Raw genomic sequence first — 120,836 nt, 5'->3', positions numbered from 1 at the left:
TATAGCCTTCTGTTCTTATTTCATGAATTTAATATCTTTCCTGATGTATTAATTGTGAGTTTTTTCTAGTTTAGTTTACCATAATGAAATACGATAGGCTGAAAAATTTAAACAACAAAAATTTATTTCTGTTATTTTAACAAATTTATTATTTGTTATTTATTATAAATAATTATTATTTATTATAAATTTGTTATTTATTTTATTTAAATAACAAAAATTCAGTTCTGGAGTCCAAGATTGAGATGTTGGGCACAGTTGGTTTCATTCTGAGACCTTGACTTATCAGCAGCCATCATCTTGTTGTGTTTTCACAGGACTCCTACCTTGTATGTGTGCATGAGGAGAGAGCCATCTCTCTGGTGTCTCTTGAGAAGGCATTCATCCCATCATGAGGCCCCACCCTTAAGTCTTTTAACCATAATTACCTTCCAAAGACTCCCATCTCCAAAAATATCAATACAGTGGGAGTTAGGACTTCAACATATTAATTTGGGGGCATTCATCGTATTATCTCTGGATTGTGTGTTTTTTCTGGGTTCTTTTTTGCTTTTAATTCTGTCTTTCCCATAGACTTTTTATAGATGTCTGGTGCATACTTGCTGTTTCTATAACAACAGTAATTTTGCACTGTTTGGCGCTGCACTAAACAAAAACTCATTTATACATTGATTTATTTCAATCTTCAGCTGGGTTTTCTTGGTGTTCACCATTCATTTTGGTCCTAGATTTTTTTCTTCTTCTTACTTTCTGCAGAGTATCTCATGACTCTCAACCCCTTTATCCCATCATCTTAACACTTTCTTCTACCCTACAGCTGAAATGTTACATGTTTCTATCTTTACCTTCTTCCTTTTGGTCTCAGTGGAAGATGTTCTCGGTCTCTGCAGCTAACCTCACCAAGGATCTGTTTCCATATTTCACCACCTCCCAGATCCTCAGGTCACTGACTGACTTGGCTGTCCTCTGCCTGCAACCTATAACCCTCAGCAAAACAAGCATGCACATGTATCTTGCTATTATAACAAATTCCTTTTGATTTTTCTCAACTAAAACTTGTAGAGACTGTTCCTCTCTTCATTACCACCTTGATTCTCCCCTCAGCATATCATTGAAACTACTCTTAAACAACATCACCATTGACCACTGAATGTCTAGGCACTTCTTAAAACATCAAAAAGAAGGGGGGCCTGGGTAGCTCAGTAGGTTAAGGCCTCTGACTTCTGCTCAGGTCATGATCCCAGGGTCCTGGGATCGAGCCCCACATTGGGCTCTGCTTGGCAGGGAGCCTGCTTCCCCCTCTCTTTCTTTGCCTGCCTTTCTGCCTACGTGTGATCTCTGTCTGTCAAATAAATAAAATATTTAAAAAAAAAAAGAAACATCAAAAAGAAGACTCCTTCAGCTGGTAGCTAGTGTGCTTACTGGGGGGTTTTCAGGGTTCCTAAGATTCTACTATTTTCAGACTTCCTTGTTGCAGAATAGAGGACTTTTATTCCTAGCTTTTATTTATTTTTTCAATAGATTTTGAGCGAGAAAGAGCATAAGCAGGGGGAGGGGCAGAGGTAGAGGGAGAAGAGCCTGACATGGGTCTCGATACCAGGACCCCGGGGTTATGACCTGAGCTAAAAGCAGACACTTAACTGAACCACCCAGGTGCCCCTATTCCTAGCTTTTTTTTTTTTTAAGATGTTATTTATTTGACAGAGAGATCACAAGTAGGCAGAGAGGCAGGCAGAGAGAGAGGAGGAAGCAGGCCCCTGCTGAGCAGAGAGCCCAGTGTGGGGCTCGATCCCAGGAACCTGAGATCATAACCTGAGCCAAAGGCAGGGTTGAAAATTACACTGAGCCACCCAGGTGTCCCTATTCCTAGCTTTTAAATGCTACGACCAAACATTTATTTTGAACTAAGTTTTGGAACATGATACAGCTATTGCTTTGGCAAGCTCTGTAGGATTGTATTTTTATCATTGAATATACAATATGCAAGAATCTCTTGAAGTTATCTTAAAAATCATTTATAATATATCTAATATCTACAAAATATATCTAATATCTAAAAAAGCATTTATAATAGACCAAAGATACAAAGTACCTAGAAATAAGTAATGCAAAAAACAAAAAACTTTATAAAGAGACTGTGAAGATTTTATTGAAAGATTTTTTTTTTCTTTACAATTTTCTTTATGTATTCGAGCACAAGCAGGGAAGGGGCAGAGGTAGAGGGAGGAGCAGGCTCCCAGATGAACAGGGAGCCCAATGTGGGGCTTGATTCCACAACCCCAAGATCATGACCTGAGTCAAAGGCAGGTAGTTAACCAGCTGAGCCACCCAGGCGCCCCTTACTGAAAGAGTTTAAATTTGGGTTGGAAACTGCCTTATGGATAGGATAGTTTCAAGTGTGAACGTTGAAAAGAAGATTAAAAGTGTGAAACAATTTGATTCAGTTTATCCCAGTTTAATGAAACATTGGTTCAGAGTCAGAACTATATATTCTCCTGAGTTTTAGTATAAGGTGACACCTCCTAGAAGCCATACTGTGGCTTGTATACTAATCTAGACTCTTTGGATAGTAGTTTCGTTTGTATGAGCCACTTTACCCAAAGGAATGTACCCACCCATTTGCTGTCCCCAGTTCTTGGGAGAAGCCATTTTCCACAGAGCCACATCTGGTTGTTGGCTGCTAAACATCCTACCAGTCAAGAAACTTGATTAAATTCTGGAATCCTCTTTCCACTTGTAATTGGAGGCTCTGAGATCACCTTTGGCTGAAAAGAAATGAAGTTGATAAAAAATCGTAATTGTTATTATTATTATTATTATTATTATTTCAGGTATTTTCCTCCAGTGTGTGAGTGTTGAAATTATGTCCCAGTCCATTCTATGAATAAGACATTTATTTGGGGGCCACCTGGGTAGCTCAGTCAGTTAAGTCTCCAACTTCTGGTTTCTCCTCAGGAAACGACCTCCGGAATATGAAATCAAGCCCTGAGTCGAACTCTCCATTCAGTGCAGTGTCCATTTGAGATTCTTTTCCTCTCCCTCCCCTCTGCCTCTTCCCCCCACTTGCATGCTGTTTCTCTAAAATAAATAGATCTTTTTAAAAAGAAGATACTCATTTGGATTATGAGCTTCTCTTTGTTGCAAATATCCCCTGAAGTTTTAGACATCTCCCCTCTCCCCTTCTCACTAATCCATTAATCTAAATTCTGCTTGAGCATTAATCTCTTAGAGAATGGATGAAAAAGATTTTGGCGTTTGAAGGTCTTCAGGACACAGAGGACCTTGACAGTAGTGGGTGTAAATTAGAAGATAAACACAGTATCCTTTTTTTTTTTAAGATTTTTTTTTTAATTTATTTGACAACACAGGCACTGGAGTGGGAGAGGGAGAAGCAGGCTCCCCGCTGAGTAGGGAACCTAATGTGGGTCTCCATCCCAGTACCCTGAGAACATGCTCCTGAGCTGAAGGCAGATGCTCAAGCCACTGACTCACCCAGGTGCCCTGCCCCATAGGCAATATTCTAGAAAGATGATAGAACATTGACAAGTTTTGCCTTCTCAAGTTTTCTTAGGTAAGATCTTGGCTTGATGTCAACAGTGTTTTAAATGGGACTGCTTTCTAAGGTTGTAATTTTCAACCCATCCTAATTCAGGTCTTGCCATGCTGAGAGGAAGAGAAAAAGAGGAACCAAGTAGAGATGACAGGATGTTCTAATTCACCCCCACCCCCTGCCTTTCAGGGTGATTTAGTGCAAACTTTATGGTTCAAAAGCTCTTCAGTCATATAATTAAATGTGTTGAGTGTCTGTTGCAATACCCTAGTTAGCTCTGGATTGGGATGGATTAGTAGGTAGGGAAAGAGCTCAAGGCAAATTTGAAGACTGACCATGTTCAGGATTGCAGAGTACCATGGTCTTCCATAATGGGGATCTTTTGTGATTAAGCAGTCTCTGGACTTTTGGAGGGAGAAGAGGTAGAAAGGGATAAAGAAAAGTATGATTTTTGAATTACTGCAAAAATAAAAAAGTCAGTTTGTGTACTATTCTTAGGTTCTTTGGGTACAGCTAGCCACCCAAAAAATTTGAAATGGTGGGGGGTAACTAACCTACGACAGTTGTGTGGCTAGATTATGAGCTAGTCTCAAACCAAGCTCTGTCACACATCTAAAAGCTAATTAAGCAAACAGTTATTAGCAAGAGCATTCATTTGGCCTGTTCTACAGCCATTATCATCCTTGGTGTCTGTCCTGTTAAGGGCTCTGTCTACACTTTGCACAAAAGATTTCACTTTAAGGGGCAGAGAAACATTGTAGAGGCCAGGATTCTGTCAGCCTTGCCATCACGGACCTAGACATCCTCCCAAACTGTTCATTTAGGGACAGAGCTTTGAGGGCCATCCTTGAAGGAGTCAGGTGGCAGGCCTCACTAGCTTCTTAAACCCTGCCAATGCAAGGCTGCAGTTTTACCCAATCCAAGTAGCTTGAATACCTTTAATTTCACTGTTGAGAGCCCATTGTTAACTACCAAGCAATGAATTTCATAAGGAAACCCCCCATTTCCCATCTTCATTTTGCTTGTTAGTGGAGCTCAGGTGATGATTGAGATATAGATACAGAAGTGCTTGTAGTAGCTGTCCATAGAGTGACCTTTCTGACGAGGAGCTCAAAGCACCTCGTGTGTGAAGTTTCTGTTAGAATGACACACACTGTCCTTGGTAAAACATTTTAAATTACAGATGTGATACAGGTGAAGTTTTTGGCACACACAGGTTTTTTTTTTTTAAAGATTTTATGTATTTATTTGACAGAGAGAAATCACAAGTAGATGGAGGGGCAGGCAGAGAGAGAGGGAAGCAGGCTCCCCGCTGAACAGAGAGCCCGATGCGGGACTCGATCCCAGGACCCTGAAATCATGACCCGAGCCGAAGGCAGCGGCTTAACCCACTGAGCCACCCAGGCGCCCCTGGCACACACAGTTTGATGTGGATTTAAATGCTTATTTGCAATAAGCATTTAATTTAGTGAAACTATCATTTCACTAAAGGAAAATTACCTAGAAGACTGACACAGGAAAGAGGGGCGCTTGCTTGGCCAGGCAATGATTTTAGCTGGTCACTATGCACATTTTTCTAACTGACATGGAAGCACTAACTAATATACAGCTAACAGGGGCCACTTAAATTTTCAGTTCTACTTCAGTGTTTTTGTTTGTTGAGGGACATTGTGTTACTTAGTGCTGTTTGGGAATGTATGATGCTATCAGGATGTCAGAGATTTACTGCACTATGTAATTTTGCCAATGGCAGATTGTACCTCCAGGATTAGTCTCAGAGGTCCAGTGAGATGTTGTTTCCACTGTCTGGAATTCAGTTCAGTATGGCTAAGTCTATATAATCGTATCTCAGGATCCTTAGATGTTTAAAGATTGATTTATTTTAGAGAGAGAGAGTGAGCTGGGAGATGGGGAGTATATGAAGGGTAGGGTCAGAGGAAGAGAGAGAATCTCCAGGAGACTCCCTGCAGAGCTGGGAGCCTGCCTCAGGGCTGGATCTAATGACCCAGAGATCATGACCTGAGCTGAAATCAAGAGTCGGATGCTTAACTGAGCCACCCAGGTGCCCCATGGATCCTTAGAAGTTTATACATAGTTCTTGGAGGCTTGGAATGCAGCCCAATTAAAAGTTCCACAATGCAATGAGAGTTTTTCCAAAGACAGAATCTTCTAACAACTAGATTCTTTTTTTTTTTTAAGATCTTACTGATTTGACAGAGGGAGACAGCAAAGAGGGAACACAAGCAGAGGGAGTGGGAGAGGCAGAAGCAGGCTTCCTGCTGAGCAGGGAACCCCATGTAGGGCCCAGTCACAGGACCCTGGAATCACGATCTGAGCCGAAGGCAGACCCTTAACAACTGAGCCACCCAGGCACACCTAACAACTAGATTCTTTCTTTCTTTTTTTTTTTTTTTTTAAGATTTTTTTGGGACATCTGGGTGGCTCGGTGGGTTAAAGCCTCTGCCTTCAGCTCAGGTCTGATCCCAGGTCCCGGGATCAAGTCCCGCATCGGGCTCTCTGCTCAGTGGGGAGCCTGCTTCCTCCTCTCTCTCTGCCTGCCTCTCTGCCTACTTGTGATCTCTGTCTGTCAAATAAATAAACAAAAAATATTGAAGAAAAAAAAAGATTTTATTTATTTATTTGACAGAGATCTCAAGTAGGTGGAGAGGCAGGCAGAGAGAGAGAGAGAGAGAGAGGAGGAAGCAGGAGAGAGAGAGAGAGAGAGAGAGAGAGAGAGAGGAGGAAGCAGGTTCCCCGCTGAGCAGAGATCTTGGTGCAGGGCTGGATCCCAGGACCCTGGGAACATGACCTGAGCGGAAGGCAGAGGCTTTAACCCACTGAGCCACCCAGGTGCCCTTAACGGCTGGATTCTTTATAGAGATTTTTAGTTCTGCCATAGTTGTATCCTAGTTATGTCATCTTTCAAGTCCATACTTGGGATGTCCAATATAGGACCTACTCATTATTGCCTATCTACCAGTCTTAATTAAATCTCATAGCATTTAGAGGAGAGGGATTCCACATCTTCTCTTTCCTTTTGTTAATAACCAGCTAAATTCTACTTTCTCCAGGGCATGGGAAAGGACTTTGCAAGAAACTGTCTCCCCATCCCCATCCCAGCTCTTTTCCTGCTTAATTAGACTGTCCTGATGCATTGTTAGTAGAATGGCCTAAATCTTCCCGTAACCATAGAATGGAATCAGTAGTGCTCACTTCATGGATTGTTATGAGGATTATTTGAAATAGTTCACTTAAAGTGCTTAGCACAGGGGTACCTGGGTGGCTCAGTGGGTTGGGCCGCTGCCTTCGGCTCAGGTCATGATCTCAGGGTCCTGGGATCGAGTCCCGCATCGGGCTCTCTGCTCAGCAGGGAGCCTGCTTCCCTCTCTCTCTCTCTCTGCCTGCCTCTCTGCCTACTTGTGATTTCTGTCTGTCAAATAAGTAAATAAAATCTTTTTAAAAAGTGCTTAGCACATAGAAATCCCCTAATACATGTTATTATTTTTTTAACTTTTTTAAAGATTTTATTTATTTATTTGACAGAGAGAAATCACAAGTAGACAGAGAGGCAGGCAGAGAGAGAGAGAGGGAAGCAGACTCCCTGCTGAGCAGAGAGCCCGATGCGGGACTCGATCCCAGGACCCTGAGATCATGACCTGAGCCGAAGGCAGCGGCCCAACCCACTGAGCCACCCAGGCGCCCTTTTTTTAACTTTTTAACTTAGGTTTTTAACTTTAAGATAACTTATGGTTTACAGGACTGTTCCAAATATAGTACAGAGATCTTATTTACCTTTCTTTCAGCTTTCCCTAATATTAGCATCTTACTAACCATTGTGCATTTATCAAAAAAAAGTACGATAATGTTAAACTACAGGCTTTATATCCTTTTTCTGTTCAGAATCCAATCCAGAGTACCACATTGCATTTAAGATTATGTTTTTAAGGGGCACCTGGGTGGCTCAGTCATTAAGCGGCTGTCTTCAGCTCAGGTCATGATCCCAGGGTCCTGGGATTGAGGCCCACATCGGGCTCCCTGCTTGGTGGGAAGCCTGCTTCTCCCTCTCCTGTTCCCCCCTGCTTGTGTTCCCTCTCTCTGTGTCTTTCTCTGTCAAATAAATAAATAATATATTTTTAAAAAAAATATTATAAGAAATTTTCTTTTTTTTTCTTTTTTTTAAAGATTTTATTTATTTATTAGAGAGAGAGAGCACAAGTAGGCAGAGCAGCAGGCAGAAGCAGAGGGAGACGCTTAGCCAACTGAGCCACCCAGGTGCCCCAAGAATTTTATTTTCTCAACCCATCTTTATTCTCTGGTGTTCAGCATTGTAACACCATCAAGCATTCAAGATATTCACCTTAATTTCCTGGGACTTCCTTTAGGCCTTCATCCACATAATGTGTCTGTTCCAGCCAAACAAGCTAGGTAAATGTGAGGAATTGTTTTATTCACTTGACCCTCAAGGGTCTTTGAGGAAATGGTCTTAGATGCTGAAAGAGCTCAGGGCTGGACAGGGGCAGAATTCCAGGATCTGAGATGGGGGTTGGGGTGAGTAGCTACTTGCTCATGGACTTGTGGTATCTCCAGCCAAGGGAGTAGCATGGCAGCAGTATCTCCTGGAGGTGTCATATTACAGCCAATTAGCTAATGCAAAACTGGGTTACCAATCCATAGTGGATCAGAGGTCCAAGTACAAGGAAGAAAAACATAGTTCAAAAGAAATTTTAAGCTGAACTATTTGAAGATGATGAGCAACCTAGAACCATTCATGAGCCAAGTGTCAAGTCCCAAGAGATTTCAAACTAAGTCCTGTGGCTGTGGATGCAGGATGAGCTAGGAGGAACACATGAGGACATGACAAGATGGACATTTTCTGACCTTTATAAACTGAGAATTTGACTTTGTGACGAGAAGGACTTTGTGAGTTGCATCTGATTGTATGCTCAAGGTGAGGCTTATCAATCTGCCGCTAGGATGCGTCCGTGGTGAAAATCAGCTTGGCAGCCCACAGCAGAGCTGGAGAAACAATAGACTAAGCAGAAAACTTGCAAGGAAAAAACTAGGATTGAGATATCCACAAGGGTTTTGAAAAATTTAACATATTCTCAGGAACGTAGACATCCACATGCATGCTCAGGTGGTTCATGCTGTGGGCATTCTCAGGAAACACCTGACAAGGCTTTAAGCTCTCTTCTCTGGCTGACTTTAAGGCTCAGAGAGAGCAGGAAGTAAAAGGTAAATCATATTTGTAAATTGCATGGTGCAATAGTGACGGCATACTGCAGCATACACATAGAGTTCCTTGGCAAAGAGACTTAACTGGTTCCAAAAATTGAAGATTGCGGGCACCTGGGTAGCTCAGCCATTAAGTGTCTGCCTTCGGCTCAGGTCATTATCCCAAATTCCTGGGATCAAGGCCCACATTGGGCTCCCTGCTCATCAGGTAGTTTACTTCTCCCTCTCCTACCCCCCCTGCTTGTGTTCCCTCTTTCTATGTGTGTCTCTCTGTCAAATAAATACAAAATCTTAAAAAATTTTTAAAAAAGAATTTAAGATCTCTGGTGCACCTGGGTGACTCAGTCAGTTAAGCATCTGCCCTTGTCTCAAGTCATGATCTCAGGGTCCTGGGATTGAGCCCTGCACTGGGCTCCCTCCTTAGTGGAGAGTCTCCTTCTCTCTCTGCTCCTAACCCCTCTCATGGTCTCTCTCTCTTTCTCTCTCTCAAATAAGTAAATAAATTCTTTCTTTTTATTTATTTTTATTTATTCATTTGCCAGGGAGAGAAAGAGAAAGTACAAGAAGGGGGAGCAGCAGTCAGAGTGAGAGGGAGAAGCAGTCTCCCTGCTGAGCAGGGAGCCCAACACAGGAATCAATCCCAGGACCCTGAAATCATAACCCAATCCAAAGGCAGCCACTGAACAAACTGAGCCCCCCAGGCATCTCAATAAATAAAATTTTAAAAGAAAAAAAAAAAGGAAGATCACTGTCTAATCATTAGCTAACAAGTCCATTAAGCTGAGTAGAGACTTCAGGGACCACACACAACAAAGAATACATACTTCACAGAATTGGCTCATAAAAATCAAGTAACCACTGTAACAAGTAGTAGCAGCAATAAACCCTAGGGAGGAGATCTGATTCCCAGAATTATCACACTATATTATTTAAAATGCTCAGTTTTCAACAACAAAAAATTATAAGACATGCAAAGAAACAGGAAACTGGCCCATAAACAGCCAAAAAAAAATCAATAGAAACTATCCATGAGGGAGCCTAGACATTGAACTTACTAGACAAAGACTATTACCTATTTTAAATATGTTCAAAAAACTAAAGGAGACCATGTTAGAGAATGAAAGGAAGGTGTCTTGCCAAATAAAAAATATCAATATAGAGAGAAAATATTTTAAAATAGGAATTTGGGAATTGGAAAGTATAATAATTTACAGGAAAAAAAGGCTGAAAGGTGGTTGATAACAAATGAAAAATTGAAGCGGCTTAATAACAGATTTGAGCTGGCAAAGGAATCAACAAACTGGAAGATATGTCCATTGAGATTACCTAATCTGAGGAACAGAAAGAAAAAAAAATGAAGAAAAATAAATGAAGCCTTGACTTGTGGGAAAGCATCAAGCTTACCAAAATATGCATAATGGAAGCTGATAAGGAGAGGAGAGAGAAAGCAAGAAAAGAATATTTGAAAGAATAACAGCTAAAAACTTCCCAAATTTGATGAAAAGGTTTACAAATCCAAGAAGCTCAAGAAATTTCAAGTAGAATAAAGTCAAAGAGATTGACTTCTAGACACATCATAATCAAACTGCCAAAAGCCAAAAACAAAGATTCCTAAAGAAACAAGTGAGATGCAACTAACCAAGCAAAAAAGAGCTTCAATAAGATTAACAGATCATTTTCCATTGGAAACCATGGAAGCCAGAAGGAAGTAGGATGACATTTTCAAATTGCTGAAAGAAAGAGACTCAACTAAGAATTCTATACCCAGCAAAACTCTTCTTCAAAAATAAAGGAGAAATTAAGATATTATCAGATAAATAAAAAATAAGAGAATTTTTCACTAGTAAATCTGCCTTAAATACTGAAGGGAGACTTTATGATTGAAAAGCACTAGAGAGTAATTTGAAAGCACATGAAGAAATAAAGATAATTACACCCAAAAATATAAAATATAGCACACGTGTATTTTTTTATAATACTTTTTTCTTCTAACTGATTTAAAGAAAAATGTGTAGAGAAGTCATTTAAAATCTGTGTTGAGGGATGCCTGGATGGCTCAGTGGGTTAAGCAGCTGCCTTTGGCTCAGGTCATGATCCCAGACTCCTGGGAGTGAGTCCTGCATTAGGTTCCTTGCTCAGTGGGGAGCCTGCTTCTCCCTCTGCCTGTAGTTCCCCTTGCTTGTGCTTGCACTCTCTATCTCTGACAAATAAATAAATCTTTTTAAAAAACAGTTAATATGCACATAGTGTGTAACTTATATAACAGTTGTACAAAAGGGGGAAGAGAAATGAGTATGAAAGAGGAAAGTTACTGTATATTATTCAAATGAAGTTGTATTAATATGAATTAGGTTGTTGTAAATAAAGTTGTTGATTGTAATTTCTAGAGAAACAAAATAATCCAAAGTGGAAGTGTGTGTATATCTGTCTAAAAAACTTATGTACTATATAGTAAAAGAAATGACAATGGAATTAAAATAGCACAGTAGAAGATATATAACATAAAGGAAGTCAGTAATGTAGGAAGAAAGAAAAAAGACATGAGACATATTGAAACAAATATCAAAATAGCAAACATAGGGGTGCATGGAATAGCAAACATAGGGGTGCATGGGTGGCTCAGTCAGTTAAGTGTTCACCTTTAGCTCAGGGATGGAGTCCCGCATTGGGCTCCCTGCTCTGCAGGGTGTCTGTTTCTCCCTCTCCCTCTGCCCCTGCTTGTGTGTTCTCTCTCTCTCTCTTTCAAATAAATAAAATCTTTTTATTAAAAATGGCAGACATAAATTCTACTTTACCAGTAATTACATTAAATGCATATTGATTAAACGCTCTAGTTAAAAAACAGAAATTTGAAAATAAAATACATGATCCAATTATATGCTGTCTATAACAGATCCCCTTCAGATTCAAAGAAACAGAGGTTGAAAGTAAAAGCATGGGAAAAGACATAGCATGCAAACAATAATCAAAATAAACCTGTAGTAGCTGTTCCAATATTAGACAAAATAGATTTTCAGACAAAAAAATGTTACTAAAGACACAGAAGGATATTTTACAACAGTAAAGGTCAATTTATCAAGATTTAGCAATTATTAAACATTTAAGCACCTGACTGTAGATCTCCAAAATACATGAAGCACAAACTGATGGAACTAAGAGAGAGATAAACAATTCAACAAAAACAGAGACTTCACTACCTCACTTTCAGTAAGGGATAGAACAATTAGGCAGAAGATCAACCAAAAAGTTGAGAACTTGAACACTATAAACCAACTAGACCTGACAGACATATAGAACACACCATCCAGTAACAGAAGAATACATATTATTCTCAAGTGCACATAAAACATTCTCAAGGATAGATAAAGCAATTCTTAATAATTTTTAAAAGATTAAAATCAGGGGCACCTGGGTGGCTCATTTGGTTAGGCGATGGCCTTCAGCTCAGGTCATGATCCTGTAGTGTGGGGATTGAGTCCCATGTTGGGGAGCACACTTTTAAATAACCAATGGGTCAAAGAAGTCACAGAGAAAATTAGAAAATACTTTGAGATAAATGAAAGCAAAAACAGAATATATCAAAACTTATAGTACATAACTAACACCATGTTTAGAAGGAAATATATTAGGTGTAAATGGATATATATTTTTTATTATTTTTTTTTTAATGATTTTATTTGACAGAGCACGCACAAGCAGGGGGAGTAGCAGGCAGGAGAGGGACAAGCAGACTCTCCACTGAGCAGACAGTCTGACATGACCTGAGCTGAAGACAGATGCTTAACCCACTGAGCCACCCAGGCATATATATATATATATATATAATTTATTTATTTACTTGATAGACAGAGAGAGATCACAAGTAGGCAGAGAGGCAGGCAGAGAGAGGGGGGGAAGCAGGCTCCCTGCTGAGCAGGGAGCCCGATGTGGGGCTCGATCCCAGGACCTGAGATCATGACCTGAGCCGAAGGCAGAGGCTTAAACCACTGAGCCACCCAGGCGCCCCTATAATTTTTTTAATATTTTATTTACTTATTTGAGAAGGAGAGTGAGCAAGAGAACATGAGCAGGGAGAGGAGCAGAGGGAAAGAGAGAAGAAGACTCCCCACCAAGCAGGAAGCCTGATTCGGGGCTTGATCTTGGGTCTGCCATATTACAACCTGAGCTAAAAGCAGACACTTAGTTGACTGAGCCACCCAGGTGCATATGTATATATATATGTATGTGTGTGTGTGTGTATGCATGTGTGTGTGTGTATATATATATATATATATATATTTTTTTTTTTTTTTAAGTAATCACTATCCCCAGTGTGGGGCTTGATTTCACAACCCTGAGATTAAGAGTTACGTGCTCTTCCAACTGAGCCAGTAAAATGTCCCAATGGCTATATTTATTTATTTAAAAATTTTTTTTAGACAGAGAGTGCACATGCACCTGTGAGAGGGTAGAGGGAGGGGCAGAAGGAAAAGAAGAGAGAGAATCTTAAGAATTTTAAGAATCTTAAGAATGCTCCATGCTCAGCAAGCAGGCTTGATCTCATGACCCTGAGTTCATTACCTGAGCCAAATTGTGAATCTGACACTTAACCGACTGAGCCACCCAGGTGCCCATATTTTTTTTTTTAAAGATCTCAAATCAGTAACCTAACCTTCCATCTTAAAAAAGTAGAAAAAGAAAAGCTTACTAAGCCCTAAGCAAGTAGAAGGAAAGAAAGAGTAAATAGGTGAACAGAAATAATTGAACTAAAGAATAGAATGATAGAGAAAATCAATGAAACTAAAAGTTGGTTCCTTGAAAAGAGTGACAAAATTGATGAATCTCTTTGTAGAATGACCAAGAAAAAAAGAGAAATATTCAAATTAGTAGAATCAGAAATTAAGGAAGGGACATTAGTACTGTCCTTATATAGAAATAAAAATTATAAGGGAATTCCATGAACAGTTGTGTGCCAACAAATTAGATAATACCTAGATGAAATGGGCAAATTCCTAGAAACACATTAGGTTGGTCTAACATGAAAATCAATCAAATTCATAAATACTAATAGAACAAAGTAACAAAACCACATTATCATGGCAATAGATGCAGAAAAAAACCTTTGACAAAATTCAACATCCCTTCATGAAGAAAACACTAAAAAAACAAGAACGTCCTCAACCTGATAAAACCATTTACAAAACCCACAACTTACATCATAGTTCATGGTGAAAGACTGAACATTTTCCCCTTAAGATCAGGAACAAGGCAATGATGTCCATTCTTGCTACTTCTATTCAACTTTGTACTAGATGTTCTAGCCATGGTTATTATGCAAGAAAAAGAAATAAAAGGCATCTAGAGTAAGAAGCAAAACTATGTCCATTCCCAGATGACATGATCTAATAAGAAAATCCTAAGGAATTCACATAGATACAAAAATATTAGAATAAATGAGTTTAGCAAAGTTTCAGGATGCAAGAACAATATACAAAAGGAACAGTAATCTATAAAGTAATCTATAAACAATATACAAAAGGAATAGTAATCTATAAAAATAGACATAAAATCAATGGGATAAAATTTAGAGGCCAGAAATCAATCTTCATATTTGTGATCCGTTGATTTTTGACAAGGGTGCCAAGACAATTCAATAAGGGAAAGAACAGTCTTTTCAACATAAGTTCCAACTATGGAACAACTGAATATCCACGTGCAAAAAGAATGAAGATGGAGACCCTTACACTAAATGCAAATATCAATTCCAAGTGGATCATAGATGTACATATGAGAGATAAAACAATAACACTCTACTTTTTTTAAAAAGATTTCATTTATTTATTAGAGAGAGCATGAGCGAGGGAAAGTGGGAGTGGGAGATGGAGGAGCAGACTCCTTACTGAAGAGGGATTACAATTCAGGGCTTGATTCCATGACCCTGAGATCATGACGCGAGCTGAAGGCAGATGCCTAAGCCACGGAACCACCAAGGTGTCCCAGTTATGGTTATTTGTTTTTTTTAAAAATTGGGTGCCTGGGTATCTCAGTTGGTTAAGGGGCTGCCTTTAGCTCGGTCATGGTCCCAGGCTCCTGTATCGGGCTCTCTGCTCAGTGGGAGCCTGCTTCTCCCTCTCACTCTGCCTGCCGCTCTGCCTACGTGTGTTCTTGCTCTATCTCTCTGCCAAATAAATAAATAAAATCTTAAAAAAAATCTGCCAGAGAAAGACAAATACCATATGATTTCACTCAAATGTGGAATTTAAGAAACAAAACAGACGAACATAGGGGAAGGGAAGAAAAAATAAAATGAAAGCAGAGAGGGAGGCAAACCATGAGAGACTCAGATATAGGGAACAAACTGAGTGTAGCTGGAGGGTAAGTGGGTGGGGAGAAGGGATAATTGGGTGATGGGCATTAAGGAGGACACTTAATGTAATGAGCACTGCGTGTCCTATTTGCAACTGATGAATCACTAAATTCTATCCTTGAAACTAATAATACAGCATATGTTAACTAAATTGAATTTAAATAAAAAATAAAATTAAAAGCCTCCTAAAAAAATCTCCTAGAAGACAAATTTAAGTCAACCAAATCATGGATGGAAAAATTATGGAGAAAAGGTTTTGTAGTGAGGAATGCATTTAAATAAATATCTAAGTCTAAAGAAATGTGAGAATTACAGTTATAAGCAGAAGGTATCATTTTTACCCTTGGGCATTGTAGACACAATATAACGGAGTTTTACAAGTGACTTTTGCTTCCGAATAGGATGTAGTAGGAGGACAATGTTCCTGCTTCGACAACCTAAAAAAATGCAGAATAAGTTGAAAACATCATTGTTTAAAATACATCAGAGAGCTGGGAAGTAAGGACTTGTTACCTAATTTTAGGTAAACAAAATTCCAGAATGGGGAAAGGCCTTCTAAGGTGCATTGATAATCACTAGCTTCCCCTGCTCCTGGAAACATTTGTTGATTTTAGGTACAGGTTGAGGATCAGTCTTTTTTTTTTTTCCTTAAGATTTTATTTATTTATTTGACAGAGATCACAAGTAGGCAGAAAGGCAGAGACAGAGTGGGGAAGCAGGTTCCCTGCTGAGCAGAGAGCCCGATGTGGGGCTCAATCCCAGGAGCCTGAGACCATGACCCGAGCTGAAGGCAGTGGCTTAACCCACTGAGCCACCCAGGTGCCCCTGAGATCAGTCTTAACTTAGGCAGAGGGACTCTGTGGGGGCAAAGAAAACCCAGAGGAACTTTTAGCAGGCTATTGGGACTGACTGGAAGGCAGAAGAGCCCCAGTGAATGACTGGTTTTCCATGTGGAGCATTTTCTAAGTTTGAGACCTGCTTGGAAGGCTGTGGAACTGAGCCAAAACTTTAAAGCTATTTTTAATATAATTAATTAATTAATTGATTTTGAGAGAGAGAGAGATAGCATGAGTGTGGAGAAGGATAGAGGAGGGGGGAGAAGGAGAGAATCCCAAGTCAACTCTACACTGAGCTGAGACCCTGACACAGGGCGGGATCCCATGACCCTGAGATCTTGACCTGAGCTGTAATCAAGAGTCAGATCCTCACTGACTGAGCCACCCAAGTGCCCCTGAACCAAAAGTTTTAAAAAGTCATGATGCTTAAGAAACCATACCCCATTAGAGGGACATGGTCTCCTCAGTCACATGGTAAATCTCTCCCTTAAGACAGTTCTCATCTTTCTAAAAATTTTTATTTATTTTTTCAGAGAGAATGCATGCATGCATGAACAGGGTGTTGGGGGGTGATTTAGGGCAGAGGGAGAGAGAGAAATTTTCTTTCAAAGATTTTATTTATTTATTTGACAAAGAGAGAGCACACAAGTAGGCAGAGCAGTGGGCAGAGGTGAGAGGGAGAAGCAGGCTCCCTACTGAGCAGAGAGCTCCATGTGGGCTCAATCTCAGGACCCTGAGATCATGACCTGAGAAAAAATCAGGACTCAGGCACTTGACCCATTGAGCTACCCAGGTGCCCTAACATTTCTCCTATTTTAAAGCAGAGTTGGTTGGAGGCTGAAGAGCTAAGCTCAAAGCCCTAGAGGAATGAACTGGAAACACTGTAGGCTTTCAGGGCTGAGATTGTCTATCAAAAGCTTGGTCTGGGGCGCCTGGGTGGCTCAGTGGGTTAAGCCGCTGCCTTCGGCTCAGGTCATGATCTCAGGGTCCTGGGATCGAGTCCCGCATCGGGCTCTCTGCTCGGCAGGGAGCCTGCCTCCCTCTCTCTCTCTCTGCCTGCCTCTCCGTCTACTTGTGATCTCTCTCTCTGTCAAATAAATAAATAAAATCTTTAAAAAAAAAAAAAAAAAAAAAAAAAAAAAGCTTGGTCTGCCCCTGAGGGAAGAACTAGAGGTAGGATAAGTCTAAGAGGGCAAACTTGCCAAGACTCATCTCAATCCCTGACTGGATTGTGATGACCAGCCCCTCAGCCAGCCTAACAGAGGGAAGGGGGAATCCTCACTGGTAGATGATAATGTGGTGGCTCTATAATTCTTTTATACACACTGTCTGACACATAAGAAAACATTACCAAACACGTGAAGTGGCAGGAAAATGTGACAGATAATCATGCGGGAATTATGAACCACTGAACCAGATCAACAAATATTTAACCAAAATATTAAAGTAGCAAATAAGGACTGAGGGGGGAAAAATCCCACAAAACTAAAAGATAAAACAGAAGAAACGATTAACAACATGAACAAATGGAGACTTTCAAAAGGTAACTGGAATCTAAAATTTATTAAATAAAAAACACCAAAAATACAGTATTAAAAATTAAGAACTGGGGCGCCTGGGTGGCTCAGTGGGTTAAGCCGCTGCCTTCGGCTCAGGTCATGATCTCAGGGTCCTGGGATCGAGTCCCATATCAGGCTCTCTGCTCAGTGGGGAGCCTGCTTCCTCCTCTCTCTGTCTGCCTCTCTGCCTACTTGTGATCTCTGTCAAATAAATAAATAAAATCTTAAAAAAAAAAAAAAGAAACGTGCGTTGAGTGAATAGTGCTTGAACATTTATCAGGCTGAAGCCGCTTTCCTCTCATGAGAAAAAAAAAATTTATAGCTCTACTGCACAGACCTACGTAAACACCTGTAGGCAGTCAGTTTGGTGCTGGGACTACAACGCTGAGTAAGACCGGGCTCTGCTCTGCAGGGGAAGTGCTCTCTGTTGAGAGGCGGAACAAGATAAAGAAGCAATTACTATACCAAGGCGGTAAGATCACAGGAAAACCCCCAAGAAAAGCCCGGGCCAGGCCTCAAAGCGCATCCAGTGCAGAAAGGTGCCCCCTTCGCTTTTGGCAAAAGGGAAAGGGATTAGCGGTGGTCGGCCTTAGCACTTTTGGGGTTAAAAAGTTGAGAGGGGACTGAACAGAGGTCTCAAATCCGCCCTGTCGAGCCTCTTGCAATTTCTGAATCTCCGTTCCCACCAATCTCACGCGCAGGCAGGGAGACGCCAGTAAGTGACGGTGCGAACCAGCGTGGAACATCTGGCCTAAAACCGGGAGGCCGCGAAGCGCGCCGCCGGAAGCGGAGGGACGGCGGAGCCACGCCCTAGCGCCCGTCCGCAGCTCTGTCTTCCGCTGCCCGCACCACGGACGGGCGGGGCTAAGGCGGAAGGGCACGGAAGGAGGTGACGCTGTAAGTGAGCGCCGGCGTCGCGGCGGCTCCTGTGAAGGAAGCTCGGTGGCTGTGGCCGCTGCGAGCAGGCCGGGCACCTCCTAACTGACCAGGGTTCCCTAGAACTGGCGAAGGTAGGGTCGCAGGCTGAGCTGCCGCAGTATCTCGACCCCCGGTGCGGCAGGTGCGGGCAGCGAGGGACGTAGGTAAGCAGGAGCCCCGGTGTCAAATCGGAATGACTTACGGACCGGGCTAGCTGGCCATTCCCGCGCCAGTGCGCGCCAGCTCAGCACCCCGGCCTGGAGGCCTCAGGCGCTGCCCTCCCCCCACACCCGAGCCGGAGGCAGCAAATTTCTCCCTGGGCGCTGCTGTTCTTACCTGGGGGCGGGCAGGGAGCTCGTTCCGAGGCACCGTTGTCCTCCCCTTTTTCTCCCCAGTCTGAACTGTACGACGCAGAAGCAAAAAATGCTAGCGCCCCCGGCCGCTCCTCCCGAGGCCAGGGAAAGGTTTGAAAGGAAGAGCTGCTGTTAGAGCTCCCCCCGGACTGCGGTTTGGGAATCCAAAGGTTTATATTTGTTCGGACCGTTCTGCTTCCTTCCTGCCTTTAGTTCTATAGCCCGCACTCCTGGGACCTTGTTGTAGTGAATGGGTATGGCACAATTAAACGCTAGGGTGGTGGGAAGCTTGTTTTCCATAAAGCTTTCTATTTTTGTTTCTATGCTAGTTAGTATCAACCCCCGTTGCACCGGGCTTCTGTGCTGGGGGAAGAGGGACGCGGAGAGGATGTGGGTAATGAGGGTTTTGTATGTAAGAGTCGGAACAACTGAGTTAAAATCTTAGCCTGCCATTTGGTGGTGGTTTTAATCTTGTGCTAGATACTTCATTTTTAACCACACGTAAAGGGGCGCTTTTTTATGCCTATATAAATAGGGAGAATGAAATGGAGTGAAAAAAGCAGAACATCAGTCACTAAATGTTTTGGATTTAAGAATATCCTGGACACTTAATGGTAGGTTTCTAATTATGTCTTTTACGCAGAATAAGTTTGGTATGAAGGAGGGTGTGTGGTTAGAACCTAACTGCAGGCTCTGCTTGGGGTTGTGCAGCATTAGGAAGAGGTCAGACTCTCCTAGCTACCCAGGTATCTTATGTTTGTTGATAAAACATTGCTGGTTTATGAGGAATAACCTAAATCAGTTCTGCTTCTTTCTCCAGATACTTGTGCTCAGTGGGCCCTTTCTAGGAAGAAAAGCTGGAGGGGATTCATTTACACTTTGGCCTGCTTTAGAAGGAATTCTTCACACATATTTCTGAGGATCCCTGCACTATGCTTCTAACAGAGTTGAAAATGTGCAGGGAATTGCAGAGAAATGACCCTTTGAGTGGCTGGATATTACAGTCATGAGTTAATCTGAGGAGCTGCCTTTCTCTGTATTGGGGAGTAAGACATATCCCACTCTGAAGTTTAATAGACCCTAAGTCAGAGGAATGTTCAGGGAAGAGGGTGTGGCAATGCAGTCAAGTGATCTGAGTAAAGAGCACCTGTTCTTACAGTTGCTTGGTCAGACAATTAAGGATGCTTTCCTTTCCTTGTCAGTGGAACATGATGCTGATGGCTGCCACACATTATGTAGCCAAGTGCAATCTCCAGTTCCTTTAGTACAGAATTGCACATGGACACAGAAGGGATCTTGAGGGTCATCTAATCCAGTGGTTCCAAAACCTGGCTGGGTATTGGAATCATTTGGGGAATTAATACAAAAGTCTGGGTGCCTGGGTGCTGTCTCAGTAGATCGGAAGTATGATCTCTGTATTTGTGGTTTTTAAATAGCTTCTCAGGTGATACTCATGTTTTGAAAACCCAGATGTAGAGCAGGTTTCACATATTAGTTTATGAACAGGCTCCCAGTCAAAGTGCGATGCCATTAACAAATCACTTTACTTAAGTAAAGAGTAGTACTCTTTCAGGTTTTGTACCACTTTGAGCCCAGAAGATAGGTCCTGTAAGTCAGTAGCTCAGTATAATTCTTTTTGTATTTTCCTGTGCACTAAAACTTCTTAAAGCCCTCTGATGAAAGTATTAGATTTTAGTAAAATATCTTGCTAAATGTTGCTTAGGTTGTTTTTTGGCATAAGTATATAAAGGTTATATCACTTTGTACGTCAGTTTTTTAGTAGGCTTTTATGCCAAGATTTCATAAACCATGGAAAAATTTCAATTTAAGAAAATTTTCCTTTTGCTTTGGCTTATAAACCCAGTGCAGGGGTTTATAATACACAGGTTGCCTTTTCTTTCTTTGTTTCTTTAAACCCATTCCTCCATCCTAGTATGCATGGCCACTTTGTATCACTAATCAGCTTCTAGTGGAGTGCAGTTTGATAACTTCCCTCTGAAGGTCTCTAATTGCCTATAAACACCTAATTTAGTTAGAGGCTTTCAGTATTTAAGCTTGAATTTTTAGTCATTTTTTTTTCTTGGTTTAGTTGTAATGTGCCACTGATTTAAAGCATTTGGTAGATGCCTGGAAAGGATCCACTGATGAGATGATAACAGTGCTTCACATGCACTTTTCTTAGGGTGGAAAAGCTTCATGATATAAAGGTAGGTAGATAGATGTATTTTTTTTTTCATCACATTCAAATGAGAGCTTTATATTTACTTTTCTTAGAGTGGAAAAACTCCATATCTATCTCATCAGGCTTTTCCACTCTAAGAAACGTACATATGAGGCACTGTTACCACCTAATCAGTTGATCATATACATATATATTGCTTTAGTATTCCTATTCTGTGTTATTAGTAGAGATAGAAATGGACCCTACTTTACAAATCCTCCAGAGGTGGATGCTGAATTATTTTCTAAAAGTAATTTTGTTTCTAATATGTTACCTTTCTACTACCAGATGACAAAGGGCGTTCTAAACTTGCTCATTAATAAAAACATGTTAACAGGGTGCCTTGCTGACTTAGTCCTTAGAGCATGTGACTCTTGATCTTGGGGTCATGAGTTTGAGCCCCACATTGGGTATAGAGATTACTTAAATAAATAAATAATTAAAATAAACAAACCATGTTAACAAATGCATTGTACATGAATTTGAGTCTAGAGAAACCTATGATACACGTCTGGGATGAAAAGCCAAGTCATGGAGTCTCTAAATTTTTTATTTTTGTGTCTGAAATACCCTAATTCTGAGGTTTTAAAAATTGCTGTTTCAGATTCTGACAGAGCAGACTTTTCAAGTAGAGGTACTTAAAAAGGATAAATACGGATCCAGAGTCCCAATTTTAGTCTAAACTAATATAACAGATTTAACATAGAAACAGAGGCAGGGTGAGGATAGTAACATGAAGACCTAGTGAAAGTCATTTGCTGGTCCTTGAAGCAGTCTTCTATGTCTATGAGGACTTGAGACCAAAACTGGATACTTAATCTACTTTATATACAGTGGCTGAATGTGATAAAAGTATTACCAGTAGGGACTATAAATGGATTAGTCTCTGGTTCTCAATCTTGGTCTTTTTATGGTTCATTCATGTTCTCCGATGCCAGTGGGCATTATTTTTTTGCTTGTTTTTGTTTTTAGTCTTGTTTCCTGTAGCCCCAGACCAAGGTGGGCATTGGCCTCAAGTGACTGGCAGAAGGTACAGCCAGCCTCGGGTATAATTGGTAGGGAGTTATCCTGAGTTTATTTGTAAGAGGAGCAAAAATTAGAGCTTAGGCTAAACACACACATGAAAGGTGTTAAGATGCCTGCTGGGGGCCACCTGGGTGGCTCAGTCAGTCAAGCGAGCCTGACTCTTGGTTTTGGCTTGGGTCCAGATCTCAGGGTCCTCTGATTGAGCCACACATCAGGCTCCACCCTCAGTGGAGTGTGCTTGATGTTCTCTCTTGCTCTCCCTCTTCTCTTCCTGCTCGTGCTGTTTCTCTAGAATAAATAAATCTTTAGTGGCAAAAAAAAATCTGGTTTCCTACTACAAGCCATTCATTCTCTCATATTTCTGGGATGGTTAACCCCATCCCTATTTATTTGCTGTACAACAGCTATGACTGTCTTTTTACGTCTGCTAAAAAGAACTTTTTCATAGCAGTGCTTGAGTTAACCTGTATGGTGGCTGCACTGCAAACATTTCCCCAAATATTGGATCCCTTAAGGATTGTTCAGACTTAGGACTGTCTGGAAGTCAGTGAGTATCTCATAAAAGTTGAAGCTCTTTTTTTTTTTTTTTTAAAGATTTTATTTATTTGAGAGTGACAGAGAGTGAGCAAGAAAAAGAAAGCACAAGCCAGGGGGAGAAGCAGAAGGAGAAGTAGACTCCCTGCTGAGCCCGAAGCGGGGCTTGATCTCAGGACCCTGAGATCATGACTTGAGCTGAAGGCAGATGCTTAACCGACTAAGCGACCAAGGCACCCTGAAAGCTCATTTTTGTTTTCATTGTGTGTGTGTTTTATGTCTGAACATATGTTGGTATTTGGTGAACATGAATACAACAGCAGTGTCAAGAATACTGGGGCAGAAATGTAGAGGAACCACCTGTGGAAGTTGCTTTTAATTTTAATTACATGTAGTTGGGAGTGCATGCTTGGGATTTGTGGATTTTAGGGTATACTGATGGATTCTTTTATTGGAGTTGGGAGTGCATGCTTGGGATTTGTGGATTTTAGGGTATACTGATGGATTCATTTATTGGAGAACCTTCCGTAGCAACATCTTTGGCTTTCCTCTTGAGTGAGTTAGATTCCTCAAAAAAGAATTTTCAGATCTTCTGCTTGGAGCTTGTAAGCTGGCATCCAGCAGTCTGGGTTAGAGGTCTTAGCCCTTAGTGTGTAGACTCTGCTTATGTTCATTTAACTCAACTCTTTTCAGTATGATACCTTCATTCTTAGCTGGACCAGCTGTTTTCAGTCCAGGAATCCATTGTTTTACCCTGTAGAGCTGCAGTGTCCAGTTTGGTAGCCAGTAGCCAAATGTAGCAACTTAAATTTAATAATTAAAATTAAAGAATAAGTTTCTCATTTGCATCATAGACACATTTCAAGTGGTCAGTAACTGTATGTGCCCAGAGGCTACCATATAAGACAAGGTAGATAGAAACTGTTTCTATTATTGTGGAAGTTTTATTGGATTACACTGTTTTAGTATAGAAAATAAAGCTCCTTGCTTCTCCCAGGGTGGGATAGGGGTAGTTGGCTGTATTTTGTGGAGAGTAGGAGGGTATCTAAGTGATTTGACCAATCTTGTTTTTAGCACCATGTTCATATCTCTTTTATAGAACTTGTTGCTGCCGATTTCTGACCTCTTTTGAGGCACTGTTGTATAAATTGGATTGCTTTCCTCATTACAAGCTTAACTCTCTTCACTTTTTTTTTAAAAAATTTTCTTTAGTCTTTACGTCAATCTGCATTTTAACCTCCAAAAGGGTTTGTTGTTGTTCTCTCTTCCATTTTGTGTATGTATGCTTAAAAAAAAAAGCCCAAACTCTTTGACTTGTATATTTTATTGTATATAAATTATATCTTAAAATTGAAAAAAAAAAGCTTTATTTTCATCTTAATGGGACTTAGGAGGGAGTAAGAGTAAAATGTGTTCAATCTACCATCTTTTCCCATAAGTAAAGTATGCTGTCAGCATTTAAATATGTACAACTGTCTCCATCAAAAAACCTCTGCTTGGTCTCTCTCCAATTTACTTGCGCTTCTTGAGCAGTTTTTTTTTTTTTTTTAAAGATTTTATTTATTTATTTGACAGAGAGAGATCACAAGTAGGCATAGAGGCAGGTAGAGAGAGAGAGAGAGGAGGAAGCAGGCTCCCTGCCGAGCAGAGAGCCCGATGCGGGACTCGATCCCAGGACCCTGAGATCATGACCTGAGCCGAAGGCAGCAGATTAACCCACTGAGCCACCCAGGTATATGGTCGTCTTTACTCCATCTTGGTTTTGTCCTCTTCATTCTACTAAAATTTTTCTTACAAATGTCATGAGAATCAAATGAAGACTTTTAAATTTAATTTAATTTTACTTTTTTCATTTTCAGAAGTTTTTATTGCGATTGTAATGGCAGTGTATTTGGGAGATTAATTTTTCTTTTTTTTAATTCGGTTAAAAATTAATTAATTTTTAATAAGCTACTGTATAGTACATCATTTATATTTAATTATTTATTTATATTAACATATATTGTATTATTTGTTTCGGGGGTACAGGTCTGTGATTAATCAGTCTTACACAATTCACAGCACTCACCATAACACATACCCTCCCCAGTGTACATCACCCAGCCACTCCATCCCTCCCCTTCCCCTTCCCTCTAGCAGCTGTCAGTTTGTTTCCTGAGATTAAGAGTCTCTTATGGTTTGTTGCCCTCTCTGGTTTTGTCTTGCTTCATTTTTCCCTTCCCTTACCCGATGATCCTCTGTCTTATTTCTCATATTCCTCGTATCAGTGATATCATGATAATTGTCTTTCTTTGATTGACTTATTTCGCTTAGCATAATAACCTCTGGTTCCATCCACGTCATTGCAGATGGCAAGGTTTCGGTTTTTTTGAGGGCTGCGTGTGTATGTATATTTACCACATCTTCTTTATCCATCCTTCTGGTGATGGACATCTAGGCTCTTTCCATAGTTTGGCTATTGTGGACATTGCTGCTATAAACATTGGGGTGCATGTTCCCCTTTCCAATCACTACATTTATATCTTTAGGGTAAATACCCAGTAGTGCGATTGCTCGGTCATAGGGTAGCTCTATTTTCAACTTTTTGAGGAACCTCCATGTTGTTTTCCAGAGTAGTTGCACCAGCTTGCATTCCAACCAACAGTGTAGGAGGGTTCCCCTTTCTCGGTATCCTTGTCAACACCTGTCATTTCCTGACCTGTTAGTTTTAGCCATTCTGACTGGTGTGAGGTGGTGTCTCACTGTGGTTTTGATTTGTATTTCCCTGACACCAAGTGATGTTGAATCCTTTTTCATGTGTCTTTTGGCCATTCAGATGACTTCTTTGCAGAAACTTCTTAACATCTTCCACCTGTTTCTTGATTGGATATTTATTCTGTGGGTGTTGTGTTTGATAAGTTCTTCATGGATTTTGTATACTAGCCCTTTATCTCATATGTCATTTGCAAATACCTTCTCCCATTCTGTCAGTTGTCTTTGGTTTTGTTGACTTTTTCCTTTGCTGTGCAAAAGCTTTTGATCTTGATGAAGTCACAATATCTCATTTTTGCCCTTGCTTCCCCTTGCCTTTAGTGATGTTTCTAGGAAGAAGTTGCTGTGGCTGAGGTCGTAGAGGTTGCTGCCTGTGTTCTCCTCAAGTATTTGGATGGATTCCTGCCTAACATTGAGGTCTTTCACCCATTTTGAGTCTGTTTGTGTGTGGTGTAATGAAATGGTCCAGTTTCATTCTTCTGCATGTGGCTGTCCAATTTTCCCAACGCCATTTGTTGAAGAGACTGTCTTTTTTCCCTTGGACATTCTTTCCTGTTTTGTTGAAGTTTAGTTGATCATAGAGTTGAGGGTCCATTTCTGGGCTGTCTCTTCTGTTCCATTGATCTGTGTGTCTGTTTTTGTGCCAGTACCATACTGTCTTGATTGCAGCTTTATAGTAGACCTTAAAGTCTGGAATTGTGATGCTGCTGCCAGCTTTGGTTTTCTTTTTCAACACTCCTCTGGCTATTCGGGGTCTTCTCTGGCTATTCGGGGTCTTCTCTGGTTCCATATAAATTTTAGGATTATTTGTTCCATTTCTTTGAAAACAGTTGAGGGTATTTTGATAGGGATTATATTAAATGTGTAGATTGCTCTAGGTAGCATAGACATTTTCACAATATTTGTTCTTCCAACCCATGAGCACGGAACATTTTTCCAGTTCTTTTTGTCTTCCTTAATTTCATTCATGAGTATTCTGTAGTTCTCTGTGTACCAATTCTTTGCCTCTTTGTTTAGGTTTATTCCTGTTACCTTCTGGTTTGGGACGCAATTGTAAATGGGATCAATTCCTTAATTTCTTTCTTCTGTCTTGTTGTTGGTGTATAGAAATGCAGCCGATTTCTGTGCATTTATTTTATATCCTGACACTTTACTGAATTCCTGTATGAGTTCTAGCAGTTTCGGAGTGGAGTCTTTTGGGTTTTCCACATAAAGTATCATATCATCTGCAAAGAGTGAGAGTTTGATTTCTTTGGCAATTCGGATGCCTTTTATTTCTTTTTGTTGTCTGATTGCTGAGGCTAGGACTTCTAGTATAGAATAGTAGTGGTTCTGCTAGTAGTTCTAGAATAGTAGTGATGATATTGGACATCCCTGCCATGTTCCTGACCTTAGGGGAAAAGCCCTCAGTTTTTCCACGTTGAGAATGATATTTGCTGTGGGTTTTTCATAGATGTCTTTTATGATATTGAGGTATGTACCCTCTATCCCTACACTGAAGTGTTTTGATTGAGAAAGGATGCTGTGCTTTTTCAAATGCTTTTTCTACATCTATTGAGAGTCATATGGTTCTTGTTCTTTCTTTTATTAATGTATCATATCACATCGATTTGCGGATGTTGCATCAACCTTGCAGCCCTGGAATAAATCCCTCTTAGTCATGGTGAATAATCCTTTTAATGTACTGTTGAATCCTATTGGCTAAGTTTAGATTCTATTTTTTAGATTAAGGTTTTATTTATTTATTTGAGAGAGAGCAAGCATGAGAGGGGGAGGGTCAGAGGGAGAAGGGGCTCCTTGCTGAGCAGGGAGCCCAATGTGGGACTTGCTCCTGTGACTTGAGGATCATGACCTGAACTGAAGGCAGTCACTTAACCACCTGAGCCACCAAGGTGTCCTAGGTGAAAATGTTTGCATCCATGTTCATCAGGGATGTTGGTCTGTAGTTCTCCTTTCTGATGGGGTCTTTGTCTGGATTTGGGATCAAGGTAATGCTGGTCTTATAAAATGAGTTTGGAAGTTTTCCTTCCATTTTTATTTTTTGAAACAGTTTCAGGAGAATAGGTATTAATTCTTCTTTAAATGTTTGGTAGAATTCCCCTGGGAAGCCATCTGGCCCTGGGCTCTTGTTTGTTGGGAGATTTTTGATTACTCCTTCAATTTTCTTACTGGTAAGGGTCTGTTCAGGTTTTCTATTTCTTTGTGGTTCAGTTTTGGTAGTTTATACATCTCTAGGAATGCATCCATTTCTTCCAGATTGTCTAATTTGCTGTCATGCAGTTGCTCATAACAAGTTCTTATAATTGTTTGTATTTCTTTGGTGTTGGTTGTGATCTCTTCTCTTTCATTCTTTGGGTCCTTTCCCTTTTATTTTTGCTAAGTCTGGCCAGGGGTTTATCAGTCTTATTAATTCTTTCAAAGAACCAGCTCCTAGTTTCGTTGATCTGTTCTACCGTTCTTTTGGTTTCTATTTCATTGATTTCTGCTCTGATCTTTATTATTTCTCTTCTCCTGCGGGTTTTAGGCTTTCTTTGCTGTTCTTTCTGCAGCTCCTTTAGGTGTAGTGCTAAGTTGTATAGTTGAGACCTTTCTTGTTTCTTGAGAAAGGCTTGTCTTGCTATATACTTTCCTCTTAGGACCACCTTTGCTGCATCCCAAAGATTTTGACCAGTTGTGATTTCATTTTCATTTGTTTCCATGAATTTTTAAAATTCTTCTTTAATTTCCTGGTTGACTTCAGTCATTCTTTAGTAGGATGCTCTTTAGCCTCCATGTATTTGAGTTCTTTCCAACTTTCCTCTTGTGGATGAGTTCTTGTTTCAAAGCATTATGGTCTGAAAATATGCAGGGAATGATCCCTATCTTTTGGTATCTATTGACCTGACTTGTGACCCAGAATGTGATCTATTCTGGAGAATGTTCCCTGTGCATTAGAGAAGAATGTGTATTCTGTTGCTTTGGGATGGAATATTCTGACTATATCTGTGATGTCCATATAGTCCATTGTGTCATTTAAAGCCTTTATTTCCTTGTTGATCTTTTGCTTAGGTGATCTCTCCATTTCAGGGAGAGATTGTATTGTACTATTATTGTCCCTTACTATTATTGTATTATTATCCGTTTTGTATTATTGTATATTATTGTATTATTATCAGTGTTTCTTTGATTGTTAATAATTGGTTTAATAATTGGCTGCCCCCATGTTAGGGGCATAGATGTTTAAAATTGTTAGATCTTCTTTTTGGTCAGACCCTTTAAGTATGATACAGTGTCCTTCCTCATCTCTTATTTTAATCTTTGGCTTAAAATCTCATTTGTCTGATACAAGGATTGCCACCCCAGCTTTCTTTTGATGTCCATTAGTATGGGAAATGCTCACTTTAAATCTGAAGGTGTCTTTGGATCTAAAATGAGCCTCTTGCAGACAGCATATCAATGGGTCTTATTTTTTTGTTTGTTTGTTTTGTTTTTACCCATTCTTATACTCTTTGTCTTTTGATTGGGGCATTTAGCCCATTTACATTCAGGGTAACTATTGAGAGATATGAATTTAGTGCCATTTTATTGCTTGTAATGTGACTGTTTCTGTATATTGTCTCTGTTCCTTTCAGGTCTTTGTTACTTTTAGACCCTCTCTTTGCTTGGAGAACCCCTTTCAGTATTTCCTGTAGGGCTGGTTTGGTGTTTGCAAATTCTTTTAGTTTTTGTTTGTCCTGGAAGCTTTCTGTCTCTCCCTCTTATTTTCAGTGACAGCCTAGCTGGATATAATATTCTTGGCTGCAAATTTTCTCATTTAGTACTCTGAATATATCATGCCAGTCCTTTCTGGCCTGCCAGGTCTCTGTGGATAGGTCTACTGCAAGTCTAATATTTCTACCATTGTAGGTTACAGACCTCTTGTCTGGAGATGCTTTCAGGGTTTTCTCTTTGTCTTTGAGACTTGTAAGTTTTAATATTAGCTGTTGGGATGTTGACCTATTTTTATTGATTTTGAGGGGGGTTCTCTGTGCCTCCTTGGATTTCTCCAAATTAAGGAAGTTCTCCACTGTACTTTGTTCCGATATACCTTCTGCCCCCTCTCTTTCTTCTTCTTTTGGGATCCCAATTCCAGTATTGTTTTGTCTTATGGTATCACTTATCTCTCGAATTCTCCCCTCATGATTCAGTATTTGTTTATCTCTTTTTCTCAGCTTCTTTATTCTCCATCATTTGGTCTTCTATATCACTAATTTTCTCTTCTGCCTCATTTATCCTACCAGTAAGAGCCTCATTTTTTTTTAAGATTATATTTATTTATTTGTTAGAGAATACAAGCAGGAGAAGCAGCAGGGAGAAGGAGAAGCAGGCTCCCCACTGAGCAGGAAGCCCGATGAGGGTCTCGATCCCAGGACCCTAGGGTCATGACCTGAGTGAAGGCAGATGCTTAAGTCACTGAGACTCCCAGGTGCCCCAAGTCTTCATTTTTGATTGTACCTCATTAGTAGCTTTTTTATTTCAACTTGGTTGGATTTTAGTTCTTTTATTTCCCCAGAAAGGGATTCTCTGTTATCTTCTGTGCTTTTTTTTTTTTAAAGCTCAGCTACTATCTTTATAATCGTCATTCTGAACTCTAGTTCCAGCATCTCACTAATGTTTGTATTGAGTAGGTCCCTAAGAGTCGGTACTGCCTCTTGTTCTTTTTTTTTTTGAGGTGAGTTTTTCTGCCTTGTCATTTTGTCCAAAGAAGAAGGGATGAATGAGAAAACAAAATGCTAAAAGGGTAACAACGACCCCAGAAAAATATACTCTAAACAAATCAGAGGCGACCCAAAGCTGGGGGGGAAAAGAAAGGGAAAAAAAAAATGATCAGGCTGGTGAATAGAACAGAGTCATACACTTGATTTGGGGTGTGTTTTGGTTTGTGAGAAGAAACTTCCTCCCAAAATTTTAAAGAAAGAAAGAAAGAAAAAAAAAATATATATATATGTATGTTAAATACAGTGAAGTGATAGAATATGACTGAAAAATGAAAATGAAAAGATTTTTTAAAAAGTAGTGATAAGATGTTGGTTAAAATAGGAAAGAGGAAAAATTAAAATAGAAAAATAAAGAAAATTTTTAAAATTTAACTTTGAAAGACTAAAGAATCATGGAGAAAAAGCCATGAATTCTATGTGCTGTATTCCCCAGCACTGGAGTTTTGCAGTTCTCATTCATCCGTATACTTGGTCTTGGCTGGATGTTCTTGCTGATCTTCTGGGGCAAGGGCATGTTGCAGTGATCCTCAGGTGTCTTTGCCCAAGGTGGAATTGCACTGCTCTTGCCAGGGGCTGGGCTACATAATCTGCTTGGGTTTTCTCTCAGTAGCTTTTTTTCCCTGAAAGCTTTCTGTACAGCTTTGGAGAATGAGCATGCAAATGGTGGCCTCTCCACCGCCAGGCCTTGAGGGCCCCCGCCTTCAGTGAGCCCTCAGAGAAAAGGAGTCAATCACTCCTGTTTCCCTGGTCTCCGGCCATGCTCTGTGCTCACCTGGCCTTTGACCAAGCATTTCTGTCTCTGGCACACTGCCCTGTTTGGAGTCTGCAAACCCAGCAGATTCCTGCAGCATGCTCCCATGCTCCTTCTTCCAGTGGAGGAAAGATGGGGGTGGTCTCCCCGAATCTGCCACTTGTGAAGTCCCTGCTGGTAGAGCTGTGACCCGACTTTGCCTTAGATCATGTTTTATGGCAACTGCCAGCTAAGATCCCATTCCTTGGCTCTGTCTTTGCAGCTGGCTTCCCTGCTCCGATACCTGGGAGCTCTGCCACACTCAGGCACTCACGGTCTTTCTGTGACCCCGAGGCTTCTGAGACCACACTGTCCCAGGGAGGATTCCACCCCCAACCCCAGCTTAATCACTGGAGTGATGTCCCTCTGTGGAGCAGATTTCTAAAAGTTCTGATTTTGTGCTCTGCTGCTCCATTCCTTGCCTTTAGCCAGCAGATGGAGCCCCCCCCACCCCTGCCCAGCAGTCTATCTTCCTGTATATTGCTTCCGATTCACTTCTCCGCACGTCCTACCTTCTAGAAGGTAGTCGCTTTTCTGTTCATGGAATTGCTGTTATTCTTTTCTTTGATCTCTTGTTGAGTTAGTGTAGGTTTCAGAATGGTTTGATAACTAGCTGAATTCCTGGGACCAGATGAAATTTAGGTCTCCTACTCCTCTGCCATCTTGCTCCTCCCATCATTAATTTTTGATGTAGTGTTCAGTGATTCTTCAATTGCATGTACAGAACATGTGCCCTCCTTTAACCCATTACCCTTTTACCCCATTGCCCCACTCCCTCCCCTCTGAAACCCTCAGTTTGTTTCCCAGGGTCCATAATCTCTTATGTTTCATCTTCCTCTCTGATTTCTCCCCCTTCAGATTTCTCTCCCTTCCCCTATGATATCCTCTGTGCTATTACTTATGTTCTACATCTGAGTGAAACCCTATGATAATTATCTTTCTTTCCTTGACTTATTTCACTTAGCATAATCCCTTCCAGTCCACTCATGTTGATGCATCTTTTCTGATGGCTGAATGATATTCCATTGTATATATGTACCACATTTTCTTTACCCTTTCATCTGTTAAAGGACATCTCAGCTCCTTCCAAAGTTTGGCTATTGTGGACATTGCTGCTATGAATATTGGGATGCATGTGCCATGGGTAAATACCTAGTAGTGCAGTTGGTGAGTCTTAGGGTAACTCTATTTTTAACATCTTGAGGAGTCTCCATGCTATTTTCCAGAGCAGCTGTAACAGCTTGCTTTCTCACCAACACAAATGGAGACTTTTAAATCCTTCTCGTTTTTTTCCTTTCCTTTCCCTTCCTTCCTTCCTTGCTTCCTTCCTTCCTTTCTCTCTCTCTCTCTCTTTCTCTTTCTTTTTTTAGTTGTGACCTTCCTGCCAGTCATGGGGCTCAAACTCATGACCCTGAGATCAAGAGTCTCATGCTATACTGAGTCAGCCAGGCAACTAGTCCTTGTCTTGATTGACTTTTCACTAGCCTTTGACCATTTCCCTCCTTCTAGAAACTTTAATTATCTACCTCTTCCCCCTTTTCATTTCTTCTTACTTCCCTTTGCTAAGTAGTCTTTTCTTTTACCTTACTGGTACATCCTAGAGTTCCTCAGAGGATTGCCATAGGGTGCGTCTGCTTCTACCTCTTACAGATTCTCCCTAGGTAAGCTTATTAGTTTCCATAGCTTTAGTTACTATAAGCTGATGGCTTGAAGTGGAATTCCTGTGCTATCTTCTTCTTAGACTTCCTGACCTGTATATCGAATAGTGTATGTCCACTTGGATTTCCTTAGGTCACCTCAGATCTAACATGTCTAAAACTAAAGGCATAGCTGGTATAATCTTCTTCTAATCTTTGTCCATTTGTTCCATATAAATTATGCAAATGTACAATAAAATATACAAACAATTTATTTTATGGAGTAAACATCTTATTAATAAGATTTTTCAGTGATTATATTACTTTTAAGTATTGGGAAGAATGAATTCCAAATCTTTTATGTTGGTAGTACACAGTGAGAGTATGTTTGAATTTCATAGTAAGAAGTGTATTTTAGGGATGCCTGAGGTGGCTCCCTTGGTTAATGGTGTGCTTTTGGCTCAGGTCCTGGGGTTGAATTCCAAGTCGGGCTCCCTGCTTGGTGGGAGCCTGTTTCTCCCTCTCCTCCCTGCTCATGCTTGCTCTTGCTATCTCTGTCTCTCCTGTCAAATAAATAAATAAATAAAGTCTTTTAAAAACATTTATTTTAAATGTCTTTTTCCATTGATAAAGAAGTAAAGTAAAATAAAGTACCCTAAACCAGAGATTGCCAACTTTCTCTGTTCACAGCCCCCTTCATGACTTTTTCATAGTGCCCTTAGGCCCAGTAGTTTATTAAGTAATTAGTAATGGCTTTAGGTAGATCTAAACAACTTAATAAGTATGCCCTAGTAACCTATTAGTTTTTTAAAAAATATATACATAAATTGAAAGACAATATAGTTTTTTAATTTCATTCTTAATAAACCACAGTTACATAATACACTTGTTGGGCACTACAGAACTTCTCAAACCTTGGAACCATTAGACACTGCCACCCACATTTCCGGTTCCAAATTGGTTTTTGTGCAGTATTTTTTTTTTTTTTTTTATCATCACAGCAACCAACAAAAACCCAGGTTTGCAAAGATATGATGTCATCAAAAGGAATATACCAGGATATAATTTGAAACTGAATTATATTAAACTGGTAGATTGTGGAGTGCTTGACAGGTGTGACAGATAAAGAATATCATTTTTTCCCCTCTGGTTTCGAATACTTTACATCCCTGTGAAGTTACTGCAGAACCCCAGGGTACCTTGGCACACATTTTAGGAATTGTGGGCCTAAAGTGTTAATAGTTTGGTGTAAATTCCTTTTTTTTTTTTTTTTTTAAGATTTGTTTATTTGCCAGGGGTAGGGGCAAAGGAGAGAGAAACTCAACCAGACTCACAGGGCTCAAATCTCATGACTTAAGCTGAAACCAAGAGTCAGATGCTTACCTGACTGAGCCACCCTTTGGCTGAGCCTGTTGTGTAAATTCTTTTAGACATTTTTCAACCTATAAACTCTTAAAATATACACACTTTTTTTTCTTTTTAACAAAAATGTGTTCATACGTATTGTTTAGCAACTTTTTTTTTCATTCAATTGTGTATTATTATGGTAAAGAAATTGGGTTAAATGTACATATTTAATTCCACACCAGCCTGAAAACTCCTTTAAAACTATAGAGAAGTGAGGGGCTGGCTCAGTCAGTAGAACTCATGACTGGATCTTGGAGTGGTGAGTTCAAGTGTCATGTTGGACATAGAACTTAACTTAAAAAACTGTAGAATTGTTGTTGTTACGTTTGTTTTTATTTTTTTTCGCAAATGATAAAGAATGGAAGCAGTGAGAATAACAACATTCTGGAAGCTGGAAAGCAGAAAAGAGTAGTGGTAACTTGGTTAGCAGACTTGAGAAAGTTGAATCCTAAACCAAGTGGAGAGAGCCAACAAGTAATCATGTTTGTGTTTTAGAACCTTTTAAAAGTTTCAGAATTAGTGGTGTCATGTACTGTGAAAGTGAAGGTGAAAGTGAGACCAAAAATATGTGATTGAAAGTTTTTTTAAAATTTTTTTTTTTTTTTTTAAAGATTTTATTTATTTATTTGACAGAGAGAGAGAGATCACAAGCAGGCGGTGAGTCAGGCAGAGAAAGAGAGAGAGAAGCAGGCTCCCGCCAAGCAAAGAGCCCGATGTGGGGCTCGATCCCAGGACACTGAGATCATGACCTGAGCCGAAGGCAGCGGCTTAATCCACTGAGCCACCCAGGCGCCCCTTTATTTATTTATTTATTTATTTATTTATTTATTTATTTATTTGACAGACAGAGATCACAAGTAGACAGAGAGGCAGGCAGAGAGAGAGAGGAGGAAGCAGGCTCCCTGCTGAGCAGAGAGCCCGATACGGGACTCGATCCCAGAACCCTGAGATCATGACCTGAGCCGAAGGCAGCGGCTTAACCCACTGAGCCACCCAGGTGCCCCAGTTTTTTTAAAATTTTAATTGTTCAAAAATTTCATTATTTCAGAGAGAGAGAGTGTGCACGAGCAGGAGGGGGAGAAGGAGAGACAGTCCATCCGACTTCAGATTATATCCTGGTATATTCCTTTTGATGACATCATATCTTTGCAAACCTGGGTTTTTGTTGGTTGCTGTGATGATAAAAAAAAAAAAAAAATACTGGGGCACCTGGGTGGCTCCGGGGGTTAAAGCCTCTGCCTTCGGCTAGGGTCATGATCCCAGGGATTGAGCCCCGAGTCGGGCTTTCTGCTCAGCAGGGAGCCTGCCTCCCTTTCTCTCTCTGCCTGCCTCTCTGCCTACCTGTGATCTCTGTCCGTCAAAGAAATAAATAAATAAAATCTTAAAAAAAAAAAAAATAATGCACATACACTATTGGATATATGGGTCAGGAAGTCTAAGAAGAAGATACCACAGGAATTCCACTTTAAGCCCTCAGCTTATGGTAACTAAAGCCGACTTCGTGCTGAGGTTCTGACCTGAGCCGAAACCAAGAGTCAGAAGCTTAACTGACTGCGCCACAAAGGCACCCCTGAAAGTCATCTTTAAGAAAAAAACTTCCAGGGTGCCTGGGTGGCTCAGTTGGTTGAGCGACTGCCTTTGGCTGAGGTCATGATCCTGGAGTCCTGGGATCTAGTCCTACATTGAGCTCCCTGCTTAGTGAGGCGTCTGCTTCTTTCTCTGACCCAACCCCCTCTCATGCTTTTCTCTTTCTCTCACTCTCAAATAAATGTATAAAATCTTTAAAGAGAAAAGGTATTTGCAGAAACAAAAAGAAAGAAAAATACTTCCAGAACTATAATTTTCTTCTCTCTATGCTTAAAAACAGGATAACGAAAGGGTTAGTTTGTGTTGTGGAGAGGGTAAAACAATCTCTGTACTGGAAGAACCATGCCTAGTTGAGGATGGGGTACAGTGCTTTTATAAAAGGGCTGAGTAGAAAAATACATTCTTTTTTTTTTTTTAAGATTTTTATTTATTTATTTGATAGACAGAGATCACAAGTAGGCAGAGAGGCAGCAGAGAGAGAGGGGGAAGCAGGCTCCCCACTGAGCAGAGAGCCCGATGTGGGGCTCGATCCCAGGACCCTGAGACCATGACCCAAGCTGAAGGCAGAGGCCCAAACCTCTGAGCTACCCAGGTGCCCCAGAAAAATAACATTCTTTTTTTTTTTTTTTAAGATTTTATTTATTTATTTGACAGAGAGAGAGATCACAAGTAGGCAGAGAGAGAGAGGAGGAAGCAGGCTCCCCGCCGAGCAGAGAGTCCGATGCGGGACTCGATCCCAGGACCCTGAGATCATGACCTGAGTCAAAGGCAGAGGCTTAAAAAAAAGGCAGAGGCTTAACCCACTGAGCCACCCAGGCGCCCCAGAAAAATACATTCTTAAGGAGAACACTCTAGCCCTCTTTCCTTAGTTCCTAGAATCCTGCCCCTTTCACCATTTCCTATTCCCAGTGGCAGCCTCTTTCAAGTCTTTGATCTGTTCTTTTGGTATAAACAGCATGGCCCTAAATTACCTTATTTTATTTTATTTTTTTAAAGATTTGTTTTTATTTTTTTATTTTAAAGATTTATTCACTTTAGGGAGAGCATGTGCAGGCGGGGAGGAGCAGAGGGAGAGGGAGAGAAACTCCAGCAGGCTCCTCACTGAGCTCAGAGCCAACATGGGCTCAACCCAGTGACCCTGAGGTCTCGACTTGAGCTGAAACCCAAGAGTAAGACACTTAACTGACTGCACCACCCAGGAGCCCCTAAAGATTTTAAGTAATCTCTGCATCCAGCATGGGGCTTGACCGGCCTGAGATTAAGAGTTATATGCTCATCCAGTTGAGCCAGGCAGGCACCTCTAAATTACCCCTTTTTTTTTTTTTTTTTAAAGATTTTATTTTATTTATTTGAAAGAGAGAGACAGTGAGAGAGAATGAGCGAGGAGAAGGTCAGAGAGCGAAGCAGACTCCCCATGGAGCTGGGAGCCTGATGTGGGACTCGATCCCGGGACTCCAGGATCACGCCCTGAGCCGAAGGCAGTCGTCCAACCAACTGCGCCACCCAGGCGTCCCTAAATTACCCCTTTTTTAATGTTACTTTTGATTTCCTAGTTTTAGTCTTTATTTACTACGGAAGATAAAGGTTTAGCTGTCTTTCACATGTGCTCCTCACTTCTGTATACACGTACACATGTTATCTGCCTTCCACCTATCTTCATTGTATAGTGATACTGTAATTTTGGCTAGAAGCAGTTTTTCTCAGTAGGGGCAGTATTGTCATTTTGGATCAGACCGTTCTTCATTGTCCTATTACATGATATTTAGCATTAGACCGTGCACTAAATATCAGTACCAACCTGAATTCATTTTAACAACCAAGAATTTCCCACGTACTCCAAATGTTGGGATGAGGTATGATATGGTGTATCTTGTTGAAGACCGTTGGATCAGTGTTTACCTTTTTATAATTATGTAAATGGTAGTTACAGCTAATCTGTGTATTACTCTATGATTTACAATGATTTTTTTTTCCTTTCTTTTTTTTCTTTTAAAGATTTTATTTATTTATTTGAGAGAGAATGAGCAGGGAGAGCAGCAGAGGGGGAGAGAGAAGCAGATTCCCAGCTGAGCAGGGAGCCCCATGCAGGGCTTGATCCCAGGATGTTGGGTCTGTTTCTGCTTTTTGTACGTTTGTTTTGCTTTATAGATTCTACATATAAATGAAATCATGTGGTGTTTGTCTTTCTTTTTCTGACTTATTTCATGTGGCGTAATATGCCCTAGGTCCATCCACATCATCACGAATGGCAAAACTTCATTTTTTTATGACTAATATTCTTGAGTGTATGTGTACACATATGTACAGACTGCTTCTTTGTCTATGAATGAGACAGTTGAGCTGCTTCATATCTTGGTTATTGTAAATAATGCTACAGTAAACATAGGGGTGCTTGTACTTTCCAAAAAGTGTTTGTATTGTCTTTGGGTAAATAGCCAGTAGTGGAATTACTCGATCATATGGTAGTTTTTGGGGGGAATTTTTTATACGTTTTCTATGTAGAAAAGTGTTGCAATGGCTAATGTCAAAGAAATTACTGCCTATGTTTTCTTCTAGGAGTTTTACAGTTTCGGATCTCACATTTAGGTCTTTCATCCATTTTGAGTTAATTTTTGTGTACGGTATAAGAAAGTAGTCCAGTGTTATTCTTTTGCATGTGGCTTTCCAGGTTTCCCAGCACCATTTATTGAATAGACTTTTTTCTCCCCCCATTGTATGTTCTCATTTCCTTTGTCATAGGTTAATTGGTCATGTAAGCATGGGTTTATTTCTGGGCCCTTGATTCTGTTCCATTGATCTGTTTTTGTGTTTGTGTCATACTATTTTAATCACTACAGGCTTGTAGTATATCTTGAAATCTGGGCTTGTGGTTCTTTGGTTCTTCTGCATCAGAATTACTTTATTTACAGTCTTTTGTAGTTCCAGGCAAACTTTACTGTTATTTTTTAAAGTTCTGTGAAAAATGTTATTGGTATTTTAATAGGGATTGCATTGAATCTATAGATTGCTTTGGATAGTGTGGACATCTGATAATATGGATTCTTTCAATCCATGAGCATGGCCTGTCTTTCTGTTTGTGTCATCTTCAATTTCTTTCATCAGTGTTTTACAGTTTTCACAGTAAGGTCTTTCACCTTCTTGGTTAAGTTTGTTTCTAGGTATTCTTTTTAATGCACTTGTAATCGTTTTACTTTCTCTTTTTGATACTTTGTTATTGGTGAACAGAGATGCAGCTGATTTTTGTGTGTTAAATTTGTATCCTGCAAAGTTACTGAATTCATTTATTCTAAAAGCTTTTGGTGGAGTCTTAGATTTTTCTGCGTATAGTATCATGTCATCTGCAAATAATGACAGTTAATTTCTTCCTTAAAAATATAGATGTCATTGTGGCACATGGGTGGCTCAGTTGGTTGAATGTTCACCTCTTGGTTTCAGCTCAAGTTGTGATCTCATGAGCTGTGACATCAAATCTTGAGTGGGCTCCACACTCAGTGGGGAGTCCCTCCCTCTGCTTCTCCCCCCCATTCACATATGTGTCTGCACTCATGCCCTCATGCTCTCTGTATTTCTCCAGTAAATAAATCTTAAAAAAAAAAAAAATGGTTGGTAGAATTCACCTGGGAATCCATCTGGCCCTGGACTTTTTGTTGTTACTTTTTGATAACCAATTCAACTTTGTTACTAGTAATTGGTCTGTTCAGATTTTCTATTTCTTTCTGATTGAGGAGTCTGGCTAAAGGCTTATCAATTTTGTTTGTCTTTATAAAGAACCAACTCTTGGTTTCATTAATCTTTTTTTTTAAAACTTTTCCCACTTTTTTTTTCCTTAAGATTTTTTTTAATGTAATCTCTTACCATGTCCCCCTCCCCATGGTGGGGCTCAAACTCACAATCCCCAGATCAGAAGTCATATACTCTGCCAGCCGAAGTCAGCCAGGCACCCTTCATTGATCTTCTGTTTTGTTCTTGTCTCTATTTCATTTATTTCTCTTCTGTTCTTTATTTCCTTTCTTCTACTTATGTTGGGTTTTGTTCTTTTTCTAGTTCCTATAGGTATAAGGTTAGATTGTTTGAGATATTTTTTGTTTCTTGAGGTAGACCTGTATAACTATAAATTTGTCTTTTAGAACTCCTTTTGCTGTGTCCCAGAGATTTTTGTCATGTCCCAAGGATTTTGGACCAGTGTGTTTTTGTTTTCATTTGTTTCCAGTATGTTTTGGTGTCTTCTTTGATTGATTGATTGATTTTAATGATTTTTTTAAAAAAGATTTTATTTATTTGATAGAGGGAGCGAGTGTGCACAAGCAGGGGAAGCTACAGAGGGAAAGGGAGGAACGGCTCCCCACTGAGCAGGGAGCCTCACAGGCAGCTCAGTGCCAGGACCCTGGGATCATGACCTGAGCTGAGGGCAGACGCTTAACCAACTGAGCCACTCAGGTGCCCATCTTCTTTGATTTGTTTGCCCATTGGGTATTGGTAGCACATTGTTTAACCTCCAAATGTTTGTGTTTTTACTTTTTTTTTCCCCTTCTTTATAGTTATTTATTTTATTTTATATTCTGTTTATTTGACAGAGATTGAGACAGCGAGAGCAGGAATACGGGCAGAGGGAGTGGGAGAGGGAGTAGCAGGCTTCCCACAGAGCAAGGAGCTGGATGCAGGACTTGATCCCAGGACCCTGGGACCACGACTTGAGCCAAAGGCAGACCCTCAATGACTGGGCCACTCAGGTGCCCCTGTAGTTATTTATTTTAAAAGTAACTTCTGGGGCGCCTGGGTGGTTCAGTGGGTTAAAGCCTCTGCTTTCGGCTCATGTCATGATCTCAGGGTCCTGGGATCGAGCCCCTCATCAGGCTCTCTGCTCAGCAGGGAGCTTGCTCCCCCCTCCCACCGCCTGCCTCTCTGCCTGCTTGTGGTCTCTTTCTCAGTCAATTAAATAAATAAAATCTTAAAAAAAAAAAAAAAAAGTAACTTCTATACCCAGCATGGGGCTTGAACTCAACCCCAAGATCAAGAGCCACATTCTCTTCTGAGCCAGCCACGTAGCCCTTTTCCTTTTGTGTGTGTGTGTGTGTGTGTGTATGTGTATGATTGATTTCTAGTTTTATCCTGTCTATTCTGATTAGAAAAGATACATAGTAGGGTTTCAGTCTAAAATTTATTGAGACTTGTTTTGTGGCTTGACATGTAATCTGTCTTGGAGAATGTTCCATGTCCACTTGAAAATATGTGTATTCTGTTTTTTGGGTGAAATGTTTGGTGTATATCAGTTATGTCCATGTTGTTTAATGTGTCATTCAAAGACATTATTTACTTATTGTTTTTCTGCCTGGATGATCTACCTATTGTTAAAGTCTCCTACTGTTATTATATTATTGTCTGTTTCTTCTTTTATGTCATACTTGCTTGATGTATTTAAGGGCTCCAGTATTGGATGCATAGACATTTACAATTGTTATATCCTCTTCTTGGGATTGATACTTATCATTATGTAATGCCCTTTTTTGCCTCTTTTTTCCCCTTCTTTGTCTCTTGTTACAGTTTTTGTTTTAATGTCTGTTTTGTCTGATAATAGTGATGCTACTCTGGCTTTTTTTCCCCCCCCTACTACTTCCATTTGCATTGAATATCTTTTTCCATCCCTTCACTTTCAGTTTGTGTATGTCTTTTTTAAATTTTTATTTTATCTTTTTTAAGATTGTTACTTATTTGAAACAGAGCATGAGCAAGGGTAGGGCAGAGGGAGGGGGGAGAGAGACCTCAAGCAGATTGAGCCCGGCATGAGATTCAGTCTCACAACCCTGAAAGTATGACCTGAGCAGAAACCAAGAGTCATTCCCTAACCAACTGAGCCACCCAGGCACCCAATCCTGTATATGTCTTTTTTTTTTTTTTTAAAGATTTTATTTATTTGAGAGAGTGAGTGTGGGGAGGAGTGGATTGAGAGGAAGGAGGAAAGAATCTCAAGCAGATGCCTTGCTGAGCATGGAGTCCTACCGGAGGCTCGACCACAAGATCATGACCTGTGCCAAAACCAAGAGTTAGATACCTAATCCACTGAGCCACCCAGGCACCCCTGTATATGTCTTTAGGTCTGAAGTGAGTCTCTTAGAGGCAGCGTATAGATGGGTCTTGTTTTTTTGATTCAGCCATTTTGTGTTTGGAGCATTTAGACCATTTACATTGAAAATAATTATTGGTAAGTATGTATTTATTGCCATTTTTAAATTTTTTCTCTGATTATTTTTGTAGTTCTGTTTCTTTCTTTTCTTGTTCTCTTTGTGATTGGTGACTTTTGTAGTGTTCTGTTTGGTTTTCTTTCTCTTTATTTTTTTGTATCTGTTACAGATTTTTGGTATGTGATTACCATGGGATTCATATATAAGTATATCCTAAGTATATAGCAGTGAGCATATATTAAGTCGATGGTCATTTAAGTTCAGACACATTCTAAAAGAACTTGTTTTATTTCCCCTCCACATTTTATGTACATGTTTCTGTATTTTACATCTTTTAATTCATTATTGTCTTACATCTAATTATTGCCTTTTCTTTTCCACTTAAAGAAGAAGTCTCTTTTCCATTTCTTGTAAGGACAGTTTAGTACTGATGAACTCCTTTAACTTTTGTTTCAGAAACTTTCTCTCAATTCTGAATGATCATCTTGCCAGGTAGAATATTCTTGGATATAGGTTTTTTCCCTTTCCACGCACTGGCCTGCAAAATTTCTTTTTCTCTCCCTCCTTTCTTTCTTTCTTTTTCTTTCGTATCTTATTTACTTATTTCACACACAGAGAGAGCACAAGTAAGGTGAGCAGTGGGGAGACGGAGATGGAGAAGCAGGCTCCCCGCAGAGCAGGAAGCCCAATGTGGGATTCGATCCCTGGACCCTGGGATCATGACCTCAGCTGAAGGCAGCTGCTTAACCAGCTGAGCCACCTAGGTACCCCTGGCCTGCAAAGTTTCTGTTGCAAAATCAACCGATAACCTCATAGGGTTTCCTTTGTATGTAACTTCTTACTTTACTCTTGCCTTTTTAAAAATTTTCTCTTTAAACTTCGACATTTTGGTTATTATGTGTTACAATGGTGACCTCCTTCAGTTCATCTTGTTTGGAACTCTATCTTTCCTGAACCTGGATATCTGTCCTTCTTCCAGTTAGGAAAGTTTTAAGGTATTATTTCTTCAAATAACTTCTCTGCCCCCTTTTCTCTCTCTTCTCCTCTGGGACCCCTTTAATGTGAGTGTTTGTTCACTTGATATTGACCAAGAGATTGCTTAATGTACCTCATTAAATTTCTTTTTATTATTATTATTATTTTTTTTTTTTTTTTACTTTTCAGCTTAGGTGCTTTTTTTCCCCTTCTTTTTTATCTTCAGCTTGAGTGCTTTCCATTGCCTTGTTTCCAGATTGCTGATGGTTTCTTCTCATCCACCGATTTACTATTGATTCCCTCTAATATATTTTCTATATCAGTTTTACTGTATTCTTAAACTTTGGTTCTTTTTTTTTATTTTCTATATCCTTGTTGGAAGTTTTCACTGAGTTCTTTCACTCTTCTCTCCAGTCCATTGAGCATCTTTAATATAATTACTTTCAACCCTTTATCAGACCTGACATATTGCTTATCTCTGTTTCATTTAGTTCTTTTTTTTGAGCTTTTGTCTTGTTCCTTCGGTTGGAGCATATTCTTCTGTCTCGTTTTGCTTGACTTCCTGTGTTTGCTTCTATGAATTGGACAGAACAGCTACTCGTAAACTTGAAGGAATGGCCTTGAATATGGTGTTCCCTTTGTAGGCTGTGTGTACTTGGTGGCTTGTTGACTGCCTGGAGCTGTGGTTTGTGTGGGCTGGGGGTTGTGGTGCACTCTGCACTGGGGCTGCCCTGGTGGCATGACCAGAGCTTAAGTGGGCTTGGCCTGGGGTGGCCCTGAGGCTTTTTGCACAGAGGGGCCTCTTGCAGGATAGCTGAAGTCAACGGGGTGTAGGCCAGGGGATTCCTGGGGCTGTTTGTGCAGAGGGTACCCAGGCAGGGCAGCTAAAACTGAAGTGGGCATGGCTGGTGCAGTCCCTGTGCATTTCCACAGAGGGTGCTTTGGTAGAACAGCTGAAGCTGAAGTGGGAATAAGCTGGTGTGTTCTGGGACTGCACAGGGGTTACTCTGGTGGGGGCAGGTGTAGACCAGGAGCCTGGGGCTCACTGAGGCAGTAAGGCAGAGCACCCAGACCCTGACCCCATCCATGCCATCAGGGTGGATGGGGGATTGTAAACTGGCACTTGCTAGTCCCTTCAACTCTGGGAGAGTCCCAGCAACTCTCTTATCTTTTAACAGTGTTGTAGGTCTAGTCCTCTTTGTACTCTCGTTACTCTTTTTTTATTTTTTAAAGGTTTTGTATATTTGACAGAGCACAAGCAGAGGGAGTGGGAGAGGGAGAAGCAGGCTGCCCGCTGAGCAGGGAACCCAGTGTGGGTTCCCTGGATCCTGGGATCATAACCCTACCTGAAGGCAGATGCTTAACTGAGCCACCCAGGCATCCCTAAAGGACAGTGTTTATATACAGTCCTTTGGCATCTAGCCCTATACAGTCAAAATGTTTTCTAAAATGTGGGTAATTTTTCCTGTGTCTGCTTTTTTCAATGCAGTTATCTGTCATACAGTTAGTTCATTTGTTACTTGTATTTCATTTTGGATTCCTTTTGCATTCTACTTGATCTTAATTTTATTTGTGTGTTTAAGTATATGAAGCATCAACATGGTTGTAAAAGTCAGAACTTTTCAAACAGGCATATTTAGAGAAGTGCCACTCCTTTCTTGTCCCTCTACCATTTTCTTGTTCATTTGGGAACATCTCAAGGGAGATGTGAATCTCCCTTGCCCTATATGTTCTCATTACTTTCTGGTTTATTCTCATGTTTGTATTTTTATTTTTTGTCTATTTTGGCGGAAGGGTTTGGGTGGAGCACAAAAGGGCAGATACAGGTTTATTTTCTTATTTTTTCTTTTATGAAAGGTGGCTGTTTGGTAAAGAATTTAACCTTGCCTGAAAAGAAATCCTTTATCCTTGGCTTCTGGGAAATAATCTCGAAGGCTTTGGATTGTCATATCTGATTCGAATGTCTGTATTTGCCTGAGGACTTTGGATACCAACAGTCTAACAGATTGCTTGATTTAGGATGGGGGTTGGCTATGACAGAAAGACCAGTGGAATGATTTAGAGTAATGACTTTGGCATCAGCGGATCTCCAGAGGGGCTGAAAAACTGAGCTCCATCATGTGGGCAATCACTTTTGCTTAAAATCCCCGAATAAAAACTCTGGATATCAAGGCTCAGGTGAGCTTTCCTGGCTGGCAGTATTGTCATACACTGATGTCAGGAGGTTAAAGCTGTTCTACTCCATGGTAAGAGGACAGCTGGAAGTTCCACACTTGTTACTTCTCTTGACTCTGCCCTATGTGCTTCTCCACTTGGCCGATTTTAATCCATATTCTTTAGCTTTCATAAGCCATAACTATGAATATAATAGTTTTCAGTGGGTTCTATGAGTCGTTCTGACAAATTATCAGACCTGAGGGTGGTTTTGTGAACTCCCTGAGCTTATAGTTGGTGTCTGTGTGCCACCGTCTTGGTGACGCACTATTAATACTGATTTGACCTTTACTTTTTTCACCTAACCTGGAAATCATTCCATATTAGTTCATAGAGTTCCTCTTTATTCTTTTCTTTTTTAATTTTTTAAAAGATTTTATTTATATTTAAGAGAGAGACATTGTGACAGAGATAGAGAGCACAAGCAGAGAGGAGAGGGAGAAACAGGGGCTTGATCCCATGCAGGGCTCGAACCCAGGTTGATCATGACCCAATCAGAAGGCAGATGTTTAACCACCTGAGCCACCCACGCGCCCCTATTCTTTTCTAATATATATATATTTTTTTTTTTTAAAGATTTATTTATTTATTTATTTGACAGAGAGAAATCACAAGTAGATGGAGAGGCAGGCAGAGAGAGAGAGAGAGAGGGAAGCAGGCTCCCTGCCGAGCAGAGAGCCCGATGTGGGACTCGATCCCAGGACCCTGAGATCATGACCTGAGCCGAAGGCAGCGGCTTAACCCACTGAGCCACCCAGGGGCTTTTTAAGTAATCTTTATACCCAACATGAGGCTTGAACTCACAACCCCAAGATTAAGAGTTGCATGCTTTACCTACTGAGCTAGCCAGATGCCCCATCTTTATTCTTTCAGAACTTACTCATGTAGAAGTATAACTTACTCAAGAAGAAGTAGTGTAGAAGAACCCTACTTTATTCAAGTACTGTCCTTGTAGGTTTTCAGTATTTTGCAATTACAGTGTTGCAGTGAATAACTTTGTATTATGTATTTTCATTAATATTGGAGGTGTATCTTAAGGATAAATGACTAAAAATGGGATTGTTGGATTAAAAGGTAAATACTTACCTTTTGTTAGATTACCAAATTCCCTTCCAAAAGGGTTTTATTAGTTTGTATTCCTACCAGCAAAATATGAAAGTTTCTTTTCTCCCACCAACAGAATGTGTTGTGATAATTTTTGCCAGTGTTTTTGTTGAGGTATAGTTAACATCTAGCATTATATCCGTTTCAGTTGTAAAACATGACTTGCTATTTGTATACATTGCAAAATGATCACCATAGTAAGTCTAGTAAGCATCTACCACCATATATGGTAATCAAGTTTTTTTTCTTGTGATGGGGATTTTTAAGATTTATTCTCTCAGCAACTTTCAGATATACTGTACAGCATTATTAATTATAGTCACACTGTTGCATATTGTATCTCCATGACTGACTTACTTTATAACTGGGAGTTTGTACCTTTTTGACGTGTCCCTCCACCCATTTTGGGCAACTCCCCAACCACCTCTTTGCCCATTTTCTTTTGAGTGAAGTTGAACATCTTATGTCTAAGGGCTGTTTAAAAATCTTTATTTGCAAATTGTCTCCGTATGTCTTTTTCCCATTTTTCCATCAGGCTTTTTTGGTTTTGTTTTCTTATAAGATTTATTTATTTATTTGAGAATGAGCATGTGCAGGGGGATGGTCAGGGCAGAGATGGGGAGGGAAGAACCTCAAGCAGACTCCCCACTGAGCACGGAGCCCGATGTGGGGCTCAGTCTCACCTCTCTGAGATCATGATCTGAACCAAAATCAAGTTGGTTGCCCTACTGGCAGTCCCCTGGGCACCCTTCCCCACCCTAAAAAGAAATTTGAGAGAGAGAGAGAAAGAGAGCTAGGTGAGGAGCAGTTGCAGAGGGACAAACCCTGATACAGGGCTTGATCCCATGATTCTGATAGCATGACCTGAGCTGAAAAGGATGCTTAATCAACTGAGCCACCCAGGCGCCCCAGCCCTTTATTCTCTGTTGAGTTTTTGAATTCTATTTTACATTTCCAAGGTCCCCTTATTGTTTGTGATTCTTTCTTAAAAAAATATAATAACCTATTCTTTTTTTTTCCCTTCACTGGATTTTTTTTCTTTAAACATTTTTTTTTTTATTTGCAATAAAGAGAGTGAGAGAGAGAAAGCACAGGTGGGGCAATTGGCAGAGGGAGAAGCAGACTACCCACTGAGCAGGGAGCCTGATGAGGGGCTCGATCCCAGGACTCTGGGATCATGAGCTGAGCTGAAGGCAGACGCCCAACTGACTAAGCCACCCAGGCACCCCTATTCTTTTTTTCTTTGTAGACAGTATTGTTTTTTTTTCTTCCTTCTTGTTTTTTTTTTAGTGTGGTAAAATATAGGTAGCATAACATTTACCATTTTAATCACTTTTAGGTATAAAGTTCAGTTCAGTGGCATTAATACATTCACATTGTTGTGCAGCCATGGCCACAGTCCATCTTCAGAAGCTTTTTCATCTTCTTAAACTGAAACTCTGTACCCATTAAACAATAACTCACCTTCCCCCTGCTCAGTCAGTTAAGCATCTACCATCAGCTCAGGTTATGATCCCAAGGTCCTGAGATCGAGTGCCGCCTCAGGCTCCTTCCTTGGCGGGAAGCCTGCTTTCCCCTCTGCGTGTTGCTCCTCCTGCTCATGTGCTTGCTGTCTTTCTCCCTCCCTCTCTCTGACAAATAAATAAATAAAATCTTTAAGTTATTGGCAAGCTGAAATTAAAGTACTGTTTTTTTGATTCATAGTCTTGTATTGTTTCTGTCCCATCTTTAGCGGCTCTCACCTTTCCTTCTATGCTGAAGAGCCTTCATTAGTAGTGGATCTTATTAAATCTGAGGGGAAATCCTGCTTGGTTTTGACTATCATTTTTATCTACCATTCCTAATAAGTGTGTTACCAGAGCTTGTGTGTGCGTGCGTGTGTGTGTGTGTGCACGTATGCACATGTGCTTTTTACTTAAGAGCCCAAACCCTAACTGTGTGAAAGCACCTGATGGACTTTTGTCCCTGCATGGTCACTCAGAGTTTCTGACTGACTGACGAAGAGGAGGCTGGTCTCCCTCTTGAAGTACTGTTACTGCTTGCATTTATTTAATATATGCTTTTGCATGTCTCTTTACAGCCCAAAGTACCTGCTCTTTCTAAAATGTGATGTATGGAACAAAGTATTTCAATATGGAATCAGAGTTATTTATTTATTTATTTATTTGACAGACAGAGGTCACAAGTAGGCAGAGAGTCAGGCAGAGAGAGAGAGGAGGAAGCAGGGTCCCCGTGGAGCAGAGAGCCTGATGCGGGGCTCGATCCCAGGACCCTGGGATCATGACCTGAGCCAAGGGCAGAGGCTTAACCCACTGAACCACCCAGGTGCCCCTGGAATCAGTCTTAAATGGTATGTGGTCCCTCCTTCCTTCCCTATCCCTTAATTTACAAGTGAGAACACAGAATTTGGGTGACTTAAAATCACTTAGCTAATGAGAAGCAGTGCCAACACTTAAAGATTCTCTTCTGCTTCCCTACCCTGTCCACTCCATAAAAAACTGGTGGAAATGATTCTTGAAATTTATGTCAGAGGCAGCTATACTAAATGGGGTCATGTGAGAGTATTTATGTGTTTCCAGTTTTCACTCTGGGGAAAACCTTGATCAGGTAATGATTTCATTGTGTCTGATAGTCTGTTATTTTTTATTTTGAGAGAGTGAGTGAGCAGGGGGGTGGGAGAAGCAGACTTTCCACTGAGCATGGAGCCCAATGGGGCTTCGATCCCAGGGATTGTAACCCCAGCTGAAGGTATGCCATCACTTGACCTGCTAAGCCACCTAGGTGCCCCTGGGTCTGATAGTCTAAATTGAATTTTATATGTTCTTATTTTTCTTTGAATTTTGTAGCTTATATTGCTGTGATTAAATCTTTATGACCTTAATTTTAGAATAAAAGTAACTTTTCTCTCTCTTCTTTCTCTCAGCTTCATCAAGATCTCATTATGCATCAGAAAAATGAAAAAACAGAAGAAAATTCTATGGAGGAAAGGAATTCATTTAGCCTTTTCTGAGAAATGGAATACAGGGTTTGGAGGTTTTAAGAAGTTCTGCTTTCACCAACACTTATGCATTCTGAAAGCCAAATTGGGAAGGCCAAGTACTTGGAGCAGGCAGTTGAGGCATTTCCGTTGCAGAAAGAAGACCCTTCAAATCCAGAAAACGTGGATCCAGGATGCACCTTTTTTTGCTAAGACAAAGTCCCATGTGGCTGCTCAAAATGTTAGTACTTTGTCCTCTAAAGTGAAAAGAAAAGACTCTAAACACTTCATTTCCTCCTCAAGGACCCTTTTAAGACTCCAGGCAGAGAGGCTGCTGTCCTCAGCAAAGAACTCTGACCATGAATACTGTGGAGAGAAAAGTGTCTTGAAGACAGTTGCTGACTTACCAGGAAGTAATGTTTTAGGTCAGGCCAATGGTCACAGACCTAGGACGGAGCCACAAGCTTCTGACTTTCCTATGAAGTTCAATGGGGAGAGCCAAAGTCCAGGTGAGAGTGGCACAATTGTGGTCACCTTGAGCAACCATAAGAGAAAGCGCTTTTGTTATGGCTGCTGCCAAGGTCTGGAGCACCACAGGAATGGGGGACCCCTGATTCCAAAAAAGTTTCAACTTAACCAACATAGAAGAATAAAAGGATCTCCTTTTATGATGTATGAGAAATTATCCATGATTAGATTTCGGTACAGGATTCTCAGATCCCAGCACTTCAGAACAAAAAGCAAAGTTTGCAAGCTAAAAAAAGCCCAGCGAAGCTGGGTGCAGGTCACTGGGGACCATCAAGAGACCCTTAGGGAGAACGGTGAGGGTGGCAGTTGCAGCCCATTCCCTTCCCCAGAACCTAAAGACCCTTCTTGTCGGCATCAACCATACTTTCCAGATATGGACAGCAATGCTGTGGTGAAGGGAAAGAACTCTCATGTGCCTGATGGCCACACTAAAGGAAGCCCTTTCTTGGGCAAGGAGCTTAGTTTAGATGAAGCATTCCCTGAGCAACAGAATGGCACTGCCACATATACCTGGGACCAGTCACCCTGTTCCTCTCCTAAGTGGGAGTGTACAGAGCTGATTCATGACCTTCCCTTACCAGAACATCATTCTAGTAACATGTTTATCTCGGAAACCGAAAGAGAAGTCACGACTCTGGGTCAGGAAAATCGGACAAGTACTGTCAGTGATGACAGAGTAAAACTGTCAGTCTGTGGGGCAGATCAATCTGTGAGTAGAGTAGATGGGCCTGTGTCTGAAAAGCCTGTTCAGAATGAGAGCTCATGCCAGATGGATGAGGATGGATCTCTCAAGCAGAACATTCTTAGTTCTAAGTTGCTGGACCACCCTTACTGTAAAAGTCCACTGGAGGCTCCCCTGACATGCAGTGGACTCAAACTAGAAAATCAAGCAGGAAGTGGGAAGAACAGTCAGAAAGCCTCTCCAGTGGATGATGAGCAGCTGTCCATCTGCCTTTCTGGTATGCACTCTTCTTTATTCTCCCCCAACCTCCAGCCCACAATTACAGTCCATTGTCTAAAGTCCTGTTTTTTCCTTCCACCCATAGATTCCCTTTAAAGCACTTAGTTCTCTTTGAAGCCTTCTATATTGCTGTATGACCTAAATGTTCCCTAATTTAAATCTTCGTTGATAGATATTTGTATTACTTCCAGTTGTTTACTTCTATTTAGATAAGTTTTTCTGTAAGTTAAATCTGTAGTAGTGGAATTGATGATAAAAGAACACCCTTTTAAGAGAATTGTGAAATTACTCTCCAGAAAGTTGAATGAGTTTATTTACACTTATTAAACTTTACTAACCCTCTAGCTCATGAGAGTTTTGGGTTATTTTTAAGACTTTATTAATTTATTTGAGAGAGGCATGTGTGTGCATGCATGGTGGGGGTGGGGCTGCGGGAGAGAGAGCATGCCAAGCAGACTCCTCACTGAGTGAGGAGTCCCCCAACACTGAGATCATTACCTAAGCCAAAATGAAGTCAGATGCTTAACCAGCTAAGCCACCCAGGTTCCCCAGGAGTTGTTTTGATTTGTGTTTTGTTTGTGTTGTTTTTTGTTTTTGTTTTGATTTGCATTTTTAAGTTAAAGTTTGAACATCTTTTTCTGTGTTACTTGGCCATTTTTTGTTTATATATATTTTCCTTTGCCTATTTTTCTGTTGGATTGGGTTATTTCTATTTTATTTATTTCGGTATATGAGAATTTCCTATATGGCAGGCACTTTGTTAGTTCTAAGAATGTGGCAGGGAGTGGGAAACATTGGTTCCCACCTTCCTAGACCTTAGCATCATTCTAAAATGTTAAATTTTAGCTATAAATGTCATAAGCAGGGTACCTGGGTGGCTCCGTTGGTTAGGCATCTGCTTTTGGCTCAGGTCATGGTTCCAGGGTCCTGGGATTGAGCCCTGCATCAGCCTGCCTGCTCACTGGGGAGTCTGCTTCTCCCTCTGCCTGCCATTCACCCTGCTTGTGCTCTCTCTGTCAGATGAATAAATAAAATCTTATAAAATGAAATAAATGTGACAAGAGTTTAAATTTTTCCTTTCCAAAGGTAAAAGTACCCTGATTTAGTGTGTGGTAATTTTGCTTAAAGAAAATTATCAATTCTTCATTGTGAAACTTAACTGTCTTTATGGGTTCAACTTTTTACATCCTACTTTAAGAAGTCTTCTTGTCAAAATCTGCCCCGTGAGTAAGCTGATGTAAACATTTTTGGAAGATAGTGTGGCAGTATCACTCTTTGACCCATTCCCCTTATTGGAATTTATCCAAGATATGAATATATTTCTACAGGGATATTATAGTATTGTCCTGGTAGTAAAAAAACAGGAGCCAACTAAAAAAAATTTCTATCGAAGTATAAGTTACAGCATATCCACATAGTAGTATACTATGAAGCTGTTAAGGAAAACATTCAGTCTGTATTTTGAAACTGAAAGCTGTCTATATAAGAGAAAAAATGCAAGTTGCAAAACTGGATGATACCATTTTGTTAAGAGAGAGATGCATACATATAGGATAAGTACATGTATATTTGCGCACGTGCATTTGTATAGGTTGTATCTGGAAAGATATGTCATTTTTACCTTTAAAATGATTTATTTACTTTAGAGAGCGCACATGCACACAGGGGCAGAGGGGCAGAGGGCAGAGGGAGAGGGGAACCAGACTCCCCACTGAATGTGGAGCCCATCGTGGGGCTTGATCCCATGACTTGAGCGAAACCAAGAGTCAGATGCCCAACTGAGCTACGCAGGCACCCCCCTCAAAGGGCTTTTTCTGGGGAGGTAGGAGCATTACTTGTTGGTAGTTTAAATAATTCTGAACACTTTGTTTTCCTAATCATTAAGTATCTATAAAAGGTTTTACTCTACAGAATGTACACTTAGTGATCTGTAAAATAATTATCTTAATAGATTGAAGGAAAAAAGAACCTGAAGAACCATTTTAGGGGTTTGCTTAGTATTTCCATGCCCACTGGAAAGAGTTCAAGGCAGAGCAGTAGCTACTGCCCATCACAGCCCTCCCCACATCAGCAAATTACCCAAGTGCAGATAAGCCTACAGTTGATCACCAAATATCTGAGGAAAGCCAGCACAATGAAAAGGACAATTTCAACAAATAAAGGAGCCTCATTAATCAGGATTAATAAAGCAATTAGAATAAGAATCATGTGAGACAATCAGTACAGTAGATGCTCCTTTAACTGACTCCTATAGCATTAGCTAATACTAAGTTCCACGGTATGGTGCATGCTGGCTCTCCTCCAGTGTAACTGCGCAGTATGCTCACTGCAGTGGATTGCAGTGGATTTATCATGAGCCAGTTGTACTTACTACAATTTACTTCTTAATTGTATTAAATACTGCATAAAATTGGTTTCGGAAGGAAAAGAAGTAGATTCCTATGTCAGTTATTCCAAATGGATTAAAAATGTAATTAGAAACAAATACAGACACACAAACTTGTACACAGTGTGGATCAACTTGCACACACGCTAAGTGAAAAAAGCCAGGCACAAAAGGCCACAGACTATATGATTCTATTGATTTGAAATGTTGGGGTACCTGGGTGGCTCAGTGGGTTAAAGCCTCTGCCTTTGGCTCGGGTCATGATCCCAGGGCCCTGGGATCGAGCCCCGAATCAGTCTCTCTGCTCAGCGGGGAGCCTGCTTCCTCCTCTCTCTGTCTGCCTGCCTCTCTGCCTACTTGTGATCTCTATCTGTCAAATAAATAAATAAATCTTTAAAAAAAAAAAAAGAAAAGAAATGTCCAGAATAGGCAAATACAGAGATAGAGAAAGAAGGTTAATAGTTGCCAGGGGCTGGAGAGAGGGAACCATGAGTAGTGCCTAGTAACAGGTTCACATTTTCTTAGTGGAGTAATGCACTTGTTCTTGAATTAGGTGGTAGTAATGGTTGCACAGCTCTGAATATACAAACAAAAAACTGTACACTTTGGGAGTGATGTGTGTGTGTGTGTGTGTGTGTGCAAATCACAACTCAGTAAAGCTGTTAAACAAGAGAGACCATTTTATAATCTCACATTGATAATACATGTTAAAGCATGATAGGAAACTCAAAAGCAGTAAACCAGTTTGACTCCATAAACATTAAAATCCTGCACATAAACGTAATGAGTAATAAAATTTAAATAGTTAAAAATTTAATTTTCACGTTCCTGGATGGCTCAGTGAGTTAAAGCCTCTGCCTCTGGCTCTGGTCATGATCCCAGGGTGCTGGGATCAAGCCCCACATCCGGTTCTCTTGTCAGCGGGGAGCCTGCTTCCCCTCCTCTCTCTGCCTGCCTCTCTGCCTACTTGTGATCTCTGTCAAATAAATAAGTAAAATCTTAAAAAATTAATTTTAAAATTAAAGCTTGTTGCCATTTCAAGGTTATAAAAATGTTCAACCCTGTTTTTTTCTAGACTATTAGTGTGTTATTTTTACATTTTGCCATTTGGCAAAAAGTAAAGATGGATCCCTACTGCATTCTTCACATCAAAATTAATTCCAACTGTAAATATTTAGTTAATAGTTCTAATACTATTTATTGAGTAAATCATCTTTTTCCTCGTGGTTATGAATTGCTCCGTTTTGGGGTCTCTTTCTGGGCTTGGTTTTTCTATTTCTATGCTAGCACTAGGCTGCTTTCATTACACCAAGTTTGTTTTATAATTTGGTGGGACTGGGCCTGCCTTCTCCTCTCTTGCCCTCCTTTTTCACATCTCCTCTTTAATCCTTTTCAAAAATTTCTAGGAATTTTGCACATTTTGGTCCCAAGATTTGTTTTTTTCTAGATTTTTCTTTTAAATTTCTTTATTTGTCAGAGAGAGTGAGCACAAGCAGGCAGAGTGGCAGACAGAGGGAGAAGCATGCTCCCCGCTGAGCAAGGAGCCCCATGCAAGACTCCATCCCAGGAGCGTTGGATCATAACCCGAGCCAAAGCCAAAGACAGCCACTTAAATGATTGAGCCACCCAGGCATCCCTGTTTTTTTCAATTTAATAAAAATAATGGCTTTTGATTGGTACTGCATTCACTTTTAGACTAATTTAGGGACAATTGCATTCATTACACTATTGAATTTTTCTGTCTAAAAATAAAGAATTACTCCATTTATTAACTTACATCCTTTACTAGAATTTTGCGATTTCTACTTAGGTTTGCACATTCCTTAAGGTTAGTCTTAGATATTCCATGCCTTTCTTATTTTAAGATTTTGTTTTTAAGTAGTCTCTACACCCAGTGTGGGGCTCAAACCTACAACCCCAAGATCAAGAGTTACATGCTCTCCCAGCTGAGCCAGCCAGGTGTCCTATGCCTTCCATGTTTTTGATGGGATCTTTCTGACATGGGTATTGTATTTTGTTCTGAGAACCAAGTGGTTACATTTCTTGTAACCACTTGTTTGCCCAATGAACTCCATTCCATATTCACAGCAGGATGTGACCCGGCAGTTACCTCAGGAAAAAACTGTCCTACAGAGTTCGTTTAACATGAGCAATTTAGGGCTCCGTGGGTCAAAACCTTTGCCTTCGGCTCAGGTAATGATCTCAGGGTGTTTGGATAGAGCCCCACATCGGGCTCTCTGCTCAGCAGGGAGCCTGCTTCCCCCTCTCTCTCTGCCTGCCTCTCTGCCTACTTGTGATCTCTGTCAAATAAATGAATAAAATCTTTTTTTAAAAAAATGAGCAATTTAACTTCTGAAATAACAGGTTGTTCTGAAAAAACAGGTTGTGTTTTTTATATTATTACCTTTTGTGGGGGCTTTTTGTTTTAAGTTCTTAGTTTATTAATCCTCTCATGAAAAATCTGCACAGTCTTCACAGATAAGTCACTGCAGAATCTACTCCTTTTTGCCAGCACCAACATTGGCTTTTGCTGTCCCCCTGACTTTCTACATTCTGTTCTTGTGTTCCTTTTGCTGTTTTCTTGAGGTTTTTTTTTTTCTTCTCATATACTCCATGTCTTGCAAGTCTGTTTGGGTTCATTTTTCTTTACATAACCCAAGGAATCATAAATCATACCAAAGCCACTTGTCTTGCACCAAGATGGGTTCTAAATTCAAATACAAAGATGACATCTGGTGTGGTCTTATACATTTTGGCTAGCTGTTTTGTGAATTTCTGTCTTAGCTACTGTTGCCTTTCTGGGGTGAAGAACATCAGTGACCATTTGTTTCTGCTGAAGTAGTAGGTTGGTCATGAACTTCGTTGTCCTGAAAGTTACTGTTTGATTCATGATGGTGGCCAAGCTTCAAGCAGCCAGTGAGGAAAAGAACCATATTGGTACCTTTCGTACTTGTAGGATGGACTCTAATTTGAATTGTAGCTTTTGTTGTTTTGTTTTTTCCTAACATTTGATCCTTTGTTTCTTGGTCACATTGATGTTTTAGCACTTTGGGAGTAAGAGAAATTGTGCATACCAGATGCATTTTTTCCTTTTGGTTCATTAGTTTCATGAATGCAAGTGGGTAAAGAATAATGGATTTAATTCTCATTTTAAGAAGTTTTCTGGGTAATTCTTGGCCAATGGGTATTAAAAGGGAAAGATGAAGGGAAATGGCCAATGGGTATTCAAAGGGAAAAACAAGCTGCTTTTGTAGAGAAAAGATAATAGGTATTCTGCTTTGGATGTAGCACAGCATAATAGTTAGTGGTTCACTTTCTGCAGTCCTATAACTATATCACAATCAGAATCTTCACTTTGCCATATGCTAGTTAAGGGTACTTGGGAAAGTTCCTTAACCTCCCTAAGGTTCCTGTATCCATTTGTAAAGTAGGGATGCTAACACAGGGTAGTTATAAGGATGAAATGAGATGTATTAGTGCTTGGTTTATGATAGTGCTCTTTGACCGCCATTTTACTTCTGGTCCCAGTGAAATTTATTTATCTTTGTGAAGGGTTCTCCTTGAAGATGCAGGCAGGGCCTTTCTATTGCATTGGAAATCCTTGTTTATCATCTGAAAGTGAAAACCAAAATACAGTTAAGAGGAAAAATATATAATAACTTAAAATCCCCAAAACACTACTATCCATAGATAATAAAACTGTTAGCAAGGACACCTCTTTCCTGTGATACTAGTTTGGAATTGGGGTCCATATCCCCTTGCTAGAGGAAACTGCTCTCTTATTTGAGGAGTCTCAATTAAGGGTGCTGGGCCTAATGTTTAATCTTTTGTTATCAGGGGCATTATTCTGTATAAAAATTGTTCCTCAAATGCAGTATCGCAAATGTTGGGATTCCTTATCTTCTGTGTGGGTTCATTCTCCCCAGTAGACACAAGGCTGTTCTTAGGTAACTATAGGATCTTGTAAACACAGGCAACTGCATGCTCTATTTCTAGTTTAGAGACCCTAAATCCTTACTTCCTACTTTTATCAAGCTGCAACAAGGGATTCCCTTTCTGTTTCTGTATGCTTAAAGCCCAGACCAGAACCAGGCAAACAAGCACTCTTCCCTCTTTACTATATCCTGATCTTTGCTCTTAAGTGTTTCAAATTGGGGGCCTTCTGGTGGGAGACTAACAGAAGGAAGATAGGTTTTTCATACCCTGGTCTGGCCATCCTCAGAAAGACCCACAAAATATACCACTCCACTCCTGGGGCAGTCACTTCGTTGTGCTCTTTTTTGTCCTTTTGTATCAGTGTGTATCAGAGGCCATTCTCCGAAGTTAGAAAGGGAGAAAAAGGAGCTGGGTAAAGTAAGTGGCTAACTGTATCTTTTCTTCCCATTTTAACTCAGTAGACTTGTCAGACTGAGGGTTAACTAGGTTGTTGCTCTGCCCATTCAGCATCAATGAATAAATACCGTAAGTCAGCACTTCTGTGAGCCTCTCAGCCTTCCCTCAGCTTCTTTGTATTTCCCTAGAAATAATGTTCTGGTTCTACTTTCCTACAACTTTTTCAGGTATGTTTCTTCAGTGGATCCTCTGGGAAGCCACCTGAAGACTATCCTATATTCTGGCCAAGGTCACCCTTGTTTCCCCTCTTAAAATGTGCCTCCCTGGTTGTTACCCAGTTCACCTTACAGGGTTATTTCGTATCAGAAGTATAGTAACACTACCCAATTGTATGATGTTAAAAATGCCTTAGAATTTGTCCCTTGCTATGTGAAATTTACACACATTTACCAAAGAACACAGTGACAATGATCTCAACAATTAAATTGTAATTGTGATTTTTAAAAAGATAATGCCTTCAGTCACCAAATGTAATAGACATTTAACCAGGTGATTAAACCCTTTAGGTATCACTCTTCAGGAGATAGGATTCATCTTTAAGGTTAGGCTATTGAAGGATGTCAGTCTTTATTTCAGCTAGCGATTCCCTCTCTAATAGTGCATCAGTGGCTTAAAAAGTCAATGCAAAATATTACCTTCAGGCATTTCTCTCTCTCTCTTTTTTTAAGATTTTATTTATTTGACAGGGAGAGCACAAGCAGGTGGAGTGGCAGGCAGAAGCAGGCTTCTCGCTGAGCAGCAAGCCCAATGAGGGGCTCAATCTCCCAGGACCCTGGGATCATGATCCGAGCTGAAGGCAGATACTTAACCAGTGGAGCCACCCAGGCATCCCTAGATAGGATCAGACTTGAGTTGAATTTCCGGACTGCCTGCTGGTACCAAGAATTGCTTCGTGTTATGGGTGGGAGGAACATACCCCCATGCTGGAACTGGGTCCAGAATCTCATTTCTATTTGTTGGTGGAGTGCTGTTGTACATGTTAACTTTATGGCTTGATGGGTCATTTAACATCCAGTTCATGAGGGGTATCTTCTGCTGGCTCCTATTATGTTCCACCAATGTCAAACTGATACAGTCTTTTGTTTCTTGAAAATCATCTGGATTGGCCACGTTTTAAAAAAAAAAAATTCAATGGAGTAAATTTAAAGATCTAATTGACTTTATTAATTGATTCATGTATCAGGAGGCATTCCATGTAGTAAGTAGAGGAGTTCTCTGGGCATTTCTCTTTAGATTGGAATAGTGAAGGCCTGATCTATTTTATTTTATCCTTTACAAAATGTAACTTTTAAAATATTTCTTTGTAGCATAATCTGGTATTATAGGTTAAATGTGTGGTAAGTGTCATGTATAGGTCAAGTATTGGGAGAATGACTTTTTCTGGAAATGTTTTTTCCACTGTAATTTTTCTTCCTTTATTTAAGGATTCCTAGATGAGGTTATGAAGAAGTATGGCAGTTTGGTCCCACTCAGTGAAAAAGATGTCCTTGGAAGACTAAAAGACGTCTTTAATGAAGACTTTTCTAATAGGTTTGTCAATGATGCTTAAGCCCTTGAAAATAAAATTGTTGGTATATATGACTTTTCTCTTAATTAAAAAAAGAAGACTTAGCAGTAAATTGAGTAGAACTCATGTCTCTTTTCTTTCAAAATCTTTCTTTTTCAGAAAACCATTTATCAATAGAGAAATAACAAACTATCGGGCCAGACATCAAAAATGCAACTTCCGCATCTTCTATAATAAGCACATGCTGGATATGGATGATCTGGCAACTCTGGATGGTCAGAATTGGTTGAATGACCAGGTTAGTATATTGTGGGTTCTTGGTGTGGAAAAGTTGCAGAGGATGTTGGACCATAAAATATAATTAATCTTTGGGTTGGCCTCACAGTTATCTTTTAGAATCAAAGATTCTTTACCCTTACTGAAGAGATTCATTTACTAACCCCAGTATCCAAATGGTAAATTGTCAGTGTTACTCATTCTGTGTGGGATGTTATGAATTGTATAGGGTTAGTAAGCTGGTTTTATGTTGACTTTTTATAGGTCATTAATATGTATGGTGAGCTGATAATGGATGCAGTCCCAGACAAAGTAAGTACAAAGTTACTCTTCTTCAGGAGAGAGAATCCTTGTGTATTAAAATGAGATTTTTAAACTTTATGTATTTATTTGATATTCCTTAGATTTTTTTTTTAAAAGATGTTTTTATTTATTTACTTGTCAGAGAGTGAGTGAGCACAAGCAGGGGGAATGGCAGGCAGAGAGAGAAGCAGGCTCCCCACTGAGCAAGGAGCCCAATGGGGGATTGGTCCTGGGATCATGACCTGAGCTGAAGGCAGATGCTTAACTGACGGAGCCATCCAATTATCCCTGACATTCCTTAAAAAAATTTTTTTTTAAGATTTTATTTATTTTTATCAAGATCAAAAGCTTTTGCACAGCAAAGGAAACAGTTAACAAAACCAAAAGACAACTGACAGAATGGGAGAAGATATTTGCAAACGACATATCAGATAAAGGACTAGTGTCCAAAATCTATAAAGAACTTAGCAAACTCAACACCCAAAGAACAAATAATCCAATCAAGAAATGGGCAGAGCACATGAACAGACATTTCTGCAAAGAAGACCAGATGGCCAACAGACACATGAAAAAGTGCTCCATATCACTCGGCATCAGGGAAATACACATCAAAACCACAATGAGATACCACCTCACACCAGTCAGAATGGCTAAAATCAACAAGTCAGGAAATGACAGATGCTGGCGAGGTTGCGGAGAAAGGGGAACCCTCCTACACTCTTGGTGGGAATGCAAGCTGGTGCAACCACTCTGGAAAATAGCATGGAGGTTCCTCAAAAGGTTGAAAATAGAACTGCCCTATGACCCAGCAATTGCACTACTGGGTATTTACCCTAAAGATACAAACGTAGTGATCCAAAGGGGCACGTGCACCCGAATGTTTATAGCAGCAATGTCCACAATAGCCAAACTATGGAAAGAACCTAGATGTCCATCAACAGATGAATGGATCAAGAAAATGAGTATATATACACACAATGGAATACTATGCAGCCATCAAAAGAAATGAAATCTTGCCATTTGCAACAACGTGGATGGAACTAGAGGGTATCATGCTCAGCGAAATAAGTCAAGCAGAGAAAGACAACTATCATATGATCTCCCTGATATGAGGAAGTGGTGATGCAACATGGGGGCTTTAGGGGGTAGGAGAAGAATAAATGAAACAAGATGGGATTAGGAGGGAGACAAACCATAAGTGACTCTTAATCTCACAAAACAAACTGAGGGTTGTTGGGGGGAGGGAGATTGAGAGAAGGGGGGTGGGGTTATGGATATTGGGGAGGGTATGTGCTTTGGTGAGTGCTGTGAAGTGTGTAAACCTGGCGATTAACAGACCTGTACCCCTGGGGATAAAAATATATGTTTATAAAAAATTAAAAATTAAAAAAAAAAGATTTTTATTTATTTGACAGAGAGAGAGAGAGATCAAAAGTAGGCAGAGAGGCCGGCGGAGAGAAAAGGGGAAGCAGGCTCCCTGCTGAGCAGAGAGCCAGACATGGGGCTCGATCCTAGAACCCTGAGATCATGACCTGAACTGAAGGTAGAGGCTTAACCACTGAGCCACCCAGGCGCCCCGACATTCCTTAGATTTTTAAAAGTGTTCAATTTTGCCTTGTTTAGGTACTAGAGTTCGACAGAAGTTCTCTACAATATTTTAGTATAAAAAAGTCCTATGCTATCATTTTCTTCATGTTAGTTTCAAAGTGGGTATGCTGATTCTTCAGGAGACTTTTTTTTTTTTTTTTAAGATTTTCTTTTTAAGTAATCTCTATACCCAACATACCCAACATGGGGCTTGAACTCACAACCCTGAGATCAAGAATCACATGCTCCACTGACTGAGCCAGCTAGGGACCCCAAGGAGGCTTTTTTAAAAATGGTGTTAAGCTCAGTGGGTTAAAGCCTCTGCCTTCAGCTCGGGTCGTGATCCCAGGGTCCTGGGATCGAGCCCCGCATCGGGCTCTCTGCTCAGTGGGGAGCCTGCTTCCTCCTGTCTCTCTGCCTGCCTCTCTGCCTACTTGTGATCTCTGTCTGTCAAATAAATAAATAAAATCTTAAAAAAAAAGAGGGCACCTCGGTGGCTTAATTATTAAGCATCTGCCTTCGGCTCAGGTTGTGATCCCAGGGTCCTGGGATTGAGGCTCACTCACATCAGGCTCCCTGTTTGGTGGGAGGCCTGCTTCTCCCTCTCCCACTCCCCCTGCTTTTGTTTCCTCTCTCTCTCTTTCTCTCTGTCAAATAAATAAATAATCTTTTAAAAATAAAAAAAATTAAAAAGATATTAAGAAATAAATGTTAACTGAGTACATTTAAGAATCTTAATGGCATCCAAATCCTTGAGGAGAACACAGGCAGCAACCTCTTCGACCTCAGCTGCAGCAACATCTTCCTAGGAACATCGCCAAAGGCAAGGGAAGCAAGGGCAAAAATGAACTATTGGGATTTCATCAAGATCAAAAGCTTTTGCACAGCAAAGGAAACAGTTAACAAAATCAAAAGACAACTGACAGAATGGGAGAAGATATTTGCAAACGACATATCAGATAAAGGACTAGTGTCCAAAATCTATAAAGAACTTAGCAAACTCAACACCCAAAGAACAAATAATCCAATCAAGAAATGGGCAGAGCACATGAACAGACATTTCTGCAAAGAAGACCAGATGGCCAACAGACACATGAAAAAGTGCTCCATATCACTCGGCATCAGGGAAATACACATCAAAACCACAATGAGATACCACCTCACACCAGTCAGAATGGCTAAAATCAACAAGTCAGGAAATGACAGATGCTGGCGAGGTTGCGGAGAAAGGGGAACCCTCCTACACTCTTGGTGGGAATGCAAGCTGGTGCAACCACTCTGGAAAATAGCATGGAGGTTCCTCAAAAGGTTGAAAATAGAACTGCCCTATGACCCAGCAATTGCACTACTGGGTATTTACCCTAAAGATACAAACGTAGTGATCCAAAGGGGCACGTGCACCCGAATGTTTATAGCAGCAATGTCCACAATAGCCAAACTATGGAAAGAACCTAGATGTCCATCAACAGATGAATGGATCAAGAAAATGAGTATATATACACACAATGGAATACTATGCAGCCATCAAAAGAAATGAAATCTTGCCATTTGCAACAACGTGGATGGAACTAGAGGGTATCATGCTCAGCGAAATAAGTCAAGCAGAGAAAGACAACTATCATATGATCTCCCTGATATGAGGAAGTGGTGATGCAACATGGGGGCTTTAGGGGGTAGGAGAAGAATAAATGAAACAAGATGGGATTAGGAGGGAGACAAACCATAAGTGACTCTTAATCTCACAAAACAAACTGAGGGTTGCTGGGGGGAGGGGGGTTGAGAGAAGGGGGTTGGGGTTATAGACATTGGGGAGGGTATGTGCCTTGGTGAATGCTGTGAAGTGTGTAAACCTGACGATTCACAGACCTGTACCCCTGGGGATAAAAATATATGCTTATAAAAAATAAAAAAAATTATTAAAAAAAAAAGAATCTTACTGGCTTTATTCAAATGATTCATGAACTGGGCAGCATCTTACTAACAGGTAAAATGGAGCTTTGAAGAGCCATACAGAATACAAGACTTACAAGGCAGAAGGGGCAGGACAATGAAGTTATTAGCAAAGAGCAGATTGGTTGCAGCGAAGTCACCTTCCTCTAGGGGAAGACAGGGTCTAACAAGCAGATTACCTCAGTAGTGCTGACCAGGTAATTCTATTAAGACTCTGCAGTTCTGAGAGAGAGTGAAGTTGTAGTTAGATTAGGTATTTTGGGTTTGGTGACATGGGCTAAGCAGAAGTCAACACTAAGTTAGATTCCATTTTGGGCTTGCTGTCTCTTTTTTAACAGTGGGGAGATACACAAAAGGGATATATTATTTGCTTTCAGCTTTTAATTTAAAGTTTCGTTCTCTTTAAGGATCTAATATAGTAGTATTCATTATCACTTTTTTTGTAGATTAATCTTTGATACTCTGTTTAAATACAGACAAACCTGGGGCACTGGAGTGGTTCAGTCAGTTAAGTGGCTGCCTTCGGCTCAGGTCATGATCTCAGGGTCCTGGGATTGAGCCCCACATCAGGCTTCTTGCTCAGTGGGGAGCCTGCTTCTCCCTCTGCCTGCTGCTCCCCCTGTTTGTGTTTGTTCTCCCCACCCTTTGCCTCTGTGTCAAATAATGAATGAATGAGAGAAATTGTAAACAAAAAAAGAAAAAAAATTAAAACAAAAAACCAACCCCCCCCAAAACCCCTCCTTGAACTCTAAAATTCTCATAAGAACTTAGATATTATTAAAATTATTTTTTTAATTTAATTTTTCTGAATATGCAGATTGCCTGATGGGCAGCCTTTGAGTTCAACATAGAAAACCTTTCCAAGTACTTTATAAACTTTTATAAATCTAATAATTTATACAGGTAGATATAACGCATCTGAGATTCCAACACTGTGAATATAGACAAAATGTCATATAACTTCCCATTAAAACCACAAATCTGTTTTCCATTTTAAACTGGAATCATGAGGGGCGCCTGGATGGCTCAGTCGTTAAGCGTCTGCCTTGGGTTTAGGACATGATCCTAGGGTCCTGGGATTGGGCCCCAAGTTGGGCTCCCTGCTCAACAGAAAGCCTTTTCTCTTTCCCTCTCCGCTTATATTTCCTCTCTTCCTGTCTGTCTCTCTCTGTGTCAAATAAATAAATAAATAGATAAATATGAATTTAAAAATAAATATAAATAAAAAATAAATTGGAATCATGAGGCTAGTCTGTTGGATTCTCTTTTATGTAAAATTCTCATCATCACCAGAAGGTTTAAACCTAAACACATATAGATGATTTTTAACAAAAAAGTATTAGTTTCAAGGATATAATTTACCTTCATTACTTTTACATTTAATTCTGAACCTTCATTGGATTAAAAGGATACTTACTTAAGGTAGTCGTTCTCAAAGTGTAGTCCCCAGACCAGCAGCATCAGCATTACCTAGGAATTTACTAGAGATAAAAAATTCTGAAATCTAACCCACCCCTACGAAATCAGAAACTGGAGGTGAGGCCCAGCAATCTGTGTGTGTTTTGTTTTGTTTTGTTTTGTTTTTGAGTAAACAGTTTTGTGTGTGTGTTTGTGTGTGTGTGTGTGTGTGTGTGTTTTAATAAGCCCTCTGGATTCTGATACACATGAAGTTTGAGAATCACTGTTCTAGAAATAGCTGCAAGAAGCTCTTTTTATTGACATCTTATGCTGCAGAGTTCTAAAAACAAATGTGCATTAGGATCTTCTGGATTGCTGAGCTCTACCCTCAGTTTCTTCATTAGGAGGTCTGAGGTGGAGCCTGAAAATTTGCATTTTAGCAAGTTCCCAGGTGATGCTGATACTGCTGATCTGGTGATCACAACCTGAGAACCTCAACTAAGGGAAGTATTTTCATCTCAAGTGAGTCAGAGTTAGAGTGAACAGTTTAAGACCACAAGATGCTTACTCTCTCAGTTGAGCTGATCCTAATTTATAAGTCAGAAATTTCAGTGCTAGAAAAAAGCCTTTTAGTAGTTGTTATGACAGCAGGAGTCTGCAAATCCATGTCCTTAGAGGGTGTTCATTTTGTAAGCCATATCCCTTGAGTACAAGGTAATGTTAACCTCATTCTTTCTTAGCCTCTTTCAGTTTTATCACAAGATTTGGAGAGATCTGTCAGGTTGCTTTTCCACTTGCTTAGATTTAGGTGATCTTATTTATTTACTGTCCCAGTTCTGACTATAGAACACCGTTGTTCCAAGAAAATCTGGAACAGAATCTTCTCTGAATCATGTAATGTGTTTTCTATAGAAGAAACTTTCCCTCACTTTTTGGTCTATCTTACATACAAGGGTTTTTTAAATTTCCATTTTCTTTTGAAGTTAAATCTGTGCACAGCTTAATATAATCTGGGTGCTTGTATTTGATGTCTCTTCTAGGTTCACTTCTTCAACAGCTTTTTTCACAGACAGCTGGTAACCAAAGGATATAATGGAGTAAAAAGATGGACTAAAAAGGTATTCCCTTTATTTCTTTTTGATTCTAAATTTGAAATGCAGAGAAGCCATTTTGAGTAGAAGGGTAAGAACTTTAATGTCAATATGGTATTAATTAGAAAGACTTAAAAAAAAAAAAAAACCTCTTTAGGGGCGCCTGGATTGCTCAGTGGGTTAAAGCCTCTGCTTTCGGCTCGGGTCGTGACCCCAGGGTCCTGGGATAGAGCCCCACATCGGGCTCTCTGCTCAGCAGGGAGCCTGCTTCCTCCTCTCTCTCTCTGTCTGCCTCTCTGCCTACTTGTGATCTCTGTCAAATAAATAAATAAAATCTTTAAAAAAAAAAAAAAGGAAGAGAAGTCAGAATACTTGGCTCAAAGGACAGGCTGGCTCTTTTGTTAAGGAGGGGCTAATGCAGTTGTTGACTTGAAGTTGAAGCCAGTGCTCATTGACCATTCTGAAAATCCCAGGGCCTTTAAGAATTATGCTAAATCCACTCTCTGTGTTCTATAAAAGGAAAAACAAATCCTTGCTGACAGCACATCCATTTACAACACAGTTTACTGAATATTTTAAGCCCACTGTTGAGAACTGTTGCTCAGAAAGATGTCTTTCAAAGTAAGACTGCTCATTGACAACACATCTGATTACCTTAGGGTTCTGATGGAGATGTCTAACAAGGTTAATGTTGTATTCATGCCTGCATAAACTCCATTCTGCAGCCCATGGACTGAGGAGTAATTTCAACTTTCAAGTCATATTATTTAAGAAATACAATTCATAAGACTATACCTGCCATAGATTCCTTGGTTGGATCTGGTCATAGTTAATAGAAAATCCAGAAAGGATTCATCATTCTAGATGCCGTTAACATTTGTGATTCATGGGAAGAGGTCAAAATAGAAACATAAACAGGAATTTGGAGCATGTTTATTCCAGCTCTCTTGGACTATTCTGAGGGGTTCAAGATATTAGGGGAAGAACTGACCACAGATATGTGGGAAATAGTAAGGGAACTAGAATTAGAAGTGGAGCCTGAATGGGGCACTGGGTGCTGCAGTCGGTAAAGCATCCAGCTCTTGATTTCGGCCCAGGTCATGGTCTCAGGGTCATGCGACTGAGCCCCGCATCTGCCTCTGTGCTCAGCGCAGTCTGTTTTGAGACTCTCTGCCTCTGCCCCTTCCCTGACTTGCACTCTCTCTTTCTCTCAAATAAACTCTTAAAAAATAAAAATAAAAAATGGAGCCCGAAGATATGACTGAATTGCTGGAATCTCATGACAAAACTTGAACAGTTGAGGATTTTTTTTTTAAAATTTTAATTTTTAAAAAGATTTTATTTGAAAGAGAGTGAACATAAGCAGGGCGGGGTGGGGGGCGGCAGATACACCACTGAGCAGGGAGCCCAATGCGGGACTTGATCCTATGTGACCTGAGCCGAAGGCAGACACTTAATCAACTGAGCCACCCAGGTGCCCTGAGGAATTGCTTCTTATAGATGAGCAAAGAAAATGGTTTCTTGAGATGAAATCTATTTTTGGTGAAGATGCTGTGACAATTGCTGAAATGACAACAAAGGATTTACAGTATTACATAAACCTGATTGATAAAGAAGTTCTGTGGGTAAATGCTGTCAAGTAGTATTATATGCTACAGAGGAATTGTTTGTGAAAGGAAGAGTCTATCGATGTTGTAAACTTCATTGTTATCCGATTTTAAGAAATTGCCACAGCCACCCAATCTTCAGTACACTACCTTCTTGATCAGTCAGGAGCTATCAACATTGAGGCAAGACCCTCCTCAGCAAAAAGATTACGGCTCACTGAGAGTGAGTTAGCATTGATGATGGCTGGCATTTTTAGCAGTATTTTTAAATTAAGGTATGTTTATTGTTTAAGGTATGTTTATTGTTTTTTAATTAAGGTATGTTTATTTTATGCTGTGTACTTAATTGACTACAGTTTGTATAAATAAGTTTTATGTGTACTGGGAAACCAAAATCCTTTGACTCACTTAATTTCAGTGGTCTGGAACTGAACCCACAATATCTCTGAGGTGTATCTGTATATGCTATATATGACAAATAAATGTAAAATGAACAAGAAAGGTTGAAAACAAAGAGACAGTTAAAGACGTACTAGACAAATGTAAACCGAGATAAAGTGGTAGCCAAAAAGGAGGAATGGCAGTATTAGGAGCAGATGAGGTAGATATTAAGGTAAGAAGTAAATTATGTGATAAGATTTCAATATATAGAAATCTCACAAAATTACAGAAGGAGATCTTGATAAAATAGTGATAGCAGGAGACTTCTTGTAGTTGGATAGAGCAGGCTGACATAAAACAAAATCATAAAATAATAATACAGCCAGTACTACCATTCAGTTTAATAACTCTATACTAGATTTTGTAAAAACTGATCATGCATTTATTTGGCCACATAGAAAATTATTACCTATGTTATTCTTTGATCACAGTTCAGTAAAAAATAAGTAAAGGTGGCCAAAAAAATCTAACAGTCTGAAAATTTTACCGATATGCATATAACTGCATATGAAACACTTGGATCTAAAAATTTTTAAAAGAAATTATATACCAATTGTCTAAAAAGGGATGGAAAGGGGAAACACATCTTACCAAGCACTGTGGAACACAATGAAGGCTGGTTTGAGAAGGAAGTTAATGGCCATAAATGCCTTTATCACTAAAGAAAAAATGAAAAATAGAAGAATTAAGTACTCATTAAATTAGATTATATGAAGATAAATTACAGAATGACCAAGGATTTGAATGCAACAAAAATAAATAAAACCATGAAAGTACTAAGAAAAGTACTAAGAAAGTCCTTACAAGAACTTGCTAAAAATAATCTCAGGGTAGCTAAGTCTGTTCTCTGTACAACTTAAAAGTTTACAAAAGAAATATGAATTAATTCAGTTACATAACAAGAAAAATAACTATTTAAAACAGGAGCAGTGTAGGGGACACCTGGGTGGCTCAGTTGATTAAGCATCCCACTCTTGATTTCAGCTCAGGTCATGATCTCAGCATTGTGAGATCAAGTCCTGTGGTCAGGCTCTGTGCTGGGAGTGGAGCTTGCTTAAGGTTCTCTCCCTTGTCATTTCCTGCACCCTCCCGCCTCCCCAGCATGAGAACACTCTAGCTCTCTCTCAAAAAAAAAAAAAAAAAAAAAAAGAGCAACTGTAAAAAGACAAACTGGGAGGGGTACCTGGGTGGCTCCGTTCTTAAGCGACTGCCTTCAGCTCGGGTCATGATCCCAGGGTCCTGGGATCGAGCCCCATATTGAGCTCCCTGCTCAGCAGGAAGCCTGCTTCTCCCTCTTCCATTCCCCCTGCTTGTGTTCCCTCTCTCACTGTCTCTCTCTGGCAATAAATAAATAAAATCTTAAAAAAAAAAAAAAAAGACAGACTGTGGGGAAAATTGCCATTAATGTCACAGAACTAATTTTCTTAATGCATAAAGAATTTATATAAATGGATAAGACAAAGACTTCACCAATTAAATAGAAAAATGGGTGGGTGATACAAATGAAAAGATTTGTGGTAAAGAAAGGGTTGTTACTGTTGTGGATATAAATCCTTTGTCAGGTCTAGGTTTTGTGATTTCAATCTGTGGCTTTTCTACTTATTTTAACCATGTGTTTTGGTAAAAATCTTTAATTTTGAGGATTTCTCCATATGGGTATCTCGTTGTTCCAATGTCATTTGCTTAAAAAGACTTCTCTTTCCTAGTTTAATTGTGTTGACACCATTGTAGAAAGTCAACTGACCACATATGTATGGGTCTGTTTTTGCACTTTATGCTCATTTCCATTGACCTTTGTTCTTAATGTTAATAATACCACAGTTTTGATTACTGTATCTTATAGTACATCTTGAAATCAGTGTAAGATGGCTAGATTTATCCTTTTTCCAGACTTTTTTGGGAATTCTAGGTCTTTTGCATTTTCATACAAATTTTAGAATTAGCTTGTCAGTCTGTTTTTTAAAGAAAATCTGTTGGATTTTGATTAGGATTGTGTTTATATGTTCGTTTGGGGAGAATAGACATTTTAGCAATATTAAGTCTTCCAGTCCATGTATGTGGTATATGTTCCTTTCATTTTGGCTCATTTTTCTCAGCAGTATTTTGTAATTCTTAGTATGCCGGTCTTGCACATATTTTTAAAAAACACAACCCTGGTGTGCCTGGGTGGCTCAGTTGGTTAGGCAACTGTGTTTGGCTTGGGTCATGATCCTGGAATCCCAGGATCAAGTTCCACATCAGGCTCCCTACTTGGTGAGGAGTCTGCTTCTCCCTCTGATCTCTCCCCTCTTGTGCTGTCTCTCTCTCATTCTCTGGTGGCTCAGTCGGTTGAGCCTCTGCCTTCAGCTCAGGTCATGGTCTCAGAGTTCTGGGGTCAAGCCCCACGTCGGGCTCTCTGCTCAGTGGGGAGCCTGCTTCCCCCTCTGTCTTCCTACCTCTCTGCCTACTTGTGATCTCTGTTAAATAAATAAATAAAATATTTTTAAAAAACCCTAAGGATTTCATATTTCTGAAACTTCTGAAATTTTTTAAATGTTACCTTCCAGTTGTTTGGTGTGAATTGACCTCATGGCCATTGACCTTACTGGAGTCACTGGTTCTAGGATCTTTTTTGCTTTTTTTAAAGATTTATTTATTTATTTTGGAGTGAATGCGTGAGAGAGAGAGCATGTGTACATGTTGGGGGAGAGGCAGAGAAGGAGAAAGAGCGATTCTCAAGCCGGACTCTGCTGAGGACAGAGCCCAATGCAGGGCTTTGTCCCACAACCACAGGATCATGACCTGAGCTGAAATCAGGAGTCAGCCAGTTAGCCATCTGAGCCACCCAGGCACTCCTCCTCTAGGAGCTTTTTTGTAGATTGTCAGATTTGCATAATCATGTCTGTAAGTAGTGTTTTATTTCTTCCATTCTAAACTGTATGCTATTTTTTCTTGCCTCATTGCACTGGCTGGGACTTCTGTTAGAATGTCTTTGCCTTGTTCTCAATCTTAGGAGAAAAGCATTCAGTCTTTCCCTACTATTTATGATGTCAATCAGAGGGTTGCTGTTTCTGTTGTTTTTAAGATTCATTTATTTATTTTAGAGAGCACACATGAGTGGGAGAAGGGGCAGAGGGCGAGAATCCCCCACTGAGTGCAGAGCCCAGAGCAGGGCTCAGTCCCATGACCTATGAGATAATGACCTGAGCGGAAACCAAGAGTCAGAGACTCAACTGACTGAGCCACCCGGATACCCATGTGGGATTTTTTGTAGCTATTCTTTATCAGGTTAAGTAAATTTTGCTCCTATTCGTAGTTTGCTGAGAGTTTTTAATCCTAAATGGATGTTGAGTTTTATCAAATGCTTTTCCTGCATCTAAGGAGAGGTTCCTATGCTTTTTCATCTTTATTCCTTAAATGGAACCGAGAGTGATGGAACAGCACCAATCTTGAGACATTAACAGTCTCAGGGCCACATGATGGCTCAAGTTTCAGCTTGATCATGGCGTAAGTTTGCTTCTGTTTACAGAGCATGGGTTAATAAAGCAGATCACATGATAGGACTATATTCTTCACCTGGGAGGGACAGTGAAGTTTCTTTGTACTCCTTTTACAGTGAGGACAACAAATTGGGATCAATAGTATAATCTTCCACACGTATCATTCTTAATTGTATGTACAAAGTGTGTGTTGGGGGCAAGTGCCTGGGTGGTTTAGTCATTTAAGTGTACGACTCCTGGTTTTAGTTCAGGTCATGATCTCTGGGTCGTGAGATTGAACCCTGCACTGGGCTCTGCGCTTGGCACAGAGTTTGCTTGAGATTCTCCCCCTCTCTCTGCCTCTCACCCTACTCATGTTCTTGAGTATGCTCTCTCTCAGAATCTCTGAGAGGAAAAAAAAAAAAAAAAAGGTGTGACAAAACATTAAAAAGAAAAATAATCTGGAAAGATACACACTGAAGTGTATTTTTTTCTGTATTTATTTCAAAAATTTTTAAATTAAAAAAGTTTCCTTTTGAGAAGAATATAAAATTTGATCTCATTTAATATTGTATTTTAGATGTGAGTCCTTGTTTGAGATATTCATAATTTATGCATTGGGAAGGACCAGCTGTCCTTGTATTTCATTCTGTCCACCCCACTTCTCAGGTTAATGGATGCAAAAATTGGAAAAGTAGAACTGCTAAAGTGCTTTGCTCCAAGATCATGTTGACTAGTAGAGGATTCATCTAGAGGCAGGACATTACCTGAATATCAGAAAGCAAGGAAGGCTTGAGAAATACCTTGTAAGAATCTGATGTAGTTGAAAATAGCCTTGTGATTGTTTTAAACCACGGAATCAATTAAAAAAAAAAAACCCACCTCTCAAAAAATATCTGAAAAAAGAAACTCATTCACTTTTTTACAGGTGTTTATTGAGCACCTACTACTTTATCAACCAGTCCACAACTGGGGTTTTAAATGGAAGAGTAAATATTTCTAGATTGTAAAGGATGTGTAAATAATCATTAAGGCTATTTTTCTCAATTTTAATATCTGGGAGACCTGAGGGTAGTGATAATGGTGATAGTTAAGAGTCACTGGCTAAAAAAAAAAAAAAAAAAAGAGTCACTGGCTACATTGTAATGTGTGAAAGCAGTTTTACACATCTTACATGTATTATCACTCTCAACAGCTTCATAAGGTAGATATTGTTATCTATAATTTATAGTTGAAGAAATCAAGGAACAAAGAAGCTACAAAAATTGCCAAAGTCACCTTGCCAGTAGGTGGAGGAGGTGTAATTAACCAGACTTAACTTCCAAGCCCATGATCGTAACTATGATATGGAGTCTATAAATAAAGAAGGCTTATAGTCTGCTGTTTTCTAATACCATCATTCCTTTCTAAGTAAGAATTGAGTCAAAGTAAAAAAGAAAATTAAGCATATAAAAGTAAGAGGCTAAGCAAGGTTAACTACTTGAAAAGGTGTATGCACAGGTGTGTCAGGTTAAATGTGAAGTGGTGCTTTCTAGATCTTCAGTTTTCTTATTGTCTATTATGGCTCAGCAGTTACAAGCATGGGCCTTTAGATTCCAACCTGGGTTCAAATTTTGGCTTCACCACTTTCTGCTTTTATGGCCATGGGCAGGTCAAAAGTCAGTAAATGGAAGCTGCTGCCATTGTTCTTTTGAATAGTCTGTGGTGATGGCTGCATTTCTTTTTCTTCCTTTTTTCTTTTTAATCAGGTGGATTTGTTTAAAAAGAGTCTTCTGTTGATTCCTATTCACCTGGAAGTCCACTGGTCTCTCATTACCGTGACACTCTCTAATCGAATTATTTCATTTTATGATTCCCAAGGCATTCATTTTAAGTTTTGTGTAGAGGTAAGTTAATATACTGCTTTTATTTTCTCATTCATCTTGTGATCAAACAGTATCTTAGAACAGCAGAAGTCAGTCTGATAGAGCATCAGTTTCTGTCATACAGACTTTCAAAAATGTTTGGAGAGAAAAGGACTACTCCCCCCCAGATTGGGGGGAAGTAGAGGTAGCTATCTGTGATCTGGATCCCCCCTCTGAGATACATGCCCTATTTAGATTTTGTCAAATATTTTCCTGCCTTCCCATAAAGCTACATTTTGTATGTGGACAGAAATCGTTTTGTTTCTCTTAGAGCTGTAATGGGCATGTAGCTTCAAAATAACTCATGCAGAATGAGTTATAATCAAGAGAATCAGCTGGCAAAATACAAGAGCTCAACTAACAGGAGTTCAACAGGATGGTAGGAGGCAAAGCAAGAAAAAAATCAATAGGTTCCCTGATTTTCTCTCACTAAGAAGGAGGAGTTAGGAAATTCAGCTAAAAACAAGATTCCATTTTCAAAAGCAACAAAGATGTAAATTGCCCAGAAGTATACCCTAGCAAAAGTTATGGAAGTTGTTTAAGATGAAAACTCTATATTTAAAGGAACTCTGGACAGATGGAAAGACAGGAAGACTCAGTATGAGAAAGAGATCAACTATCCTCAAATTAATATATACCCATTTGTCATAATCAGTTTCCCAAGAGGATTTTGAATGAAACCGGATGAGCTTATCCTAAAATCCATATTGCAGAATTCATAGCATGAACAATGGGGAAGGAATCCTTGGTCTACTACATATGAAACCATAACACACGGTTTTAATAAATAAAACTGTACTTATATTGGCTTAGGAATAGACAAGTAAATTGGTGGAACAGCACAGAGAATCCAGAAATTTCTCATGTGTATGAAGAACCTGGTATATGATAAAATTGGGAAAGATCTCCAAGATGTACTGTGTTTTAAAAGGCAAGTTGCAGAATGATGCGGTAGAATATGTGTGCATGTGTGTACATGCATGTGTGCATAAACACACAGCTGTATGTATAAACATACTTCATCTTCAGAGGGGTTAGTTTAAGTCCTGTAACGTCTGACTTCACCTTAGATGCAGAGAGAGCTATGGATGTAGAAGGCACAAGGAAAGTTTGAAACTCTGATAGGCTTCATCCTGGTAGAGATTTCCGCAGTGGACTTGACTGTATTTAGTATCCAGAATGGGTTTCAGTATATAACTTTCTAGAAACTGCATTATACCTTTACCTACAGCCCTCAAAATACAGATTATCTAAGGCAGGGAATGTTTGTCATTTAGTTCCAGTTATTGATTTCTGCCATGGGCTCCTTCTTTGTATTGAGCATTGGCAGTAATCAAGACTTTCTTTTTGTCTTGCCAGTATTTATTTAAATTTCTCATTCAGCAAGTTGGCTTACTGCTGGAAAAGGCTGACCATCTTATAAAAAGTTCCAATTAAAACATATACGGGTATCCACAGCCTAAATGCATACCTGAGTATAGAAGGTCTGAGTCACTGTGAAGTGAAAGGTCAGAAATAAAGTTCAGCTTATTTAAACTTTAAACTCTAATGCAGACTTTGCCCAGTGGTGGGGCCACAGCTTTCTCCTTTGCTTCTATCTGCTGTGGGCAGGTTCCATTTTTCAACAACTGATGGAACACAGCATCTGTGTTGTGGTTTCTTTTTAACCAGAATATAAGAAAGTATTTGCTGACTGAAGCCAGAGAAAAAAATAGACCTGAATTTCTTCAGGGTTGGCAGACTGCTGTTACAAAGGTAAGTATGTGACAAAAATGAAAACTCAGGCATGTCAGGGGGATGGAATCATCTTAGGGGTGGGTGTCTTTAAGAAGCATTTTAAGACTGATGATGGAGATAACCAGTGAGAGTCTGGAGGCTGCAGAGAGGCAGCTTAGAGTAAACCTCTGTTTAGTACTGATCATCTAGGGCTTCGTTTCCCAGTGCTTGTGGGGAACAAATTTACTCATTTCATCCTTGGGGCAGCTGCTAATGATATGATTGCTGTATTGGGGGGAAAAAAGAAAAAAATAGATATGTGACTTTTTTCTTTTGGTGGCGCCTGCCTCTTGCCTCTTATTTCCAGATGACCCACATAGACCCAGAGAAATGCTGAAAAGACCATTTGGATCCACTAAGGGAGGAAGTGCACTGGGCTTCTTACCAGGCATTTGGGGAAGACAGTGTCTTGAGTGTTTCAGTCTGAATGCAGCACTACGTTTGCCCTATAGATACTCAGGCTATATGTGGGGCAGAGTGCCCAGGCATGTCTTCTCATTGCTGTCGCAGATACCAGTGTCTTAACATTTTATGGTCACTGCTTTATTGTTTTCAAAGTGTTTTTGCCTGTGTGATCTTATCTGATCCTTACAACCTGTGAGGTAGGCAGATTGGTCATTAAGGGATGAGCATCATTGTTCTATAGGTGAGAAAACTGAAGCATAGGTGTGACCTTCCCCAAAGGCCATCCAGAACTATTCAGAGTCAGGCCCTTGACCTCAGGTCTGTCTGGATCACTGAACACAATCTTAAAAGAGGTAAAGTCTTGAAACAAACTTTAAGCCAAACCCAAAAGGACCAGATTTGTTCATCCTTGAACTGTACTGAAAGCTAAGTACTTTCAGCTATGTATTAAAAGCATGTATTGAAAACATATTAAACATATTAAAAACTATGTATTAAAAACTATGTATTTAATAACCTAGTCTTTTAGTTTAAACCAGAATTGAACTTAAAAATTTCCTAAATTTACCCAATTAGAATATCCAGGTACTCTAAATTTAGTCAGGATCTTTCATACTCCCATTTTAGGCAGAGTACATAACCAGTTCTTTTGGAAACCTGCTTATCTTTATGATTTCTTTGAAAAAGTAAAGATTTGTGTAGTAGGAGATCAGAAGTGGAGACTGCTAAGCAGGATCGTTAAGTATTCAGAGTCCAGGCATACGCTTTTGGATCCACAATCCTATTTTGGTCAGTAATCTGACAGCAGAACTAGTAATCCAAATGGAAGTTTTAAAGTGGGATTTTGATTTCCTATTTCTCCCATTTAGGCAAAATGTTCTGTAAATTACAGTTGGTTGCTTACTCTTTGGTATGGCTAGGTACTTCCATAAAATCCCATACTTTAAATACCAGAGGTATATACCAGTACACCAGCTGTCTTGGACAGAGATGAATTTTTGTCTTTTGCTCATCTTTCCATAAAAACAAATTATCTGAAGACAAGTATTTGGGTTTTATTTTAATGATCATTTTGTTTTTCTCTTTAGTGTATTCCACAACAGAAAAATGACAGTGACTGTGGAGTCTTTGTGCTCCAGGTAAAGATATCTCTTTTTCCAGAATTTAGGATGTGTGAGTTAAAATTTGTTGGGCTTAAGACAGATGGGAGCCCCCGTGGTATGTACCTGGCACTAGGAACAGGTAACAGTATTTCCTCCTTCCCTTCCTTTGTTGCTGGGGAGCTATAGATTCTGCACTTTCAGATGTGTTATCTTTAGAAGCACCAGTTTCTAAAGCCAAGAATTAACAACAGGTATCCACCTTTTAACAGAGGTTATTAGTAAGGCACACTGGAGACTGACCTCAATCTGTATTGTAGACCCTTGGCATTTGCAGAATTAACTATATTTTTTTTAGCCATTGGCAAGTGGTCTTTAACCAGAGTAAAAACTACATTTTAAATAAGGGCCATATTGAAAAACTGCTTTCTCCTGCTGTGAGTTCCTTAGTGATCTTTAAGTGCTACTGAAAATTTTGTTAAACATTATATTTACAAAGGAAATTGTATATAATTCATGAGCTTAGAGATCTGCAAGGATCATGAAAGATGGGCTCATTCCTCTGACTCATGAATGTCTTGGGTTTGAAAACAAACTGAGGTTCTCACTTAAAGACTATGTTAGGTCTAGCTGCCATCTCTGCACATTACACCTTTAGAAGAATTGGAGCCTCTTTTATCAGCTTCTGCTTCTTACAGTATTGTGTGGCCAAAGGGGAGTCCCCAAGTGAGATACTTACCAGGGAAGGTGACTCTAATTTGGAGGTAAATGTTTTAAAAGCAATGTGTTTTACATCCAAACTTTAAAATGCTGCGTTAGACCCTATTCTATTAGTCTTTATCTGGGAAAATACACTGGGCTGCTTCCTAGCTCCACATGCCACTTAAGTGTTTCTGCGACCTTTGCAGTACTGCAAGTGCCTCGCCTTAGAGCAGCCTTTCCAGTTTTCCCAAGAGGACATGCCCCGAGTGCGGAAGAGGATTTACAAGGAGCTGTGTGAGTGCCGGCTCATGGACTGAAACTCAGCAGGGACTCTGGGAGGTCTGACCAAGTTGAAGCAGATGGTTTGTTACTTGAATCTCCAAACACTTAGTTGAATTTTTACAGATATTTCAGATCAGTGGTGTTGGGCCACTATTGTTACCTCAAATTTGTTTTTTTGCCCTATTCATTTCTCTAGCTACCGTGTACTATTTTTTAATGTTCAGTTTGGTTTCATTTTTAATTTTATGGATTCCGTGTGTTTCCCTCCCATATTTAATATTTATTATCCAAACGCATGCATATAGACAGAGCATGCAGTGCAGAGTATTAAAAAAAAGAAAAAAAAAAGCCTAGTAGATTTGGTGCGGCTTTTGAAACTTAGTTAGACATGAACTGAATACAGGTTTAAAATTTAATCCCAGAACCTAAAAGTGCAGGATGTTTTTAATTCAACGTAACTCTGAGAATGATAGTTGTTCCCTGGGGTGTAAAGAGTAGCTAGGTGTGGTGGTTTTGACAAAGCCAGTCCTTTTACCTGCTGCACCTTTCACTGACTTCCCTCTCCCAAGTGAGTCTTGCTGAGTGAACTGCATTCCTTTTGAAGGGTGAGAAGTGGCCAAAACCTGACTGGTGTGTTCTGTTTAGAGAGGCACATATAAAGCACAGTGCCTACTTTGGGAGGAGTTGATTGAGGTGGGAGGAAAAGACAACTTTGGATGTCCAGTTAAGACATGAGAAATTTCAATCTTGGCTTTAAGAACTGTAACAAAAAGGCCTAAGTCTTATGAAGGCTTTGGCTGGAACACTGAATTCTCTGGATTTTTGGTTTTGGCCCATTAAAAATGTTAATATCCATTAAACTAGTGGTCAGACACATGAGAATTCAGCCTTTCTGAGTACAAGCTGTTATCTTTGTGTGGTCTCCCATATGGAAGAAATTAAGATCTGCCAAACACCTTTTTTCCCCCAAAGGTGTTTAAAATATAAATCTTCAAAACTAAAGACTGACCAGGTCTTTTGCAGATGGGTAGGGAGGAGAGAAGAGGAAGGGTAACAAGACTGGACTGCAGAGGAGCACAGCAGATAATGTGTTTTGCTCTTCCCTCTGGTCATCTCAGCAGCATGCAGGGCTCCTCATCTGGCCTCTCCTGACCACCCTGAGACTCCAGCGCTGGGGTCTTTTTTTCACTTCTATCAGCCTCGCCTACTGGGGGAAAGCAGAAGTGACCCTGTCGTTATGCTTAGCTGCAGTGGGATTAAAGTAATGGATCTTGCATCTTTATTCTAGCCTTTTGTGATACTTGAAAGGGAATCTGGAAAGATGCATGTTAAATTACCCAATTATCTTTTCTGAACTGGGGCAGAAAAAAACACAAAGGTGTATGTAAGAGTCTCAGAAGTTTACACAGAATACCAAGTAAATGACAGAAGATACTTGGCATTATGCCTGTTTAGGTGTGACTATTGAAAATAAGCAGCTGAAACATGCAGTTTAAACTTGGCCAGAAGGTGAGGTTGCCAGCAGTCGAGGGTAGAGTCTGAACATGTTTACACGCAGGGTTCCCACTCCCAGACATTCCAAGCACCAACACCAATGTTTACATTGTAAAGAGCCCCAGTACTCTCCAGAGCCCTCTGGACTTACTGTAAAACCAGCTCAGTATTTCTTACTGCAATCAGAGGCACTTTATGCTGCTACAGTTAGGGTTATGTCATCATTAACAAAGAGGACAGTTTAAGCAGGGACGATATCTTGAGGTTTTCCAACGTAATTACCCAAACGTGAGGTTTTTTTCAGATCTGCATGTAAGATATTTGCCTAACTTTTGGGGGGCAGGGAGGTAGTTACACAAAGTAGCCCGTATAACTAGGCTGTGGACTCCCACTATCTTAAACTTCAGAGCTCCAGCTCACCTCCTCACTGACAGAGCCAGGTATGTAGAAGAGACACCAAAACTGAGTCCTGAATCTTCATGTCCCAAACTTGAATTGCCGTTTCCTACAGTCTGAGAAATGGTCACCCTCTGGGTGCTGAGGCAGGCGTGCACATAGGTAACTAAAGTGAACTGTCCAAGGCCAGCTTCCCTTTTACTTCCACTTTAATAAGGTGCCTTGAGGTGCACTGTCCAGCATGCTTTTGCCTAAATGTCAGATATTTTAAGAATGTGGTTCAAAATGTTTCTCTGTTGGTGGAACTTGGTTTAAGCACACACAGTTGCTTTTTCCCCCTACTCATGATTAGGTGTGAACCTCTATTAGCCCAAGCCCCGTATCAGAAGGGCCTTTGTCCTGATGTTTGCAATAAATTCTTCCTTGCAACAAAGACGTTTTTGAAATGTAGTCTGGACTGCTGGTGGAAGAGGCAGGCATTGTTTTGTCACTAGCTTGGCACTGAATTGTTTGGGTGCCCACAAGGTGGGCAGCCCTTATGCTTTTGGGGTTGAGTGCAGGCCTTGTACAAACTAAAAGCTGCTTACGATGTGCCTTCAAGCTGTGCCCAGTCCTGTCCATCAACAAACTTACTATAGTTCTTTCTATCCAGTGATTTGTCCTTACATTAAATCTGTAGCAATGAATATAGATTTAATTGAACTTTTAGTTGAGTTCTCTTAAGAAAGGGAACATAAGGAAGGGAAAAGCAGCAGTTGCTGCCAAAAGACCCCAAATCACTTTTTGGTTTTGCACTGTATTTTCTACTTATCACTGAGTATGAGTGACACCAGTCACGCTGGATTCATAGTTGGAACAGAACAACAGCCCTAACTGGGCCACAGCCAGCACTAGTCTAGAGCTTCCCTTTTTCCCTGCAGTTTTGGTTCACTGCTTCCCTGCATCAGAAGTGCTGACTGGGAGAGCTCTGGGTGTATCAGACCCTTCAGGCGTGTTAATAGTGTGAACTGAATATACTGACTACCTGCTCTGTTTAATTATGTTAAGAAACCGAACTAATCAGCAGTTACGAAACACCTGCTTTTATTGCGTGTGAGGCTCTGCCTCCTGGCCTATAGATAATTAAGATCTAGAGAATATATCATCAGAGAAGTGCTAATTGTATTTGGGTGTTACAAAAACAGGCCTAGATAAGCTGTTCACTTAAATGGTACCTTTTGGTCAGAAAAAGAATTTATTTAAAGATTGTGATCATGTAAAATTACTCAAACCTTCTAGCAAAATTATTTTTTTGAAAAATAAACTAAATACCTTTATAAATGTGTGTTCTCTTGAATAACATGTACTTCAAAGGCATGCTCTTGTCATGACAAGGCTCATTTATGAACAGTGACCAGTGTAGGCCCTAACCAGCCTACCCTTCTGTAACACTGCCAACAGAATTTTCTGCAATGATGGCAGGGTTCTCTAAGCATCACTAGTGGCTACCGTATTAGGTACCTGTCAAATCACAAAACAGACATGCAAATTCACCTTACTCCTCAATATTCCAGAGTAAGAGTTCCAGTGTCACTCTTTATAGGTGACATGTAGGCAGAGACAATGATAATTGGGTTTGACAATTCAAACGCCTGTGGTTTTAAGGCCTGTAGAAATCTGAGTTATGTTTTACTACAAAATTGTAAAATATATTAATTCAAACTACAGTGTGAAAGAAATTTTCAAAATGCTATGTCCTCATTAAACATCTGCAGATGGTTCTTTCCTAAGCACTTACAACTAGTTATAGCTCTTAATAATCCAAATAGTCAGCTTGAATTTAATGTGAGAACCTATACTTACTGTAATGGGAAAGATGTTCACACTGAGATACTTCAGCACCAACTTTCAACAACTCTAGTGGAAGTTATGAGATACTCTGTTGCTAGATGAAAAAATTTCACTTAAGTAAGGGAAAATCATATTAGACTAACAGTTTAATGAGCAGTAGTTCATATATATTAGAGAGATCACCTTGTACCTTTAAATGCAAAATAAATTTTACAGACTCCCTTCACTATAGAGACTATCAGGTCACTATCCAGGCTCTGAAACTCGGCAAGCACAATTAGGGGGGAAAAAAACTTCAAATGAAAACTGGCTGAAACATTTCCTGTGGGGAGCAATTCTGATTGTTCTTTGTAAGTGTCCTCTTGATCTTCAAGCTCTTTTTTTTAAACCCAGTCCATTCCTGAGATTGCTCTGAAAATGAATCTTTAAGTAGAACACATCTTTTGAAAATGTGTACAGTAAATGCTAATAAAGTCTTAATACATAAAACATACAAGCCGGTAGTATCCCCCAGGGCAGTGCTTTAAGGCTTGCTTCTGCATCAGTAATCTAGGAAGCTCCCTTGACTCCTCTAAGTTCGGCTTTAGAGACCAGAACTCAAGACAGAAAACAAACTCCAGTCAAACATCTCACTAATTCAAAGTTACACAACATAGCAAAACCCCATTTATTACACTTTTTTATTTCCTGCAAACTGAAAAATTTTAAGGCCCCCACGAAGACCATGAATCTATTATCAATTTTTAAAAATTTTCCATCTTCCTAAAAAGAAGTGTGGTGTTTTGGGCTGACAGAACAAATCTGTTGCCACAGAACACAAATTCTGATAACGGTGACATAAAATCATTCTGGCCACCTGACATATGGACAAGATCCTAAGACTACAGAATAAAGGCATTCCTTTGGATTCTGTCCTTTAATAGTTTTCAAAAGAAAACCATGAAAAGCGTTCCAGCTCAGTAGAGACCTTGATCAAAGCATGGTAAACGTGGGCAGGTTTGCAGACCTTGGGTAATGCACGGCAAATTCAACAGGCCAAAGAGTGCGTTTTCATGATGGGGTCTCACCACTCACTGGTTTTGGGCCAGTTTTCCATAGCCTCCTCTCCCAGCGTCATAGTCCTGCCGATACTCATCTCGTACCTTAATTGAAAAGAATACAAGTTACATTATAGAGAAGACTGGTGTAAGGAATACACCTCCCCCAAACACACTAGCAAGCAAACTGCTTAGCCTTTTCAGGTACCATAATGTGAACATTCAAGCAGGCCGTGACATTTTCTTGAGCAACGGATATAAAGCTCAACTGCCTTGCAAAATTAAGATTACCTACTGGTTTTGTAAGAGTCATGTGCTCTACCAAATGAGCCAGCCAGGTGCCCCTACCTAATATGTTTTTGGTTTTGATTGTTTTTTTGTTTAGTTTTTTAACCAGACATGATGCTTATACTCACCAGCACTAAATAGTAGTATATTCCAAAGAATAAGTACTTAAATTAGGCTATTTTATAATCAGAAACTTAAAACTTATTTCAGTGCATTTTCCTTTTGTTTAAGACCCTCACAAGTGCAAAATAGCCCCCAGCAGAAGTCCAGTAAGTGGCTTGTGAAAATGTACAGAATGTAATTTAACAATCCTAATGTGTAGTTTTCATATTCACTTCAAGGCAAGATTAAAGGCACAAAATTGTTTTCTAAAAGAACAAACAAACTGACAAAGCCCTTGTCACTAGGAATGGACTACCAGGCAAAGACTGAGCCAAGAGAACCCTTCCTGCATACCTGGCCCCCAGATCGCCCACGGCCATATTGCCTGCCCTCTTTAAAGCCTGCATCCCAGTCTGTGCGAATGATCCGGTCATCCAGACGAGTTCCATTTATGTACCTCATGGCATTTTCCGCATCTGCTCTTGAATAGTATCTTAAGTTGGAAGCATTAAGGAACACTGTATAGCATTTCTCCAAACATTTTTGGAAATACAGGAAGCCACATCTAAATGAAACTGAGTTGTTAAGAAAGAATACAAAAACAAATCTAACCAGATGGATTTCAGAGACAGTAACTTGGTTTGCACATCCCTGTTAGAGGTTGGTCCAGGAGCACTTGCAGAGTCCACTACGATTTATCCAAGGCTACTGATCGTGATTTCCTGGAAAATCATGCTGATGATTATTTGGTCCCATTGTCCCCATATTTTGGTTTGTAAAGTATAAATATGTTCAGTGCAGGTTTAGAGCACACACTGCACACTTATCCAAGGAAACAAAAGTATCCAAATTTGGAACTGTAAATTCCAAATGCAAATACAACAACCTTAATAAAAAAGAGAAGGTTACAGTGCACATGGAATTGCCATTGCATTTCCTTAGAAGGGAAGACTCAGTATCCTATCACTCAAGTTAGTTGCTCCCAAACCTATTTAATCAGATCCACTCAATCTATGGGGTGATATTTTTAAAAAAGTCCATAAGCAATTATGCTCATTAGCTGCGCTCAGGGAAGCACTTGCTAAAATCCCAGTGTCCAACACCTATATGATGCCTAGCACATAATGGGCACTCAGTAACTTTTTGCGAATGAATGACATGATAAAAGGGCAAAGTGAGGAAAAACATTGGCAATGGCAGCTTCTCTTGGTAATCATCTGCTGTTTTGATTGTAGATCTCGGACACACAAGACAAATGCAAAACCATTCCAGTACTCAGGGGCTGAATATTCCCCACAAGGTAGATATTCTTTGCTTTGTGTCTTCTCAATTGTTTTCCCTGTACCCTGTGAACTTTGATGCTATTGCCACCTGAGGCAAATGTAAAATTTGGGCACTCCTGACCATTGTGTCTGAAGGGAGAATGGAAGTAGCTTGCAGAAATCAGACACCAAAATAAAAATTTTGGAATAGGTCTGAAAGTAGGGCTTCTAGTTCAAGCTGACAGAGTGAGCATATTCCTCATTTCCTTTTCAAGACCCCATTAAAATGACAGAAAAGATACATACACCCAAAGAACAGAAGAGGTTATCAGCAAACTAGAGGTTCAAGAAAGATGAAGGAAGGGGCTTAAAGAAGGAGACAGCATGGGCGCCTGGGTGGCTCAGTGGGTTAAGCCGCTGCCTTCGGCTCAGGTCATGATCTCAGGGTCCTGGGATCGAGGCCCACATCGGGCTCTCTACTCAGCAGGGAGCCTGCTTCCTCCTCTCTCTCTCTGCCTGCCTCTCTGCCTGCTTGTGATCTCTCTCTGTCAAATAAATAAATAAAATCTTTAAAAAAAAAAAAAAAAAAGAAGGAGACAGCAAATAGGATTTAATTAAAGGTCTGTATGTGGGAAGATGACCTGCTAGCAGGAAGGCATTTAAACCCAGGCAAATAAAAATAGAATAACAGAGTTCTGAAAAAACTGGAGGAACCCTACAGGGCAGTGTCTTTGATGTTATTAAGTTAAAATAGAATCTCTTTTCATTCTGGCATTTGGGAAACCCACATATAACAAAGGTGAGGCAACAACTTGAGAGAGCTCTGCCTGGGCCCACAAAGTTAGCCTTCTTTCCTGTAATTATGACTGGAAACCCAGGGATCACCAAATATTTAAGGAAAATTTACAGCATAAACACAACCCCCCTAAAAGAAAAAAAAAATACCCTGGTAATTTGGGGCACAAAATTTTTTAAAAATATGTTAGATGAGGTCTGGAAACTTCTCAGAACTATAAAACAAAATGACCAAAAAAGAAAATGTTAGGAGAAAAAAACCCAAGCAAAAAATCCAGGAGGTCCAATATTTGAATTTCCAAGGAGACAATAGTTTGGTTTTGACTTTATATAAAATCAAGCTATATACAGCTACATAACAAAATACTACACAGCCACTTAAGAAAGAGGCAGACCTATGTGCATGAACATAATCTCTAAGGTGGGGGAAAAAACAGTGCATGCAGTAGGCTACCACGCATCCACAGGATCACTGCTGGAAAGCTACCCAAGAGACCAGTAACTCTCTGGGTTTAGAACAGTACAGAGATTTTATTTTCACTATACCCTTTATACTTCTGTAAACACCATGAGCATCTATTTTCCAAAGATTATTTCTTTAAAAAATCAACAGAATATAAATATTCAGAACAGAATATAAATGTCAGCAGCTTTCACAATGCAGGAGTGTAGACACATTGGGCAGAAGGTAAGAGGTAGATGAAGGAAGGAGAGGTAGAGGTAAAGTACAGGGATGCTAATTAGTGGATGGCCTCATTCATTTTTTTTTTTAACTAGCCACTCTTGGGCCCACCCTCACCCAATAGCTATGCCAGACAACAGGAAGGATACTCCACAAAGCAGAACCCACATGCTGTCTTCTTCATCTTATCCAGGCCCATAATGATTTTCTTTATGTCACCACTTTTGCTGAAGAGTTCATAGATCTGTTCTTCAGTTGTGTAAAAGGAAAGATTTCCAACATACAACGTACAGCTCTTCTTCAGTAATTTTTCCTGTTCTTCATTGTCACCCTGGAATGTCAAAGAGAGAAAAAGTTAAGCAACACAATCCAAGAAGAGTCCTGCTTAAATAGTATCCCAAGTATGGCAAAAACTTTCATTAATTCTAATTTGGAAATCAGCTTTTGTCATCATCCCAGTCTACCACAAATCCCTTGCCAAAGAGAGACACAGACAGGCATTCACATTTGAAGACGCCCTTCTGCAGGTCCAGCCTGCTTTCGGGACACAGTCACCACTGAAGAGTCAAGCATGTGGCCTTCCTCCTGGGCTGGACTGCCATGCAAATGGCCTGCCTTCTCTGCCAGCTCCACATCATCAGCACTGGCACCTCCCATTGCTTGAATTTAACTTCCGGACCTTGAACCAATATACTAGAAAGGCTTTTTTTGTAATGAAAATAAATGGATTTTCAGAGATAGGGTATCCCCTATAATATAGAAATAAATAGAAAATGTTTAAAACAACTGCTTAGATGGTTTACATGCTCAGATATTTTTCTGAGTTTAGGAGAAAAGGTAGTAATCACTAAAAACAAGAGCTTGCCGGTTTTTTTTTTTTTTTTTTTAAGATTTTATCTATTTGACAGAGAGAGACACATCCAGAGAGGGAACAGAAAGGGGAGTGGGAGAGGCAGAAGCAGGCTTCCTGCCGAGCAGGGGCTCAATCCCAGGACCCTGGGATCACGACCTAAGCTGAAGGCAGATACTTAACCGACTGAGCCACCCAGGCGCCTGAGAACTTAGGTTCTTGACAGTCTTCCTAATTTGGAAGACAGGATGAAGCCAGAGACAAGAATATAACTGCCAACCCACCTGACAAACCCTGGGGCTCCTCATGGGCTAGATATGGTATTTTACGCGCCTGCAGAGAAACCAGGTGTTCGTGTCCTCTCACCTTCTCTTCTGACCTTCACACTGGGGAGGACAAATGCTAATAACTAAAAAGAAGGCCTATCCACTGACCTGCTCTCAGACTCTCAGGTTAAGACTCTAACACCAACTGTACAGTAGTATTCCAGTTTGGAAAGTAGCTGAACAGATCTACACTCAGGCCCCTAGAGCATTTTCAAGAGACCTCCCTTGTTCATTTCCTACACCATACATAATTCTGATCCAGTTTCCTTCACTCCAACAACAAGACTTTGCATTACTTGTCTCTGAAAGCTTTGTAGCATAGAGCTCAGCATAACAGGTCTCACGTGATCACATTCAGTCGCAGAATGGAGGGATAAAGAAACCGTCTAAAGGAAATCACATCAAAAGGAAAATGATGAGATAAATTATGGTACATCGATAAATATAAAACTATGCAGCCCCAAGAAAAATGTATATGCACATGCAGTTATAAGTAACATCTCTGAGACAGTGATGACCACAGTGAGAATGTGAAGGGTATGCTCCAAAATACACATTTTTTAAAGTACGAATATAAAAAGGTTTCATACACCGAAATAGGTACATGCTCCTCTAGGGCGAATCAAGGGGTCACAGGTCAGAGACTTCCATGGAAGAAGTTGCATTTAATTCTCAGAAGTGAATGAAGCAGGTCCTAATTTATTTGCCTTATTTTACACTTGACAGTTAAGTAACTTGTTCAAGGTCATACAGCTACTCAGTAGTTGCAGGTGGAATCCAAACCCAGTCTCTGCCACCACCCCAAACCCAGTCTTATGCTCAATCTCATACTTTCTTAAAAAGTCCACAGGGTAAAGTCATTCTACATTAAAAACAAGTTTTCAGAACTTTGGAATGAGGCATTACATAAAGTAGATTCAACTTACTTATATCACTGCTGTTAAAAGATTTATTGAAATTACCGAGGAGGCCTTCCTTTTCTTCTTTCCACTCCTCTCACACATGTAAGTAATCTAAACAAACAGCCTACAGTTTAAGACAACTGTGATGTAAGTCCTTACTTAAGGTATATTAACCTGGATTCCATTCAGGGAACTCTAGAATTTCCTCATGACAGTATCTTACTACTATCTAAATAAAGCTACAAGCCTTCGACTAAACAGATGAGTAACAGAACAAGCTGAAACCTTTCACAAGTTGAAACCTTTCACACTTTTACTCTCACTGGATGCCTGAAATTCAAGATGGTAACGTGGAACTTAAGAACTGTAAGAGACAGAAGTGAAAACCTTGCTTGGCAGCATTTAAAAATGGCTGCCTTAGTGAATGAATTTCAGGCTTCCTCACTTTGGCCTCAAACAAAATTTCCTTTTCCCCACACCCCGCTAACAACGCTGTACCCTCCATGCCGAACCTCTTCTAAACGTGTCCCTCCTTTCCTTTCACCCGCCGCCTCCCTTTTCTGAATCCTCACAAGATTCCCTTTCCCCTCACCATTTCTGCTCTAGATTATGATTACTTACCGGCACTTACAATCCTTACTAGAAAATTATAAACTCTTAGGGTGCGGACACTGTCTTCCCTCTCCCTCTGGGACTTAACAGGTTTAAGCAACAGCCATCAATAAAAGTTACCTAATAATCAGTGGTTGACCAGTGTCGCACCACCTCATCCCCGCCTTTGTTGAGACTGAGCAGCCCACCTCAAATATTTGCCGCCTTCCCTTTTCCCATAAAAAACACAATGACATAGACCAAACTAAAACCTCTCTTCTGAAACCGAGTTCTCTGCGCTTGACACAACTCTTAAAAGTGCCTAGCCTGGACAGTCTCCCTGCCCACCGTGAGAATTCTTTATGGTTGGAGACAAAGCTCAACTTTGTGTCTCCCAGCTACCGCGTAGAACTTAGTACGACCGTTCTACGAAACCAAGGAGGGAAGGGTTCCACGCGCCACAGGGCTGAGCTAAGTTAAAACTAAAGTTATAAAGAGGATGTGGTTCAGGAAAACGCCCTCCTTCCCCGTACTCCAGTTGTCAAAGGACACCCCTGCCCCTCATATCACAAAGTCACTTTCCCGACGCAAAGCCTGTGCAAATGCAAGCCGCCGTTACTACCCCCACGGGAATCCCTCTGCACTGGCCTGGGAAAGGCAGCAGCTGCAAGGGAATGGGGCAGCGAGCCTCAAGTGCTCTATGAGATAAAGGAATTCAGTGGTAGCCAAACGCCCTTGCAGCTCCGTTCCCCAGCAGGCACTGGGGCCTCACTTCGCGTTTCGGTAAACCAAAGAACGGAAAACGACATAATGAGAAAAGAGCAAGCCGATTCTCAGCGTTCTGGCCCTGGGCCTTCCCTTCTCGCGGCCCGGCCTCCCTCACCCGGAAGTGCTGGTCCCGGTACTGGCTCAGCTCCACGTAGGAGTCGCTGCGCAGCGCCTTCAGAAGGCCGCCGGACATAGTGCAGAGAGGTGAACGAAAACGCCTCCACTCCAGTCACAACGAGACTGCCGTGGCGGTGGCGGAAGCGGAAACGCGCGAAGCGGAAGCAAAACGTAGGCATCCTGTCGACCAATCCCCGCGCAGGAGTGTCGTCAGCGGGCGGCGCGGGCGCAGACGGGTCCGTGTTTATTTGTCGCCCGTCGGAAGCGAGAGCGGCGTGCTTCGGGTTCCGGGTCGCTCTGAGGATGGTGCTTCGGCGGCTATTGGCAGCCCTGCTTCACAGCCCGCAGCTGGTGGAGCGTCTGTCCGAGTCTAAGCCCATCCGGCGTGCGGCGCAGCTCACGGCCTTCGCGCTGATGCAGGCCCAGCTGCGCGGCCAGGACGCAGCCCGGCGTCTTCGAGCCCTCGCGGCTGGGCCCGCGGGTTCCCTAGGTCGCCGCGCTGCCCGCTTCAGGGACACCTTCGCAGAGGAGCTGCGCCGCGGCCTCCGGGAACGCCCGGGGTCACCGCCAGGTAACCAGAGGGGCCCGGGCGATAACTCCTAAACCCAGGCCGGGATGGGCCAGGGTCGCCGGCTTTCCCTTCTGGGCTCGACACAGGCCTCGGCGCTCAGCCGTCATCCTGGGCGCAGTGCACGGCTTTGAATCCGGAATCAGACTGTTTGCCTTCAGAGGCTTCGTTCATCAGAAAGCCCAGGCCAAACCGACGTCCCCGGTGAAGCCCTGTGATCGGACTGGGCACGGCATGAAGAAATGACCGACCCCCCCCCCAAAGCCCGAAGCCTGGTGCACCACGTACAGAGAGCCGTGAACCGAACCACAGCCGGAGGCGTGTGCCCTCTGCGAGTGGGACTCAAACTCGTGTTCAGTGATGCTGCTTCTGCTCTGATAGAGCAGCGCGCCACTTCCAGGGGAGAGCACGGATGGAAAGACACAGCTGCCAAAATCCTCTGATTAAATGTGTGAGCCGAGTAATGGGTGTGAGTGTGGTCTTATCTCGCGAGATGGGTTAGGGGTCATGGGGACTACAGGCCCATGGTAATACTAGTTAACACATTTTGAGTGTTTGTTCTGTGCTGGCACTTGGTAATTGCAGTCTGTGTGGGTAATCTTACTCCTTACAGCCACTTTCATAGGAGGAAGTGGGCTGCATCCTTACGCAGTTGGGATGTTTGATTCCAGGGCCTAATAAGTCCTTAACCGCAAGACTCTGAGCCTTTACCCTGACCTTCAGTGCCTGCCTTCACCTCCCCGACCTCCATTATCACCACTGGGCGTCAGAACTGCCTATTATGGAACAAACTACCTGGATTCCTCTTGCCAGTTTTAGAGGATCTGGGATACAATCAAGACAGCTGTTTGAACCATGAGTGGAAAATCCGTGGTATACAGAAATGCCTGGTCATTTGAGGCCTCTGACCGAATTTCTGATTGCTCTTTAGTTAATCATGCAATCTAGAAAGCTTGAAGCCACAGGAGATGCTTCTAGGCTGATGACCAACCAGAATTTATATCCTGGCCTTTCTGATAGGTACAGAGAAAGAGCTGAATATGGGTGGAGAGACCTGCTGTGGGAATGGAGAAGCTAAAGTAACATTCTAAATTTTCATACTTCTGACTTGATATCCTATCCTGGTCATCCCATTGGAGGTGCTGCTGTTTAATCCTGAGGCCTGGAGTCCCACTCTCCTAATGACCAAAGTCCTGGTTTGGCATCCTATCCGCACCCCAATCCTGTTAAAGGACAAATCCTCATCCCAGATCAGAGGCAACTCTGGATCCTCCTTTGAGGCTGGTAGTGAGGAGCCTGGGAAGCTTGTTCCTTCTCTGGCCTTCCTGCCACACTGGTCTCAATCCCACTCATTTGTCTCTGGATCTCAGCAGCAGAGTATTAGCTGTCCCCAGCCCAACTCCCTACCCTCAGCACAGGCAAGCACACTCACTCGGAGGTCTTTTTCCAGACTGGCAGGGACAAAAAGGGAAGCGGGGCAGGAAGCAATGAAGCTGCTAGACAAACTGGTCATTTTGGTAAGAAAAGAGAGAAAGCAAGAGAAGGGGGCTGTGTTTATTTCTCATGGAAGTGGGTAAGAACTAAGTTCTCTCTGTTTTTGTAGAGGGAGTCGAAGCGGAGAGAGAAAACTTGGTCCTTTCTGATTCAGCTGCAGGTGATTTCAGATGACTTCTGCTTCATTGGAGGAGACTCCAGTGATTGTAGTCACCGGCTTGCCATCCCACCCATAACCCTATTACTAAAGAAACATCAGATTCTTCCCACCACCCCCGGTGGCAATCTCCCAGCATGCTTTTCAAGCTTTCCTAAATTCTGCCAGAGAGTGAAGCAGGGAAGCAACTCATCCTACTATCTTGCAGGGCAATTCTGATTCCTCCCTTGATGCTGCATAAACTTAGATACAAACGCTTTATGGACAAATTTATTAGAAGTCAGACCATCAACAATCTACACAGACTGTTATAACCAATTTCCTGGAATTCCTCCAGGAAATTCTGAGATTGTGGATCCAACTAGGGGAAGAGTCTGGGACCCTGGAGTCAGGTGTCTCCAAGATGGCACTTGGGCAGAAAAGCCATCTTTGGCTGCAAAGAAAAGAGGAAGTATTTCCTGTGTGCCAGAGATGACGCTAAGCACTAGGGATAGGAAGACAAATGAGAGGTTCATAGAAACATAAACCACAAGAGCAATTACTACAGAATTTAAAAGAGGGAAAAGTCCAGTAGTTTGCTGGAGCCAATGTCTACTGGCATCTCCTCTCAGCTTGGAGTTCAGTAGCATCATTGTGGTAGTTTGAAATCAGTCAAGGTGGGAGTATTTACGCCATGGAAATCAGCAAATGCTCCACATGGGGGCTTTTGTGCCCCCAGAGAATGGTTGCTAAACATTTACCAGCATATCACTGACCCTGCCTGTCTTTGGGGTTGGAGTCAGGAGGTGCGTGTGGCACCAAGAACAACCATCAGCCACGGAACAGCGTGACTGGGAGGGCTGCTGCTTTGGGCTGCCCCAAACCTTAGCCAGCAGAAGGCAGGACTAGAAGAATGCTCAGGCTTGGTCAAGTGTTGGTTTGGTCTCCAGCTCTGTATTGATTTACAGCTCAATGATTTCTGTGGCCTGGGTGCCTCTTATTTTCAGGAGGTGGTAGAGATTTGAGGAGGGAGAATGAGGACAGGGTGAGTGCTGCAGCTCCTCACGTTCCAGTGGATTGGTTAGGGGTGCCCTTAGAGGGGGCGCCCGTGCCTGGAGCTGTGATGATAGCTTTCATCACCCACATGGCATGGGGTTTGCTCTCTATCCTATGAAACAGTTTCTGATGGGGGCTTTGAGCTTAGTGAGCAACCAGACTGCATTTAAGAAGTCTCTGGGAGCACCAGAGAGCTCCCAAGTGGAGACAGCTACTAATTCTCCATTCCCACTAGGGCAGGCTGAGGACGGGGAACATCTGGGCTCCCCAATCTGGGAGAATGATCCTTAAAGGGTGAGATGCAGAAAGGTCCTACCCCCTCCCTCAGGGACAGGAGTAGAAGAGAGTGAGGAGAGCAATTCTAGAACTACTTGTTTTGGTAATAACCCCATGCGGAGACAGCAGGCCCCAGAGTGCCATTAAATACACCGCCACACCAGGGCTGCTTAAAGAGCTTTGGGACAGATATGCTTGTTTAGATGGGGGACATGCACTGCAGACCAAGGCATGACACAGTGTTAGCTGGCAGACACCTCAGAGACACTTTTATCCACTGTACAGATTGGCAACTGAGGCGAGGTGAGGGGAAGGGGCTTTCTTAAGATCACACAGCCAGACAGTGGCAAGTAGACCAGGGACTAGAACTCGGGTCTCTGGAATCTGAATTGCCTGCTCTCTACATCACCACTGCCTCCTTCCTGGTGATCTAGGAAGCTGGAGGGTTATCCAACAGGAAGAGATAAGGCATCCTGGAAGGTTTGAGAGAGGAATGCCATCTGCATGCAGATCTCTCTCTTTTCATAACCAGGTGCTACTACATATCAAAATATCACAGTGGCTAGAAGGAATAGGGCAGGAACAGACCTGAGGCTGTTCACCAGACACCGGTTACACCAGGTTCTTTGGGGAAACTGGTGTCAGGATTGTGACTGGTCAGATCTTTGGTCTTCAAGGGGAGAAGGGTGCCAGCTTACCCAGAAGGCAGAGCAGCCAAAGCCTATGCACAGGAGAGGCAGGAGTGGGACTTCTGAAAGGGAGAGGAATGGAAGAGAATCAGGGCTCTGTTCCAGCCCAGCTACCCACACAGAAGGTGCAGTGGTACCTTCACCTATGGCCGACTCATGGGCGGTGGCTTTTTGGTCACATTGCCAGGCTTCTCCCCCAGTTCCAAGATGTGAAGGCTGAGATGGTTCCTCCAAGCCCCACTCAGCAGAGAAGACAGGGTTGGTGGGTCTTCCAGGGTCAAGTGGGGAAACAGGAGTGTCTCACTCTTGAGAGGGAAGTGGCACTTCTCCATGGCAGGCCTGGCGGTGCCTGGGGTCACCACAAAGAGGCGGCAGAGCCACGGCCCACCAGCCACCTGGCAGGCTGGTTGCCTGGTGAAGTTGTTCAGGGCTCGGCACAGGACCCAGTCCTCAGTCCCAGCCAGGTCCACCACCTCCACCGGCGAGCCCAGGCCTGGGAGGTGGAGAAGGTGCCTGGGGGGCATGTAGGTGTGGGTGAAGAGGAGTGTGTAGTGGGTGGGTAGGCTGGGGGATGCGGGGGCATGAACCACCTGCTCCAGGTGCCCCAGGCTGGGCACTAGGCCCCCCTGGTGCAAGCAGCCAAAGAAGAGGGCGCCCAGGACATTGAAGAGGACCAGGGGGCCCTTGCAGGGCACAGGCTGGGTCTGTGGACTACAAAGAAGGACGAGGGGGACTAGGAGGGGGATCAGGAACCGAGCCTCCTGGTGGCTAAAGGCAGAAAGCAGGGCCAGAGGTGTGAAGTAGAGGAGCAGGAGGCAAGACCTGGGGCCAGAGAGCAGGCTTCTGTGCCCCAGAGCCCTCAGGAAGCCCATCTGTGCAAAGGCCCGGCGGCAGGCTTGCAGCTGTAGCCACGCCGCCTGCAGGGCCTGGGCATGCAGTATCCCAAAGAGCAGGAAACCGTTGACAGCCAGGTGAGTGAGCCGCAAATGTGTGCCATGCCTTGCCAGGTTCTGAGGATCCAGGTTGTAGTACAAGAAGTTGGCAGGCGTAAGAACGAGGGTGCTGGATCTAGAGGGACTGGAGAAATACCAGCTGTCCACAGCCACGAACACCGCCGCCACGAGGCTCGCTCCCGGGAGCAGCGCCAGCGTTTCCTTTGCCAGCGACTTGAAGCCGGGGTGCGCCGCCCCGCGGCTGCTCCAGAGGAAGAGTGGGACCAGAGCAAAGGCCAGAAACGTGGGCCGGTTGAAGAAGCCAGCAGTCACGATGCCCCCCAGCAGCCAGCTGTGCCCCCACGGGCCCGGGGCGGGCTTCCTGGGGGTGGGGCTCCACGCCAACCTGGGGGACACCACCACCAGCAGCCCTGCAAAGAGCAGTCCCTCGATGGCGTTGGAGAAGGTCCTCGTGTAGAAGACCAGGGTGACGTAGGAGCCGGACAGCAGGACCAGGGCGTTCCAGCGCTCCGCCCCCCACAGAGGGGCCAGGTGGTACACGGCCACGTCCAGGGCAAAGGAGAGGGCGGTGAGGAGAAGTCGCGGCCCCACCAGCAGCACGTAGCCACTCACCGGGTCCCGCCGCGGCCCCCACTGCTCCCAGAGCCTGAGCAGCCAGAAGGCGGAGCCGGAGGTCAGCAGCGGGAAGAGCACCGTGCGGCAAGAGCTGCTGGGGTCAAATTCCCAAGGCCGCGCAGCCTCCACGCCCAGGATGTCCTCTGCAGACAGAGAAGCGGAGCTGAGTCAGGTCCAAGCTCAGAGACAGGGGTTGCAGCCCCAGGATGTTCCCACCCCCTCGTCAGCGTGCCGCGCACACTCCCCGGACTCTGGGGACCGCGGGTTTTACGCCGGTTACTGCTTTATGTTGCGGCGGACCTGACGGTTAGGTAGGCGATAACCCAAAGGGAGGGGCGCCTGGGTGGCTCAGTAGGTTAAGCATCCCACTCTGGATTTTAGATCATCAGGGTCCTGAGATCCAGGCCCGCTTGGGGCTCCATGCTCATCAGGGAGTCTGCATGAAATTCTATCTCTCTGCGCCCCTCCCCCACCTCTAAAATAAATATCACTCTCCCACCCCCCAAAAAGAAGAAGAAGGTGAAAAGGAAACAAAATCAAAGTCAGATCAATCTGGCTGGGTTTTTCCGTTTTTGGTTTTTTACTGGCTCAGGTTAAAAAACTGGCAAAGACTGGACCTTTCACCTGAAGAAACAAATCCAGCTGTGAGCCCTATGGCAGGGCCAGCTACATGTTTCCCCAGTATCCATTGCCTTCTTCCTTCCTTAGTCTCTTCACTTGGGCATTTGGTCAGATATAAAGACTATTTTTCAGCTTCCTTCACAGCTAGGTGTGTTCATATAATACATTCTGACCAATGGGATGGAAATGAGCAAAAAGTATGTGACATTCAAAATATGCCCTTAAAGAGGTGTCTGGCTCACTCAGTCGGAGGAGCATGTGACTTGATCTTGGGGCTGTAAGTTTGAGCCCTACGTTGGGTGTAGAGAATACTTAAAAAAACAAATATTAAAAAATATATGCCATTAGAGAGAGCAGGCATGCCCATCTCCTCTCCAGTGGCTGGAAAGACTTCATTTTAGACTTGATGGCTGGAGCTCAAGCAGCCATTTTGAACCATGTGGAGGTTCAAAACTATGAACCATATGGAGGAGGAACCCATGTGTCCACAACATCTGAAAAGCCTCATAGTCCCTGTCAGCCATCCTCTTGATATATTCTATACCCCTCTGCAGATAAATTCTAACAAGTGAGCATTCCAGGCCTGGATTCCCTCACCCCTCAGAAGAACCCAGAAAAGAAAAGTTTCAGTATCTCAGAGCACAGCCCTGTGTAAGTTTCCCTAAGCACCCGAGAAGCCCCACTCTAAAATCTCTCCACTGAGGAGTCCAAAACAACTTTCATTCTGAATAATCGGTACTGTTGGTCCAAGCAGGAAAACATCAAAGAGGCTGGCATTTCATTAGTACTGTCCAGAAGGTCAATGTCGCTGGTCAGGAAGGAGATGTGAAATCCCCACTTTCAAGTTCTTATTCCAGACAGGCTCACAGATTTACTGCTCAACCCCAAAGACATAGATTCTCCCTCCCCCTGAGTATGCAAACAGCAACCATCCAGACTTTGCTGCTGCATATCTTAACTGTATGCAGGGAACTTACCTGCCATGACCTCGGGTGACTGGAAGAACTCATCTGGGTGTACGTAGCCTGTCTGTGGCAGGAGACACCACACCAGGCGGAGAAGGCTGAGGCTGGCCCACAGCACACGGAGGGTCATCTTCAGATCAAACTGCTGCCAAGATCCTGCGGATGTCTGGAATGGCTTCTCAGTCTGCTACAGACACTATTCTGGTTCCACGGACGGGCACCTGCTGAGGATAGCCTGTGTTAGTTGTTACAAGGTGAATTATACACCTTGTTACAAGTTGTTACAAGTTGTTACAAGTTGTTACAAGGTGTGTTCAGTTGTCTGAACAAATTCAAAATGGGTCTACAAACAATAAGAGCTGATGTTTACAAATGCTCACTAAGTACCAGGAACCTCACGTGCCTGTCTCACATCATCCTTTCTACAGTCTGGGGCCGTGGGTCTTACTGTAGCCACTTTTTAAATTATTTTATTTATTTTGTGTTTTGTATTTTATTTTTATTTATTTTATTCAGAGAGAGAGAGAGAGAAAGAGACAGAGAGCGCGAGCTGGGGGGAAGGTAGAAGGAGAGGGAGAAGCAGACTCCCTGCTGAGTGGGGAGCCTGATGCGGGACTCGATCCCAGGATCCTGGGATCATGATTTGAACTGAAGGCAGACACTTAACCAAGTGAGCCACCCAGGCATTCTTTACTGTCTCCATTTTACATATAGGGAAACTAAGGCCTTTTTTGAGTGACCTGGTTACTTGCCGACTGTATTTGCTAAGTGTCTAAGTATGAAATCTGCAGATAGGATTTAGGGTGGCCTCCAAATACATGTCTCACCGCCCCATTCTGTTCACCAGCTCCTGTCTATAGGCAACCATGGCAGCCTGTCTCTTGCACTTCTGAGAACTTTGCAACCTCAATGCATTCCATCCATTTCCCTGCAAAAATAAATGACATTTGACCCCACTGTCTCCAGTCACTCCAGTCACTCCCTCCAACCTTCACACACCCTGAAAGTTACCTTTGGAAGGTGAGAACTTACAGCTATGGTCTGGCTGTGTGCGCCCCACCTCACTAAGGTGTTGAAATCCTAATGATTGATGTGATGGTGTGAGACAGGTGAGGCCTTTAGGGTGGAGCCCCCATGAATGGGGATTAGGGTTCTTATAAAAGAGACCCCACAGAACTCCCTCCTCCCTTCCATCCTGAGATGACACAATGGGAGGGTGGCTCTGTGCCAGGAAGAGGGCTCTCAGCATGCCGGCGCCTTGACCTTGGACTTGCAGCCTCCAGAAATGTGAGGAATAAATTTCTGTTGTTTCTTAAGCCACCCAGTCTGTGGAATTCTGGGACAGCAGCCTGAGCACGTGAACACACTTCCTCCTTGTGGGGACTTTTACTCTCCCGACTCAAAAGTCAGTAGGACTCTCAGCCCGTGGCATGATGGACCTCCTTCTCAGACATCAGCACCCTTGTATCATCTCAGGTACACAGAAACACAAGTTTGATTCTCCTCCAAGGATACACGTGGTGACTGTTTTTCCGAATTCGATATTTTATTTTATTTAAAAGATTTTATTTATTTATTTGAGAGAGATCACAAGTAGGCAGAGAGGCAGGCAGAGCGAGAGGAGGAAGCAGGCTCCCCGATGAGCAGAGAGCCCTATGAAGAACTCAATCCCAGGCGCCCCCTCACCCCTGACTTTGATATTTTAAAGCCTGACCTTCAACAGCCATTGTTCTCAGGTGGAATATGTCTTCACAGAGGAGAGGAGAGAGAGGGAAGCACCAGAACAGGAATCTAGTAGAGACTGACAAGGAGCCTCTTGATCCTTACTAACACCTCGAGGAGTTTGAAAGATAACTTTTGCAGTCTCTGCTCCAGCTTTTGGACTGAATTGTACAGATCCTTTTCTCCAGAGCCAGTGAACGAGTATCCCGACTTTTAGAGAGTTGAGGCCAAGCTTGGTGCTGGGATGCAAGCAAGGATTCCATTTCGTCCCAGGCAATGCCCGAAAAAGAACTTCAATTTCCTCTGTTTTTTTTTTTTTTAAAGATTTTATTTATTAATTTGACAGAGAGAAATCACAAGTAGACAGAGAGGCAGGCAGAGAGAGAGAGGGAAGCAGGCTCCCTGCCGAGCAGAGAGCCCGATGCGGGACTCGATCCCAGGACCCTGAGATCATGACCTGAGCCGAAGGCAGCGGCTTAACCCACTGAGCCACCCAGGCGCCCCAATTTCCTCTGTTTTGACCTTAGTCTGTACTTCATCACTGATTAAATTCTTCTTCTTTTTTTTTTATTATGTTCAGTTAGCCACCCTATAGTACATAATTAGTTTTTGATGCAGTATTCAACAATTCATTAGTTGCATATAACACCCACTGCACATCACAACACGTGCCCTCCTTAATACCCATCACCCTGTTACCCCATCTCCCCACCCCCTCCCTGCTGAAATGCCCAGATTGTTTCTGGGGATCCGCAGTCTCTCATGGTTCATCTCCCTCTCTGATTTCTCCCCTTTTGGATTTCCTTCCCTTCCCCTATGATCCTCCATGCTATTTCTTATGTTCCACATATGAGTAAAACCATATGATAATTGTCTTTCTCTGCTTGACTTACTTCACTTAGCATAATCCCCTCCACTTCCACCCCTGTTGATGCAAACGGTAGGCATTCTTCGCTTCTAATGGCTGAAAAATATTCCATTGTATATATGGACCACATCTTCATTTATCCTTCTTTCCAGCTTACCTCTTTTTTTTTTTTAGATTTTATTTATTTACTTGTGAAAGAGACAGTGAGAGAGAGCATGAGAGGGGAGAAAGTCAGAGGGAGAAGCAGACTCCCCATGGAGCAGGCAGCCGGATGTCGGACTCTGGGATCATGACCAGAGCTGAAGGCAGTCACTAAATCAACTGAGCCACCCAGGCGCCCTCCAACTTACCTCTTAACTTGGGCAAAAGACCCTGCCAGCAAAGCACCCCAGGGTGGAGGGGAGGGAGGACCAAACCTACCCTTTCAAGCAATAAGGATGGCCCTGAGCCAACAAGCCCCATGTGAGTGACCTCAAGACAATGATAGACCTGACCTTTACCACCCACCTGCAGAGTCCAGTGTCTTCCCATATTGGCCTTCCTGAAATAAATTCCTTTCCTGTCTCACCACCACTTGCCTCTCAGTGGCTGAACTGGTCTGTTGGGAACCCCTGGAGCCAGGGGTTTGCCCCTCTGCCAGCTCACATGCCCTCACTTTAACTTTCCTTCCAGGCTGGGATTCAAAGTGCATTGTAATTGAACAGCTCACAGGATGAGATTATGGGTTTGGTTTTCGGCCATTTCAGCCCTGCAAATAACAGGAGAGAAGGGTCTCTTTCGGGGCACACAAAGGTCATTTTTGAGGACCTTGAGCTGGGAATTGGAAGCTCAGCAAAGACATCACATACACGGTCACCCAAAACCTTCTGGGGTATCTCTAATGCCACGTCACTCCATGGACTACCAGTGCCCTCTTTATCACTTGAAATAGAGTCATTAGTGCCTTTAAATCTAATCAGTCTAGAGAACCAATTCCAGAAAACACAGAACCTCTATTCATAAAAGTCAGGAGATTCTGTTCCTCTAGAACCACTTGCAGTAAATAAAGTCTGTATTTGTCTGTATCGTTCAGGCAGATATATATATATTATAAAATGTATATAGAGGAGATATACATTAAGATCAATCTCAAGGAATTGGCTTATGCATTTGGGGAGCTGGCTAGGCAAATCTGAAATCTCAAGGGCATCAGGAAGGGCAGGTCTCTCTGGGGCAGGAGAAGCTGCAGGCCACAGAGAGGAATTTCTTATTCAGGAACACCTTGGTTCATTCTAAAGACCTTTCCACTGACTCTGTCAGGTCTAACGCAGGTTATCTAGAATAACCCCCCTTATTTAAAGTCAGCTGATGGTGGACTGTCATCGCACCTACAACATACCTTCACAGCAGCAGGTGTTTGATTAACTGGGGACTATGACTTAGTCAAGCTGACACAAAAAACTGACCACCACACCCTAGATAATCTGGGGTTTATAACCGTGTTTGAATTTTATTATTTATTTTTTTTAAAGATTTGTTTGTTTGGGGCACCTGGGTGGCTCAGTCAGTTGAGCATCTGCTTTCAGCTCAGGTCATGACCCCAGGGTCCTGGGATCGAGTCCCGCACTCCCTGCTCAGTGGGGCATCTGCTTCTCCCCTGGCTTGTGCTTACTCTCACACTTTCTCTCTCTCTCTGACAAATAAATAAATAATAAAATCTTTTTTTAAAAATAAAAGATTTATTTATTTATTTATTTGAGAGAGAGAGGGTAGGGGTAGGGGCAGAGGGATAGAGTCTCAAGCAGACTGCACACTAAGTGTGGAGCCGGACGAGGGCCTCCATCTCACCACCCGAGCTCACACCCTGAGCTGAAACCCAGAGAGGGACACGTAACCAAATGTGCCACCCAGATGCCCCCCTGTGTTTGAATTTCGGATCAATGCGATAATTCTTCATGTAACCTACCAGTGACTTGTGTCTTTTACTCAAGATTCTAGTGGGGGGATTCATGCTGTTCCCAGCAGCTGCAGTCCGTCCTCATTGCTCTGTGGGATTCCACTGGGTGGGAATTGGAAGCTCAGCAAAGACATCACATACACGGTCACACATACACACCCACCCACTGGGTGAGTATACTAAAATTAATTTACCCTTTGGACTGTTTTTATCTGCAAGAGCATCTCCAGGTGTTGACACAGTTTTCTATTCCTAAGCATGCTGCTATAAATACACTCTTATACAAGACTTCTCTGAACTACATACCTAGAAATGGGATCCCTTGGTCTTGGGCATGCATACTTTTAACTTCATTAAACAATGCCCAGCGGTCCTCAGAGGTCCCACCAGCCAGCAGACGTTACAGTACCCACTGCTTCAATATGCTTGGGATTGTCTAACAGCTTGATTCTGTGAATCTTGGGGCTATTTACATGCATTTCCCTGATCACTAACGTGGTCCAACACTTTTTCAAATGCTTGTGGAACATTTTTGGTGCTTCCATGGAATTTCTTCTGACCATTTTTTCTTACTATGTGTTGGAATTCTTTATATATTCTTTATATTGACTGCATGAGAAATATCCTTTTCCAATCTGTGGCTTGAATTCTTAACTCATTTCTATTCCTATAATGTTGGTTTCTTATGCTTTCTTTTTGTTTCTTGATCCTTTTCACCAACATTTTGTCAACTTTATGAATCTTTTTGAAAAATGGACTTCTGGTTTTGTTCCTCTCTTTTTTTTTCCCTTTCATCTCCTTTTAAATTAATTTTTCTTTTTTGGGGCATCTGGGTGGCTCAGTGGTTTAAAGTCTCTGCCTTCAGCTCAGGTCATGATCCCGAGGTCCTGGGATCGAGCCCAACATCGGGCTCTCTGCTCGGCGGGGAGCCTGCTTCCTCCTCCCTCTCTGCCTACCTCTCTGCCTACTTGTGATCTCTCTCTCCCTGTGTCAAATAAAAAAATAAAACCTTGTTTTAAAAAAGTAATTTTTTCTTTTTTTTTTAAAGATTTTATTTATTTATTTGACAGATAGAAGAGAGAGAACACAAGCAGGGGGAGTGGGAGAAAGAGAAGCAGGCTTCCCACTGAGCAGGGAGTCTGATGCAGAGCTCAATCCCAGGACCCTGAGATCATGGCCTGAGCCAAAGGCAGATGCTTAACAACTGGGCCACCCAGGCACCCTAATTTTTCTTATCTTTATTTTTTCATTCTGTTTATTTTTTGGAAGATAATTTTGCTGTTTTATTTTAAACTGTTTGATATGGATGCTTAGCTCATTCATTTTGAGCCTTTAACTTTCAGCTCATTAATTTTTGAACCCCTTTTCTATGAGAAATATTTAAGATAATACATTTTTCTTTAAATACTGCGTTAAGGGCTCCTGGCTGGCTCAGTTGGTTAAGCAACTGCCTTCAGCTCAGGTCATGATCCCGGAGTCCTGGGATCGAGTCCCACATTGGGCTCCCAGCTCCACGGGGAGTCTGCTTCTCCCTCTGACCTTCTCTCCTCTTGTGTTCTCTCTCACTGTTTCTCTCCGAAATAAATAAATAAATAAAATCTTTTTAAAAAAATAAATACTGTATTATTTGCATCCCACAAGCTATACTATATAATATTTCCATATTTTCATCACCTTTGGTTATCAAGATTTTCTAATCCTGAGACAGAGCAGGGACTGGACTGGGATCCCCTTAGTCCTGACCAGGAAATCTAGTGTTCCTTGATAGTGGAAACCCTCTGCCTCTTGACTAGCATATCTTGCAATAATGCAAAGCAGGATGCCTATAAAAGGAAGGGTTCAAACTAGTCTGCACTAGGGTGGACCCCAGCGCTGGCCTGTCACTGACCTTTCCCCTCATTACAATACTAAAACCTCATGTCTCATATTAATGAGATATACAATGCCTAAGGAAGCATGTCCTATTCACTGTGTCTGGACTTCCTGTGTCTCTCTCCACCCTGCACACTCAGATGTCACTCCTTTCCTGTCACAATCTCTTTAAGAACTTCTCCCTGCTTTTGTTTGGAGGGCTGGCAGAAGAACACTTTCCTTTGTGCTGTCTTCCTGGTGCTGGAGCATAAACCCCCATAACAGCCTTGCCTGGAACTTCCTTTTGGCCTCTAATAAATTTCTATTGCTCAGAGACCCCAAGGACCCTTGTTGGTAAAAATTTCATTGTAATTTCTCCTTTGATTAATGCCTTATGGTTGAAGCATTTAATTTTTTATCAAAAATTTATTTTTTATAGCCGTGTTATGTTCACCGCAAAATTGAGAGGAAGGTTATAGAGGTTTCCCATATATCCCCCTCCCCCAACACATGCATAGCACCCCCTGCATTATCAACATTCCCCACCAGAGCGAAACATTTGTTATAACTGATGGACCCACCTTGTCATTGTCGTCACCTGAAGTCCTCCGTTTACATCACAGTTCACTCTTGATGTTGAATATTCTATAGGTTTGAACAAACGTATGATGACGTATCCACCATTATAGTATCGTAGAGAGCATTTTCACTGCCCTAAACATCCTCTGTGCGCTGCCTATTCATCCCTCCCCATCTCTAACATTTAATGTGTAAGGGTCCATTTTTGCAGACATTCCACGGATGCTGAAGAACACCATATATCCTCTAGTTACTGGAGACAGAGTTCCACACCTGTTCTTTAGATCAAGTTTCTTGTGTTGCTCAAACCTTTTATATCCTTAATAATTTTCCACGACTTATTCTACACATCACAGAAATGTGTGTTGAAAGAGCCAATGCGGTAGTGAGCTTTTCTAATTTTCCTTGTGATTTTGTCATTTTAGCTCGTTTTTAAAGCTATGTCATTGTTTTTATAAAAGTTTAGAACTGTTGTACCTTATTGGAAAATTGAACATTTTATCATTATACAGTTATTTTTTTAAATGTATCTTTTTTAAAAAAGATTTTATTTATTTATTTGACAGAGAGAGAGAGATCACAAGCAGGTAGAGAGGCAGGCAGAGAGAGAGGAGGAAGCAGGCTCCCCGTTGAGCAGAGAGCCCAATGCGGGGCTCCATCCCAGGACCCTGAGACCATGACCTGAGCCGAAGGCAGAGAGGCTTAACCCACTGAGCCAACCAGGTGCCCCTAACCTTTTCTTAAAGATTTATTTATTTTAGAGAAAGAGCGCATGTGCAGGGGGGTGGGAGAGACAAGGGAGATGGAGAATCTCAAGCGGACTCCCCGCTGAGCATGAAGCCCGTGGGGCTCGATCTCACAACACTGAGATCACAACCTAAATTGAAATCAAGAATCAGATGTTTAACTGACTGAGCCACCCAGGCATCCCTATACAGTTATCTTTTTATCTCTCATTTTTTGTCCCTAAAATATTTTCTCTGATATTAATATACTTACATGAGCTTTCTGTTATTTAGTATTTACTAGTATAACATTTTAATATTTATTTTTAAATTTTTTTCTGTTGGAATCACTTTTAATATTTAAACACAAAAACCGAGGGGTGCCTGGGTGGCTCAGTGGGTTAAGGCCTCTGCCTTTGGCTCGGGTCTATGATCCCAGGGTCCTGGGATCGAGCCCCGCATTGGGCTCTCTGCTCGGTGGGGAGCCTGCTTCCTCCTCCCTCTCTGCCTGCCTCTCTGCCTACTTGTGATCTCTCTGTCAAATAAATAAATAAATAAATAAATAAATAAATTTTTAAAAATAAAAATAAACACAAAAACCGAGCCCTTTTTTCTGTTTTAGACATATGCACACACACACAAACACACACAGGTCTCTAGTAGCCCAAATGGGCAAGAAAATGAGCTCCTGCTCTGTCCTCCATGGTCCCCACCCTGTGGTTAAAGCTGCTGCCAGCCCTTCCTCCTTTCTAACACAGAAATTCACAGCAGCTGCTTTCCAACTACAGCTGTAATGCCTTCTTTATTTCATACCATGTGTATGTCCCTTCCCAACATCTCCATGCTCAAACACAAAAATGGCCAGGGGCACATACTTCCCAGGAGCATCAGTCCCTATGCCTCAGTGGGAGAGTGAGGAGATTTTCCCATCACGAGGGATTTGGCAAAAGGGGTGGGATGGCCAGAGCTGGAGTAACCATCCGCATTGCTGCACTCTGGTATCAGAGTGAAGACAGAAGAAATGGGACAGTGTGGAGGGCACAATTGCAAGTTGGGAGTCTCCGGGAGACACTGGGGAGAATTCTCCATGGCATGTGTAGAGAGATCAATGTACCAGCATTTAAAAAAAGAAAAAGGAAGAAGACGACTCCAAATAATCAACAGTTCCAACACTGTTGAATTTTCAAACTTGTCCCACCAAGACAAGTCACAGAGTAACAATCTAGATCTTTCCAGGAAGTATAGGTCGAGCCCTTGGCATGCCTCCTGAGAACCCTATGTGAGGCCCTACAAAGTATTTGCCACTGCTATAGCTGCTGCTGCTCCATTTGCAACTTCTCGGTCTTAAGAACAAGAGGGAGAACGGGGATCGTGAAGGAGGTATCCCAACCCATAGGGCTGCAGTGGAAAATCTGGTTTCTGAGCCACAAAGACAGAGAGATCAAAAGGGGCTCCAGCCCCAGATGGGAGACTTTCTGGGAACATCTCTGATAGTCTCCACAATCTCTCCAAAAGGGCTTCCTCTAGCTCCTCCTCAGTGTTCTTGGCATCGCCTTTTGATAGCAATTCCTCCAGGGACAGGGCACCCTGGGGGCTGCCGGTGGTGGCCAGTACTGTAATATTTAATACATTATGTTCTGTGTTTTCACTACGTTATGATTCAGGGTGTGCATTTCTTCTTTTTAAAAAGATTTTATTTATTTATTTGACAGACTGAGATCACAAGTAGGCAGAGAGGCAGGCAGAGAGAGAGGAGGAAGCAGGATCCCAGGGAGCCCGATATGGGGCTCAACCAGACCCTGAGATCATGACCTGAACTGAAGGCAGAGGTTTTAACCCACTGAGCTACCCAGGCACCCCTGGGTGTGCATTTCTTTTTAGCATAATTGAAAACATTTTTGGCTTCTTGACTTTGTGGATAAGGGTCCTTTTCCATCTATAGATAGTAATCTTCCTTTTTTTTTTTTTCAAATATTACCTCTTCTCTCTTCTTTCTTTATTCTCCCTCTGGAAGTATGGTTAAATGTATGGTAAACCTTGTTGGTCTATCTTTCATGTCATTTTAACTTCTACTTTTGTATTTTCTTTATCTTTATCTGTCTGGTCTTTCAACTAATTTCTTCTGCTCTATCTTCCACATCCCTAATCATCCTTTCAGCTGTATTTAACCAGCTGTTAAACCTATTGAGAAGTGCCTGGGTGGCTCAGATGGTTAAGGGTCCTGGGATCTAGCTCTGCCTCGGGCTCCCTGTTTAGCGGGAAGTCTGCTTCTCCCTCCACCTCTGCTCTTCTCCCAACTCATGCACATGCTCTCTCTCTTCTCTCAAATAAATAAAATCTTTTTCTTAAAAAAAATCTATTGAGGGGCACATGGGTGGCTCAGTGGGTTAAAGCCTCTGCCTTCGGTTCGGGTCATGATCCCAGGGTCCTGGGATCAAGCCCCGCATCAGGCTCTCTGTTCAGCAGGGAGCCTGCTTCCTCCTCTCTCTCTGCCTGCCTCTCTACCTACTTGTGATCTCTGTCTGTCAAATAAATAAATAAAATCTTTTTAAAAAAACCCTATTGAGTTTTACCTTTCAATTTTATATTTTTCTTTCCTATGAGTTGTTCGATTTTTTTCCACATTTGTTGCTCTTTTGTCATATTTTCAAGGCTCTCTTATTTTTATGTTACATTAAGCATATTTATCTGTTATACTAGATCTGATAATTTCAACATCTAAAGTTTTTAGGTCTGAATCTGCTGTCTTGTTTCTGCTGGTTCTCACTCATCGAGCCCTGTTTACTTCTAGATTTACTAAATTATTTTCTTTCATTTACTCCTTGGATATAACCTGTGGGAATTATTTGAGGCCAGGGATGAAGGCAAATTTCTGAATTCCACTGAAAAGGATTTATACTTGCTTCTGTCAGGTACCTGGGGGCATCACAAGTCTGGGACCAATTTTGATCATATTATTGGCTACAGGGTTTTGTTTCTGTTTTCTTTCAGAGAAACCGGTGCCTAATCATGTGAATTCAGGCTAAAAATCTATATGAGGGCAGGTTTGTGGTTACAATCCCAGAAACAGATTGCCCTGCCTGCACCCTGATTCGATTAGCCTCGAGATCCAAGGAAGGCAGTTTTCTTACAGTCCTCTGGGGATGGAACAGTTTATTTCTAGGTCCCCTTTATACTGAGAATGTAGTCCTCTGGAGTCCCCGTTTTGAGAGAGAGTCTCCTGTCAGGCTTCTCTCTCGTGGGCTTCAGGATTTATCTTCCATCCTGCCGGTCCTGAGAGATCACAAAAACCCATGCTCATATGCACTCAGTTCTGCATGTGCCCCGAGTCCAGGTCTGGCTTTAAGGCTCTGCAGGCCTCTCTAGGCCCCTGCTCTGGTGACTTAGCATTCCTTATCTTTTGTTCAGCCCACATATTATTATATTTATTATAATAGGTTTTGTACAAATAATACAGAGGAATGCAAGAAGATCTGCCTTTCTTGGAATCTAATGCTAATCAGATTAGGGAGGGCACAGGTTCTCCCCAGAGAAGGTGTGACCACGAGCCTACCTTCAGTCTAGCTTTTTAGCCTGAATTCTCATGATCAGGTACTACCCCTCCCACAAGAACAAAAGAACCACCCAAGCCTGGGGCCAATAATGATTAGAAACGGTCCCAGAGTGGGCCGGTGGCGCAATGGATAACGCGTCTGACTACGGATCAGAAGAAATGGTCCCAGACTCAGAATGCATATACAATAATGACATCAGATAGATTATATATGAATTATTATTTCACATTTATTTGTAGAGAGAAGGGTTGGCATAAGAAGCATGCGGAGAGATAAGATGGGGGTTGTGAAAAGCTGTTAGTTTAAACTATGTCAGGTAGTTTTCAAGGATGTCATGCACTCAGGAGTCAGCCTTGGTCAGAGAATCTTGTGGTCATTATCTGAGAGGAAACAGGAAACGTCAGAGGACCGTGCTGCAGTCACAGCGGTGCTTTTTCCTGATGTGGTCCCCAAACTCCTACGGGGAATTTGGGTGTCTCCACAATTACTGAAGGTAGATGGGATGGGAAGATGCCATGTCAAGGCCTCTGAAGCTGTTTCTAGAACTGCCGGGAGGCTGCTCCTCCATGTACGGGACAGTGGGTGATCAGGGGACCTTTGGGATAATGACCTGAACATGAGGCCTACAGAACAAGCCAGACTGTGGCCACATGGCCTCCAAGAGGAGGGACAGGGTAAGAGAGGGACTGGCTGGGATGGCAGAAGCCGACCTCTACTCACCGGCTTGGCCCACACCCACGCCTGCGGCCAGCCTGCTACTTTTCAGCGCGGCGGCTAGCAACCATGGGATTGAGTTGGGTCTCTCTGGGGGCTGTTTGACAATTCAGTGAGGCCTTTTAGTGCCTCTAATACACTTTTAAAGAGGAAAGGCAATTATCTTATGATCTCTCTGATATGAGGAATCTGAGAGATAGGGCGGGGGGGTTTGAGGGGTAGGGAAGGAAAAAATGAAACAAGGTGGGATCGGGAGGGAGACAAACCATAAGAGACTCTTAATCTCACCAAACAAACTGAGGGTTGCAGGGCAGGTGGGGTAGGGATAGGGTTGCTGGATGATGACATTGGGGAGGGTATGTGCTATGGTGACTCCTGTGAAGTGTGTAAACCTGGCGATTCACAGACCTGTACCCCTGGGGCTAATACTACATTATATGTTAATAAAAAATAATTTTTAGAAAAAGAGGAAGGGAACCGCCCAGTGTTTGTTTTATATGCTTCTGTCGCTTAGCAAAGTATCATGAGCATCTTTCCACATGTTGTAAGCGTCCCCTCCTGCTAGCCACAATCTCTCCATCCTTGCTCCCTCTGTTCTCTTCAGTTGGCACCTTCCCTTCATCATAAACATGTTTGATTCTCCACCATTCCTAGAAAAACAACTAACCCAAACTCTCTCTGAAGTTGAGCCGCCCTCAATCCGCTATCCCTCTCTCAGTTGCCCTGCAAAGGATTCCTTAAACCATCCACGTTCGCCGAATTCGCTCCTCATGTCTTATTGGCTCTGCCCATCTCCACTGCGCTGACACAGCCCTCAAGAGCCTCCTTGCTTTTCCAATTGTCAAACCCAAAGACCACTTCAGGCCCCCACCTTGCATATGCCATTTGACAACACAGAGCCCTTCCGCAATTCCTGTCACCTTCTGCAGTGCCTTCCATACACCACAAAAGGCAGGGAAACAAAAAGCTGCCTTTTGTTGATCCCCTGGAAGTTGGGTTATACAAATTAAGTTTTAAGAATAGAGAAAGCAGGGGTGCCTGGGTGGTTCAGTTGGTTAAGCATCTGCCTTTAGCTCGAGTGATGATCCTGGGGTCTTGGGATCAAGTCCCCCTGCCATCCCCCTGTCATGTCGTCCCCCTGTCATGTCAGGCTGCCCGCTCAGCAGGGAGCCTGCTTCTCCCGCTCCCTCTGCTCGCTTGCTTACTCTCTAATAGATAAATAAAATCTTAAAAAAAAAAAAAAAGAACCAGGAAAGCAGATGTGAGACAAGCATATTTCTGCAGTTGGCGTTGTCTTCTCTGGGCAAACAAGGTTATGGGGATATGGAGTTTTTCCTGCAGCAGCTTTCCAGTGTCTGTCCCCAGCTTTGTAGGGACAGAGACATAGCTGCAGTTAGCGTGATTCTCAGCAACTAAATATGACTGAGTTCCAAGGGAGCCTTTACACCTGCCCGACTGTCACATGCATGGTGGTCCCTCTCATGAGTTACTTCTGAGGGTTCAGAGTCTCCAAATGACAACTCCTTCTCCCAATGCCCCACAATTTTTAGTTCCTGTATATAAATTCCTTTTCTGCTGGCTTCTATTTCTCATACTGAACTCTGGTCATTTGGTACCAGAGGTGGCTGTAGGTAGCAAGCCCTCAAGGATGAGGACATTCTTACGCTAAGAGAAAGTAACTTGGCACTGGCAGCAGGGGACACCTGGGCTCTGCGTAGGTCTCCTGGGTAGCGGATGCTCTGGGCCATGGCTCTGAGCAGCACAGCCTCCCCGAACCCCTCCCGTGCTTGTCCCCACAGCCTTCGAGAGCTTCTCAGTCCCCGAGCTTTACCACACCAGCGAAACCATCCTGCACTCACCTGCTTTTCCATCTTGACCCTGCATCTCATGCTGATTTCATCCAGTGCCTCCACGTTGAAGGGCCCCTCGTCACCCTTCTTCAGGACCTTCTGGGCCCCAGGTCCCAGCCCACAATTGGGTCCACCCTGTGGGGGAAGGAGAACCGTGAAAGGGCCCAGACACATGCTCCCCTGCCACCCACAAGAACAGACAGACATACACACATGCATGGGGAAAAAAAGAAAATGAAGACAATAACTAGCAGTTTACCTTCCATGTCCAAAACTTTTTGGCAAAACAAGGATATTTTCTAGCAAATCAAAACTGAAAGATCTCCACAAGCAGACCCTCAGAACATTCCAAAGGACATAATATATATATATATATTAGGCAGAAGGAAAAATGATGCGGGAGAGAAGGTCTGAGATGGAAGCAGAAATAAGGAGCAGAAAAGTTGGTCATTAGAAGGGAGACATCTGGGACGTAGAAGCCAAGTAAAAGCTTTCCTTCCTCCTTTTGTTTTTCTTCTGGCAAGTAAGAAAAACTTACGATGGGTAAGTTTTATTCCTTTCTTTCTCTCTCTCTCTTTTTAAAGATTTTATTTATTTACCTGACAGAGAGAGAGAAAGCACAAGCAGTGGAAGCGGCAGGCAGAGGGAGAGGGAGAAGCAGACTCCCTGCCTAGCAGGAAGCCTGACTCAGGGCTCCATCCCAGAACCTCAGGATTATGATCTGAGCTGAAGGAATACCCTTAACTGAGTGAGCCACCCCGGCGCCCTGATGGATAAGTTTTTTGATGCAGTGTTCCTTGTTAATTCACCGGCTGTGTGGATGCTGGCAGGCAGCTGGGGTGGTTTGGCCTAGGCTGCCCAACCCTTGCATCGCAAACACAACACTGTGCTCTGGAAGTCAGCAGTTCCGCTGCTGGCCTCCTGTGTCGCCTTCTCCTAACAGAGCCACAGAGGCAGCAGCTCCTATGGAGGGTCAGTCTTGCAGTGTTCTAGAAGTCAAGACCTTGACCATCCAGAAGCTCCCAAGGTTCATAAGCAACTACTTCCCTATATTAAATCCCATGGTGATTCCAGTTGTTTGGAGACAATATCAACAACAAAAACTTTGATTCACACAGGCTTTAACAATTCATTACATCATATGACAAGACCACCAGAGCTTGGTGCCAGTGGGGCTCCTTTGCTACTTTCCAGTGACCCTTGTGATTTCTGCCTCTTTGGGTGGACATGGTCCTCAGGCTGGTAGCAAGACAGTTTGTCTCAGCCATTCCATCCAGACATGACAACACTGAGAGAAGTCTATAGATTCCTCGTGTATCACTTTTATTGTTGCTTCTTTTGCAACAGTTTAATTCAGATATAATGAATATAATAATCCATTCACTCAATTAAAGTGTTCAATTCAGGGGTGCCTGGGTGGCTGGTCCATTAAGCCTCTGACTCTTGATTTTGGCTCAGGTCCTGATCTTAGGGTTGTGGGAGTGAGTCCCACATGGGGCTCTGTACTCAGCACAGAATCTGCTTGTCCCTCTCCTCTCTCTTTCTCGAATAAGTAAATAAAATATTTTTTTTAAAAAAGTGTTCAACTTGGGCACCTGGGTGGCTCAGTGGGGTTAAGCCTCTGCCTTCGGCTCAGGTCATGATCTCAAGGTCCTAGGATCGAGTCCCGCATCAGGCTCTCTGCTCAGCAGGGAGCCTGCTTCCTCCTCTCTCTCTGCCTGCCTCTCTGCCTACTTGTGACCTCTCTCTGTCAAATAAATAAATAAAAAATCTTTAAAAAAAAAGTGTTCAACTCAATAGCTTTAGTATCTTCACATATTTGTGCAACCATTGCCTCCGGCCAATTTTAATCTTTTTTTTTTTAAGATTTTATTTATTTATTTGACAGAGGGAGATCACAAGTAGGCAGAGAGGCAGGCAGAGAGAGAGAGAGGAGGAAGCAGGCTCCCCGCTGAGCAGAGAGCCCGATGCGGGACTCGATCCCAGGACCCTGAGATCATGACCCGAGCCGAAGACAGCGGCTCAACCCACTAAGCCACCCAGGCACCCAATCTTTTTTTTTTTTTAAACATTTTTATCTATTTATTTGACAGAGAGGGAGCTCACAAATAGGCAGAGAGGCAAGCAGAGAGAGGAGGGGGAAGCAGGCTCCCTGCTGAGCAGAAAGCCTGATGCGGGGCTTGATCCCAGAACCCTGACATCATGACCTGAGCCAAAGGCAGAGGCTCAACCCACTGAGCCACCCAGGTGCCCCACCTCTGGTCAATTTTAGAACATTCTGATCACCTCAAGAAGAAAATGCATACCATTGATTTAATCATCTCCCATTCCCCTGCCACCACCTCAGCCCTAAGCAAGTGCTACCTACTTTCTCTCCCAATTTCCCTATCTCCCAGATTTCCCTATTCTGGACTTTCATATGACTAGAATCACACAGTATGTGGCCTTTTGTGGTTTGCTTCTCTCACTTAAAATGATGTTTTCAGAGTTCATCCATGCTATAGCCTGTGTCAGTACTTACCTGCTTTTACGGCTATATACAATTCCACTGCTTGTATATAGCATACTTTGTGTATCCATTCATCTGTCAATGAACATTTGAGTTGTTTCCACCTTTTGTCTATTACAAATAACGCCACTATAAATATCTGTGTGTAAGTTTCTGTGGGACCTAATTTTTTTCATTTTCCTAGGTATTATACCTATGCTGGGTCATATGGTAACCCTACGTTTAATTGTTTGAGGAACTGCAAGATTGTTTTCCAAGTGTCTGTTCCTTTTTACATTCCCATCAGCAATGCATAAGGGTTCTAAATTCTCCAAATCCTGGCCAACATGTGATGTTATCTGACTTTGATTCTAGTCATCTTAGTGAGTGTGAAATGATATCTCCTTGTGGTTGTCGTCTTCATGGGCATTTTTTTTTAAATCAAAGAAATCTTCCAGAAGCCCCTCAACAGACTTCCCATCAGGTCCCATTGACCAGAAAGGGATCAAATACCCTTCATAAACCTTCACTGGCAAGGTCAATGGGATAACCAGGGGCAACTGTGCTGCTGGTTTCGAGCTGGAGCTGTGGGCTACCTTCTCTGAGACACAGAGAATCCAGGACATGCTGACCCTGACAACATCAGGTTCTGTTAGGGAGGAGGAAGAAGACAGAGGATTAGTCAGCTGTGTGGCTTCTACATATGGCTTCCTCGGCACCAAGCTCTGGTGGCTTTCCTCCTTCTTCTATAACCATTTGTTTTTATGCTGTTCTTCCTCTGTCTACCCCTGAAATGCCAGGGCTCCTGGTGTTCAACTTCCTCCCTTCCAGCCTCTACACTCTTTTTGGATCATCTCATTTACTCTCCTGGTTTCAATTTCCATTTGATGACTTCTGAAATTGCTTCTTCTCTGAGCTTCAGATTTACTGATAATAAATAATAACAATGATAAGAGAGTTGCCATTTTTCGATATGTATTTTGTCCCAGACACCGCACATTGTCTCCTTTTATTCTCATTTTATCCCAACCCTAAAATTCTATTACTGTTGCTATCTTATGGATGAATTAACAGGTTTAAAGAAATCAAGTTTCTTGCCCAACGAGACAGAACTAGTAGGTTGATGAAGGTAGGCGCTGGACCCAGTCTGTTTGACCCTGGAGCCTGGAGCCACTGCCTGTTAGGCTTCTGCTCCCACATCAAACACAGGGAAGCCAACCAGAACTCATCACTTTCCCGAAAACCAGCCCTGCCCCCATCCCCTACGGCAGGGAGGGAATGACCGTCTGCCCAGTTATTCAGTCCAGAAATCCAGGGTCAACTTCTTTCTTCACCCCTTCACTAAGTGATACTAATTTTCTTTCCTCACTTCTTTCCTGCCTCCCTCCCTCCCTTCCTTCTTCCCTATCATCTCTACACCCAAAGTGGGGCTCAAACTCACTGAACTCACGACCCCACAATCAAGAGTGGCATGCTTTACCAACTGGTAACGGCTTACAAGGCCCACTAGTCCCCACCAGCCCCACTCTCACCCCTGTGGGTACAGAACTTGGCGGTCCTTCTGTAGTTACCCCTTCTGTCCTGCCTTCTCACCCCAGTGCCTCTGCTCACATTGCTTCCTTGGCCAGATATGCTTATAATATACAGGTTAAAACCCTCTTTGGAGTCCTAGGCCCAGTTTCAAATCCTTGCTGTCTCTTGTTCATGACAAAAATGAAGTTAACAATGGTACCTACCTCAGAGCTGTTGTGAAGACAACATGAAAAAAAAAAAAAAACATAGGGATGCCTGGGTGGCTCAGTCAGTTAAGCATCTGCCTTCAGCTCAGGTCATGATCCTGGGATCCTGGGATCCAGTCCAACATGGGGCTCCCTGCTCAGCGAGGTGTCTGCTTCTTCTTCTCCCTCTGCTGCTCCCCCTGCTTGTGCTTGCTCTGATAAATAAAATCATAAAAAAACAAAACATGACAGTGGTTTCTTTCATTATTCATTTTGCTTCAACTGCTGAGATCCCCCAGAAGCCCTCCCCAATCTCATTTCCACAGAGTCCTGTACTTCACGGTGCAGACCCTTGGCTCTGTCTGATTGCTTCTCAGCCTCGTCTGGTTGAGATTCCTCCAGGTCTGGGATCTGCTGGTACCTATCCTCAGCCCCTAGAATCCACCCGGTGTGCTTACTGTGGGGCGGGGGTCAAGGACAGAGTCGGAGGTCCCCAGAGGAGCTGACAACGCAGCAGGACACTGAACTTAACAAGTGCGGGAAGTTCTCCAGAAAGACCAGGGTGCGGCTCCACTGCGGCTCCCCCGGCGGAGGCGAGGCTGCAGGACTGGTCCCTTCGACCAGGTGTTCAAGGGGGAGGAGCCAACACCATGGGGTGTGGCCACTACTCACCTAAACCCAATCAGGATACGAGGCTGCTCATGCCTGCCCAGGAGCACGCTAAACTACCCGCGTGAAGATCCAGTCCTGCGGCCACAGCTGTGTGGCCCTCTCCAGGACGGGGATGAAGGGAGGGTTGGGGGAGATGGGGGACAAGGTGACTGTCTCCAGGAGGGCAGTGGAACAGCAGGTTCTAGAATAAAGGGACAGCGCCCGGGGCCACGGAGCTCTAATTGCGGGGCCGGGGAGCGGGCGCTGATAACCACAGACAAGGGGTATCCCAGCGCGTGTGCGGGGGGGTTGTGTGAAGGCGGGCATTAGGGAGAGACCATCTCGGTGGCAGGGGTACTCTGAAGCGGAAACCACTGCTCCGGGAGCGGGGGTGGCGGGGAAGCTGCTGACGAGATCGCTTCAGTGGGGCGAGAGGACGGGAAGGGAGACCGCGCGGCTCCGGGGAGCTGCGGGTGTGCAGAGACACTAGCCTTTCTCGCTGAGTCAGAGGGCGGGGCCGGCTCTCGGTGCCCCACCTCTCTCCCGCGCCCACTGCTCGGCCCTGGGGACACAGCTGTGAGCGAGCGTGGTCCACAACGGCAGCCATGGTGTGGTGGCTTCTTCCAAGGAATGTCCCTACCTTCAAACTCAGACTTTCTCAACAAAGCTCTGGGGCGCCGCTTTACGGGGTGGGATGGGGGGATCCCACGGTTCCGCCCCTTCTGGGGACCCAGCATTTGGAACAGGTTTTAAAGACAGCAGGACAGGGAATGTCGGAGGAGGCGTCCCCAGCCCAAAAGCCAAAGGCATCTTCAGATAAGACGCGCAAGGACCGTGTTCCTCAAGGCCAAGATCTTGTCCAAACTCTAAAGCCCATCGCAAGGGCATAGGGCAAGAGCGGCTGTCCTGAGTCCGTTTGCCTGTTCGGCGTCGATTTCATCTTCATATCGACCCTGAAGGCCCCAGTAAGCCCTGCAGGGCACCCCACCCTGGAAGCCTAGGGAGGCCTGACTCTGGCTTCCTCCTTCCCCAGGCTGGCCAAACGAGCCCGTGTTTATCCTTTCCTTAAGAGAGAATGCTACACAGGGCACGGAACACACCTGCGGGAGAGTGGAAGGCACTAAGGGATCTCCACTGACTGGCATGTATTCATGAACAACTTGTGACTGCAGGGCTCCCATCTGCAAAATGGGAACTCTGCTCTGTATGGGGAATTTCTGGGTGTTAATAATTGTGACACTGGTTCCCGGTTTTATGAGGCCTAAGTGTCTGAGGGTGAAGAATGACGTTCAGAAGTAACGTTCAGTGAAGGATGTCCCCCTTAAGGAAAACTGCAGCCATTTTTGCCACAGAGTATGTTCGCCATCCCCCTCCCCCGCGAAGGTCCAGACCGCCACCAACCAGAGCAGTAGGTGCTCACTCGCAGGGCCACCTGAGCCTCCTGGACTACAAACTTTTGCCCTTGTCCCTGCGCGCATGCGACTCCTGGGCAAAGAGCCCATCCTCCCAGTCTGTGAAAGGGCAGGCATGACCCGAAGTGCACCCGTCAGGACCGGAAGAGGAGATTCTTCTCGGCTGAATTAGTGCAGATCTTTCTGTGCTTCACAGACTGAGTGCTGAGCACTTTGCAGCGTCTTTTGGGTTTGTCCTCACGGGGACCCTGGGAGGTAGCATGATATTCCCATTTAATAGATGAGGAAAGTGAGGCTCCGTAAAGTTGCAGAACCACCAAAGAACAACAGCTCCTACCAGGAAAGGAGTCAAGCCTAGGCCTCTGTCTGGGTCCCAGGCTAGCGCTCTAAATAAAGTATACTCACCGCCTCACCTCGCTTTCTCGAGAAGGCGTCACGGACAGGCTCCTGTCTCCCCTAGGCTGGGTCCGGTCAGTGCTCAGAGCCCGCAGACCCGGGTCTGAGGGAAACTGACCGCCTCACCAGCCTGGAGCATCTGCTGATGTCCTGGAAGCTAGCAAAAGTGGGAAGGGAAGCAACTGCCCGTCCTCCCTGCCTTGCCCTCCTACCTCCCTGATCCCCATCAACTCTGCTGGAGCCGCCCGGGCCGACTCACCGGCGCGCGGCCTCTGGGCTGCACCTGCGGCGCTGGCGTCGACCGTCCCCCAGTGCCTGCACTGGGGGTGGGCCCGGAGACACCCCGACCAGAGGGCGGGAGGGGTGCGGTGTGTCCTCAACGCAGCTGCGGCTCTGCGGGGTTCGGGAAACTAGGCGCACCACGCAGTGCGCCAGACAGAGCGGAGAGGACTGGAGACAAGTGCGCCGGCGGGCGGGGCCGCCCAAGTGCGTCCCCTGAGGTCCCGTGCTGGGTTGCGGCCACGAGGAGAGAGAGTGATTACGGAGGGTCCGGGTGTCCCCGGGGCCTTGGCACGCCGGGCAGTGGTTGAGCTCTCCCCTCCCCGCATTCCAGCCCATGCCCCTAGCAGCTCCCTACTTGGCGCGCCACGCCTGGGGGCCGCCTTATTAGCTCGAGGAACAGCTCAACAAAACATCTCTAGGCCATACTTCTGTCCTTCAAAACGACAGTTTCGGAGTTCTGCGTGGGTGGGGATTGGCTAAGGCTCTGAGGACCTGCTCTGAGAGGAAGAAGGTCCGGGAGGAGAGAGGCGCTTCGGCGTCTTTCTGCGGGCCTTGTCGCAGAAGCGGCGCCAGAGAGGCCGGGGCGATTCGCCCGGAACTCAGCTGGTCCCCGCAGTCGCCAGCTGCAGCGCCTTCCACCCTGGAAGCAGACCCCGGCGGGCGTCGCTACCCTCTAATGCATTCCGCCAGTCGGGGCCAGAAGGCTGGCCCCACGTTGCCCGACAGCCGGGGCTGGAGGGGGGGCGGTCATCGTGTGCCCGGGAGCCGGAGCTCCTCTGTCGGGACGCCAGGCCCTCGGAGGTGGCCGAGCAGAGCGTGCGGGTGCGGGACTGTGAGCCGGCTGCTGGGCCGCAGGGGGCTGGGAGGAGGGCGTGGGGCCGCGCCGCGCAGCGCATCGGCGCAGGACTCCGCGCGGGTATCAACTCTCCGGCCCCCCGCGGGGAAAAGAGGCCCGCACCCGCGGGCTACCGGGCGGAGCTCGGCGCGTCCCGGGGGTCTCGGTGCCACTGCGGGCGCCGGGGACTGTGGACGCGCGGTGGGGCCTGGCTGACTACGACACTGCCCCCTAGCGGGGGGAATGTTCCACTCAACCTTCCGGTTGAGGCTGACCCGGCAGAAACAGGAGAGCCTCTCTCCTTTCTCAAATCAAATTCATTTGGGAAGGACTTTAGCAGAATCCCTTCACCTGTGTTCTCCTTCGTGCCTCACAGCAGCTCTCTCATTAAAAAAACAAAACAATAACCCTACTTTATTGAGATATTATTTACATACGGTAAATACCAGTCATACTGTATACTGTCCTATAAATTTTGGCGGACGAACACGCCAGGCTAACCACTGTCCCAGTTCAAGATACAGCACGTTTCCCGGTCCGGGGCTGGCTCTGGTTAAGTGACTGCTTTCAGCTCTGGTCATGATCCTGAAGTCCCGGGATGGAGTCCTGCATCAGGCTCCCTGCTCTGCTGGGAGTCTGCTTCTCCCTCTGACCCTCTCCCCTCTCATGCTCTCTCATTCTCTCAAATAAATAAATAAAATCTCAAAAAAAATAAAAAAGATATAGCATGTTTCCATTACCCCCAGAAAATTCCCTTCTGCCCCTTTGCAGTCAACGCTCTCTTTGCTGGCCTCAGACAACCGCTTATCTGATTTTTTTTTTAATGTTTTTATTTATTTGACAGAGATCACAAGTAGGCAGAGAGGCAGACAGAGAGAGAGAGAGAGAAGGAAGCAGGCTCCCCGCATAGCGGAGAGCCAGATGCGGGGCTCTATCCCAGGATTCTAGGATCATGACCTGAGCCGAAGGCAGTGGCTTAACCAACTGAGCCACCCGGGTGCCCCACTTATAGGAATTTTTTTAAAAGATTTTATTTATTTATTTGACAGGTAGAGATCACAAGTAGGCAGAGAGAAAGAGGAGTAAGCAGGCTCCCTGCTGAGCAGAGAGCAGAGAGCCAGATGTGGGGCTGGATCCCAAGACCCAGGGATCATGACCTGAGCAGAAGGCAGAGACTTTAAACCACTGAACCACCCAGGCACCCCAGGAATTTTTAAGGCAGTTTTATTCACTAAATCTCAAAACCAAAGCAGCCCAGGTGTCCAACAGCAATCCAAATGTCTTTGGGGTCCTCAGAGGATACCTCCCCACCAGTCCAGCTGGGCCTCCCCAATCCACCCACCTCAAATCCAAATGGACAAACAGCCTGCGGCATATGCATACAATCAAATACTACTCAGTGCTGAAAGGAGGGAGCTACTGATACACTCAATCACGCAATCACGTGGATGACTCTTGGAAGCATTGTGCTAAGTGAAAAGAAGCCGGGCACAAAAGATCACATCCTGTATGGTCCTATTTATGGGAAATTCCAGGGGAAAGAAAAGTGTAGTGATAGAAATTAGATAAGCGGGGGCACCTGATTGGATACTGATCTTGGGATACTGATCCTGGGATTGAGTCCCACATTGGGCTTCCTGCTCTGCAGGGAGCCTGCTTCTCCCTCTCCCTTTGCCTCTCCCCCTGCTTGTGCTCTTGCTCTCTCTCTCTCTGTCAAATAAAATCTTTATTAAAAAACTCCTATAAGTCTTGTGTGGGGTCCTTCGGTGGCACAGTCAGTTAGGCGAGGCTTTCAGGGTCATGATGTCAGGGTTCAATATCGAGCCCCATGTTGGGCTCTACACTCAGCAGGGAGTCTGCTTCTCTTCCTCTGCCCTTCCCCCTGGTCTCATGTGCTCGCTCTCTCAAATAAATAAATCTTTTTAGAAAAAGTCCTTGTGTGTTAGGGTCTGTGATCAAAGGAGCAAGACTGATACAAAGCAAAGGTCAAGCAAAGCTTTATTTCACACCAAGCATCGAGAATCAAACTGACCGGTCTGGGCCACCTCTTACAGAGAGAGCGAACCCTCCCAGCCTCACAGACTAACTTTTATAGAGCAAAGACCACGTGGTTGAGCCTGGCCACATACAGGTGGCCAATGAGATTGTAACACACAGAGAAAGCTGCACAGTCATGCTAGGTCACACATGGGTGGTCAATTGAATTACAATTCACCCCATTGTAGCTATTTGAACTAGCCTATCACCTTGGTCTGAATTGGTGTCCAAAAGGCGGGGCCCACATTCTTTGTTGGTTTGGGAGGTAGTGTGTGCGCTTTACTGATTGGATGTCTCCACCTGGCCTGACTCGGCCTTGTATTCTGGGCTCTGTTATCAGGGACTGGTCGACCATATTTTACTGGTTTCCCGGACTCGCTTTTAAGTAAGTTCCCCTGGGAGTGGGCATGGGGGGGCAGGGTCAGTTGAAGTTTTACTGCATAAACAACAAAATCACTGTTTAACTGAGATGGAATCACTCTGGCTAAATAGGCCCTTACGGTGTGGATCTGTGTTGCCATTTCTCTTGGATAAAACACCTACACGTGGATGGGATTGTCGCCCTCGACCTGCAAGGACGACAAGAAGGCCCGTTTCAGATGTCTCTTCTCTCTCTTTATTTCCACAAGTCTACACACTTATATACGTTTACATGACCAACGACAACCAGCCTGGTATGGTATTAATGCTTCATCTCTTTATTTCAACAACTTCCTTAGCTTATATGTGTCAGGGTGACCAATAAGGGGCCAAACAATGGGGAGAGCCAATGAGAGTCCTGTCACTATGCTGACTAAATTTGAAACAGCCAATGACTATGTCCTCCTTTAGGCGGGCTTCACCAGAACGTTGGTTGTTCACTTGCAGCATATTTTGCTGGCAGTGAGCCAAGTGCCATCATGTAATGGTGGGGACTTTCCTGGCCGGAGGCGGTCCCCGACATGGGGTAGCTTGGTTGTATGGTGTTTTTCACTTTTGAGGAAGCTGTGTGTTATGAGCACACTGTAAGGGGTACACATGAGTTGTGTCTTTCCACGATGTCAGCAAGGTTAACATAATTATAATGCAGGTTCAGGATTCCAAACTCAGTGACATTTCACCGGGTGATTAACTTGGCTTCTTGCGCACAGAGCAGAACGCAGGACAAGCCACAAACAAAATAACAGAATGGCGTAGGAAGAAAACAAACCAAACACGAAGTCCACCAGGCTAGGGCTGGTCAGCTCTGGGCACTTATGCTTCTGATGTTTACATGGGGAGGGATCTCGGTTCCCACTGGAGAATAATCAGGTGGAGGCGTGGTCAGGAGCTGCCTTTTTTAAGTGGTCAGACATAGAGGGGTAAGTGTGAAGAGTCTGACAGTTTGCTGACAAAATCCTCCCCCTTTTAAAAAAAGGGAATTAATGTGCTGGGCTC

At 42.6% G+C, this 120,836-nt stretch overlaps 4 protein-coding genes across 13 annotated transcripts; 2 read left to right on the top strand and 2 right to left on the bottom strand.

Moving 5' to 3' along the window:
- The first annotated feature begins 18,421 nt into the window (after nucleotides 1-18,421).
- SENP5 (SUMO specific peptidase 5) lies at nucleotides 18,422-80,199 on the top strand. Of its 4 annotated transcripts, XM_044252077.1 has the most exons (10): nucleotides 18,424-18,608; nucleotides 48,882-50,422; nucleotides 58,627-58,732; nucleotides 58,869-59,007; nucleotides 59,250-59,297; nucleotides 65,264-65,341; nucleotides 72,569-72,706; nucleotides 74,396-74,479; nucleotides 75,994-76,044; nucleotides 76,914-80,199. In XM_044252077.1, exons 2-10 carry the CDS (start codon nucleotides 48,913-48,915, stop codon nucleotides 77,022-77,024), a joined length of 2,265 nt encoding a protein of 754 aa, XP_044108012.1. In that variant the 5' UTR covers nucleotides 18,424-18,608; nucleotides 48,882-48,912; the 3' UTR covers nucleotides 77,025-80,199. The 4 variants fall into 4 exon arrangements, with proteins under 4 accessions (XP_044108011.1, XP_044108010.1, XP_044108013.1 ...); XM_044252076.1 differs by lacking the exon at nucleotides 76,914-80,199 and having other exon boundaries at nucleotides 18,422-18,536; nucleotides 75,994-76,880; XM_044252075.1 differs by lacking the exon at nucleotides 76,914-80,199 and having other exon boundaries at nucleotides 18,422-18,608; nucleotides 75,994-76,880.
- Nucleotides 55,934-88,585, bottom strand: NCBP2 (nuclear cap binding protein subunit 2). Of its 5 annotated transcripts, none has more exons than XM_044252079.1 (6): nucleotides 88,428-88,585; nucleotides 85,025-85,206; nucleotides 82,491-82,629; nucleotides 81,784-81,851; nucleotides 67,954-68,020; nucleotides 55,934-56,422 (listed from the first exon to the last, which is right to left on the bottom strand). In XM_044252079.1, the coding sequence occupies exons 1-5, from the start codon at nucleotides 88,503-88,505 to the stop codon at nucleotides 67,996-67,998; spliced, it is 492 nt and encodes a 163-aa protein (XP_044108014.1). In that variant the 5' UTR covers nucleotides 88,506-88,585; the 3' UTR covers nucleotides 55,934-56,422; nucleotides 67,954-67,995. The 5 variants fall into 5 exon arrangements, with proteins under 5 accessions (XP_044108014.1, XP_044108018.1, XP_044108019.1 ...); XM_044252083.1 differs by lacking the exon at nucleotides 88,428-88,585 and adding an exon at nucleotides 86,010-86,149; XM_044252084.1 differs by lacking the exon at nucleotides 88,428-88,585 and adding an exon at nucleotides 85,371-85,394.
- Nucleotides 88,586-88,651: 66 nt separating this feature from the next.
- NCBP2AS2 (NCBP2 antisense 2 (head to head)) lies at nucleotides 88,652-89,458 on the top strand. Its single transcript, XM_044252085.1, has one exon. The coding sequence runs from the start codon at nucleotides 88,733-88,735 to the stop codon at nucleotides 89,030-89,032; it is 300 nt and encodes a 99-aa protein (XP_044108020.1). The 5' UTR covers nucleotides 88,652-88,732; the 3' UTR covers nucleotides 89,033-89,458.
- Nucleotides 89,459-90,910: 1,452 nt separating this feature from the next.
- Nucleotides 90,911-113,913, bottom strand: PIGZ (phosphatidylinositol glycan anchor biosynthesis class Z). 3 transcript variants are annotated; one of them, XM_044252073.1, is made up of 5 exons: nucleotides 113,826-113,913; nucleotides 109,611-109,736; nucleotides 102,761-102,824; nucleotides 95,815-96,023; nucleotides 90,911-94,359 (listed from the first exon to the last, which is right to left on the bottom strand). In XM_044252073.1, exons 4-5 carry the CDS (start codon nucleotides 95,930-95,932, stop codon nucleotides 92,792-92,794), a joined length of 1,686 nt encoding a protein of 561 aa, XP_044108008.1. In that variant the 5' UTR covers nucleotides 95,933-96,023; nucleotides 102,761-102,824; nucleotides 109,611-109,736; nucleotides 113,826-113,913; the 3' UTR covers nucleotides 90,911-92,791. The 3 variants fall into 3 exon arrangements, with proteins under 3 accessions (XP_044108008.1, XP_044108009.1, XP_044108007.1); XM_044252074.1 differs by lacking the exon at nucleotides 113,826-113,913 and adding an exon at nucleotides 112,603-112,679; XM_044252072.1 differs by lacking the exon at nucleotides 113,826-113,913 and having other exon boundaries at nucleotides 109,611-109,919.
- Nucleotides 113,914-120,836: the final 6,923 nt, after the last annotated feature.

Source organism: Neovison vison, chromosome 6 (assembly GCF_020171115.1).
Source record: "Neovison vison isolate M4711 chromosome 6, ASM_NN_V1, whole genome shotgun sequence".
Classification (NCBI taxonomy): Eukaryota; Metazoa; Chordata; class Mammalia; order Carnivora; family Mustelidae; genus Neogale; species Neogale vison.
Note: the sequence above shows the minus strand (reverse complement) of the source record. Positions and strands in the feature narration are given on the sequence as shown.

Excerpts from the sequence above, each read along its gene's own strand:
- NCBP2AS2 (XM_044252085.1), top strand. The coding sequence starts at position 88,733 with ATGGTGCTTCGGCGGCTATTGGCAGCCCTGCTTCACAGCCCGCAGCTG.
- PIGZ (XM_044252073.1), bottom strand. The coding sequence starts at position 95,932 with ATGACCCTCCGTGTGCTGTGGGCCAGCCTCAGCCTTCTCCGCCTGGTG. Across the intron at positions 94,360-95,814 it reads GTCACCCGAGGTCATGGCAG|AGGACATCCTGGGCGTGGAG; the intron begins GTAAGTTCCCTG and ends CTCTGTCTGCAG.
- NCBP2 (XM_044252079.1), bottom strand. The coding sequence starts at position 88,505 with ATGTCCGGCGGCCTTCTGAAGGCGCTGCGCAGCGACTCCTACGTGGAG. Across the intron at positions 85,207-88,427 it reads ACCGGGACCAGCACTTCCGG|GGTGACAATGAAGAACAGGA; the intron begins GTGAGGGAGGCC and ends TTGACATTCCAG. Across the intron at positions 68,021-81,783 it reads GGAAAACTGGCCCAAAACCA|TGATAAAGGCATTTATGGCC; the intron begins GTGAGTGGTGAG and ends TTTTTTCTTTAG.
- SENP5 (XM_044252076.1), top strand. The coding sequence starts at position 48,913 with ATGAAAAAACAGAAGAAAATTCTATGGAGGAAAGGAATTCATTTAGCC. Across the intron at positions 59,008-59,249 it reads AGAATTGGTTGAATGACCAG|GTCATTAATATGTATGGTGA; the intron begins GTTAGTATATTG and ends GACTTTTTATAG. Across the intron at positions 74,480-75,993 it reads GGCAGACTGCTGTTACAAAG|TGTATTCCACAACAGAAAAA; the intron begins GTAAGTATGTGA and ends TTTTCTCTTTAG.